This window comes from Pelodiscus sinensis, chromosome 2, assembly GCF_049634645.1.
Source record: "Pelodiscus sinensis isolate JC-2024 chromosome 2, ASM4963464v1, whole genome shotgun sequence".
Classification (NCBI taxonomy): domain Eukaryota; kingdom Metazoa; phylum Chordata; order Testudines; family Trionychidae; genus Pelodiscus; species Pelodiscus sinensis.
In genome coordinates this window covers 114,776,605-114,920,783 of record NC_134712.1, presented here as the reverse complement: position 1 = coordinate 114,920,783, position 144,179 = coordinate 114,776,605, and the positions used below count along the sequence as shown (strand labels likewise).

The following is a 144,179-nucleotide window of genomic DNA, read 5'->3' as shown; positions in this document are numbered from 1 at the left end:
ATCTTGTTAGTCTTTAAAGTGCTACATTGTCCTGCATTTTGCTTCAACTACCCCAGACTAACACGGCTACATTTCTATCACTCTCCTCAATTAGTCACCACAGAAGCACAAACTGAGCATTGTCTCAGCCTGCATTCTGATCAGGGCCGGATTAAGTGGGGGGGCTAGCCGGGCAACTGCCCGGGGCACCAACCTCTGGGGGGCGCCTGATGGCAGCTGTAAGGGACGCCGTGTGCCTGGGGGCAGAGCCGCACATGCGTCACGCACCCACTGCTCGGGACACCGGAATGACTTGAGCTGGCCTTGGTTCTGATCCCTCCCACCTGCAGTGACCGAGTGACATCCCTTCTTAAGCTTTATCTGTGTTGTGCCAGTGAAAGAGGACTTTGGTCTGTGAAATCTTCCTTCTTCCCAGCATTTCCTTCTCAGATGTATGATCTCTAGACAATTTGTTCCTCCAAGCTTTTCATAATGCTGCAGTTACCACTATCTTTGAACATCAGCACAAGCACTCAACATAGAATCATAGAATCATAGAATAATAGGACTGGAAGGGACCTCGAGAGGTCATCGAGTCCAGCCCCCCGCCCTCAAGGCAGGATCAAGCTCCGTCTACACCATCCCTGACAGATGTCTATCTAACCTGTTCTTAAATATCTCCAGAGAGGGAGATTCCACCACCTCCCTTGGCAATTTATTCCAATATTTGACCACCCTGACAGTTAGGAATTTTTTCCTAATGTCCAATCTAAACCTCCCCTGCTGCACTTTAAGCCCATTACTCCTTGTCCTGTCCTCAGAAACCAAGAGGAACTAATTTTCGCCTTCCTCCTTGTGACACCCTTTTAGATATTTGAAAACCGCTATCATGTCCCCCCTTAATCTTCTTTTTTCCAAACTAAACATGGAAGCCAGTTTAGGGATGTAAGCGACTAATCGACTAGCTGACTGATTAACAAAAGCTTATCCGATAGTCGACACACTAGTTGACTAGTCACTCCCCCCCTTGCTGCCTCTACCACAAAAAGACAGCAAAGGGAGGGAAGAGGAGAGGGAAGAGGAGAGGGTGCTAAAAAGCCAGTCCCCTTCTCCTCTGCTCCAGCTGCATGGGAGGTTTCAGGGGCGCAGCAGTGGCATTCCAACTTTGAAATGTACCAGAGTCCCCACTGGACTCGGGTACATTTCAAAGCAGAAGCGCTGCATGGAGCCTGGGGCCAACAGGGGACTCCCCGCTGCCCCCAGGCTCCAGATGGCATTTCAATCATTTCAAAGGCAGAATGCGCTAGTCTGTATTGACTAATTGAATAGTCAATGGAAATCCCATCGACTATTCAATTAGTTAAATAATGAAAATTTAGCATCCTTAAGCCAGCTCACGCAGGTAAATACAAGGCCTGGGAAAGTAGTGAAAGCCAAGTTTAACAAGCAGCTAGGCCTATTCTGAGCAACATTACCTGCCAGCTACTGGAAATTTGCGACTGTTTCTCAACTACAGGAATTAGATCTTCCACAAATTTCAGCACAAAATGGTAGTGGTTATAAAGATGAACAGCTTCTATCCCTTATTCACTGCAGTTTAACTGATTTCTATGTGTAAGAGCTGTAGGCAGCGTTCCCTGTAAGCTGTGCACTTGTGCGGCCGCTCAGGAGAGATTCAAATACTGCCCAGTTCATTAGCAGAGAGCCCAGAGCTAGGTTTTGTGTTTCTATTGATGGTGCACAGTCACACATAAATCAGTGCACATAAAATTAATTCCACACATGGATAGAAAAGGTTGGAGGGACCATTGGTTGTAGCATCAGGCACATAGAGGAAAGCACAAAGGACTAATTTTTTTAAAAGATTTTAGTCTTAAGTGATTTTCAGTTTCATTTTCAAAAGTTTTTTCAATTAGACTTAGGCCTGGTCTACATTTTTGTTGACATAATTGCATTGCATAGGGCTGTGACATTGCATAGACCCTGTGCAAGGTCAGCAGATCAACTTAAGCCCCAATATAGACACCAGTAAGTCAATGGACACATTTTTCCACCAACCAATCTACCACTTCTTGAGAGGTGGCTATGCTAAAGCAACAAAAACACTCATCTGCCGCTGCAGCAAGGATCCGCTATTGTGCTGCAGGACTGCAGCTGTGCTGCTGCTGTAGTGATTGTAGTATAGACCTAGCCTTAGGTTTCTAAGTGCCTAAATCACATCGGAAAATGGGATTTATCCATCTAAATCACTTAAGCCTTGAAACCCTTGGTCCCTGTATCAGCAGAGATCCCACCAAGACACACCGGCTCGGTACCAGACAACATGACCAGATTAATATCAAGTTCCCCTGAGGTATCTTCTACTGCAGTCTGTTGGTTTGGTTCAGTTGGCCATGCAACTTCTGAAGCTTCTAGGTAAACAGCCAACAGCAACAACAATCCCAGTACCTACTGTCTGTCCTTGGTCCTCTCTGGAGACAGGGAAGGGGGGTGACTCAGACCTGGTCCAGAATCCTGCAGAGGACTTGAGACATCTGCCTCCTTCCCTGGCTCAGTCCCAACTGATCTATGAGGCCTTCTCTTTTTACTTCCTGTCCCACCCTCGCACTTCTAGTGGGGGCGAGGCTGGTTTGGCTCCACCCATCAGGAACAGTGCTATGGCCCTTCTGGCTCAGAGGGAGGCCACTCTGCCTCCCTACAGAAGTGAACAACTAGTACAATTATAAACTTGCCCATGTACTATTTAGCATGGCTAGTATTTTAAAGACTACTGCTACTTTTCTTATGACCTATCATATCTGAAGTGTTTTGTTTTGATTAAGATGCAGGGCACCATTTTAAAATCATGAGCCACCCACGCATAAAACAAAATATATATCTTGGAACTTTCAAGTGTTTGGAAAGGAAACAAATATCCATGGATCTTAAAACCCTCCTGATATCTCCAAAGAACCCTTGATAATCATTCCTCTATATTTCTGGATCAAACCACAAAAGAGGGTAGATGAGCAATATCTTAGAAACATGGTTGAGTACACATCACTTGAACATGGACAATTAAAAACAGCGTGAAGTCATCTGGGACATAGTGAAATGTGAAGATGTACTAAAACTACATAAGCAATAGAATATTATTTTGAATTTTAAAAGTGGCCCAGAAATTAGCTGCAAGGAATTGAAAGGCATATGAGAGCGGATTTATTTAAAGGACTCAGTTTAACTTTAATTATGATAAAGTCTCTATGAACCTGATTTTCAGAGATGCTAAGTACTCACAGCTCCCATTGGCTTCAAGTGGATTCATACATTCACAATATATCTGAAAATAAGTCCTATATTACAGATTATGTAAGAAGACTGAGAAGTAAAAATTAAAAGTTGCCCTCTAGTTTCTCAAGAGCCACAGAGAATATTGCACATTACAAATCATAGGAGAATTGCCCATTGTTTTACATTTGAAAACGATCCTCTGAAGATAATTTATATGAAAAGCAAATACACAAATTGTCTCTGTACTTTACAAAAGGACACACTGAGAAATATTGGGCACCTCCTCAGCGGAAGATTTCCAGTGGAGAGAGCTCAGAATTTTACAGGGTTAAGCCCTAAACATGGTATCATGTAGCACAGGCTTATGATAGAGCAAGAGAATAAAATAGTATGATATAGCCAAGCAAATGCTGAAAACACAGGCCATATTGCAAAAGCTTTATTATACAGGAAGGGCTCGTCTACATTGGCCCCTTTTCCGGAAGGGGCATGGTAATTTTTGAAATCGCAATAGGGAAATGCGCGGGGGATTTAAATATCCCCCGCGGCATTTAAATAAAAATGTCCGCCGCTTTATTCCAGCTTTTAGAAAAGCCGGAAAAGAGCGTCTACACTGGCCCCGATTCTCCGGAAAAAGCGCCCTTTTCCGGAGGATCTTATTCCTACTTTGAATAAGATCCTCCGGAAAAGGGCGCTTTTTCCGGAGGATCGGGGCCAGTGTAGATGCTCTTTTCCGGCTTTTCTAAAAGCTGGAATAAAGCGGCGGACATTTTTATTTAAATGCCGCGGGGGATATTTAAATCCCCCGCGCATTTCCCTATTGCGATTTCAAAAATTACCATGCCCCTTCCGGAAAAGGGGCCAATGTAGACGTAGCCATCGGGTGTTCAAGTACATGCTTAAAGTGTTTAAGTGCTTTCCTTAAATAAAGGCAACGTAGAAAACAATAAAGCAATGCTTTGATACAATATGCCGAAAAAAGATTCATATGCTATTAACATTATTCAGTTATCAGGCAACTGATATTCAGAGCAGCAAGACTTAAACCAAACAGTAGCAAAGAAAATTAAAGCTTCAAGAATAAAATTGTTTTCCTTGAAAAGTAACTTACAATTAATGCTTCGATGTGTCCAGGAGATCTTGTAGACCACCCCCTATAAAAGGTAGTTCATGTATCGTGCTGATCAACTTGAAAACAAACATGATCCAGGTTCATAGCCTCTTGAAATGAGCATGCTGGTTTTAGGCTGAAGGATACAGGACATGGATATGGGTGACTACGTAGAACATCACATCTAAGGGAATATCAGAGCAGAGCTGGAGCAATCATGGCAACCCAATTCCAGCAAGAAAGTGCAGAGTTAAGAAGAGTTCCTAAAGTCATCACTGAGATCACTTCTGCAACTAATGAAAAGCATTCTGGGATGCAGTTAGAGGTGACACGAACACCAAATTCTTTCTTTGCTTAAGATGTCAATACACTTAGGTCCACTTCGGTGAAGAAAAATATCTTGAGCTGTTCAGAACAACTCCGGAGCATCCACCAGAGGTTATTCCAATCATCATTGCATTTGGAACCCAGGTTTCAAAGACCCACAGCAGTGAGGGGCAACCTAGGCTAGTGAGTGGCCCTACTTCATGTCAAGATTGTCATAACCAAGATGGTCTCCCATGATAGGGTAGTTTTATTTACTGCGCTTTCCTACCTAAATTTGCAGGGTGTGCCAATAGAACCATAATAGCACTTTGATTGGATTCAGAGGGAGTGCACGCCTCTCACAATGTTGTGTGCAATTAGCATGTACCTCACTTCAAATGAATGTCACTTTTGTAATATTGGTAGGAAAAAACTATGCATACAAAACCTACCAGAATCTGGCAACCCAGTGCATGGGCAATGGGTAAGCAAAACGTCTTGTGGGCCACACATAGAATCTGAAAAGGCCACTTGCAGCCTGACGGCCACAGGTTGCCCACTATTGACCTTCTGTATATTATCCACCAAGAGCTATGCTGTCTCTGCTGATATCTAGCATAGGCAGTTGTAGCCAGGAGCTCCTGTGTGGCCTTGAGCAAGTCATCTAGCAATTGAGTTTCAGATTCTCCTTTTGCAAATGGCAGATGGTGCTTCCAGAGCTTTCATGGGCATTGTGAGGATGAGTTAATATTGATACAGAGCTCTGAAAATATAAAGATCTAAATATTATCTACTCAGTGCCTGCTTGCCACTGTCGAATATGAAAGCCCTAAACTTCTCTTCTTCGTTTCTCATTATCCTTTCCCAACAGCTTAGATGGGAGGAATATGAACTTGGTTCTACATTAAAGCTGCCTCTAGCATGGCACTATCTGAAAAATGGTGTTGTCAGATCCTTATCTGGATCCTGTAATTATCTTAGTGCCAGCGCTCTGACGCAATGGTAAGTGAACCCTATTTTCCTGCTGGGACCCAGCTCATAGGAATGAGCTACACTATTCCTATGATGATACTCAAGCATGTGAGTTTAGAATTCACGAGCATGGATGCAAGTAAATCTCATCCACCCAAGCATTCACTGGATGTGATTACAAGAGATATAGCAACTGAAGCAAAACAAATTGATTTTTCAATTTGAGTGAATGCCTGTGGAAATATTTTTCCATATAGTCCCAGTTCTTTTGTAAGCATATTCTTCATGGGGAAGAAGCCCATGTCTAGGCCACCTGACAGACAGTCATTCACCCTCCAGCTTGAAGCAGATGCTGTGTAGTATCAGCAGGAAGCAAAGGCAGCCTCTCCAGGGGAGTGGTGAGTGTTTCATAGAGCAGCTGGAATGAAATGAAGCTATTAATAGTGAACAAGAAATCAGTTAATGTAGTAACGTGTTTAACAGTATAATGATATAATGTAAAGAAAATATTGTATTCAGACACTACTTCACAGAAGGGAGAGAACATTCCTCCCCCACCCCCACATCAGTGGCAAGAGATCTATCCAACGGCAGCATCTAACATATCTTACTGCTAAATAATGTGTCTGAGTGGAATATTTTTTCTCCCCCACATTGCTAATTAAAAACAGTGGTGGTGTTGCCGGGGCATCTGTAAACGTCTTTGTGCAGCAGACACTTTGTATTCCATTTGTAACAAACTTATCACTCACTGTGACTATCTTCAGCTTAACTAAATCAGACAGATGTTTTCTTAGCAGTTAGCATCCTAGCTGGAAACACAAGCTCTATTCACCACCCATCCCACACTTTCATTCTGTGTGGTGTACTGGGAACCACCTACATGTATTTCAGTCTTTATAATACATTTTCTTCCATTAAGCCAAAGCAGATTTCCTGCAACGTGCAAGTTTATGGCAGAGTTCTATAGCCCTTTTTTGGTGCATGCAATCATACTTTACATTGCAGCAAAAGAGGCTTAGGTGGGACATTATAAAAAACTTCCCGTCAGAGTAGGTAAGCACCGAAACAAATTGCCTAGGGAGGCTATGGATTCTAAGTCATTGGAATTTAAAAACAGATTAGACCAGTCTTTCCCAATTTTAATTGGCCACGGAACCCATTTAAACTCAAAAAAATTGTGTGGAACCCCTAACAACAGTCTTATAAATGGAGCTGAAAAAGTAGACCACACATAAGTAAGGATAATAATAAACAAATGCTAAACAAAGGCATGAGATCAACATTTAGTTTAATTGTACATATTTTAAAATGAAAAACACATTTAATGTGTATAATAAATAAAGCTCAAAAATTAATATGCATTATATCGGCAGTTATCCTTCAGACGAGATCCAAAACTAGCTTATGTGACAATGACAAAATTTTAATCTTTCGAGAACACTGCTTGCACGCTCCCATACAAGCAACTAGTCTGACAGCTGAGGCTTTTCGACTTTGTCCAATGCGGCGCTAGTATATTCATAATCAGTCACCCACGTGATCCACGCTTCTTGAGAGTAAGTATGGGGATTTATGGTGGTATATATCAGGCAATCACATGACTGACTGTGCACGGAGTGCTGAGTACTGACATCATAGTCCCTGCTCTCTGGCTAAGCTGTCATTACACAGGGACACTTATTGTGGCAAACACAAATGAAAACTGTTTTCAATCAAATTAATAAATGCTTAATTTTTTTTTTAAACCATAAAGTGTTATTGGCATGGAATTTTCTCACAGAACCCTTATTTTTACTTCGCAGAACCCCAGGGTTCCACAGAACACCATTTGGGAAACACTAGGTTAGACAAACAATTGTCAGGAAAGAAGTAGCTATTTCTTAGCTTAAGTGCAGGGGACTGGAGTAGGTGACCTATTGAGGTCCCTTCCAGTCCTACACTTTTATGATTCTGTAGAAACCCGTTTTTTATTTCACTGCAGTTTTACATCCACTTCTTCAGTCTGGTGATTGAACCAGCCTCAAAATTCAAAGTGAAACTCAGATGAAAATGTCCAGTTTCAAATGTTTGCAGTTCAACTGCAGCAGATTCACAAACCTAAACAAGGCTACTTCTAGACTGCATTGCTATTCTGGGATACCGGAGGTATTACATGAGCTTTTCTGAAAATTTTTTTTTTCAAAAAAAGCGGACATGCTCTTTTCGCCATCCCTGTAAACTTTGTTCTACGATGCATAAGGGATGTGTCGAAAGAGCACTTTTTTCCAAAATTTGGCACCGTGTAGACATGCTAAATTTCAGAAAAGGCTCTTTCAAAAGTAAATTGGAAAAAGATATGCAATTTATTGTACCGTAAGTTGCGTCTTTTGCCAATTTAACTCTGCAGTCTAGACATAAAACACAGCCCAGACTTGGGCTGTGTTTTGAGTCAGAAACAAAAGTAGACAAGTTTCATAATGACAACTATGCATAGCTCCACTTTAAAGAAACTTTTAAAACAGATTTTGCAGACAGAGGGCTAAATTCAGCCCGAGTGCCACTCTACTGATGTCACTGGGTATACCAACACTGAAGTAGCCTGCAAACCAATTCCTTAAAGAAAAAAATAAAATTCTAAGTTACTTCGGAAAGCCATCCATCATAGTGTAGATAGATTTCCAATGTGAACAGGAAGGGTGACAAACTCTGTAGTGTAGACATAGCCTTTTTGGAAAAATGGCCATTTTTCTGAAAAAACGTCACTTATGTCCACACTGCAATCACATTCTTTAAAAAAAAAAAATCGAAAGAACAGAGGGATTTTTCTGACATTGGTAAACCTCTTTCTACAAGGAAAAAGCCTTTTTCCAAAAGAGCTCTTTTGGAAAAAGACATGTGTGAACAGGAAAGAAGAGGAAAAAGCACAGGTGCCCTGGTGGCCACTCTGTCCATAACAATCACAGCTGAAATGCGAGATAGCGGCCACGCTGAATGTAGATCACTTTTTCAATGCACTTTGGCCGTGTGGACGCTCTCTTTCGGAAGAAGTTTTTTCAGAAGATCTCTTCCGGGAAAGCTTCTTCCAAAAGAAGCCTGCAGTCTAGACATAGACATAACTGAGTGAGAAGGACAGGGAACTGTGCATGCAAGGGCTTGGCCACTGGAGATGGGAAGGAGAGAAAAGGGTGCTATATTTTTTCTGATTTTTGCTTCCCCTGCCCCCATCAATTGCTGCTTTGGTTGTTTTGCTTCCTTCTTTCTTCAAGCTTCAGGCTTCTTCCCCTTCCCATTTCTTTCACCCTTTCTGTGCCACAATTATTTATTATCTCCATCTTGTGTCTCTCCACTTCTCTCTTTTCCTGGTGCCTCTACCACAATTTAGTGATCAGTTCTCATGCCGGGGAAGAGAGTAGAAGCATGGTCATCAGCCTTAGCTTACCCTTGACCCAAAGCCCAGAGAGATTCAGCTGCAATATATGCATCCCAGTGCAAAGGGGATCCTCCAGTGGTATAGATGCACTTATATTGTCCCCTCACTGCTGCCCATGTAGCAGGGGAAAAGGGAGGTGGCCATGGGAAATAGGACATTGCTGTAATGTTCCTATCCCACACTGCTGTTTGGCTGTAGTTTTGATTCCTTGGAGACAATTAGCAGTTGCCAAAAATGAGAGCAATCAGAAATCTAACTCAGCTCTGGTGGTGTGGCCTGGCCTTCAGCATCAGCAGATAAAGGGAGTGTAAATGTGAACTTAGTATCTTTATATCCCCGATATGCATTATGTGCAGCCATGTAAGGGGAGGACTGGCTCAAAGATAAGTGTCCTGGAGGGAAAGATGGCAAACTATCATCCATTTTGTGGGGGCTGGTTCTTGAGGTACATAATTTGCTTGGCCTGCCTGGTATCGGTTTCACAATCTCAGTTAGCAAATCCTTGAGCATTTACCAATTGTGACAAAGCCTTGTTTGGTTTTTGTAACCATAGGCAGGCCCTGAAAAAGGAGACATTCGTGATTTTCAGGGACTCATAGTTACTCAATACACTTTCTTAAAATCTTCCTTATAGATCAAAGCAAAACATTTTGCTTTTATTCGTGTTTTACATATTTAAAAATAGCCACTTAGCAATGTGCTGTGGTGTCAGCGGTTAACATCCTGTCTTCTGACCCAGTATGAGTAAGCCACTCAAGGTCCAATGATCTGTGACTGGCAATTTTTACTATGAGAGTTTTGACTAGTCATGGGACCCCTCAGTGCAAAGTATCTAATAGGTCAGCAAACCTCCCCTCCCACATCTGAAACTGCTCACTGCTGCAGCATTGCACCACTTAGCCTTACACTCACACCAGCAGCATTGCTTTAATCCGAATATGTGTCTACAGCAACAGAAAACAAGGCTTTAATTAAGCTGGATTTAAACACTCATCATTTCTGAGATTTCCTCGCTATGAATCACTAGTTTATTTTAGTACCTCAGCTCCAAGCTGTGCCTGCAGCATTGTCGCTCAGTTACCGGCAGCTATAGCTGGTGGTGTAGTGATTTGTATTAATAATCACCTGTCCTTTTTTTTTTAGTATATAAGCACTCTGAATACCTCTCCTCCCTTCCCATTGCATTGGGCTTTACAGACAACAAGTGCATTGTATTACCGTTATATATCATGGGCCCTGGAGGAGAAGGAACGTGTATCAAGGAATAACTGAGCAGAACAGAAGCACATATGTAATCTGGAGAATCTGGAGGAGCTCTTTATACAACTTCATTACAGGAGTATGGGGCTTTATTCACCCCCTGGGTGTTACCTGTGGGGATACAATATATAGCCCAAATTATGGTAGGGGCCAAACCCCTATTCATCATGATACCTTTAAAAAACAGCATTTTAGAAAACAGGGAATAAAAGAGAGAGAGTGCACTAGTCCAAGCTTCCTAAGACTCCGCATGGCTGACAAGACCCAGGAACTCAACTCAGGTCCCCCACCTCATCCCACCCCGCTGAAACATCTGTAACATCTGTTTAAACAAACTGAATGGTAGACAGAGGGCCCCAGTGAACTTGATTACCAAGGTTACAAATTGGTCTTGACAGGCCTGGCTACAGGTAGCACAGGAACACTGGGGGGACAAAGTGCACCACATGGGACAAACAAAGGAGCGCACACGGGGTCAAATGCAGAGAGGTGTGTTGATAGATGCTGACAGCATGAGGAGCAAAGCCCTGCAAATGTTCCAGCAAACTCGTTAAGTTTACCCTCCCTCCCCCATCCATGCTTACAGAGCCTATGTAAACACATACCACCCATCCTCCACTTGTCACAACTGTGTCCAGTTAAGAGGGAATCACAGGCCATGGGGATTTTTCAGCTGTCCATATCCCTGTTCCAGTGGCAACACCCTTTTCTGCTATGCTGAAAAGGCACAGCTCACTCTCAGAATGTGCAGCCCTGCCCTGCACCCCAGAATCTAGCAACAATGGGATTTTTGTATAAGATATGCCACTGTAGCCCCATATCAGAACAAATGACATACATATGGTTGCCAACTTTTTAACTGCACAAAAGTGAACATGCTTTCCCACCCTGCCCCTTCCCCCTCTTCCTCTGTCCCTCGTGCTCCACCACCCTCACTTGCTCATTTTCTCTCGGCTGGGGCAGAGAGCTGTGGTGCAACAGGGGGTGAGTGTATCAACTGGGGATGTGGGCTCAGAAGGAGGGGGGTCACAGATGAGGGGTATGGAGTGCAGGAGGGGACTCTGGGATGGGGCTGATGGGTTCAGACTGTGGGACGCACTGCAGGCTGAGGCAGGAGTTTGGGGTATATTGTATAGGGGAGAAGTTATGAGGCTACGGGCGCACTCTGGGCCGGGACCAGAAATTAAGGATTCAGGTTATGAGAAAGGGATCCAGGCTGGAGTGGGGAGAAGGCTCTGGGGTGGGGCTAGGACAAGGAGCTCAGAGTGCAGGAGGGGGCTCAGAAATGGGGCAGAGGTGAGGCATGGGTAGGGTTGCCAGATTGTTCAGCATTTTTTGTGAAACTTGGTAGGAAAAAAAATTGGTTGAGGGGAAAAAAGAGGGGAAGCCACCCAAAAAAACTGTCATGGTGCCTTTAAATCCCCACGCTTCCCCCGCCCCCACCAGATGCGGCAGAGGAAGAATGTCCCAAGCAGCCTTCCATCTGAGGAAAAAAAAACATAAAATACCAGACATTTCTGGTATTTTCTGGGTTTTTTTTAAACCGGCCAGAAGTTGAAAATACTGGACTATCTGGGCCAATACCGGACACTCTAGGCATGGGAGGGGGTGCAAGGCAGGGGTTTGGGATGCAAGTGAGGGTCAGAGTTGGGCTCTGGAAGGGAGTTTAGGTGCCAGAAGGAGTTCAGGGCTGGCGCAGAAGTTCAGAGTGAGGGAGGGGGTAGGCTCTAGAAGTAAGTTTGGATGTGGAATAGGGCTCAGGGCTGGGGCAAGGGATGGGGGGGTGAGGGAGGCATTTAAGAATCCAGCTCCAGGTAGCCCACAAGCAGCAGCTTGACCTTTACAGCTTCCAGGGAGCTGTGCAGAGCCTACCAGCCCCACAGACCAGCCTCTTAACACCCCAGTCAGCAGTGCTGACCGGAACCACCAGGGTCCCTTTTCAACTGTAGAAAAGCAGACACCTGGTAACCCTAGACATACATATTACTTTCACAGCCCCATTTTTCACATAGGAATCATTATCAGGCTCATAATGTAGAAAACATAAAAACAATGTGATCTATCAACATCTGCATCATGAGTGTTATTTCACAGCGCTTTTTATCCTCAACCTGCCTCGGGTTGAACATTTTTTCAGATAATAATCCTACCAGTTTTCTCCAGCTTCAAATATGTAACCTACTACTGACTAAATAAAATGAACAATAGCAATGCTGAGAACAGATTAATTAAAAACTTAGAGGCCAATTTTTCAGCAAACACATGCCCTGATTCTGTTTTCATGTACACCACTGGCGGCACATTCTCATGGAAAAGAACAGGTCCCATAATTGTTTTCTATTTTATTATTCTTGTATTACAGTAACATCTAGCGACTTTCATCGTGCCCACTGTGATACTATACAAACATATATTAGTCAATATCAAGGCAATTAATTAAATTTCACAAATTGATTTCATTTACGCATTTCACTTATCCTTAAGCCAAATCCCATTTACAAGAAAAATACATTAGTACTAAACAAAAGTCACCAGGCTGGTTCCTCGCCTCAAAATGGTCAATCTAATCTTTCATGGCCTCTACAAAAGATCATTCATTCTACTGGGAAGAATACAAGGTTTAAGGAGTTCAGTACTGAGTAATCTACAGATTTTCTTGGCATTATCTTGGTGTGGGAATAAGTTCCTTGCTGACTTTTATGGTTCCAAGAAAGGTTGCCAGGATTCCATCCTTATTTTTAAAAAGGAACAGAAGCCTCAGATGCCATCAAACGAGAGATATAAAGAAGTTAACATGCTCTTTATAGTTACTGAGCTTTTTCCTTATCTTCTTTATTTGCTAGAGATTCTCCCTCAATACTTTCAGCCATTATTTTTGGCTGCCTACATAGTCATATCTCCCACTTGACTAGTCACTGCTGATAAACCTTACAAGACTATGTCTAGTATATTCTGTAGGCTTGCCAAGGAATCAGACTGCTTCTGACTCTCTATTTGCTCTCCAATTCTTACAGCAGGGAAGGCTGCATTTTTTCTAGGCCAGGAAAAGGATGCCAGAGTGATGATATCATTACCCTGAACAGTCAGCCCCTTCTTTTTCTGTTTCTCTTTTTCCAACAAACTCATGAATCACTCTAGCTTAATCACGTGACACAGCTTGTTCCAGAAATATTTGGAAGTAGGTAGGATCCTAGAGTAATCAAAAACAAAAAATGCTGGATTGAACCTTGCCTTCGTGTTAGCTCTGTACAAAGGGAAAGTATAACTTAGTCATTGACTTCATTTAGCTAGAGCTGGCAACACATTCTCTGTTCCTTAGAACAGGCCATACTGATGTCACCAGCAGCTGGTTGTTAAATATTTGTCATCCTAAATTAATGTGTTCCTCAATTCCTTACATACATATCTTTATTGAAGTTGGAATGTTACATTTCCAGACTGATTTGGCTGAAATCTGACTGACTGTCGGAGAAAGAGGCACTGAAGTTTTCGTTTTGTATTGCTGTAGAAAGGATAGGCCCATAATAACCGCATTTTCCTTGTCTTTTGTTCTGTATTTGTACAACACCTAGTACAATGGGGTCACAATCCTGGATTGGGGTTTTTAGATGCTGTGCTAGGATTCAAATTAAGGATGTGAATGGTTAACCTTGGGCGCTGCAGCCTAGCCGGAGTAGCTCCTACTTTTGATGGGAGGTCGTTCCAGCCCAGCTGGTTTCTCCAGTTAACTAGTTAATTGATTAAAATGGGATTTTACATCTCTAATTCAAATAATAAACAGGAAACAGCAAACAATACAGTAGCTTCCAGCCAATATTTTGCAAATTGCAATTCCATTTTCCTTTACACACTCATGTGAGGTAGGTCAATAACCTCATTGCCTTTCTACAGAGAAGGGAATAGGGAAAGGACAGATTAAGTGACATCAAAAGTCACCCAGGAAGTCCTCGGTAAAGGTAGGAAGAGACCCCAAAGACCTGATTTGCTTGTCTGATACATGATTCACATTAAACAAAAATGGTTACATGGTTATTGAGGAGCCTGTTGTGAATTACACATAAAACAATTTAAATGTAACATGTTAGGGCAGAATGTGTGGCAGGCAGGCAGACTGTAAAAAAGTGTCGACTGTTTAAAAAAAAAAGCGGGAAGTAGTCAGTGAGGGCCAAATTTCCTCATTAGTCACTCAGCATAGTGCTCCTGTAAAGCAGCATAAAAATATGGGAACAATTTAAAGCTACAAGATCTTTTTCATTCTGCATGTGAGGGAACATAGTGGATATGAATGTTGGTGTGGGGTCAGTACACAATTGACGCCTCACAGTACCTGTTCAGCTGCCCTGTGACTAATGCAATCTCAGATTTACTTATATGTATGTCTCCTCAGTGACGTGTGTTGTAGCTCGAAAGAGTTTCTCTTTCCCCAACAGAAGTTCCTTACCAACCTTGTGTCTGTAATAACTGGGACCAACACAGCTTCAGCAACACATTAGAACAACATGTCTCATTGATACCATACTGACATCATGCTTACACTGAACATGGTTATGTAATTGGTTCTGGGCTGTGGTGTGTTTGGGAAGGGGGGGGGGGTAGGAGAGCACCGCTTCCTCTGCAGAGGTCTTTTTTTAGTTTCCTGATTTCTCTCTGAACACATCAGATGTCCATTATTATTGTGTTACCATAGGATAGCACTTAGGAACCCCAGTTATGGACCATGACCCATTGTGTTAGGCACTGCCCAAACACAGAACAAAATGATGGTCCCTGCCCCGGATCTCTGTCCATTTCCAGTTTGTGGTGCTACACTCTTTTAACTGATTATATGCATATGATGAATGTCTAATAATATGTATGAATGAAAACTCTGTTCCAGAGCGGGCAGGCATGCACAAGTACAGCAAAGAGTACTGAACAGAGTAGCAGTGTTTATACGCAGTTACATCAGAGTCAGGTGCATGTTTCTTTTTGTACACATCCGATTCATTTCAATAGTTATTTATTCCAAAATTTTAAATTGCATTCCCCTTAGCCGGGGCTTTGGCAAGATGTCAGTTCAGATGAGGCACCCCTGTGCTAGGACAGTGCTATCCTTAATGTCATCATGGGAGAAGTCAAGAAGTGAAATCATCAGAGCCCTATTAAAATCCCAAAGACTGGATTAGCATGCGCTAAAAGATCTTCAGCTCTTTTTACAGTGAATGTTGGTGGGCGCTCTTTTTGCTTTGCTTCTTGATACATTTGTAGAGAGAAGAGATAGGCTCGAGCTGCAAGATTTGTATTTATATTTCAGACACTGAACTAAGTTCAGGGGTTTTCTAGCCCTGAATTGTATCTTACAATTCCTTGACCATGAGCTGGGCATTACTCACACATTAGACCTCTTCATTCTGGTAAGGAACCAGCTTACGCTCCGCCTTCGAGTTTAGGTCTTCTTCTGATCTGTTGCAGCCTTATGCCATAGGTCTGATCCAAAGCTATGGGAGTCTTTCAATGGGCTTTGAATCAAGCTGTCTGTGTGTGACTCCAGTTTAGGAGGGAGAGGATTCTCTCTCAACTGCTGAGCACTTCAAATGAATGGGACTTTCAGTTATAGGAGCCTATTAGCCTTCCTTTTAGGGCAGCCAAAGTATCCGGTGTGCTGAATCTGCTTTCTTCCATTTCTCTCAGCCTGCTAACCAAGCCCACCATTTTACCCCTTGCTTTCCACAGCAGAGTGATAGAAAGCCATTAACATAGTTTCAAACCGCAGTAAATATAAGCCTGAATTTCTCTTCTGCGAGGTTTCCCCTTCAGCTGCCACCTTATTGAGCCTGGTGACAGTTCTCCCAGAGAACAAATGCAGTGACCCAGTAGACAATATCATAACATAAACTACATTTAAATGAAATAAATGAATAGAGGGTAAATGCCTAGAAGACCTAGACTTTGCTGATATTGCGCTACTGAGCAACACCTCTGAAAAGCAACGAAGAAAAGGTTCATAGAATCATAGAATAATGGAATCATAGAATAATGGAACTGGAAGGGACCTTGAGAGATCATCAAGTCCAGTCCTCCGCCTTCACAGCAGGACCAAGCACTATCTAGATCAACCTTGAGAGATGTCTATCCAACCTGCTATTAAACATCTCCTGTGATGGAGATTCCACAACCTCCCTAAGCAATTTATTCCAGTGTTTAACCACCCTGACGGTTAGGAAGTTCATCTACACACATGGCTGTGTGCAGAGTAAATCTTGTGAGCCCACCTAGCATGGATAGAAATACCAGTGTAAATGGTGAAGCACAACTTAGACAAGTAAAGTAGAGCAGTGTAAAGCAGAATGCCCTACCTGCCTGAACCTACAGGTTACACCCAGTCAGTGCCTGACAGATCTACACTGCTCTTTCTAACAGAGTGGTTCCCCACCACCATCCCTGGGAATGAAAGGCTATGATACCCGGGAAAGGCTCTGGCAGGGTGGGAGGAAGTAGGGAAAACTAACAAATACGCAGCCGCCCACTTGCCAGAGCCTTTCACTACAGTTTGCAGCTAGACACCACATGACAAGGGTGGATATAGCCTGCTTTCACTGCAGGGTATAGCCACACATGCTCTGCCTGTATGCTGCAAGCTGCTGTAAGAATAGACATAGCCAAAGACAGACCTCTTGGCAAAAAACAGCAGGCCAAGCAGGACTCAAATTCAGTTATGTCAAAACAAACATCCTTGAAACCCTGACATCAAGCAGTATCATCATATAAAAAGGCAAAAACCATCAAGAAAGATAAACAGTTTATTTACTTGGGCAGTACCATATTAGCCAACAGAGACCTCAAGAAAAAAAGCGACTTCAAGAATAGGAAAGGGATCCACAGAATTCACTAAACTCAACAACGTATGGAAATCAAAGGTACACAGTACCAAAGCAAAACTGAAATTTTCAGCTCAAACAATCTCTGGGCTAACATCTGTCATTTTTAATGGAGAATCCATTCTGTGGCTGCAAACACTGGAGTTCTATTAAAATACTGCATAGAAAACTAAATGCCTTGAAAGTAAGAGTTCAGAACAGGCCTTTGTAGAGCTATAAATCAAAACTTACATATTTCCTTGCCCTTACAAGCAAGATTAACGCACGCAGCACTTAAGTACTTCATAGAGGTTAAACACATTTCCACAACTCAAACCTTTCTTGCGCAATATTAACATATTGGTGAGCTGGTTTGGTTTCCAGCTATGAGTGTGTCAGGGCTCAACTGACACCTAGGCTATGTCTACACTCGCGGCTTCTTGCGCAAGTACCATATGTTAGCGAATAAAACCCGCGGGTTATATTTGTTTTTACAAACATCCCCACCCCATGGGGTATACTCGGGTGCAGGGTATACATTTTTTAAAAAAACTCACCTGGTGGTGAGCGCTCCCCCGCCCTTTCCCCCGCTGTACAGATGCCAGCCTCCAGGCGGGGGAGCGCTTATCTCCCAGTTCCTGCGCAGGAGCGCTCCCCCTACCCCTTCCTGTGGCTGCACAGGAACCGAGAGATGAGTGCTCCCCCACCCGGAGGTTAGAGGCTGTGCAGCCACAGGAAGGGGCTCATCTCCCGTTTCCTGTGCAGTCAGAGGAAGGGCAGGGGGAGCACTCTCATTCCCTCGCCTGGAGGTTGTGCGGCTGTGTGGGACCCAAGGGGGTGAGTGTTCCCCCTCCCGGAGGTTGTGCAGCTGTGCAGGAACAAGGCGGGGTGAGTGCTCCCCCATCTGGACGGTGACTAATTGCCCTCCCCCCTGACCCATAGAAGGCCTCCCGGACAGCTTGAAAAGTCTTGTATACCCTGCGGGTTATACTTGTGCGCAGAGTATACAAGATTTTTTTTTTTACTCGAACTGCAAAAACTGTGGGGTATATACGGGTGCGGGGTATATTCACTAAAAGATGTTATGGCCATTCTTGCGCAAGAATCCACAGAGCATCCACACTGCCCACCCGCTCTTGCGCAAGGAAATTTACAGTACGGCGTGGTAAGAGAGGGCTTCTTGCACAAGAGCTACGCTCTTTTTTAACAGGTGTAAGCCCTCTTGCGCAGGAGCTCTTGCGCAAGAGGGCAGCGTAGACGCTCGGCAGGAATTTCTTGAGCAAGAAAGCCTTATGGCTAAAATGGCTGTAGGAGCTTTCTTGCGCAAGAGAGCGTCCACACTGCCATGGGCGCTCTTGTGCAAAAGCACAGCTCGCACATGGCAGTGTGGACGTGGTCTTGCGCAAGACTTCTTGCATAAGAACCCTTGTGCAAGATGTTTTTGCGCAAGAAGCCACCAGTGTAGACATAGCCCTACAGTCTTAGCAACAGTATCACCAGCCAACCAAGCACCATATAACCAGCCATGGTGAAATCTATTTGTTTTTCTTTTTGTGCCCATTTCTACATAGGTTACAGTGACTGTATAGGTAAACCTTGTATAAGCACCAATACCTTAGGGTGCTTTTTATGAGAGATGGACAAATGGTACACAGAGCTTGTTTTGGTTTTGAGCAGTAAGGGTATGTCTACACTACCCTGCTAGTTCGAACTAGCGGGGTAATGTAGGCATACCGCACTTGCAAATGAAGCCCGGGATTTGAATTTCCCGGGCTTCATTTGCATAAGCGGGGAGCCGCCATTTTTAAAACCCCGCTGGTTCGAACCCCATTTTTAAAACCCCGCTGGTTCGAACCTCCTCGTGAAATGAGGAGTAACGGTAGTTCGAACTAGGAAGCCTAGTTCGAACTACCTAGTTCGTGCCCCGTGTAGCCGTGCTGCACGGGGTTCGAACCAGCGGGGTTTTAAAAATGGCGGCTCCCCGCTTATGCAAATGAAGCCCGGGAAATTCAAATCCCGGGCTTCATTTGCAAGTGCGGTATGCCTACATTACCCCGCTAGTTCGAACTAGCAGGGTAGTGTAGACATACCCTAAGTGAAGTCCAGCATTTAGGCCGTTATGATTATTATTGATTATCATTATTAGAGCATCCAAAAGCATTCTACTTGCACTGCAGCCATTCAAGAAGAGACCACTCCCTTTCCTGAGGCACTTACGGTAGAAGGCCCCCATCCAGCAAATCACTTAAATGCATATTTCAGTACAGTGAGACTTCTCTTATGCTCAAGTGCTTTGCTGGATGGGGGAGGGATGGGCAAAGAGGGCTATGGCCACTCTGAGCATTCAGACCCACGCAGGCAGATCCCACTGCATGATCAGGGCCTGAAAGACAATATGCAGATAATAGGATGTGCCAGTAAAAGGATTGTTATTTTTGCTAATAAGTTTCCAATGCATGGTATTATTAAGTCTGTGCTACCCCATCAAATTAAGACCCATGCAGATTGACAATGCACTTTTTCCGGCTTGAGTCCTTATCTGTGATTCGCTTTTTAAAAAGCATTGTTAGTGGAACTCTCACATGTAAAGGAATACATGAATATGATAGACGTACAGTCTTAAAAAGGGAAGGTCACATTAAGGTTCATTAGCCTTGCTAGGACCCTTTCAAAAGGAGATGAAAAGACAACAAATTGCGGCTCCGAATAGGAGCTCTCAAGATGAGTTCTTTTGTACAGGAGCAAATATTTATAGATCACTCAGCAATCCTGAACAGAGCTTGTCATGGGGACTGACAGGCTTTTAGCAAATGTGGTGTTTGCAGATAGTAAGTTCTCTGTATCCTTTGCTACAGGGAGCTTTGTGTTAAGAGATTGTTGGCAGGTTCTAAATTCATGTATATGAATATTAGAAGATTTACCTGGCGTTGCTTGGATAGCTCAGGGCAGGGGACTGCAGGTGTGGGGGGGTGCAAGAGTCAGGGCAGAGGAAGCTCAGGCCATGGGGCTCAGGACAGGGGGGGTGCAGGATTCAGGGCAAGGGGCTCAAATCAGGGGGCTGGGAGCTGTCCGCACCCACCCCGGCCAGTGGCTCCTGACAGTGCGGGGGGGGGGGGGGCAGGGGTAAAGAAAGAGGGCCAGGACTGGGCTGCCAGCTGATTGGCTCCCAGCTCCCCCTGCAGGCTGGGCTGCCTGGCTCCTCCCCTTGGTGGCTCTTCACAAGGGGCCAGGGATAGGCTGCCCCCCTCAGTGGCTCCTTGCAGGGGGCCAGGGCTAGGCTAGGCTGCTTATCCCCCTCCCTGGTGTCTCCTTACAGGGGGTCAAGGCTCCGCAAGCTGGCCCTGGCCTCCTGCTTGTCTGAGGAGAGGGTCAGACTTCATGAGCCAGCCCCAGCTTTCTGCCTGTCCAGGGGCTCTGCAGGCCAGCCCAGCTTCCATCTCATCTGTAGGCAGTTTCCATGGGCCAGCACAAGCCTCCTGCCTGACTGTGCAGGGGTAGAGCTTCATGGGCTGGCTCCGGCCTCCTGCTAGTCCAGGGTGGGGGCCAGAACTCCACTGCCTGGCCTAGTCTGACCCCTCCAGGGCGGTGGGGCTCCTCCAGGAAGGTTGCTTTTATGCATCCTAAAGTTCTGCAGCCACTACTCTTCATCTACACCTGCATAACAATGCAATCTCACTGCTCAGTGCTGATTTCCCATGTCCAGAAGCGAGACTCCATCCTGTACAGTTGCACTGTGAGTGCCAAATGCAAGGACAGGTTGCCACTGTCCATATCATGCACAATGTCAAGCTCCTCCAAGTCTTCTTCCTCCGTCAGAAACTTCAAGATGATGTCCACTAACTTGTGCAAGGCCCTATTGAGAGTAAACCGAGCAGGTGAGTGAAGTGTGGGACCCTCTCTCACTGCAGATTCCAGACTGCACAGCAGAGAATGGTGTTTGGAAAAATGGCACAAAAGGGTGCTGAAAGCCCAGGAACAAAGTGGTGCCCAATGGGACAGTTTGCATGGTTGCAACATGCCCTGTGCTCTGTTCCAAGCTCCCACAAAACCTAGCAACAGTGCCTGGTGACACCATCTGTGGCATACATACCCACAGTGTATTGCTCCTGCTGTTGAAAGGGGAGCTTAGAAGCGAACACAATCTGTCCACAGAAGGAACAAGCGTAAAGACACGTTAGCACCTTTTTTTGGTGTGACTTTTGCATGTTGACATTATTTTCCTTGACAAAACTCACTAGTGTAGATATACCTACCCTTTGTTTCGGTAATATTATTCCAAAAGGCGCTTAGCTGCTTCTTATATTTATCCTGAATGAAGGGCAGTGGTCACACCCAACAGTTTTAACAAGGTTCTACCTAGCCTCCATCATAACAGTATAATAAATTAAAAATAAATGGATGTTAGTACATCATTTAAAAACCAGGAAGAAATAAGGGTCTCCTGTTTCTGTTCTCCAGTGTTAAATACCCAGGAACCAAACAAGTGTCTATTTTTCACTCCTGGGGTTGATTTCAAGGCATATTTCAAATCTTCCTTTGGTCAGATGGAATTACACCAGAGAGAAGCTGGACCTGCTAATATAAAAATGACACATTGACATACAGCTTGCAGGGCTAGGGCTAGCACGATAGAGGATCATCCTCTGAGCAGCCATCCTTTGTGGACTGGAGTTTTATTGCCGGAGCCCTAGTGTAATCCAAATGAATGCCAATGCGGCCAATATCTATTGGTGCATTTCTTCTGCACATATTTACACACAATAAATATGAAGACAACTACAAGCCAAAGAGTGTAGTTCTGGCATTTTCCCCCACAGTATTACAAGTTTTAGTGAGCAGAATCCCTTCATCTGTGTCCCTATAAAGACAAGAGCACTACCTTAAGGTGTTGGTTCATCTGCACCAAATTAGCTCTGAGATGAGAATTCCTCCTGGAGCTGTTTCTTCACCCTGGCTGTGAATTAACCATTGTCTGGCTTGGCAAGAACTTCCAGAGACCCACTAGGGTGGAATGTGGCAAGGCCTTAAGTCCCTTTTAGAGGACACTGAAAGGTCTGTGCACCCCAACAAAGTCATATTTATGAAGTGCAACCTGAGAAATATCTTAAGACACCCAGAGAAGGGGAAAAAAACCTGGAAATGGGTAAATGCTCAGTGAGCGGAGTAGAAGTTAGCTGAATTTTGCCTGGAATAATGTAAAAAAATCTCAGCATTTTCTACAGAGAAAGTATCTTTAGTCACAGAAGATATAGCAGCGGAGGTACGGCTTATGCTATGTACAGTGATTTCAAAGGAGTGGGAAGAATCTCAGCAGGATCTATTTTTTGTCTCAGAAAAGATGATTACATTGAATGTATCTGCAAGAGTGGATGCCAGAGGCCTGACATTACAAAGTGATGTGAGTGGGCCCTTTGCAGTAGCAGCAGGAAACAGGACTAGAATGTCAGTCTGTACAATAATCTCCTTACTGCATTTCAAAATAAAGATGCTTCCTCTCCTCCCACAGTGTAGCCATTACACGTAATTGTTTTTCTTACACAGCATTTGAATAGAAGAGGGGCATGTGTCCTAGCTTAGAGCCAGGGGTTTCTGCCAACAGACTAAATGTCAAGGGGTCAACCCTCAGTCAAAAGTTGAGCTGGGCTGCTCTCTTCTATTCAGCCAAGAATTTGAGCTGTAAATCCCTGGCAATCATATCTTCTTCCCTAGAAGTGTCTCAAATGTATAGCATTGTGCAAATAGATTTTCAAAATCCCCCTCCACCTCATCATCTGACTGTATACTACTGCTTTCAAACAACAAGAAATGAAAAAGGAAACAAGGAGTTCTCCTGCATCTTGTCTATATAAACAGCCAAGAAGGCAGCAGAGACAAGAGATGGGCTTGATGCTAGTTTTTTGTTCTGTGTTTGGTTATGTAGCTTGTGTCCTCTGCAATAAAGTGGTGCACCACACCTGTTTTCTCAAGCTCAGGAACACAAATGGGGAGGAGTTCTTTAGGTGCTCCATATAGTTGCAATCTGCATTTCCTCCGAAACATCCTTAGAAGTTCAACACAAAATAATGTCTTCTTCAGGCAAGGTTTTTTCCACATTTTTCATCACCTGTTGCAGAATGTGTTTATCTTGCCAACTTGACTCCAGTTTCATAAATTACTGAAGGGCCCCTTCCTTGAGGAAAGCAGACTTGTGCTTACAAGAGTGACCTTCCATGGGAAAGCATGTCAGTGCACAGGAAGAGGATGGGAAATGGTGTTTATAAAATGCAACAATTGGGTTGCTCTTTGCCAGAAAAAGTGAGGTCAGAGGGCAACGGCTGTTAGCTTGATATTTATTTCTAGAGAATACCCAAACCCTCCCAGGATACAGGTTCTGTCTATTCTTTCAAGAAGCTGTTTCTGGACATAATTTACACTTATTTTTCCAGGGCTGATGAAATCAGTGGTCAATTGACTAGAGTTTGGAGAAAATCTGTAGTTTTTCCATCTCTGGCATGATGCAAACCTTTCTCCACTTTGAGTCTGAATTGATTCACAAGAGAAACAGCTCAAATGCTGATTGTTCCTTTATGTAGGAGGAAAAGCTCCATTAACTTAAACCTCCTAAGTGATGTCTTCCCACATCCATGAATCATTCCAGGTCCACTTGAAATTTGCCCAGACATTTGCTTCACTTTGAGGCAGATTCTGCTCTGCCTATTATGTAGAGTAGCACCTTAGTTACTCCATTTCAATGGGACTTTACTGATTCAAGGGAATTGCTTTACTGATTTCTATGGGACTGCTCATAGAGTAAGATTCTCTTACTCTTCACTCTAAACTCTGGCTAGGTTTAATTTTGGAAAACTGTGCAGCTGTGTCTACACTGGCCACTTATTCCGGAAAATCAGCTGCTTTTCCGGAATAACTAGCCAGCTGTCTACACTGGCCCCTTGAATTTCCGGAAAAGCACTGATGATCTACTGTAAAATCATCAGTGCTTTTCCGGAAAAACTATGCTGCTCCCGTTCAGGCAAAAGTCCATTTCTGGAAAACTGTTCCAGAAAAGGGCCAGTGTAGACAGCACAGATTTCTTTTCCGCAAAAAAGCCCCGATCGCGAAAATGACAATCGGGGCTTTTTTGCGGAAAAGCGCATCTAGATTGGCCACGGACGCTTTTCTGGAAAAAGTACTTTTCCGGAAAAGCATCCTGCCAATGTAGACGTGCTTTTTCCGGAAATACTTATAACGGAAAACTGTTCCGTTTTAAGCATTTCCGGAAAAGGGTGCCAGTGTAGACGTAGCCTGCAAGTCTGACACTGAAACCAGAACATGTACAGGAGATGCACATCTTTGTTCTTTACCTTTCACAATTAGCCCAATGACATTAATTGAAAGACTGCCATTAATTTCACTGTGTTTTTGATCAGGGACTTAGCACAGTGGGGAGAGGGAGGAAACATTGGTTTGCTTTAATACTGTATTTATTTCAGGATTTTGTAATAAATACATGTTCAATCTGTCCTCTCAGCTCCCCGACCCCTGGGTACCTGTATTTAGACTAAAAAGTATCATTATACCCACTTAGGGAAAAAAACAAAACAAAACATAAAAACAACCACCACACACACTCTGTTTGGATTTCTATGGCACAGTTGCAGCTTAGATGGTATTGAAAAAAAGGTGTCAAACACTGCAAGAGGTGTGCTAAGTATTTTTATTAATCCCTAAAACACAAGGCACACATTTCTAAAGTGTTTTATCTCTTTTTCCTGCATCTTTTACATTTTTTATGTTGACTCTAAAAATGTAAGCAATATCCTCAGCCATTTTGATTTAATGAGTGCTTGAGTCAGTTTCATCCCAAAGGGCTTCAACCCCTTGAACATCTGATTTATTAAAATGAGCAAAGTCTGGTGTGATCTTCTCAGGTGTCTCTCCCAAGTATGCCGCTAGCTCAGCTTCTGTCAGAACACTTTCAGATAGCAAGATTCCCCTATGCTTTCTCATTTTTAATGGTACAAGAATATAACTTATCTTCAGCTAGAAATGGCTATAGACTGGCTTATCTATCTGCCTTGATTTTCAACAAGACACATTCCGGAGGTGATGTATTTTGTCCTCTTGAAAGGAAAACTTGCTGGGATTTATATTCTATTCTCACTCATACCTCCATGTCACATCATTGCTTTCGGAGTATAAATTAGCTCAGAATTTGGCTCAAAGTCTTTGCGCCAGGTTACCCCACTTCTGCAAGTGACCCCTTATCTTTAGTGATAAATATCTGAAATGATACAATGACCTTTATTTTCTTCTAAGTGGTTCCTTTGCAGATTCAGATGGTTGCTAAAATGCACAGTACAGAGAACTTAAAAAAACTCCAAAAGTTCAGACTTTGCTGGAGTCTAGAGTTTGAAGCTGTTTAAATGTAGATTTTTGATCCCTTATAAAACTAGGGTGGGAGTATAGACATGTGATTTTGGTTTGACTTTCTCCAGTCTAATGAAATTTGACAAAATGAAGGTCAGAAGGCACAGTTACCATACCCACATCAGAAGGACTAAAAGTCAGGAATTTTTCGACATTTAATTATGTTGAGGTGTTATCCTTTTCCCTGGCTTAGCACTGCTATCCAAAGCAGACATTTGCTGTTGTCTCCCAGCAACTCGCATTCCATTTGGCTGGCATTTCAGCTGCTATGGCAGATTGTGAAATTCACCCACACTGAGCTGGCGTTGGGACGTATTCTTGCCAGTGCCCGGCATACTTATACAGTAACTTTTCCTATTCAAAAGAACTCTGCTTCACTTTGCAGCAAGACTGTGAAAGAGACAACAGGCTACATGAGGAAAAATTTCAGTCACAGTATCCTCTAATCTTATTCATCCATGTGCAGAATAAGTTTGTGCACCAAGGTATGTGCCAATGTGTAATATCAGTACAAACAAACAAACAATCCTAGCTGTGGGCGCTCTGCTAATCAGATGGATGGTGTTTGAATCTCTCCTGAGAGGCTGCCCAAGTGGACAGCTTCCAGAAAACACTGGTCACTGTTGCATGTCTCTCTCCTTCTCATCCTCATCCTTTAAAAGCGCCACTAGAAACGACAACACGATACGGGACCAGAGTGGTTCTCCCACATGAGTGCAACTCCCACTGATGCTGAGCTCACAGATTCCTTAGAGCAGGGATCATGTTCTGTGTTTGGTACATTTGACCAGCTGTAAACCCTATGCACATTTAATGAAACTATATAAATTAATAATGATAATAAATTAATACTAACAATGCTCAGAAACAATTGTTTGCTGCACAGCTCTATCTCCAGAGTAATTAAACCGAACACAGAAGCCAGCAGATCATGCATTTTAACAATGTAGCTAACCAAAGACAGTACCTTGCAATGCACTCTTAGGAAGGCAGCAGCTGGAAAGTATACCAGCTTAGGTCCAGGTGTGGACATGCTAAAACTCAAACTGCTTATTCAGAGAAAATTATGCTGTATAAAGCACATATCACATAATAATTTGAATCCTATCTCAGAGGTGAACAACATTAGTGAGACTATAATAATTCCTAGCCCTTATAGCACTTTTCACTAGTAGCTTTGTAAAACGATGCAGGTATGAATAACCCCATTTTACAGATGGGGAGACAGACACAGAAAGGAAAAGTTCTTTGCCCAAAGTCACTCCGCAAATCAGTGGCAGAGTCAAGTATTGACTCCAGGTCTTTGAATCCCAGGGTGGTGACCTATGCTATAAGCACACTGCTTCAGTGATGTTGGGAATGTTGGCACAGACTGCGGAATGTCGTGCAGTCCCTACCTTTACAGTACTTACTATGTGAGTGTGGCAGGGGATGCACTGTAGTCTCTGGGTGCTTCAATCCATGACCTTTCACAAACATTGCATTAATGAGAATAAATTGTATGGATTTATAATTCATATCTGGTCTGGATTGCCATCAACATTATGGCTTGCAGTGCAGCAGTTTGACTCAATTGACAACATATGAACAAAATCAGAGCCACAACATACTCTTTTCATTAGCAGAAGCAGAGAAGAGAGCTAACTAGAAGAAATGTAAGTAATACATCATGTGTAGACTACAAGAAGTTCTTGTCAGCATCCTGAGGAACTTTATACAGGACAAATGTATATATTTCTATGACCTTATATTGTGTATATATTTATTTTAGAATTGTTGTAATGCTATCCATCAGTACAGAGTCTGTGTGTCCCTTATGTAAAAATCAATAGCTTTCCTGTTTAGGTTTTTCTGCCTGGTTGACTTGTATTTGTGGGTGAGATATTTAATATTGTGAATTCATCATAAAAATGACAACGGCCTTTTTGAAGGTTGTACATATTAAATACTGAATTTTGCCAGTATAGTTTAAGATTGATACTTCTAATCATGCAGAGTATTTTGTTTCCATATATAGTTCAAAGAAACAGTAAAACCATTGAAAATAGACTTCCCAGAAATGCAAAGGAGTAGTGGTGATTGGATTGTGCTATTTAGAACACAGTACAAACATTCAAGTCAAATTGAGAGTAAATTAGCCTTACTTTGCACCTCCCCCTCTATTCCCATGATAGAATGGGTTAAACATTTTGGCAGTAGTTATTTACCACTAGACAGATTGTTTCACATTTTGTTCCTCTTGCTGGAGAGGAAGAGCTTTTTGCAGCCTTTAAGAAAATTTCATCTGGATGCTTTTATACCGCACTTTGTAGCCAAACTCAGATTACTCACTAAGGACAGATATAGAACAAATGGTATTTGGTCTAACTGTTGAACATTTCTGAAGCATAAAGCAGAGAATTTTTCTTTACTTTCATTAGAAGGGAGAAGTGTATTGTTGACCATTTGCAACTTCTCACTGTGATCATGTTCAGTGATTCACGGACAGTAAAGTCTGGTCTACATCTAAAACTTAGATCAACCTAGCTACATTGCTCAGGGCTATCAAGAGCATCACAATGTGTGCAAGGCAGTTAGTTTGACTTAATCCCCACCATACATGCAGCTACAGCAACAGACGAATTCTTCCCTCGCCCACCTATCACCCCTCAGAAAGGGGGATTAACTACAGTGTCATAAAATACCCTTCCGTAAATGTAGAAAGCATCTACAGTACAAAACTACAGTGGCACATTTGCAGCACCTTAGCAATGCCATTGTAGTGTAGACATGAGCTGCATCTCACAAATTTCAGTTGTAAGCATGTGTCACTTTCCTGTAAGCATCTCAATTATATAATGTATATTGCAGCCGTAACTTCTTTAATAAACGGTTTATTCATTTTCCTTTTTGTAATATATCCCTCTGGAAATCATTGAGCAGACTGACATTTATCTGTAGACATCATTGGTTGATCTAAGTTTGAACAATAATCTCAAATGCTGAACATAAACACACACACACACACACACACACACAGAGCGCCTCCTTCCCCCCCACCATTTTGAGTGTTGATGGTTTCCAGAAAGGATCTGTTTTCCAGATCCATTTTAGATGCAAGAACAGCAAAAATTCATACTAGGAGAGCTGATCTCATGAACTTGCTATCATTGAGGGCAAAAAGCTTATGGCCACTCAACCATCAAATCATAGAATCAGAGCTGGAAGAGACCTCAGGAGGTCATCGAGTCCAGCCCCCTGCCCAAAGCAGGACCAACCCCACCTAAATCATACCAGATGAGACTTAAAAGCCGCTAGAGATGGAGATTCCACCACCTCCCTAGGTGACCCATTCCAGTACTTCACCACCCTCCTAGTGAAATAGTTAACATCCAACCTAGACCTCCCTCACTGCAACTTGAGACCATTCCTCCTTGTTCTGCTATCTGCCATCACTGAGAACAGCCTCCCTCCATCCTCTCTGGAACCTTCCTTCAGGAAGTTAAAGGCTGCTATCAAATCCCCCCTCACTTCCGCAGACTAAATAAGCCCAAATCCCTCAGCCTCTCCTTGTAGGTCAAGTGCTCCAGCCCCCTAATCATTTTGGTTGCCCTCCGCTAGACACTCTCCAATGTGTCTACATCCTTTCTGTAGTGGGTGGGCCCAGAATTGGATGCAATAGCCCAGATGTTGCCTTACTAGTGCTGAATAAAGGGGAATAATCACTTCTCTAGATCTGCTGGCAATGCTCCTCCTAATGCACCCTAATATGCCATTAGCCTTCTTGGCTACAAGGGCACACAGTCTCAACCTGAGCCTTCATTCTGCTTGGTCTTGAAGCCTAGTTTTGAATTCTAACCAAAATCTAATCCTGTTCCAAATTTTTACCTATGTTGACTTGCCCTACCTCCATTCAGTAGCACGGTGTATATCCTCTTAAAGAGAAATAGGACTTCATTTTCCCCTCCAATCATCTGCAAGAAAATACTTTCTCTTTCAGGATTCCCAAAAAAGTTAGTAGGTACCTTCATAGTAGCCCTTGATAGTAGGTGATAAAGAATAAGAAATCTTGAAGGATTAGGTTTAAAATGAAGACTTGAGACAACGTTCCAATGTATTAATTTTTTTCTACTATTGCAACTTCACCCTTGAAATCATACAACAGGCATCTTGCTTGTTTCTAGATGCCTACACCCCTATTCAAGTGGCCATGCTCTCAACAGATGTTTGTAACAATTCTTTTGGTGATAAACAGATGCATGATTCTCACCATGCAGGAGAAGGGATTTGAGGAGGAATAAGAGGGATGGTGCATTACTTGTGGATTACCTTACTGCAGCTGGGGACAAACTTGTGTTGGTGTCTTGTAACAAATTCACACTCATCACTAATGCACTTCGTCATGTCTAGATCTGGCAAAGCAGCTCATGCAGCATTGGGTGCTACCGTCTGTTCTCTGCAATAGTCTTGCTTCTGGTCAATTGGCTCTCCAGAAAGATCCACATTTAGTTCTCCCCTTCTGGGGTTAAAAAGTCCATCAGGATCACTGTCCAAATGCCATTTCCAGATAGAGAGTAGCTTGAGGCTCTATGTGAGAATACCAGTGGCTGGTTGAGGTACCCTAATCTACCCACTAAGCCAAATTTCATCCCAGCAATCCAGGTCTCCTCAGTCCCCATTTCCATTGCTCTATCCCTGCACTCCTTCCTACCCAGCCTGTCTGTGTGTGTCTCATCTTACCATGGAATCAATGATGGGGCCTTCCTAATGCTTTATGAAAATATTCTTATGAATATGCATAACTGGAAAATGCTTCATGCAAAATCATTCTTGTAATCCACTGAGTATGTATATTCTATTTGTAGGCATGTACCATTTCTATATCAAATTATGAATAGTGGACTGTAGATTTATTTATCAAAGTGTTCATGTTGGGAAGAGTCTATTACCATCCCATCAGGAACAACAATGAAGAAGCCAAACACACAGCTAATAGCCCATTAGCAAAAGACTATAGAGTGGTAGAGAGCTGTCTTCCTGCAAACATGCTATCTTGCTACTACTGACTCATGGACTCCAAGGCGCTACAAAGATATTGATTGTGTCACCTGAAGGTAGAATCCATTTTGAATTACCGGTATATACTTTTCCACAGTGCTATAGGGGGTCTAGAACAAAGGCTTCCTGATCTAGGGAAATTCTATATAAGGTCAGGCAAATAAACAACTATGGTCTTCAGCTGGCATTACAAACTGCCTCCTCACCCCATGAGGATACTTGAAAACACCTGGAAACAAAAGATATTTTAACAAAAGAACTGCTGGACCCAACTCAGAAAGGACACCTTTGGCCTGAGAAGGCCTTTAGCTGAAATAAGAACTAGACTGAGAAGTTATGATTTGTAACAAGTTCTTAGTGTGTTAAGCTTAGCTTGCATGCTTGGTTTTATTTGGTTTAGAAACCTACATAATTCTGTCTCCTGTCTTTTATGACCACTAGAATCCTACTTTTTATATTTAATAAAATTTCTTTGTTTATTAATAAACCCAGTGTAAATAACTTATCTGGGTGAGGAAGCAGCTGTGCATCTCTCACTTTCATTGATAAAGGGAGCAAACAATTTATGAGCTTGCTTGGTATAAAGATTTTATATAGATCTAGATGGATTTATCTGGGGTTCTGGTCAAATTGGGGCTATGCAGCTGGGTGCTGTGGCAAGTCCCTTTAACAGAGCCTTCCCAGAGCTAAGCTGATCTCAGTGTCTATTATTCTGCTATGGGCTGTGACCTCTACTCTGCGCGGTCGCTGGCGGTGATCGGGGGTCTGGTCCGCAGGACAGGTGGTGGAGCACCCTGAAAGGGTAGCTTGACAGGCTCAGTGGTAATTCGGCACATCAAATGACAGTTTCAAGGGGATGCCTGGAACCAAGCCCATCACAGTTGTACTCTACTGCCCTAGCTACATCACCCTCTTGTAAGCAGGATCTCAGGTCTTAGTCACCTGGCTATTCTCCTTGTCCGCCCCTCCCTCCCCCTCATCAACCTCCCTCATCCCAGACTACCGCCTCTTTCTCCTGCAGCCCCCTTCTGCTTTCAACATCCTGGCTTTATATTACTGCCCACAGGAGGGCCAACAGCTTCTGAGGGCCCCTGGGCAAGGTGTGTGTGGGGGGAGGTGAGGGTGGCTCCATGCTCCTGGAAGGGGCAGGGCCTCAGGCACAAGGGTGGGTCTGCAGCAGCCAGCCCTCAGCGCTGCCCAGACTGCAGTGCCTCCCCTCCCCAAGTCCTAGAGCTGCCTGGAGCACATGGCACGCTGGTGGCAATTTAAAGTGCCCAGAACCCAAGCTGCTGCCAGAGTAGCAGCAGCAGCCAGGACCCCTTTGAGTAACTGGTCCCCATGACAACTGCCACCTTTGCCTCCCCCTGTCAGCAGGGCTAGCTGTGCCAGCCACTACCCAATGAGGCTTCACGTTTACTTAACCTGCCAACTCCCTCTGGGAGATGATGCTAGGTAAGCCAGCTGGCCACTCAAGCCCTTGTTAACCGATCTGGGTTGGTGTGGGTTACGCTTCATCACAAGCCCACATAAAAGTTTTTCCATCAGCAGTCCCACCCTGCTCTGGCAAGGTTTTCCACTAAAGAAGAAAAAAATGTAGCTTTACATTAAGAAAGCTAAAAACAAGTGGAGACCGGACACCAGAAGTTTTATCTCAATGGAGCTTACTGAAGTCAACCCTAAATGGGGGATATATACAGTTGACCTTGACTTGCAATGGTACCCCATCTCCACTTGGATCTTACATGGAGACAGCTATTTCCCCGTCTTCATCCCCAGTGAAGGGGAGGGGCATGTATTTTTCTTCCTCCTTAACCTCCCACTCTCCTCCTAGGACTAGTCTGACTGACTGATCTCTTCTCACCAGCGGCATTCAGGGAATGGGGACCCAGAGCACAGAGATTTCAACTATACTAAGCAAAAAACAAAGCACAAACAATATCCCCACACAGATTTCTTTGGACTCCCTGAACTTGCAACACTTGCTCAATGCTTTGCATGTCACAATAGTCATCCCAGCCATTTTACAATATCCAGTTGCTGTGGGCTGTTGCAATACTCCTTGGAGCAAGTCTTGAGCTCATTTCCAGCTGAACTGGTGCATGCTACCTGAGTTTCTCCCCACTCTGGAAAGAACCCAGAAATACAATGTCTGCAACAACTTTCCTAACTCCATTCCCTAATATAGTGTCTTGCATCTGTAAATTAGTTGGGAGCACTGTTGCTGAGAGCAGGGGCTAGGCACTGTGGGATAGGTATTTCAGGAATCTCAGAATGCACTGATACAACAGTAAAGAAGGATTCCTTTGGTCATCATTGTGTGGAATTTCATAGTTCTTCAGATTGGCATTTTTGCCAGGATTGTAGAGACATCTTCTATTCTGAAACTTATGCTAATTGCCGCTGACACTAAAGATTAATCTTTTTATTCACATCCCTCAAACAATCTCCTATCCAGCTGTGTCAAAAGTGTCTGGGAATTCTATTTAGCTTAACTTAAGTCTGTCCAAATATTGTACAGAATATTCTATATTTTCATACATTAGAGATTTCTATATAATCTATCATTAACTGTAACAGTTTCCAGATGAGGACTGCTGGCTCAGCTTTTACAGTACGTAGTTTAGGATTTCTCAGAAAAAAAATTGCCAACTATCTACTCTTAATTTTAGCATAGGACAAAATAGATTAAGAGAAGGCACTATTTTTATTCAAAGCCCCCATATCATGTACAAACACTGTTAATTGCTACAAGATGACAACCCTGTGAAAAATAAGTGGTGCCAATGGCTCCTTTTTTCCTTTAAATCCTTGTTTCTTGAGGCAAGAGACACACCGTTGAGGCATTCTGGATGACTTTTACGACATACTGGAAATACAACTGCACAAACAGGAAAACTAACAGAAGCCCATTCAGCTTGTCAGAGGAGAAATGGCCCTTTAGTATGGTAATTTTTCACATGATATATCCTATAAGTAAGCTCAGAAGATGTCTAATTTTCTTTGAAGTTCTACCGACTTCAGTGACGTTACACCAAAATTGGATTTGGCCTCAGTACACTAGATGGACTTCAAGTACAGTTATTGAGACTCTACTCAGAGGGATAACCATGTTAGTCTGTATGAGCATGTCTAGACTACATCCCTCTTTAAAAGAGGGATGTAAGTTAGACAGATCGAAATTGCAAATGAAGACGGGATTTAAATTTCCCAGGCTTCATTTGCATAATGGCAGCTGCGCGTTCTTTTGAGAAAGGGCTTTTTTAAATAAAACCGCCATCTAGATGGGATTCTTTTGGGAAAAGGGGAAAAAAAACAAAACAAAAAACCCTTTAGAAAGAACTGTAATGCCTGGGGGGGGGGGAAAAGGTTTACAGGTTCTTTCGAAAAAGGGGTTTCTTTTTCGAAAGAACTGCGTCTAAACGGCAGTTTTACTTTCTAAAAGCCCTCTCTTGAAAGAATGTGTAGCCGCCATTATGCAGATGAAGCACGGGAAATTTAAATCCTGGCTTCATTTGCCATTTCAATCTGTCTAATTTACATCCCTCTTTCGAAAGAGGGATGTAGTCTAGACAATGCCGTCTGCAGAAACAATGAGGAATCCTGTGGCACCTTAAAGACTAACAGATTTATTTGGGCATAAGCTTTTGGGAGTAAAACCCACATTTCAGATGTATTTAATGGATTGATTAAAGACACACATAAAGGGAATTCAGACCCTTTTTACAGCAATGAGTAAAGACCATGCTGGATCTGACTCAAAATAGGCTAGACTAGACCCCAAGGAGGCTCCACTGAGATATATACTAGATGTGATGAGCAAAAGGAAACAAGTTTGTGTTAGGATAGGTTGAGTGAGCTCAGATTTCACTGCCAGGCTGTTAATTGCACATTCACTTATCATGAAAAAGATCTCTCGCAGTGACAAGAAGAGAGCTTCAATATTTGCACCAAATGAGAGCAGCAAAAAAAAAAATGTCAGCAATAATATATTATTGAGTATCAGCATACCAAATCCAGAAGTCTGAAATAAAAGCAGAGATGCAATCAAAAGCACAAATCCTGCTGATTTTTTTATGACAGATAACAAGTTTTAGGCTTTATTACATCACTGACCTAAGACTTATCCATTTATATTTGGAGTCTGGGGTAGGGAATGGATACAAGTAAAAGTGTCCATATCCTATTAGGTCACAAGTTCAACCCTAAATCTTTCCCAGCCTGGTAGGTGACTATTATCAGGTGGCCTATGTATCCACAACTGGCACTGCTTGGAACTCAGGCTGACAGTCCTACCTTCTTCTACACATTCTCAGAGGCCATAATACAAGGGCCTTGACATATTAAAGTTCGATATTCTTATGCATGCCTGTGCAAACACAATGCAATAAAGAGAGATTGTCTATTCAAAAGAAATGGCCACTCTATTTATATACGCATGCATGAGCAGTGCTTATGAAGAGAACTTGTTTTATCTTATAACAAACATACACATAAGATGTGCTTTTTAAATCCTTGTAACTCAGTCCAAATCAGAACCTATTTTCATCTTACCACCAAAAAGTTTGTCTGTGATTTTAGAACTATGACTTTGATTCAGGAGAACGCTTAGGTGTAATTTCCAGCTTGGGTAAATATATCTGGGCTCAACCTGCTCAATTCACTGCTGGGGATGTTGTGAAGGCCAAAAGTATAAATGGGTGCAAAAAAGAATTAGATAAGTGCGTCAGGTAGGCACAACCTCATGCTCTTTTTTTTTTTCAAAAAAAGTTGTGGCTGTCTAGACTCTTTCGAAAGAAACTTTCGAAAAAGCTTTTCTCGAAAGACGTGTGTAATCTAGACACACCTTGGGTCAGATCAGTGTTCTACCTTTGATTAAGGTAATAATAAAAATAGGTGTATAACCATGGTTACACTGGCAGTGGGATGGACAAGCCACCCTAAGCACAAACCCTATTTAGGGCAGCTAGCTCAACCCATTGTCCTAGCAGTCATGGCTACCCTGCTATTTTTAGCACACTAGTTTGATCAGAACAAGCACAGGTATGTTGGTCCAATCTGGAAGTTGGACCAGCATTGTGAGAAGGCAGAGCTGATCCCTGATCCCTGCACTTCTTGGGATTCCTTCCTAGTTCTGTGAGTTCTCCATTCTGAGGAATGTCAAAGCAGCACAACAGTCTCTTCAGCCCTCCCCTTGTAGCAGCAGTCTGCCCGATGCTGTGTTCCTAATGCAGGGCAGAACAGAGCATTCCAATAATTTGTTCTTTGTTCCCCAAATGGAGCAGCTCACTCAGAGGTCAGATATTTCCTGGAGTTTTGAAAGGGGAGAAGCACATGCCTGCAGGGCAGCAGAGATCACAAAACACTGAACAGAGCCATCAGGGCAGGCATTGTAGGATACTGGCAGAAGCCAGTCCTCTTGACAAAACAGACAAGGCTACGTCTAGACTGGCATGATTTTCTGCAAATGCTTTTAACTGAAAAGTTTTTCCGTTAAAAGCATTTGCGGAAAAGAGCGTCTAGATTGGCACAGACACTTTTGCGCAAAAGCACTTTTTGCAGAAAACCGTCCATGCCAATCTAGACGCGGTGTTGTGCAAGAAGCCCCGATTGCCATTTTTGCCATTGGGGCTTTTTTGCACAAAACAGTTTTTAGCTGTCTACACTGGCCCTCTTGCACAAATATATTTGCACAAGAGGGCTTTTTCCCCTGAATGGGAGCAGCATAGTATTTGCGCAAGAACACTGACAATCTTACATGAGATCAGCAGTGTTCTTGCGCAAATTCAAACGGCAAGTATAGACAGCTGGCAAGTTTTTCCACAAAAGCAGAACTTGCCAGACTAGATGCCACCACAACAGTCTATACTGGCTCTTTGTCGACAATTAAGGGAGAAAACAAGACAAAAGACTTTCATAGGAGTAGCAGTTTGTCACCAAAACTGGGTGTTTTTTCCAATAAAAGTTGCATTATAGCAAGGGACAGCAACCTCTGGTTCATGAGCCATATATGGTTCACTTAGGAGCCAAATATGACTCACAGCTTGAGCTCAACCCCCCCTCCCCCCCCCCACACACACACACCGCCTCTGTGATCCAACCTCGCGCCCTCCACAAGACTGGAGCCAGTGCTGGCTTCCTGTGAGGGGAGGGGCTGTAGAAAGCCCTGAGCCTGGTTGAGTGATCAGGGAAGTAGCCAGAGCCACAAACAGTTCCTACATTCCCCCTCCCCAGGCTGGACAAACAGATGCACTTGCTGGAGGCTTTTCCTGATGTTTCATTGGCCAGAATCTGGCCAGTGGAGCAGCGGGAGGCCATGCCTGGGACAGGGAGCCTTAGAACAGCACAGGGCATAAAAAGCAGACCTGGCCGCCATCTTGCCCATGAGGGACCTGCTACTGCCATGACTGTGTCCCCACTGCTCCACACACTCCTCCACCCCCGCCTCATGCCACCCGCATGTGCCATGCACTTGCACCCGCCAGAGAGCCCCAAGGGGCTGCTGGAATCCGTTATCGGGCTGAGAACCTTTTTCCTGGTGCCAGCAGGCTGGATCCTGGCAAGCCTGGAGAAGTTCAAGTAGTGCAACTGAGTGGGCCAGTTCCCATCTACACTTGAACCTGCCAGGCTGACTCCTTGCAAGACACTACCTCCATTCCACACTCGGCCCTTGGGTTGCTAACTTATTCCGTGACCTGTGTGGAGCAATGGCTGGCTGCCAGATGGGAGTGACTTGCATCTGTTTCAATGAATAAACCTAGTTACAGACACTGGGGGAAAAAAAGTAAGTGCTGCCCAGACCCTGCACCCCCCTGCCCTGAGACCCTGCACCCCCCCCCCCACAGTCAAACACCCATCCACACCCTGTTCCTGCACCCTCCCCGCTGGCCAGACATCCACCCACACCCTACTCCTACACCCTCCCCCCCAGCGAAATACCCTATCCCCAGCCCACTCCTGCACCCTACCTCCCACCCAGATCCTGCACCCCCATTTCTATTCCACTTACTGGCTGCTCTGTCTCACACACTGGACCCCTCATTTTTGCCCCCCCCGACCCTGGGGGGGGCCACAAAATCCACTAACCCTAAAACCCCAGAAGAGTTAATCTGCCCTGAAGCCTTGAACCTCAGTCCTCCCTGCCCCTCCACCACACAGGGCTGGAACACCAGAGGAGTGAGGTATCTCAGTTGGGGGCCACCCCGCCATAAATAAAGACAATGTTGAAACCTTGTGTGTTGGACATAATATTTTACTTTATTTAAAAATGAAGCCTGGCCAACAAGCCCCCCCAATTAGGACCCAGCCCTTATCTGGCCACAGTGTCATTACACTCCTGCATCCTCCACACACATGCCCTGAGCCCCTCGTACATCCCAACCCAGACTCCTGCACCCCCGCATCACAAATCCTCTGCCATAACATTAACAGAAGACAGCCTGAATGCATGCATGAAGCTGGATTTCACCACTTGTGATGTAAACTTCAAAGAAATGTGTAAAAAGATGCAGCAGCAGAAGTCCCATTAAATAAAGTCTGTGAGTAAAACATTTCATTTATGCTAGTATTAATCATTATTTCGTTTATCAATAATATTAAGTTGTATATTTTCAGTCATGCAAATAGGCATTTTTATATGGCTCTTTGTTGACCACTTGTTCTGAATTTTGATGTAGTCTGACTCTTTGGTTTGAAAAGGTTACTGACCTCTGCATTTTATTGCGTAAGCTCTCACTGTTTTGCCAACAAAAGGCAGTTTTTGAGGACAAGTAGTGCCACTATATACAAGACCTTACTGTATGGCCTTAATCAAATGACCTAAAGGTATGTGTACACTGCAGCTGATAGGGTGCTTCTCAGTGCAGGTAAACAGACACTTGCTAGCTCTGCTTGAACTAGCAGGCATTGTGGTATGGGAGGGCACATGGGATAGCCACGCAGGTACAAGCCTGCTCGATCCCCTAGGTCCATAGTTTGGTGGGTAGTCCAAGCCATCACCCATTCCACAATGTCCCCACACTTATTTTTAGTATGCTAGCTCAAACAGAGCAAGCCACATGTCTGACTCCCCAGGCAGGGAGACTGCTCACACCTGCACTAGAAGCATACCTTTAAGGCTCAGTACTTCGAGGTACTGAGCTCCTTCTAAGAAGGACTGAGTGCTCTCGTTTCCCTCACAGGATGAGTATCTCACTGTTTGCCTCATTTTCCATTGCTGTAGAAAAGGAAAATAACTGATTATTCCTGCTAGCAAACTCAGTCACTAGTATACTAATGGAAAAAAAAACACAACAGAAGGGACTGAAAAGAATCAATCTGAATATGTTTAAGATTCTGAACAGATACTCATGGAAAGTGTTTTGCTACTTTGCCTCACCATTTGGTTGCAACTAACTATTTATTTTGGAATTCCTGCTTTTCCAAACAAGTTGATGAGCACTTAGCACAAACAATTTAAGTAAGGTTTGACTAGTAATGGAACTGGAAACACTTACCATGTTTTCTATTCTCTTGACACAGAAATCTAGATTCAGAGCATCTTCAAATAATCAAGACTATAAAGCTGAACAAGGAAAAGTTATGGGGGGGAGGGATGTTTTATAAAGTAATCTTTGAAATTTCAGTTTTCTCCTGCAGCAGAGCTGGGCCAAACATATTAAAGTAAACAGGACTAAACTAGGGAAGTAAAGTATTTGGGTTAAATCTTTTGCTGCCCATCATGGGGCAAAAACACCCCAAAACCCTGGGGGTTGAGCAAAGGCATGGTACCACCACAATTAAGTCAATAGGACTCTGTTTGGCGGAAGGGAAGTGCAGCTTAATAGGCTGAGTCAATAGGAAGGGGGTGATGGGTCATCTCCTTTGGACCTGGGTCCTCCTCCTCTACTTAGGCCTAGGCCAGGTAGTGGCAAAAGGATTTACCATTAAGTCTGTGGGGAATACACCCACAAGATACTGACTCCTGCATGGACATTGGCTAGTCCCCTCCCCACACTATGTGCAACCATGACTTCTGCAGTTGAAGTCATGGTGTCTTCAGAGTCACTGGGCTCAGGTGGCAGTTACAATGTCCTTGCTCTGGTAGTCCAGGATCCTGACTGCTCTTCTGTTGGAACCAGTGAAAGGGCAGGCCATCCCCCTTCAACAGCACACTCAAACTGAGCTATGCTGCTGCCTTTTATATGGGGAGCAGCAGTTGGAGCATGCCCAGTAGTGTGGAGGAGATGTGGCTGTTGCTGCTAAGAGTGCTGCCTTAACCTTCTACAGCGTGGAGCAAGTACACCCCATCACACTACACCAAGGAAGCCATCAACAGCAGCTATGAGGCACACCAATGATTTTATATCTCACCTCCCCCTAGCTGACTGGGAGCTATTTTAGCTGCAACTTCCTCACGGGCCCTCTGGCCATCAATTTTACCCCAAACACACACACCTTTACCAAGGGGCTAGGAGTTGGCTTAGTGTAGAGCTAGTGTAGCTAGCTCTGTGTCTTCTGGGTCTTTTCCTACTGAGAGAATCCCTGTGTAGCTGTTAAGCCAGGAATAAGGCTACTTGGTGTAACCCACACACATTCTAGTGGCACCGAGACCACTTAAAGAGAGAATAATGAGTCTGCTCTACAGCCTTTGCTGAGAGCCAGCGGGCTTTTAGTTCCTATAATAGAGGCTCATGCACAGCTCTCAAGAGGTCCTAGATTTGGTTCCACCTGTCAGCGTTACATTCACACCACTGATGTAGGTCAACGCTGCTTTAATGGGGGCCAGAATCTCAGCCATTGCCTAGAAAATAAAGGTTTTTTTCTTTTTCTATTAAAAAAGCCCATCTGGAACAAAAATTCTCATGTAGGGGAAACAACAGAGTTTTGGAAGAGAATGATGCTAAACTTTCCAGGGACATTCCAAGCAGCTGAGAGGTCCAGGCTCACCCAGGCTTTACAGACTGTGCAAATTATTTGCTGTTGGCTCCCAAATGCTTTGGATGCGAGAGCTCCTGTTCACATCAGAAGCACTTTTATAAATACATTATGAATTTACTTTTAAATACACAGATTGAGGAAGAGAGAATCACACAGCAATGAACACTGGGAAGCAACCAAATTTAGTTACCAATGCTGCTGACAAGGCTTCAGGGGCAGCCTCAGAATGAGCTGCATCAGTGTAAGTCACTTCTTGCACAAATGCACCACATCTGCCCTAGGATTTTACACTTGTGCAGCTATCTTGGTTTTAAGTACACCAATGGCTAAAAGCCCCAGAGTAGCTAAGCCTTGAGTCACCATTGTCCTGCCTCTTGATTAGTCCTCACTGATACCAATGAAAAAATACCAGTCTGCTTTGGTAGACCTTTACATCTAGTTTTCAGGGACATAAATGACTACACAAGCTGCAGGACAGTGGTGAGCCAGGCTTGTCTATGCTGGCATTTTTAGCCCCTGGAGTAGCTATACTGATATACCTCCTGAAGTGCAAACCCCAAGTGTAGCTGTGGTGCACTGGTGCAAAACAGTGAGGCCCAATCATTGGGGCTGTATCTACACTGGCGCAATCTTGCGCCAAAGCGGCTGCTCTTGCGCAAAAACTTGCTGCCTCTCTACACTGGCGGTGTGTTCTTGCGCAAGAACACTGACATTCTACTGTATGAAATCAGGGCTTCTTGTGCAAGAACTATGATGCTCCCGCTCAGGAATAAGCCCTTTTGCGCAACTGTTCTTGTGCAAGAGGCCAGTGTAGACAGGCAACATGAATTTCTTGTGCAAGAAAGCCCTATGGTTAAAATGGCCATCAGAGCTTTCTTGCGCAAGAGAGCATCTACACTGGCATGGATGCTCTTGCGCAAAAGCACATCTCTTGCACAAATGCACATGCCAGTGTAGACGCTCTATTGCACAACTACTTTAATGCAAGAACTCTTGTGCTAAAGAGTTTTTGCGCAAGATCATGCCAGTGTAGACGTAGCCTCTGAGCCTACAAACACCCGGTGACAGTGTAGACATGCCTTGGATCCTAGTTCATCAGTTTTGGAAGCAGTGGCTTAAAGTGCTTTTCCCTTTTGGAAACCTGGGATCACACAGGAATTTAGGTCAAATGCTAACCTAGGATTAAATTCCAGCCTTTTTTAAAATCAGTGGCATGACACTCACTGACTTCAGTGGAGCCCTAATCTCTACTGGATATTAGCCACAGTGAATACTCCTGTACCACAACAGAGTTTGCTATATAATGAAACAAATAGAAGGGTCTTCTAAAGAGAGATCCAGTAGAGGGATATAACAGATCTACAGCAGGTCAAGACTGAGCAATCAGCTGGGCTATTCATAGCACCTGCTACCTCATGCCAGTCTCTAACTTGTGCTATTTGTCCTTCAGATTAATCAGTGCTAGAAGTGCCTAAATTCCACCAAAATGAAACAATTATGGGTTTGACAGTAACTCAAAGAAGACATGCCCTTCCCAATGCCGCTGCCATTATTTTTGATTTCTCGGTGGATCTGCTCCGTGAAAAGCACAAACCCTTGGAAGTTATAAGAAAGTGTTTCATCCTCATCACAGACTAAGGCTGTCATGTGGATTTTTTTTCCTCCACTCTCACTGGTATTCCTTGGGGCTGCTTTCAGTTTCCAATTGGGTAAGCTGGGTTATTTCAACTGAAATCAGTTCAGACTGTAACAGTTGCCTTAAAAAAAAAATCTCATGCCACCCTTTCCTTTCCCCAGTAAGAAACTTCTCCTCCACCCACTTACCCATACCCTCAAACCACAACCCGTTTTTGTGCCAAAGAAATCTCTTACTTGTGTATTTGCATTGCATTTTCTAAACATTTCTAAGCACCCTTATAACTAGTGGAAAGCAAGGGGATGACCCTCCCAACCAGATGTCAGAGATTTCTATTTTAAACTGAGAGGTCACCTGCAGTGTAGATGTCCTAAGATATGTCTACACTGTCAGCTGCCAGATGCGCAAATTCCATCTTCAGGAGACATACCTGCACTAGCTCTGATCAAGCTAGCATGCTAAAAATAGAACAGCAGCAGAAGATAGCCACCCAGAGTACGTACCTGTTGAAGATGCGAGGCACACATTCCAGCAGCTATCCCCTCCCACTGTTACAGCTACACTGTTTTCAGCAGGCTAGGTTAGCTCAACCAGTTGCTAACTCAGATCTACCTCCCTTAGCTGAAATGTACATCTTCTAGTTCTAGGGCAGCTGTATCTTAAAAGACACACAGTGTCAGAAATGAAATACTCGTGTAGGGGCTTTTAAACAGAGTGCTGATGAAAGTTTGATTCAGTGAGAAGAGTGGTTCCTTGTTTCACTAATCTGACCGCTGAATGTCTTCCAGCACGGATAGGATTCCCATTAGACTATACTTGATGATCAGTTCCTATGAAGTGTTTGGGCAGGTAGAGACTGAACAGCTCAATTCACTTGCCACCAGGTAGTCAATGGGAGTTGAAACAAAAGGAAAAACTATGTAGCACAGTGATTCTCAACCTTTTTCCCATGGAGAAACCCTTACAATAATTTTTCATATCCCGAGGAACCCCTACCTATGAAAACGTTTGCTTGGCCAGAAAAAGTTGACAGAGTGGAGCGCAATTCAATTACTGCTAAATTATTGTCAAGAAAATTTATTTGAAAAGAGCTGTTTATGTGTGTTTACACACACACACACACACAAATATAAAAAACGTGTGTGTCAGCTTACATTATAAGAAAAACAATTTTATTTATATATTCCATGATTTATCAAAGAACCCCTCCTGACGATGGCCTGCAGAACCTCAGGGTTCCACGGAACCCTGGTTGGAAACATTGATGTAGTACTTTAAAGACTAACAAGATGGTTTAATAGGTGATGAGCTTTCATGGGCCAGACTCACTTCCTCAGATCATACCAAGTGGGTCTGGCCCACGAAAGCTCATCACCTATTAAACCATTTTGTTAGTCTTTAAAGTGCTACATAGTTTTTCCTTTTGTTTTAGCAAGATTAGACTAAGTCCTTCTGGAATCAAGGATCTATTCCTCAGGAACTGAATGACGCGTCCATCGTACACCTCTACAAGAGGAAAGGAAATTGACAAGTTTGCGATAATCATAGAGGAATATCGCTGCTTTCCATCACAGGTAAGATCCTTGCACGAGTGTTGCTGAATCATCTGATTGACCACCTGGAACAGGGTTTATTACCCGAGACACAGTGCGGCTTCTGCAAAGAGCGTGGCACGGTGTATATGATCTTCGCAGCCCGACAGCTTCAAGAGAAGTGTCAAGAGCAGAATCGTGAACTGTACACCACCTTCGTGGATCTCACCAAGGCTTTTGACATTGTCAGTCGCGAAGGTCTGTGGCGCATCATGTCAAAGTTTGGGTGCCCTGACAGATTCATCTTGATGGTACGTCAGTTCCACGACGGCATGACGGCTCGTGTTCTGGATGATGGAGAAGCTTCAGAGGCCTTTTCCGTCACAAACGGCGTCAAGCAAGGGTGTGTGCTGGCACCGACCCTGTTCAGCATAATGTTTTCAGCCATGCTGTCAGATGCCTTTCAGAACAGTTCCTTGGGAATCAGACTGAGATACAGGACCGATGGGAAACTGTTTAACCTGCGAAGACTCCAGGCTGTCACCAAGATAAAGGAGACTGTGCTACGAGATCTCCTTTTTGCTGATGACTGCGCCCTGAATGCTGGATCAGAGCAGGAAATGTAAGCCAGCATGGACAAATTTGCAGCAGCATGCGACAACTTCGGCCTTCTCATCAACACAAAGAAAACCGAAGTGATGCACCAGCCAGCTCCGAAAGCTCAACATCAAGTGCCCACCATCACAGTGAAGGGACAAAAGCTGCAAGCAGTGGACCAATTTACATACCTTGGCAGCACCCTCTCCCGCTCAGTGACAATTGACATCGAGGTCAACTGCAGAGTCGCCAAGGCAAGCTCTGCATTCGGCAGACTGTTGACTAAAGTGTGGGACCACCGTGGAATAAGCCTTGCTACAAAGCTTAAAGTCTATCGAGCAGTAGTGTTAACTACCCTGATGTACGCCAGTGAGACTTGGACTGTATACAGGAGGCACGCTAGGCAACTGAACCACTTCCACACGATTTGCCTCCGCAGACTTCTGAGGATCCGGTGGCAGGATAAGGTGCCAGACACAGAAGTCCTTTCTAGAGCAGGTCTGCCGTCAGTTTACACCCTGCTGATGAAAGCTCAGACACGCTGGGCAGGCCATGTTGCAAGGATGCCAGATCATCGCATCCCTAAACAGCTCTTCTATGGTGAGCTGTTTCAAGGGAAGCGATCGCACGGGGGACAAAAGAAGCGATACAAAGATACGCTTAAAGCCTCTCTCAAGTCCCTGGATATTGACACCACCTCCTGGGAGACCCTGGCACAAGACCGATCAACATGGCACACGTTGATCTACCAAGGCTGTCAAACATCTGAAGCCAGAAGGACAACCATAGCACAAGAGAAGCGAGCACTCCGTAAAGCCAGAGTTGCAAAAGCTGCAACAGTGGTGCCCACACATGTCTGCCCGACATGTGGCAGAACATTCCGTGACCGTATCGGCCTTATCAGCCATTTGCGGACACACGATGGACAGTACATAACCTATTAGATGTCAAGGTCCTCTTCGAATACGATGGACGAACAACAACAACATAGTTTTTCCTTTTGTTTTAGCAAGATTAGACTAAGGGTGTGTCTAGACTTTTGTCAACAAAACTAAACCTGCGTCTACACTACCGCTGAGTTCTGTCGACATAACATCGACAGAACTCAGCAGTTTTGTCGACGCTGGTAAACCTCATTTTACGAGGAATAACGCCTTTTGTCGACAGAGTCCTGTCGACAGAAGTCATTATTGCATCTAAACTGTCCTTTACGTCTACACTGCCATGTTGACAAAGCAGCTTGCTTTGTCGACAGAACTGAATGAAATCTAGATGCTCTTTGTCGACAGAAGTTTTGTCGACAGATCTTCTGTCGACAAAAGCCTGTAGTCTAGACGTACCCTAACACGGCTACCTCTCTATTACTAATGGGAGTTGAGGCTGCTTACCAGCTTGCAGGATCAGGCCCTATGATTATTTACCTTTCATAATGTAATTCTAAATCAGTGGTCCCCAACATATAGAGGCTCCCGGGCGCGGGGCCACTCATGCGCCGGGTGCCCAGGGGGCGGGACCGCCCGTCCTGGGGCACGCCAGGGGCAGGGATGCCCTTGCACCCAGCGCTGGCATGTGCCCCAGGGCCGGGGCCGCCCGAGCGCCTTGTGCCTTGGGCCCGGGGCCGGCGCCGCCGCCCGAGCCACGTGCCTGGGGCCCTGCACCGGCTCCGCGCGCCCACATGTGCCCCGGGACTGGGACCACCCGAGCGCCGCGCACCAGGTGCCGGTGCGTGTCGCGCGCCTGGGGCCGGCGCCTCCATTGCGCCGTGCGCCGGGGGCGGGGCCGGCCCAGGTTGTCGGCGGGCGCACACAAATGCCCCGGCGGACGCCATGGCGCCCGCAGGCACCGCATTGGGGGCCACTGTTCTAAATTATGTGCCAGATTTATAATTGCTCTGCCTATTGTGGTATCATTTACACCATTGCAGGGTGGATGTAAATGACCTATACATAGTGCAGGTTGATGGAGAATCAGGCCCACTGCATTCATCTAGTGGTGGAGTGGGCAATAATTTTTGATGGGGGAGGGTCTGGGATAGAGGTTGAGTATAGAAGGGAACTCATGGTAGAGGACTAAGGTGCAGGAGAAAGTATGCAGTCTGACAGTTTGTGTGAAGGAGGGGGTAGTGATTTCAGGCAGGGATTGGGGTGCAGCGGCTGGGAGAAGGTATGGGTTCAGGAGAGGATTCTGGCCTGCAGAAGGAATGTAGAAGGGAGTGCAGGGTCTGGGAGGGAGATGGGGTGCAGGAGGGGTGGGGTGCCAAGAGGTAGGCTCTGGCCAGGAGGTGCTTACCTAAGCAGCTCCCGGCCAGCAGCCCAGCAAGATCCTCAGACAGGCATCCCTGCCTGCCAGCAGCCCCAAGCTGCTCAAAATGGCTGGATGTTCCATGTGGCTCTCTGTGCTATGGTGGGACAGAGGCTTTACATGCTGGCCCCATTCCCAGCACAATTTCTCAGCTCCCATTGGCCAGTTTCCAGCCAATAGGAGCTAAGATTGTGCTGGAAGCAGGGACAGCATTCAAAGCCTCCCCCACTTCCATGAATGATGCAGAGAGCTACAGGGAACAGTCAGCTGCTTTGAGCAGTGTGGAGCTGCTCTGTGCCACAATGGCAGGCTACGGGCTGGATTAAAATGCTTGGCAGGATGGATCTGGCCCACTGGTCATAACTTGCCTTCCCCAATCTAGTGCCACTCCTTTCTGGCTAGTCACACAACCTCACCACTAGCTGTGCAAGCATGTTCTTCTCTGCAGCTCTTGTCAACTGTCTTGGTTACAGCACTGGTTCAGGGCTTCCTTGGGGGCTACAAGCCAGGACAGTGTTAGACTTGGTGGGGGCCCAGGCAGAAAGCTGAAGCCTGAGGCTCCCAGCCCTGCCACCTGGGGCTGAAGCCAAAGCCTGCACAACTTAGCTTTGTGGAGAGCCCTGTGACATGGGGCCATGGGTAGTTACCCTGCTTGGTACCTCCTAACACTGGCCCTGGCTTTGATATGTGGAAAATCAGTTATTGTAGCATGGGTGAGCTATGGAGTTTTTATAGCCTGTTCTGTGTGGACGGGAGGCGGGGGGAAGAAGATCAGAAAAACAAAGTTTGAGAACCCTTAGGCTACAGCAATTCTTCCTGGATCTCTCAGCATCAACGGTTCTCTGTACCGTTGCTAATGATACCTGAAAACCATTTCCTTTCTCTCTGACTTGTTGGCTCTTAATCTCTCTCCTGCTGTGTAACTGTGTTATTAGATTCTGAAACATGTTTGAAGAAATACTTTGGATCAAAGACACTAAAATGGTTTATGAAATGTCAGTGGTAGAGTTAATGAAACCACACATAGTATAGAATTAGGATTTAACAATTCATTCATCACCGTATTAAACGTGTGTGTCAGTAAAGGCCTGTGTTTCAAATCTAGCAAGTGAAGGGATAGAGTCAATAAATGCACAGGTATATAAGCCTCTCTACTGCTCTGAAGGTAATCCCAGGGACAAGCAAATCAGTCCCAAATCCCAGACAAAAGCAAACCAGTCTGATGGATTGAATCCTGTATGAATACATATTGGAGATTAATGCAAGTGATCATTCAAACATTAGGATAAACATGGACCTACTTTCCCATTCTGCCTTTGATAACTGCACTGATGCCTTTAAGGACACGAGCTTACAGAATGGGAGATTTATAGCCATTATAAGCATTTGTGCATTGCAGTCTGAGAAAGAAAAACATTAACTCCTAAATTTATTTAAATTGCTTAAATAACACCAGATTCCATGACATCTCTCCCTCCTCCTTTCATCTGCTTCCCTAAGCTGCCAGTTATGCATTTTTGTTTCTTTGTTGTTGTTTGTTTGCTTGCTTCCTTTTCCTGGGAAGCCTTTCTCACTACATATTTTTATTTTCAATTTAAGAATGTAACTACCACAGCTGGGAACTGAACTGTGGCTTCTGGAAATCTAATGTTTATGTCTTACTAGACAAAATTCAAAAGCTTCAGAGGAGTAGCCAAGTTAGTCTATAACAGGAAAAACTTAGAACACAACAAATGGTCTAGTAGCACCTGAAAGACTAACAAAAAATGTAGATGGTATCATGAGCTTTTGTGGGCACAGCCCACTTCTTCAGATGACAGAAGTGTTAGAAGTCCAGATCCAAGAATAAATAAGGGAGGGAGAGAGAGGGGGAGAAGGGAAAAAAATGGAGGGAAGGAAGAAAAAAAAAAGAGACAGGGAGTAGATAAACTTCAGAGAGATAGTCTGTAACCAGAAAGAATTAAAAAACAACAAATGGTCTATTAGCACCTTAAAGACAAAATTAATCAGAACTTCTCCCTACGACATAAAGGCTACATCTACACTGTAGCGCTATTTCAGGATACTAGAGGTATCCCGAAATAGCTATTCTGCATCTTTTGTGTGTGCCTGTTATTTTGAAATATAACAGGCTCGCTATTCCGATGTCTCTGTAAACCTCATTCCACATGGGATAAAGGACGTTTCGGAATAGCGCTTTATTTCAAAATAAGTGTGGTGTAGACAGCGCTAAATTTTGAAATAAGCTATTTCAAAATAGCATTGAAATAAGATATGCAATCTGAATAGCTGAAATTGCGTATCTTATTTTGAACTACAGTGCAGTGTAGATGCACCCAAACAGAAGGAAGGGAGCAAATTGGGCCTGACTCAGGGAGATGCTGAGCACTTGCAACACCTCTGGTTATCAGCACATATGAACAACAGGCTCACTGACGGAAGCTAAAAAAGCTGGGAATTGTTTTGGCTGGGTCCAGACAACACAGAAATCCTTTTCCTTTTGTTTTAAAACACTGTTCAAACAATTCTCACATCACAACACCATATGAAGTGGCCTTTTAAATCTCTGTTGCAAAATATTTCCACTTGCTCCCTGCTATTATGTGGCATGTATTTGGTAACTACTGGCAACCTGGACGTGAATTTCTAAATAGAACTATTGGCTTCAGAAAAAACAAAGTATTTTTTGTCCATGTGGAGCTTCCAGGAACGGATTGCATTGCTGCTTCACAAGTGCCACGAAGCAGAGACCAATTTTGGCAGCCTTGACCTATCTTCTACTGTTTACTGTGAGTCTCTTTGCCTGAAGTCTGCTAATTATTAGCTGCTGGGGTAGGGGAAGCAAAGATTAAGGCCACAGACTCTTCTGCCATACAGTGCCGCAAGTTAACCAGGGAGACTTTGTTCATGTTGCACAGTACGGTTGAATTTACATGCTGTAAAAGAAGGTATAAAGCATTCAGAAAAACTTCTTTTATAAGAAAAATAATGCCAGATTTAATAGCATAAATTCACATATTGCACCACCACTAAGTTAAGGCCTGATTCACCTCACACATCCCAATGTAAAATCAGCATAACTTCACTGAAGTCGATTCAGATTTACAATGATGATGTGAGAGTATAATAAAACCCCACTTCTTGCTATGATGGAGTCACTATGTTTGGATCTAGTGACCATAGTGCCTGGAGAGGCTGCACTGAGAATACTTATTGAGGGCAAATTACAAGGAATAGAACAATCCTCCAAACTGGTGGGTTAGTCTACAATTAGGTTTTCCCAAGTAAGCACACAGCTTCTGTAATGCCTTACCAGTGACCAAGAAGCCGAATAGAGTGTCCTTTAAGCAAAACAGCCTTTAGCTCCCACACAGACAGCCAAGTGGAGGTTACTAAAAACTTTCTTCACCATATATAAAGTTCTAACAATCCCAAGAGACTGGACACATTGGCCACTGGGTCAATGAATATTTCAGTTCTCACTAAAATAGACGCTTAGCGCCAATCCTTAATAAAACCATCTAAGATGAATTAAGGAAGAGAAAGAGGGAGAGTTGCTATGGTGAAAAGATCGATGTATATGTAGGGTTGCTAGATGGTTTCAATAAAAATACTGGACACACTTAAAAGTACATCACAATCTACATTACATCTTATTTAGAAAATACTGGAGATTTATATTTTCCTCAATTTGTTTCCTGAACAGAAAGCTCAAGTACTGGACTGTCCGGTTCAAAACTGGACACCTGTCAACCATAATGGAGATATGAGTACAGTTTTTAGGTCAGTTTCATAGCAGAGATAGTGAGGCTGCTGATTTGCAGAATTCCTTCTAGAATCAGTTTGACAGGTTACAGTCCAATATGCAGCCAATGGGCAGAGTTTGTTCAAGTTCTTCCATGAAATTCCAGAGTTAATCTAGAGTAAACCTGGAGATCTCAGTCTTGTGACTTGGTCAGTCAAAGTTTAAACAGCTCGGAGACAAAAACAGATGAGGCCAAAACCTTTTTTATAGCTGAAGCAAGAGGCATGGTCACAGCCAACCCCTTCGATGAAGATTAGGTACTGTCATAGGAGCTGATCCTGGGACTGGAGCACCCACAGAAAAAAAAATAGTGGGTGCTCAGCAACTACTGGCAGCCCCCTCCCCCCCATTATTAGCTCCTCCCCTTCCCCCAGTGTCTCTCACCTGCTGCAGATCAGCTGCTCAGCAGTGTGCAGGTGGCATCGGAGGAGCAAGGGCAGGGTGCACTTGGATAAGGGGGCAGGAAGAGTCAGGGCAAAGGCAGAGTGAGGGTGGGAAAAGGCAGCACAGGGTGGGCATTTAGGGGAAGAGATAGAGTGAGGGTGGTGCATGGGTTGGAGCATGGGTTAAAGTAGCCTCTCTCAACTCAGAAAGATGATGCCTTGGCATATTGTTGATTTCAAGCTAATCTCAGTTTCCTAGGCATACACCAGTCACTAGCTGTATTTATTAGTGTACGGCAGTGGTGGGCAACCTGAAGTCTGTAGGCTTCATGCAACCCAACAGGATTCTGTGTGGACTGAGAGTAGGGTTACCAGATGGGTTTAAAAAAAAATACCGAACACACATGATCTCAGAACGGGATGGCAGCAGGGATGGCTGGAAGGAGGTCAGGGGGAGTGGAGCTGGCTGAGATCGGGGGAGGGGACCGGCCGGCAGGAAGCAGGGCTGGCCGGGAGAGGGTCGGGAGGAGCAGAGCTGGCTGGGTGGGAACTGGGCAGTGGGGAGCAGGGCTGGCTGGGGCGCACGCTGTTCCCAGGGTGCTGCCAGTCCTGCGCATGGTCCCAGTGGGGCGCACTTGCAAGTCTGGCCCCAAAGATTCCATCTTGCCCTAGCCCCCCTCCGTAGTTGCGTACTGCCTGGCTGATAGACTCATGCAACTACTTACTGATATTCATGATAATAATAAAACTTACTTAATTAGAAAGTACCAGACATTTATATGTCCGGTATTTTCTCAATTTGTTTCCCGGACAGAAAGCTCAAATACCAGACTGTCCGGTTCAAAACCAGACACCTGGCAACCATACCTCCGAGGCATATTGTTTATCATTTCCCATGTGCAAGGTTACCAGATTCTACTGGTTTCCATTCAGGTAGTTTCTCGCCCCCGCCCCGCCCCCGCCCCATATCAGTATTTCTAACGTGACACATATGAAGCAAGGCCACATGAAGTGAGGTGCATGCTGATTGCACACAACATTGTGAAAGCTGTGTGCTCCCTCTGCATCCAATCAAAAACACTGCTACAGTTCCAATGGCACACCGTGTAAATTCTAGTAGCACAAGCAATGTTAGCAAACTACTCTGTTCCAGGAGACCACCTTGGATACAACAAACTTGCAGCCCACTGAGATCAAGAAGGTCATAGATGCAGGAACTAAAAGTGCAGGACGTGCTGCAGCACCCCTGAGCTCCCAGCCCAGTATCCAGGGTCCCAAATGCCTCTCAGTGACCGGGGGTTCTGTTGCCAGCTCTGCCCCAGGACCTCAGCTGCTGCCCCATGCACCCAGGGGTGTGCTTCTACGGGGGAAGGTCAGCACCCCCTTTTAAAACTGTTCCCATATTACTGAGGAGGGCCACTCAAGCAGCCCATTCATTAGCCCAGGTTGCCCATCACTGGTATAAGGTAATTGACTATCAAACAGTTCACAGCACTATGTAGGGTTACAAATTTCAAAGAGAAATGAGACCAACAACATTATAATACCACAAGGTCCATCTAAATGAGAATATCCTCTTATGCTCTCTGAATCAATAGAATGCTGTAATGAATTATTATTAACAGGAGCATCTGCAAGCTAATTAGAGCAAATTGTTAAACTTCTAACAAGATGTAGGTAACCACACAGACAAATACAATTAATACCTATTTGTGTGTCTTTAACAACACAGGCCTACATGTCAAGGAGTCTAGTCTACTTAACAGAAGTTTGATAACTATCTACAAGGAAGGCCCTGGAGATTCAAAGCGGCCCAAAGCTCCCAGCTGCTGTCACTGTGGCTACGACAGTGGCTGGAGCCCCAGACCCTTTAAATTGCCACCAGAGTGCCATGCAGTACACTCTATGGTGCTGAGGGTGGGCACCACACTCTGGACAGTGTGGAGAGCTGGCTGCCTGGTCCCTTCTGCCCGAGGCCTCGTACCCAAGGGGCAGTGCAGATCCACATTCCTCCCCCCCCCACACACACCATCTTGCCCAGGGGCCGTGAAAAGGGTCCCACATCAGCGGGTGGGGCACTATTGACTTCCTAGGGTGCCCACAAGTCCATGAGGCATGCCTTGGCCTAGTGACAGTTTGTGAGGCCCAACCCAGGGTCAAGGCGGGTGGACAGACACGGGGTTAATACAAATAGTCAACAGTTCACAATTTAAGGTGCAGCCCTGAGTCAGGATGACAAGTGTCGATCACCAGTTGTCCAGTGATGAAAGCTCTGGCTGGGTCCCAGCTGGGCAGGGGGTTGGATCTCCTCATTCTGGGAGAGCCAACAAGTGCAGGGGTTTTTGCCGCATGGGAGGAACCTCCTACCCAAAAGGAGGGGTGACGGGGAGGGAGGGGGTTGGACATGGACCCTCCATACTCCACCGTGTCCCGGCCCAGGGCCCTCACAGTGGCGGCCTTGCAGCCACTAGGTTGGCGGGGATCCAGGCCGTTACACCAACAAGCTTGAGGGTCAGCGAGGGTCCAGGCCACAACGTGCTGCTCACCCGACTTCCATGTTCTCGGCCGCCCCGAGGTCGGCTATCCCTGGGCCGCTTTCCAACCCCCCCTGCGGGCCCACCCAATTCTGGCGGATCCTCGGGTGACAGTGGGGCTGGCAGGGTGTCCATAGGCGCTGGTTAGGGCAGGGCTCCAGGTGGGCTGGTCCAGTCACTGGTGCCCGGCGAGGGTCCCGGCGGGGTCAGCGTGGGTTCGGGCAGTGGCCGGTGTCTCTGCAGTCCAGGCCAGGGCTGGCAGGGGTCCAGGCAGCCCAACCAAGTCCTCGGGCCGGGGGCATTGCGGCAGAGGCCTTTGCTGCGGAAGCCAGGACCAGGCATTGGCTCAGCTGCCTGGCTCTTACTGAGCCCCTGGCCCTCATAGACCTAGAGCCGCCCTCTGCCTTTCTGTGGGCGGGGCTAGGTGTGGCTGGACCCGCCCACCAAGGGGTCATAGAGGGTGTTTCCTCTTCCGGGTCAGCAGCTGCCGTGTTGCTGCCCCAGGCTCACGACAGGCCTGAAGAGGACGTTGGCGCCATTGGCCCTATTTACCATTTCGTTACTATTCTCATATTTTTGTTAGGCTTGCTTCCTGGGTACCCAGCCTGCTGGTAGTTTAACCCTGGCTGCCTCAGTGTCACAAGGCTATTGATGTTGAAAATGGTAATATTTTATCTATTGTGTAGTTAAAATGGACCACATGATATATCTTCACCTTGGGGGACATCAGCAGTTAAAAAAAACCTACAGCAAAAAAGCAAACGTCTGCTCTGAAGCACTCCTGCTAGGAATGCTAGAAACCTGAACTGTTGTAATTTTGGTTAGTAATACAGATGTGCAACACTCCATTGTTCGGCGCATCTGACGCTTTCCGCCTTCACTTGAACCATTTTCATTTCACGTCAGCCTTGCTTTTGTAACCCACAGCAGATGCTGATTTTCCACCCATGCATTTTGCCAGCAATGTATTTTGTTTTGTTTTTTTTAAAACCCACACAACTTGTCACCCTGCTATAGGAACAGCTGCAGCTGTTTTAAGAAAGTAGTTATAACCCTTCTCTTCTCTGGCTGGATGACAGTTTAATTCTTCTCTTCAGCAAACCATTAAGCATAGTAAAAAATTAATGCAGCCTGCTGGCATTTAATCACCTTAAGCATAAAGTTAAAGTGTTTTTACAAACAGAAAAGGCACTGGTACTCTGAATAATTAATGATTAGGCATACAAATGACTGATAGATTGAAGTTAACCATTTTAGTAGCAAATGACGTAATCAACCAACGGCTACGTAAGAACAATTTGCACCTTCTCTATCAGCTTCATGTAACATGAACTCTCTAATTCACTATTTTTCCCCTTCCTGCCAGCCCCACCCCCTATTTATTTTGGAACTGGACTTTTAATAATACTCCATTGAATTGAAGAAATGGGTTGTACCCACAAAAGCTCACGATACCATCTACATCTTTTATGACTCTTTAAGGTGCTACTAGACCATTCGTTGTTTTTTAAGTTTTTCCAGTTACAGATTAACTCGGCTACCTCTCTGAAGCTTTCCGTCTATTGATCATCTTCACCGAGACAGGGATAAGCAGATTTGTATGCTGCTCCTGAACAGCCAGTGATGAATGTGCACATGGGTTCAAAAGTGAGCAATAAGGTGCTTTCACAACCAGCTAGGTAGGGAGATGTAAACAAAAGAATAGCACAATTATTTACCCAAGACAATAAGATAGGCTGTGCCATCTGGATAACATAGGCACAATCTGTAGTCACCTATATCATATTGGTGATTGTTGCAAGTCAGACACTTCACCGCTTTCCAGAGCATTGTTTAAAGGGAAAACATTGGTCAGAGAATGGGAAACTCATGTGTGTTAATCCCTTGAGACCCAATGAGCCTAAGTAATCAACATAAATGAGCTCTCCTCTGTTTTCACTGTTTAGGACAATGAGTCAAAATCAGTACTGTTAAGCATTTGAAAAGTTACACTGCGTAAAGGAACAGCTGGCAGCAACACATTTAAATGGATCTTTATAAAGCTAGAAATAAGAATGTGGTGTGATAGGCTGTCATCCTGATGAATGCCTAGTTCGCTGGGATGGAGGCTGATCATTTGAAGATCTCTCAAGGAAGTGACACAATTTGACAAATGCTGGCTAATGAGGGTGGTAAAAGAAGCAGAAGAGAAAAAACCACAAAAGCGCAATCTCAGAAATCAGCCCATGTTCAGCTTAAACTGTGCTAGCTGTTACTATTGATGTACCACAGTCAGCTTTAGACAAATAATACATAAACACTAAATTACATTTATACAGCATGTGCACTGGTAAATTTCAAAACACTTTACTGCATTATCACCATCATCCCCATTTTACATATGAGGAAACTGGGGAACAGAGTGCTGAAGTGACATGCGCAAGGTCATCCAATTGACCAGTAGCAAAGCCAGGAATAGGCCCAATGGCTATGTCAAGTTTGTTTCACTTCCAGTCCAGTGCTATAGGCACAAGGAGCAGACTCTCTCTTTTTTTAAATGACAAGCATTCTAGCCAAAACTGTGCTCTAGATCAGTGTTTCTCAACCTTTTTTTTATAAAGCACCCCTTTAAAAAATTAAGTACCTCCAGTACTTACAGTTTTCAGACATAAAATGTTTTCTACAGTGCAACACATTTGTTTAAACAACTTAATCGTAACTGGGCGGGCGATTAAATTTTTGCATGTAAAAAGTACAAAAATAATAAAATGCTGTAAAACTTAAAACAAAAATTCAGTTTTCTCCAAATTTCAGTTGTGTTGATGCACCCCTTCGCCCCAGACTTCTCTTGAGTTCCCCTAAGGGTACTCGTACCACTGGTTGAGAAACACTGCTCTAGATTGACTCTTAAATTAATTTATAAATTGGTTTCTCTACAGAGAGTGCAGAGAAGGGCTACAAAAATGATCTGACTGGTGGTGATGATCCCTCGCAATAAGATTAAAATTAAAAAGGTCAAGAGATGACTGGATGATGGTGTATAGGTACTTTCATGGGAAGAAGATTACTAAATGCTAAAAGGCTCCCTAATCTAGCAGAGAAAGGCACAGAAAGAACAAATATTTGGACAAATTAGAATTAAAAATATTCACAGTGAGGTGCTAACGGTCAGAACAAGCTATCAATGAAAGTGTTAGATACTCCTTCTGATAACTTCAGACTAAGACTTAAAGAACAGTTCTGGAAGTGTTACAATAATGCAGACAATAAATATAATAATCCCCACAAATATACCGCTCCATCTTTATTAATAAACCACCATAATTAAGCAAGCTATTTTTTCCACCACTTGAGTGGTGATTAAGAAAGGTTTAATTGTTAAAGGATACATTGCCTGTGTAGTTTTCAGTTAAGGAAAACAGAACTTAAACCTGCTACATTTCAGCAGATCTAGTGACTGGCATGTGGGGGAGGAGGGGAAAAAAAGACATTCCAGTCACCCTTTCATCCTCAGAAATTTAGACAAGTAAATCGCATAAAACATTACGCAATTAGTGTTGAAAAGGGTGTTTTCTTTGTAAATAAAAATGCATGTATTAGGGTGTAATTTTGTTTCTGTTCTCTGCTCAATTTAGAGATAATGTAAGTTATTATGCAGACATTCAAACTTTACATAGCATTTTTCTGACCCCAATCTTTTAGCATGCAAAACACTAACAATTAGTGCTCCCATGCCTAGACAGCAGGAAATACAGTACTACCTCATAATATTAAAGGTCTGAGAACAAACCACTGAGCAATTCTACAGTGGGCAACAGTGCCTGATCCATAGAACCACGACAGAGTGTGGGGAGCCTGTACCAGCAGCTGCAGTCTCTTGCCAATCCATACTGGCAAGTAGTAGCAAGATTCTAGCCGGGCAAACCTTTCATTATGACAGAGAGAAGCTATGATGAAGAAGCAAAGGGCTACTCATACGTTTGTTTGCGGCCAGCTATGCTGTTTGGGTTTACGTGGGGCTCAACATACAGCCCATGGGTGGGAGAAAAAACAAAAAAGTAGTCAATATAATGGGCTTCTGTTGATATGCATTTTAGTAGTTAAATTCCTGGACTGTCATTGCTCATTAAAACTGCTGATATCTGGGTGGAAATGGGGTAAATACTGCATTTTGTTAATATCAGCAGAACTGACTTAAATAAGGCCTGTGTGTTGTGTGGTCTTGCCTTAATCTTCGTACTCATGCCTGTCAGTGTGAAAGAAGCTATTTGCATATATTTGCATCTATATTTGCATGTACTGTATATGCAACCACACTTAAGTTGCGGCCCTCAGCATGTGCGATAAGTATCACTGTAGCCGCCGGGGCTTAAAAAGTTGAGTAGCCCTGCATCAGCGCTTAATCCAGCAAGGTGCTGAGCACCGTCTGTGAAGGGCTGAACTCCGTCATCTCACTCTGATGTCACTGGAGTGGTACCTTTGTAACTGAGAGAATAAATTCCAGTCCATACATCCAGTGCCAGAATGTGTGTCCCTGGGATGCACATAATTAGGAAAGTGCACGAGAAGCCCTCTTCTCCCTTTGCTGCAATTACTTGTCACAGTTGTTGTTCCCTCTATCTCCAGAGATGTCTAGAAGAGAAGGCCACAGACAGGCCAGGTCTGAGGGTCAATGTTGAACTAAGGTACACAACTCCAGCTATGTGAATAGTATAACTGGAGTCAACGTTCCTTAGTTTGACATGATGCGGAATCCCCACTGTGGGGGTCGATAGGAGAAACTCTCCCATCAACTTCCCTTACTCCTTGTGACCCAGGGGAGTACTGGAATAGACAGGAGCACAATCACCTGCCAATTTAGCATGTCCTTACTAGACCTACTAAACCAATGCCTCTGGGAGATCAATCGCCACAGCATTGATCTCCTGGTAAGTGAACACAAGGGCTTATCCTCATCTTCCACTGGCCAGCAGAGCAGGCTGAGCATACAACAGAGTGCATGCTGTTCTCTCACAAAGAGTGGTGAGGTTTGCCTGAACCAGGACTGTAGGTTCATCCCTCGTGTAAGCTCTCAGCACCCAGTTTTCTCCACTGGATAGCTTTACAAGCAGCTAGTGGCTATGAATAAACAATACAATGTGAATGGAGGAGGAAAATCCCTGAACATGTTTTGGATTTGTTGACAAGTTATTTTTCCTAGTCTTTTAAATTTCCTGTAACATGCACAGAAGTAGTTCATCATAAAGGAAGGATGACAAGTTAAAAATGTACATTTCTAATAAATTAACTTTTAAAAAATATTTTAAAGGGGCAGCCATTTTTAATTGTACTGCACATTTCATAAAAGATTGCATGATTATAAACAAGAAAGAAATGCATGCTTAAAAGAGAAGTGCTCAGTGGAACTTGAAGAGATTTTATTTTTTAACCAGGGCCAATGAGATGAAACTCTGACTCTCACCATTCTATCAAAGGTAGGTTCCACCTCTCTACCTTCTGGTTTTCCTGGTCATCCTGAATGTCAATGTTTTTTAAGTTTTTCCATATAAAAGCAACAAATAGTATAGTAGCACCTTAAAGACTAACAAAGCATGTAGACGGTATCATGAGCTTTCATGGGCACAACCCACTTCAGATGACAGTCTTTTATATGTGTGAATCCAGCTCTTTGGGAGGTTTCAACTCTATAAAAACCATCAGCAAGCATCCAGAGGATGAGTCCTGCATGGTGTCCAAGTAGCTAACAGCACTGGGAGCCCATTTACACTGGTGCTTTACAGTTTTGTAGCTTGCTGTGGGGAGGGGGGAGCATTTTTTCACACCCCTCCACCAAAAAATTGCAGCATAGTAAAGTGACAGTGTAGACTTAGCCATAATATTCATGCAAGCAGTTGCACTAGTTTAAAATCAAACTTTAAATTAAACTGGTGCCATTTTGCATGTAGATGAATTCTAATAGTGGGTTTTAAAACTAATTTACACCATATCAGATCTTATTATGATCAGCAGGAATGCCCAGGAGGTAAATTTGTGCTTAATATAGCATCATCTTATATAATACCCATTTAATACCTTTGGTTTTTTATATAGCTTGAGCTATATCTACACTTTCAATTGATTGACAAAACTTGCGTCCTTCGCGAGTGTAAATACTGTTTTGTGGGTACTAACTTTTAGCAATACATGGCCTTGTGTCTAAGAGCAGCATAGAGAAGACATAGCCTAAGATCTACTTCACAAAAATGTAGGAGGATAAGGTCCTTGCATAGAACTTAGAATTCACTCACTGTGATAACTCCAACAGAGGCTACTGGCTGTGCTTTGTTGAACTAGTCCTGTATAAATGGTCTTTTACAGCAGAGGGAAGGAGAGCAAAGAGGAAGACAAAAGCAGGTTTGTGTGTGTAACTCAGTTTTTCTTGCACTTAAACTCCTTAATGACATTCACACAAACTACTTCTCCCATTTTTATTGCTATCTGAATAAGTATAAGTTACTCACAGAAGAGTTATACATGCAACTTGTGCATATAGAGAGAAATTAGAGATACCACATTCCAAACATTCTCTCCAGATTTCCTAAGAATTTGAGCTTAAAGCAACTATAAAAGAGTTGAAAAAGAGCTTCTAATTCACAGAACTTGCTCCTCATTCATCTAATTGTCTTTTAAAATGTTTTAAATTAGCAACTGGTAGGAGAGCCCTGGGTAACACAAGTTGGCCCAATAAAGAATATTACCTCACCCACCTTTGCTCTCTAATTTCCCAGGACCAACATAACCACAAAGGCCATTATCGTCACTATCAGCATCTATCCTAATTCCTTTCTCAGACCAATGAAGAGGATCAGAACCAGAAATAGAGAATTAGGAGTAATTTCCATTATACTGTGCCATATTCTTATAGACATACCACTTTAAACCAGTTTCTTGCCATTTCAACCAGAAAGGACACTGTCTCAACGACTTAACTACCTGCATCCTACTTCAAAAGCATTTTAAATCTGCCCTCAAAAGGGAATCCTCTGAACTGTCATTCATGCTAAAATTCGACACTCTATGTGTTGGTCTCAACAAAGGCGCCAACTATCTTACCCATTACAAAGATAGCTTCCCCAATTATCACCTCTAATGCCATTAGCTCACAGACATTTACCTTTTCCACACTCCCCCCCCCCCTTCTGTTCTGAAATGTGATTTGTCCTTTTCATATGTGTTCTTTTTTAAAAAATTGTATACTTTGGTATATATGGTTGTGACTATTTTCTTCCACTATTTGATCTGAGGAAGTGGGTCTGGCCCACGAAAGCTCATCATCTAATAAACCATCTTGTTAGTCTTTAAAGTGCCACATAGTCCTGTATTTTGTTTCAGCTACACCAGACTAACACGGCTACATTTCTATCACTTTAAAAGATACAGAGATAACCACTCACGTCATTGAGCAACATCTGTTCTATCTCAGGCTGGTAAACAGAAGTGATTAGAATCTGATTCTTAAAGTACCTGTTATCGTCAAGATAGTTCATATACTGGTACTTTGTTTTAATTAACTAATGACAAATAGTTTGGCCCAACTATAATCAGAATGCAGATAACAAAACCAAAAAAACTGAACCCCTTTCTAAAAAATCCTATATTTCTACTCAAGACTTAGTTCCTAAATTTTTATCAAGCTCATTAAACAGCTGTGCAGGCAACAATGAGAAATCAGCATGTTAGATTAAAGCTGTCTACTCATACCATGATTTCCCAGCATCCCTAATGCTTCAGGCTGTTCTCTTGTCTGCTTTCACAAACTACAGATGATTGGGCTTAGTTAGTACTTGCACAGGAAATTTCTAAGGAAAAGCCAGGATGCTGAAAGGAATGGTGTCTGGTAATGGATTAAGTAGTATGCCTCTCCCTGAGTCATTATTGAATCAATGCCACAAGAAGGTGTTAAGGGGCATCAGATTGTTTAAAGGTGTAATCATGAAAGTATCATGCAAAACTAAAAGCATTGCCATTTATGGTCATTAAAAGTCACCATACAATTTCTGCAAAAATGGGGCTCTTAATCTGTGTTCTGGCCTAATTCCAATTTGTTTAATTACATCCTGCCTACAGAAACTCCCTCTAAAGTTTCCTTCAGATATAGTACTTTTCTTCAATCCACACTTTAAACTGATTAATGTTGCCTAATTGTCTCAGGGTATGTCTACACTACCCCGCTAGTTCGAACTAGCGGGGTAGTGTAGACATACCCTCAAAGGGCTATCATATCTCATCCCAGACATGACTATTTTAGCTTCAATGATGCGTGAAATGATTCCTATATAAATAACTTGTGGAGTGCTTTTGGAATTCTTTGGGAAGAAAGGCATTATTACATTTAAGCTACTACTACTGAAACAGCTGGAAATTCACCATTCAAGAAAATTTCAGTATAAAGACAGACTAAGGAATACGATGCTAATTATTTAGTAGTTTACTTGCTACTATTGTAAGGAAATGAAATATTTTTCCATTAGTAATGGGATCCACAAAGGGACTTACACATTGCAATGCTGAGCATCTCAGCTCCTAATTTTTGGATACCTAGAAAATTACAGGAAATGTTCTCCAATGGGTTTCTGTGACTATTTCTTTTTCCCCTTTTCCTCTCCTTCTCCCCTCCCCCATCCCCCGTTTATTTTGGAACTGGACCTTTATTAATTCCATTCATCTGAAGAAGAGGGTTGTGCCCATGAAAGCTCATGATTACCATCTACATGTTTTGTTAGTCTTTAAGGTGCTGCTAGACCATTTGTTGTTTTTTAAGCTTTTCCGCAAAGCCAAGTAAGGCACCTAGGCTCCCTATACAATGAATGGGGAGAAATAGGCATTTAAGAATGCAATCCACAAAAGCCAGCCATCAACTAGCCGATGGGAGATATCAATGCACTGAGCATTGTCCCTTTCTCAGAGATAGGTACTTAGCTCTGCTAGCTATCCATTAAGAGTACAGTGACCATATTTTCTGAACCAAAAATGGGAATATTAGCCACACCCTGACCCTGTTAGCCATGCCCCGTAGCCCCATTAGTCAAACACCCTGACCCCTTAGGCCCTGCCCACCTGCCACAGGAAGTCCCACCCCTGGAGGTAGTACTTCTGGGGTCAAGATGGACACATGACCAGAAGGATGTTGTCTGACTCCTCTAAGAACTCCCACCGTCTTTTACTAATGGGAATGGGTGTGGGCCCCATAGGAACCCATCTACCCCATGCAACTATACTACAATTGCACTAACCCAACTTGCATTGCATTAACTTGGGGAGGAGGGGGAAGCTAGGGATGCCTCTATTTCAGTGGTTCTCAAACTTTTTGGCCCGTGAACCAATGTAAACTAGGACTGTCAATGCACTGTGAATTGCGTGCACTGCCCCTTTAAAATGCTGCAGTGGCATTTCAAAGGGGCAGCACTGCGGAAGCCCGGGATCAGCTGGAGTCCCTAACTGACCCCAGGCTCAGTGTGGCTACTCCTTTGAAATGTAACAGTGTGTTATACCAATAAAAGCAAGCAGGGTCTTATGAGGGGGATAAGGCAAAAAGCCACATTTTTTTTAAAGATAATAATAAAAAAATAAAGAAAAGATAGAAGCAAACAATGTTGTTTAACTACTTAACCCTTATACATATAAACATTCATTCATCCATTCATTCAGGTTCTGTGTATTTGTTATAGTTACCAGCCTGGACGTTGCTTGTGACAGAATACTGGCCAGGTAGTCTGTACACAAGTGATGGTAGTGGGGAGCGAAGTCCTGATCAGATGCGCATCTGAAGCTCCTGGTAGGCTGGCAGCAGAACCTTGGACTCTGATTCCATAGTTTTTTAGTCCAGTTCTTATAGGAATTTCTTCCTATGCCAGTCTATGGAAATTGCTGCATCATGCTGATGTCTCCAGGGTGGTTGCCAGGTGCTCATCAGTGATCTCATCGGGTGGACCTCCAGTACTTGGTTTTCTCCACTTGACACCTTTTGGTTGCACTGGCACCTGACGCCTTCTTCAGCCCTTTGTTGCTGTATTCTCAGGCTGGCTCCTCTCAGAACCATTCACTCATCATCCAAGCACTCTCTCTCTTACATACATTCCTTAATTAATGTTTCCCATACAATATTTTTGTATAATAATAACTTTACATATATCAGAGTTGTAGTTACAAAAAGTTTCTGGGTGGTATTGCTTAAAACATTCTCTGAGTGCTGAATAAAGTTACAATGTTTTAAAGAGAACAGGCGTCAATTATGTAACAATGCCCTTAGTCAATTACAGGGCTTGGCTCCCATAGCAGAGTTAGTAGCTTGACAATGCATTGTTACAATGTATCTTTGCAATGTCAATTTCAAGCAGCCCCCTTGCACAAGCTTGAGCATGCCCTGGGGCACAGAGGGGGAGCTATTTCTGGCTACATAGGATTATATTCTTAACAGTTCTAAATTACATGACCTAATACATTATATTCTAAAGGGACAATAATAATAATAATAAATCTAAACATTTAACAATCTTAACAAATAATAATAATAATAAGAAGAAGAATTAATAATAAATCTAAACACTTTAAGTTGTGGGGAACAAATTATAGGGAGTCACTTCCATTTGGGGGAATCACATTTTTAATACATTGATATGTTATCCCTACAAGTGGAGTTCCAAAGGGGCAGCACCGCAGGATCTGCCAGCACTGCCCCTTTGAAGCGTTGCCACGGCGCCCAAAAGGGGCAGCGCATTATTCGCCTGCGATCAGATCGAGTCCCCAGCTGAACCTGGGCTCCATGCAGCACTGCCCTTTGAAATGCTGGGAGTGGCACTTCAAAGGGGCACCACAATGTGGAGCCGGGGATCAGCTGGACACCCCATAGAGGCGTTCAAAGGGGCAGTGCTGCACAGAGCCTGGGGTCAGCTGGAGTGCCCACAACTGAGAAGCAAAAAAAACTCCTCCAACCCACTCTCCGCTAATCCTCACTGATGTGGCCCCTGAGACACTTCACTCCTCTGGTGCCCCAGCCTCACGGAGTGAGGGGAAGGAACAGGGAGAACTGAGATCCAGGGCTTTCCATAGGACAGGTTTACTTTCTGGGGTTCCAGAGTTAGTGGATTTTATGGACCCCATTAGGCTCTGGGGTGAGGACAAAAATTAAGGGTTCAGTGTGTGGGACAGGGTTGCCAGTGAGTGGGATAGGGACGGGGTACAGGGTCTGAGAGGGAGGTGGTGTGTAGCAGGGGGAGAGATTGTGAGGTCTGAGTGGGAGGTGGGGTGCAGAAGCTGGCTGGGGGCAGGGTTTCTGGCCAGGAGGGACGGTGCAGGAGCAAGGGAGAGTGTCGAAGCAAGCTGAGGGTGCGAGGTCTTGGCAGGGGCAGAGGAGTGAGTGAGGGGGATTGGGAGTGGGGGTCTGGACATGAGGGAAGAGGGTTATCTGGCTTTGCACTCCTTTTCAGCAGGGAAAGCCTCTGGATTGCGGGCTGCTGTTCCCCCAGCAGGGCGTGGGTAATCCTCCAGCTCAGTCCCTTACCCCCTGTAGCAGGGATTTCAGCACAGCCGTGAGGCTGCAGCGCCAACTCCGGCTCCCCACTCAGAGGGCACGGGTTGAAGCAGCCCCAACCTTCCCCACCAGACCAGGCTCATTGCCGTTCTCCAGCGGGGTGAGGAGGGCTGTGTGGAGAGAGACCAGCTGCGTACAGAGCCCTCCTGCTGAGCCCAAGTGTGACCTGCACTGGGTTTTTCCTTGGACCCGCCCAGACCCACTGGTAGCAGTAGTGGCTGCTGTACCAAGAAGTGGCCTGGAGGAGGAGGAGGCGGTGCAGTGGGGCTGGGGGCCTCACGCACCAGAGGCAGTCTCGCGGGGGGTGGGAGGGGCCACATGGCATGCAGTGGTGGGACAGTGGGTGTCGGGTTAGCTAGAAACTATGTGTCACCAGTTTAAGGGGAACCTCTCTCTTGGCTTATGTGCCTGCATAGTTTCAATGAGCTAAGCCTCTGTTAAGAAGGCAATGGTGTAACTTTCAGTCCTGTGGTTAGAGCACAGTCTGGGGATGTGAGAGACCCAGGTTCAATTTCCTCATTTTGGCAGAGGAGGAGAAAGGATTTAAACAGGGATCTTCTACCTCTCCAGAGAGATGCTGTAACCACTGAGCTATGGAATATTCTAAGGTGGGGCTCCCTAACCATTGCACAAGAAGTTATAAGATGGGTAGTGACACCTCCACCAGGGGCAATCCAGTAGGGGGACTTAGGACGTGCCTACCAGATTGGGCCCCTTTGGCAACTTAGGCAACTGGACACTAATCTTTCTCCGGTTCATGAATTGCTTTGAGGCCCAGGCAGGAGATAGATGTCTGAGTGGCTAGAGTGAGTAGGAATACCCAAGGAAGAACCCTCAGCACCAAGGGACCTTCTACTTTGAAAAATGGAAGCACTGAGTTTAGATACCTAGAGAGGTCAATGGACAATCAGTGGATCACAGTGTGGGTCCACAAGACACCCCTCCCCCAAAAAGGGCACATGGGCATCCAAGTAGTTTTGTGGACATCACCCTAAAATCTCAAGGACAGGTTGTGACGGGGTTTATCTACCCTGCACTGAGGGGCAGGTAGTTGCTTTGGCCCAGCTGGCTGAAAAGGCCCCACCCCCACAGCCCTGCTGGGCATGCTCACAAGAGAGGCAGGGTATAAAAGTCCAGGGAGCTACTTAGTTGGGGCTGACTGCCAGAGGGAGGAGTTCGGGTCCCAGCTCCAAAGTAGTGGGTGCTGCCGCAGACTTGTCAGCCCCAGCCCGGGAAGCTATCCGGAAGGGCTCGACTGGCCGTGCAATGCCCTGAGAGCTGTGCAGTGCATTGGGAATGGTAGGAAGTAGCCTAGGGTGGAGGATTGTCCTCTCAAACTTGTGTTTCAGCCGGCAGCCCTGCCGAGCCAGCAACAGAATATTCCACTGCCAACAGGGCCCTGGGCTGGGACCCAGTGGAACGGGAAGGCCCGGCTCCCCCCTACTTCCTCACCCCACAACAGGCCAGTTCCTTAGCGGTCTGAGAAGCTTACCCTTGGAGTAGGCCTCTAGGCTGTATATACCCTGATAGAGGGAACTGTGCTTTGAACCAGGCCTCCAGAACATATATACTCCGATAGAGGGACATTTGCGAGGAACTGCGCCTACGGGCTGTGTTTGCCCTGTGAAAAGGGAGCACTGACCCAAACATTGGAGACTTCTGGACCATCGAGGGGCCTTGCCCCTTGACACAGGTGAAGAACTACTTTGGCTCCCCTTTGTATAGAAGCTTTCCCCAGAAAGGTAGTACAAGACTCAAAGGATGACCTAGTCAGCATTTAAAGTTCCTTAACCTGTTCACTGTAAGCTGTTAACCCTTCTGAAACTGATGCTATTGCTTAATGTATACATTGCTAGGAGATGCTGAAGTGGACAGGCACCTATTCCTCTGAACAGAAGTTCACAGAAAAATGACCTTGCTTCAACTAAAACACCATACTATATAAATACAAGAGAAACAGAAGGAAAAACAGAGTTGTATATCAGTGTAGAGGCAGAGCTAATGCAGTTTATTATACGCAGGTTCTTATGCTGCCCTAATCATTATTGTATCTGAGCCTCATTAGTAATGCATTAGGCCAGTGTTTCTCAAATATTTTTATAAAGTACCTCTTTAAAAAAAATTATAAGAACTTAAGGTACTGGGGTATTCAGAAACACACCATTTTTTTTCTGCCATTGCAACATATTTATTTAAACAACTTAAATGTAGCTGGGCAGGGAATGAAATTTTTGGGTGTAAAAAGTACAAAAATAATAAAATGCTGTAAAACTTAAAACAAAAGTTCCGTCTTCTCCAAATTTCAGTTGTGTTGAGAGAAGTCTGGGGGATACTTGCAGTACCCCTAAGGGTACTCGGGCCACTGGTTGAGAAACCCTGCATTAGGCAATATGACTAATATGGTTTGTTCTCTCCTTTCCTCAGAGAAAGAATTGTGTGTGGTGTTTGTTATTTTTTTAACACTGCTATGTTTATATTAGAAAGAGCAAAGTGCACCTTGCATTTGGAGAAGGTGGTGGCAAGGTTTGCAATAGACCTTATTCCTTTTTGAGTGCCCTTACCTGTACATTTCTTTATTTTTCAAAGGTTGGTGTTCTGCTGTGGTTTAGAATCACAGACCTGCAAGGAACCTCGAAAGGTCATCAAGTCCAGTTTCCTGCACTCATGGCAGGACCTAGCATCATCTACACCAGTGTTTCTTAAACTGTGTTCTGGGGAACACCAGTGTGCCACAAGGCAGTCGGAGGTGTGCCGCGGAGAAGAACAGAGTTCAAAGTGGCTGCCCTTCCTCAAAGGGGCGGGCGACTTTTTTTTTTTTTTTGGCTCAACAAAAAAAAAATCCTTGGTGTTCCTCATAAAAAAAATTGTGCAGTGGTTCTTGATCTTAAAATGTTAAACACTGATCTAAACACTATCCCTAACAGGTGTTTGTGTAACCCGCTTTTAAAAATCTCCAATGACGGAGATTCTATAACCTCCCTAACCTTAATTCTTCCTCTTCTGGTTTGATTTTTTTATAACAAATTTTCCTTTTAAGATTATTTGTCCCATAAATTATGAGTAGGTTCTCTAAACCATCATCTTACCATTTTTTGTCAGAATTTAGACCCTTAACCAATGATGAGCAACCAAGGCGTGCTGCATGAGTGTCCCTCCTTCATCTCAGTGGGCCATAAGATCATAGGATAATTTTGCTAACTGCACTTACACACCAAAAATTTGCTGGGTGTGCCAGTCAGGGTTCCCTCTAAGGTGCATGCAGACGCAGGTGCACACCAAAAATGTGCCTCTCGTTCACCTCCTCAGAAAAGCTCCACAGTGCTGCTTGGCTGCTCTGGGGCAGGGCTGCGTGGCGAGCAGCTGCCCTTCCCCAGGAACAGCTGGATAGCCAACACGTGGCCTCGGCCCTACCTTCAGCCCTTCTCCAGGGTTGGCACAGTGGGCCGCGTGGCAGGCAGCAGCTGCTTGGCAGCCCTGGATGGACCTGGAGTCAGAGCCACATTGTGGGCGGCTGCCAGCAGCTCCTCTAGTGGCCCCGACTAGGTGGCCAGAGGCTGCTTCTTTGGTGGCTCCTGCTGGGGCCAGAGCTGGAGGCCACGTGACAAGCGGTGGCTGCTTCAGTTGCCCCAGCTGGGGTATGGGCTGATCCTGCCAAGCTAGAGCATCCCTGCCTGTGGTGTGACAGGCCCCACACAGCTGGAGCAGCCTGCTGGTTGACCATAAGTAGTAAACATCACCTAGTAGGGGTGATGTTAACCATTCACATCTCTATTTTGAATAGAAATTTAATAGTTGGGTTTTATATTGATTTTGTGTGTGTGTGTGTGTGTGTGTGTGCGTGCGCTAAGTTGGCTTTTGTTTTTAAACCACCCTTCTGGGTACCCTTTTTTGAGTTTTTAAAAGATTTTAAGTAGTAGTATTTTTTTATATTTTATAGGAATGCCTATAATTTTAAAATTTTTGTTGTAATGATTTTTATTGTTTTAGTTGTTTTATAATTGATAAAGGGATTTAGGGTGTTTATTTTGGGTTTCTCTTTTTATGTTCACTTATAGTAGGTTTAATCACTTGAAGAAAAAGTTAAACTTTGTGAAAGCATCAAGACACTTGAGAAGTAACAAAGTTAAGGCCTTCTTGAAAATGTGAGGCCTCTTGCTATGGTGCATCAGTGAAAGTGCTGATTTAACAGCTCTTTTTATTCTTTGTGACTGGAAAAGGGCTGTTTTAGTATACTTTTTTCCATAACACACATTATATATATATATATATGCACACAAGACCAAACTCACTCCGCTCATGGATGAAAGATCTTGGAGGGAACACCGGTGCGGATTGAACTATAGCAGAAGATTGATTGAAGTGCAAATATGTGTTTAGCTACATCTATACTGCAGCCTTCTTCCGCAAAAGCTTATGCAAATGAGGCACAATAGAATATTGCTGCATTTCATTTGCATAATACATTAGCAGCCATTTTTGCGCAAGAGGCTTTTGCGCAAAAAAGAGCTGTGGCGCTGGCCCCTTTTTGAGCAAAAACCTCCTCTTGTGCAAAAGCTGTTCTTCCTCATTTTTTCAGGGTGAACGGCTCTTGCACAAGAGGAGGTTTTTGCACAAAAAAGAGCCGTCTACACGGCTCCTTTTTGCGCAAAAACCTCTTGCGCAAAAACTGCTGCTAATTAATTATGCAAATGAAGTGCAGTGATATTCTACGCTGCTTCATTTGCATAAGCTTTTGCGGAAGAAGGCTGTAGTATAGACATAGCCTTTCTGTGAAACACCAACAGGAGGCCTGGCCAGATTATTACAAAAAGACTACTAGTCAAGGGAACAGAAGCTCTGGACTGACCAATAGCCCTTGGGATGTGCCAGTCCACATCTGATGAGCTTTCCTATTAATACTGAGATTAGTATTCATGGTAGCAATGGCTTCTACCTGTAAAGAACAGAGTCCTGCATGACAGGTGACTTGCTCATGTGACAAACTCCATCTTGCAGCTGTACTTGTCAGATTCCATTCACACCAGGAAAGATATAGAAGGCCTGGAAATCCCTCCATTTTGTCTTCAATCCTGCTTCTCAGCTTTGGAGGATCTTTGCTACAAATTGAAGCTTTAAACAAAGGATTGAATGACCCATCCTAACTGTGGATGTACTCCAGACATTTAAGCCCGCAATCTATTTAATCACTGCTATAAACCTGCACCAAGAACTTTGTAGTTGTATGTATTTAACCAGTTCTACACTCATCTTTTCTTTCAATAAAGCTTTAGCTTTTAAAGGTTTGGCAAAAGTGTGCTTTTTGAGTAAGACCTGAGTTATAAACTGACCTGGGATGTAGCTGGTCCTCTGGGATCAGAAAAAACCTTTATTTGATTAGATTGGTTTTCATAACCTCTCATCTGTACAAGAACTGGTACTGATGGCAACACAAGAGAATTAGGGTACATCTAGACTACATGCCTCTGTCGCCAGAGGCATGTAGATTAGGCTACCAGGCACAGGAAAATGAAGCGGCGATTTAAATAATCGCCGCTTCATTTAAATTGACATGGCTGCCGCGCTGAGCCGATCAGCTGTTTGTCGGCTCAGTGCGGTAGTCTGGATGCGCGGGTGTCGATATCAAAGGCATTTGTCGACCACCCAGGTATGCCTCCTGGGATGAGGTTTACCTGGGTGGTCGACAAATGCCTTTGACGTCGACACCCGCGCGTCCAGACTACCGCGCTGAGCTGACAAGCAGCTGATCGGCTCAGCACGGCAGCCATGTAAATTTAAATGAAGTGGCGATTATTTAAATTGCCGCTTCATTTTCTTATGCCTGGTAGCCTAATCTACATGCCTCTGGCGACAGAGGCATGTAGTCTAGATGTACCCATAGAGTGTCTGAGGGAATTGGTTGTATGACTGGTTTTACCACTCTTGTAAACAGAAGTTTTCTTTATGAATAGTTTGGTATGCCTTGTAGTGAAGAACTCCCAGCCTTTGGCTGTACGTAGCCTGTCTCCAAGCAATTTGCCTTGAACTGATACTGTCAGCAGTGTCTCCCTATACTCTCCCCTCCCCATTTATAGCATGCACACATCAAGGATGCCATTTTGGGCACATAGCAGGGGCAGCAGCCATGTCCTCTGGGATGCAGCTTACTTTTCATCCTGTTCCCTGGATGCTAAGGAAGCGAGGGAAAGTGCATGCATACCTCGCTCACCTGGCTAGTGAGCTCTCTGCACTAGTTTTGCACAAGAAATATGCAAATGAGGCTAAGCATGGAATATTGCCACGCCTCATTTGCATAATTAGTGAGTGGCCACTTTTTGCACACGAGTTTTGTGCAAAGAAGAGCCATCTACACTGCTCCTTCTTGAGCAAAAAACCCCTCTTGTGCAAGAGCCGTTCTTCCGCATTTTTTTTTTCCAGGAACAACGGCTCTTGCACAAGCAGTGTAGACAGCTCCTTTTTGCACAAAAGCCTCTTGTGCAAAAAACAGCTGCTCATTAATTATGCAAATGGGGTGTGGTGATATTTGGCACTTAGCCTCATTTGCGTATTTATTATGCAAAACCAGCACAGTGTAGACATAGCCAAAGTTTGCGGGGAATGGGATGAAAAGGTAGCCGTGTCTCAGAACACATGGCTACTGCCTCCCTACACGCCTGAAATGGCAAACAAGTAAATACATGTGAGTCCAATAGAAAGTTATCACATTAAGTGTTTGCATGAATTTTTATGTAGCATGAGCTGTAGTTCCTGCGTAACATTTATTTACTAATAACAGATGCTGCAAAATCACCACTGGCAAAGAACTAAGGAGTAGTAGCAGCAGAACAGCTTCTGTTCATGGGCTGCTAAAGGTCTGATTTTCATTCACTCAAAAAAAAATTAGGCATAGATAATATAAAATCCCTGAGCTTTTAAAATTAAGTTTATTGGATGTCTATATTTTTATTTTACCATTGATTAGTTTCTGATGAGACCCACTTTGCATATAATCTATTATAGAGTAGCCAGGGAGCAGTGACACTTTATTAAATTATTAGAGCCAGATTTCAATCATTTACTTTTAAAAAATATGCATTTCCAGGCAGTCCTTAGATTTATAACACAATTGGTTGTTCTTGAGCTCTGTCAGTCAGAACATTATACCTTGGAATTGCAATCTAGTCCATTGGGGACCGAGTATCATAAATTCAGAACCTATAGTCATACGTCAAATCAGGGTGTCAATTTAGTGCTGTTTGACATAAGACAGTCCTTGGACTTAAAACATTCGACTGATTTAATATGAGCTAGATGACATCAGAAAACTGATTTGCACAATTCAAACGCACTCAAACTGGCATTTCAACACAATCCAACCTTCACATTCTGTAACTTCCAATGAAGGGCACAGTCAGCATGAGGCAGTCAGAACAGGATCAAGATACTCAGTTCTCATGTAAAACAAACCTCAAACCTCCTATAATCAAAACCATGCCGTGCTCCTCTCAACAGAACCAAAGTTATAGCATATAAGTGTATATTAAGCTTCCTGCAAGTACCAGTCTTTGAGTCTCCGGTTGAGTCACATTTGCCAGTTCTTTTAATATCCTCAGTGGATCGATTTCTCCTTCTCTTCAGGCTGACCTACTGCTTTGCAGCATACCAAAGTGGTGTACCAAAATCATCTTATTTGATTAGCTGCTCTAGGTACATACCTTTAAGCTTCATACACATTTAAGCATGAACTACCTAATGCTCTACTGGAAATGGTTTGAGGCTAGGGGTGAGATGGGTGCTGATTAATGAGGTTTCTAATCTGAAATGGTATTTCTTTACTTGCTTCTGGGAGAGTTGCTTGTCAGGGGACGAATAGTTTGTGTAATACATTTTAAAATCCACTACTCCAGTGGACAGGTGTCATTGCAGATTTCTTCCAATCATTTCCCATTAAATTGACTAAGGTGACGCTAAGGTCTCTGCTCAATGCAAGGCACATAAAATGTTTTCACACATGACAGTTCAAATTATTAAACTTTTCCATTACTAGGTATAGTTAACTCCAACATTTTTTTCATCTCCAATTAAAAAAATAGGATATTGGATAGAACTCAGATGTGAATTTACACAGTTTAAGCTCCTTTGTTGTTTCAAATTATGCCATCTTAAGGTATACATGTACACTGCAGCCAGGACAATGTGACTTGAAGCTTGTGTAGACATAACTGCATTAGCTTTAATCTAGCTACTTCACAAAAAACTGCAGTCATGATAAACAGTAGCACAGACCTCACAGAAGACAGGACAAACCCACCCGATTCTCCGGATACATATTTGCATTTTTAGCACATGCTGAAGCCTGTAATTCAGCAGTCCCATTGCTATTTTCAGCATGCTAGCGAGATTAAAGCTAACACAGGTGTATTTACACAAATAGTGGTTATTTGAAATATATACAAACCATACAGAACATTATTCATCTCCTTACACTGACAAGCAAGTAATTGATATAATGAACTTGTATAACAGATACACCTGTCAAATGTTCTTGACAGTGCTATTTACTTAAAAACACAGTACGGAACTTTTGCTGAATTTAATTTATTATGTGTAAGGCCCTACTTAATTCGCAATATTGAAGATCCTGCAATATTAGGCTTCCGCCACAATGTTGGTAGGAGCCCCTGTTCCTAGACCTGCGCTCTCACTCTTTGCACTGGGCTGCCAACAGTGGAAAATCATGGAAAAGTAATAATGGACCTTATTAGCACAAATAAGAAAGTCCATATGATGGACTAGACTAGGCTCTGAGGTCCCCTGCTGGAAGCCTTGTGGTCCTGCCACACCCCACCCCAGAAGAAGGCAGAGAGAGGTGCTCTGAGTTTCCTAGAGCATTTATGTGAGAACCAGTCAGTTAGGATACACCAGATGAGTATAAAAAGAGCTGCAGTGCCAGAACAAGGGTAGTTCCTTGCTAGAGCTGGAGAAGAGGTAAAGGTGAAGAATGTGCTGTAAGTGACCCTGGGAATTATAGCAGCAATGCAATTATTTAAAGGGAAACTGCAGATAGTCTTCTACAGGGTCGTGGAAGTGGGACATGGACTACTAGAGGGTGGTCCTGGGTTGCCCTAACTGCCATTAGCTACTGGGGGAGGAAGCCTGTGATTGGGGATAGATGAAGACTTCGGGGTAGTGTAACTCAGTAACTAGGTTAAATTGACTGATTGCCTTCTCCCCCACCCCGTGTTGTGGGGGCATTGGGAAGGCTTGTGAGGCACATGGGGCCTTTTGCTCCTGCACTGGTATCAGCCCAGACTCACCTGCACTAATGAACAAGGCCCTTCTGGGGGCACTGAGGGAAGGAACCTGTCCCCCACAGCAAGGGGGCCTCCCCCATAATTCCATCAGGCCCCTGTTGGGAGGGATGCCTATTCCTCAAGGTACCCCACTCCATAGTGCAGCCACAGAGCCCTCTCCTCTCCACTCCCCACCAGAGAGAAACCAGGATGTGACTGGCCGTGTTCTTCTGTTGGGGACTGAAGGCTGGCTCCCTTCTCTCCCTCATTGCGACCCAGACTAACCATATCTGCCGCCTGTCACCTGCCAAGCCCAGTGGCGGTGGGCAAGCTGGGCAGATGGTTGGCCCCAAGTTCTAGAATCTCCCCAGCCGCCCCACTCCCTGCACCCTTCTGCTTACTTGAATTTTGACATGCAATTGCTGATGGGAGTGCTGCGGCTGTCTGATTGACATCACTCGCAAGACCTGATCTCACAGACACAGGGCACTCCAGGTGGGACAGGCGCAATGTGAAGCAGAGTACACAATAGCAGCCTGTGGCAGAAGGCTGTTTTAAACGAAGAACATATTGATTCCGGCTGCTGTGATGGACGACCCGGTGAAGACAGAACCTCGTGTCCCTGCCACCTGATAAGTGGAGAAGGTGGTTGGGGGCCTCCCACATCAAATAGTGATGTGAGGTGAGTCCAGCACATGCTACTTTGGGGGAGGGGGGCAGTAGACCAGTTTGCACCTACAGGGGATGAGCAGCTGCTCTTGGGGGAGTGCACACAGCTTGTGAGGCCCAGCTCATGGGTCTTATTGCAGTCCTGGGAGGATTTCACAGGTGTAATGGCCCAGTAGTTCACGACCCGGTACCGGTCTGCAGCCCAGCAGTTGGGAACTGCGTATGTAGATCATATTCTTGCAGGCAGCATGTATGGTAAGAGCAGTCTTGGTTCCCATGTAGACTTGCACAATGCCCTTTAGTCAAGTACTGAATGGTTACAGGATTTAATCTAACACTTAAAAAGCTATTGCAATAAAGTCTGAAATGAGAAGTATGTTCTTACACAATAGGACAACTCTAGTTCCAGCTATATTCCTCTTAACATTATGAATGTTTAAACTTCAAATCATAACTGAATGCGGATTCCAAGTGAAGTGGAACTTGAAATAAATCTACAAATTCCATTTCCAAATTTAATATCCCTTTTCTTCTCCTCTAAAAGACTTGTATTTGCCTCTCTTCCTGCATCAGCTCCATGACTACTGATCCCTAACTCTCAGCTGCTTTAAGTCACTAGCTTAAAAACCAGTTAAAATTGTTTTTTGCCAACTGGAGAGGACGTGAATCAGAAATTCTCAAAGTAACAGGAAACAGTTTTTATAAAAAAAAAAAACCCAGCTTTCTTCACATTTAACACCTCATTGACATAAAAAGCTAAGTATGGGAAACTTCCAGGCCACGCATTTAACCTCATTAGCATTGGCCCAAGTGACAGGTACTCCCCCCACTTCTTTTTCTGTTATAAATTCTGAGAGTCTCCGTTTTTCTCCACTTAAGCTCATCTGAAGAAGTGGGTTTTGCCAAGGAAAACTCATGATATGATATATATATTTTTAGTCAGTCTCCAAGGTGCCACAGGACTACTTGCTTTTACTAGTAAGGTACTATTTTAAACCAACTACTCTCTAATTTACCATTAAAATAATTAACTACATTTTGAAATCACTATATAGAATCTTTAATCTCAGGGGGAACAGTCTCGAGAGATTAAGACCAAAACTTTCAAAATCCTACTCAGGACTTGTCTCCACTTAAACTGCTACAGCACTTAAACACAGCACCACCTATGCTGACAGAAGGGATTCTCCTGTTAGCATAGGTGGTGCTGTAGCAGGAGCTAGTGGGATAACAACATTAAGCCTGGGAGTGAATGGGAATGGGGAGTGCAGGGCCACATGATGTCAGAGGAAAAGGATGGGCAGAGACACCAAGGGTCAAGGCAGACTGAATCGGAGATGGCCAGGGTCTGCATGGGGGAGGCTCCCCAACTTTCTAACAATTAAATGTCAGGGTGTTGTACTCCTGATTAACCACTGAAAGCACATTTTTGTTGTTAAAAAATCCCCTGACGTTTTATTTTTTGTAAGGTGGCAAAAAGAAACAAATGTTATTTGGCTACATTGCCAGATCCTTGACAAATTATTCATGTGCTGATTTTGGTATCTATTGCCACAAGCTCCTAATTAGCTCCCTCCACACTGCCTGCTATCCACCCACTATACGTAGAAGGTGGCAGATTTAGGAATGCTATTCATGTAACACTGCACGTCTTGTTCTACTTGTACAATTCAAATTTCCATTTCCTAATTTCTTAACACATTCAGTTAAAGAAATATTCACATTCACAGAGTTAAATGCCTGGTATATGGAAAATATCCAAGAATCCCAAACCAAGGAAGACAGAGAACATTTGTATAGTACCTTAGTATTTCTAATGAAGTGTCCTCTATGGCACAATGCAGGACTTAATATAACTGTGTAAATTCTATGTACATAACAGGGATGTACGCGACTAATGAACTATCCAATAAGCAAATGCTTACTGGATAGTCGAGGGACTAGTTGACTAGTCTCTCTCCCCCTCCCCCGCCACTAACAGGCTAAGCTTATCAGGTAGTTGACTACTCATCGCTTATAGCCCTATGGGGAACCTTTTTTGGGTCAGGGGGGCTGCTGATCTACAGAAAAGTCAGTTGGGTGGGGATGCGTCATTGGCACAGGAGTGCCAGCATATGATTCTCAATGCTGGGCGGGAGGCAGGAACTCTGAGCCCCAGGGATTGCCTCTGGCAGGCTCCTGGGCCTTAGGTTCCCCACCCCTGATTTATAATGTTTACTTGTTTAATTTCTCACATTGATCAATGGAATAGGCTAGATAGATTAAATTTGAGTTGCTGGTTAGTCAGGTTCACTTTTAAGAGATCATATTTGCATGATACTGGAATAACTGGTTGGTTAACAATAGAGGAAAATACTAGTTTTTAAATGTTTGCACTAGAAATACAAAAAACAACCCACCATATCATTTAATCTTAGACTTTAGGAAGACGCTTATGGTGTAAATAAATTATATTTTCATCAAATTGACCAGAAATTGGGTCTGATTTTGTTTTCATTAGTTTCAACAAGAGCAGAATTGGTTCCATGGCACCTTTAAATGTAAACCTGTGACCTGAAATCCAGCTTCTCTACCATATGGGTTACAGAATTTTCAAGTATGCATATTTCTTCTTAAATTTTTATTTTTAAAAGTATGGCTAAATATCCAAATTACTGGTGAAGATATGCTAAAAATTTACAGCTGTTCAGCAAAAGTAGGCTTCTAGAGTGAAATGTAAATACGTTCCTTTTAGTAGAATCAGATGACACCTCATAAGATTCTCTCTCTCAAAAAATTTTATATTATATATATATATAAAAATCACACACTACATTGCACTAGCTTTGAATCAGTAATACTATGCAGGAAAAAAACCCCTCAAATCACTCTTATGAACCAAATGAAATTAAAAGACAAACGAAAGAGTTCAAACATACATCCTTAACTATACATTTCCATATGTTTAAATTGGGGCTTTGTGATTGTTGTGTGTTTTCTGTATTTAAATTTATGTAATAAGTAAACCATTAAATAAAAATATTTATAAAGTAAGAACAAAACAATACTAGCCCTTTGCTGCCCCCTTCTGGGATATACAAGTTTCTCACAGAAAACAGTAATCAGGAATTCAGCAGCAAAATAAACTAGCTTACAGCCTCAAGCCACTTTAGCCTACACCTGAACTCAAAAAACTCTAACTTTTTCCAAAGTAATACACTAACACAGACTGGTTCTTCGCTATCTTGCCTGTCTTCTTTTTTCACCCTCCACCTCCCCAAAAAGGGTCAGCAAAAAGTCACTCTGCCCACCTAGTCTAAAACCCCTAGGCAGGTTCACATAACCCTTTTGTTTTAGGTTGTGGGGACAAGAAGTAGATGTCTTAACAAGACCCCCTAATTCAAACTCTGGAAGATCAACAGTGGCAACTTAGATCTTCCTCTGTAATGTAGACGTACCCTTAGAGACTAATATATAATATCATGAGCTTTCGTGTGCACAACCCACTTCTGTGTTGTTACATTATTTTCAAGTAAGTTCCATTCAGTCATACAGCTATTGCAATAAAACACATTGTCATTGTCACCATGATATTTAACATGGATTTAATAAGCATCTTTTCACTTCCGTTTTTGGTCACACATGGCAACATTGTACTCTTTCAGCACTTGGTTTTAAAGTGTAAATACCTTTCAAAGGCTGAGCTAAGTCACAATTTTCAGGTCTGGCCTTCTGACTTTTTTTCTATTTTCATGTTTCACTTCATGCTGGAAATGCAACAGAGGTTTTAATGCTGGAAATGCAAAAGAGATATGAGATGTTCAAATTGGGCTTCCACTTCATCTTTGCTTCTCTCCCTCATTCACTGGGATCTGTGAAATATAAGAGCAGATTAGCCACCACATAGCAGGACTTCTCAAGTTGAAACTAGCATAGTTCTTCAAACTGCATGTCTACAAGAAAGTCATAGAATCATAGGACTGGAAGGGACCTTGAGAGGTCATCGAGTCCAGCCCCCCGCCCTCAAGGCAAGACCAAGCTCTGTCTACACCATCCCTGACAGATGTCTATCTAACCTGTTCTTAAATATCTCCAGAGAGGGAGATTCCACCACCTCCCTTGGCAATTTATTCCAATATTTGACCACCCTGACAGTTAGGAATTTTTTCCTAATGTCCAATCTAAACCTCCCTTGCTGCACTTTAAGCCCATTACTCCTTGTCCTGTCCTCAGAAACCAAGAGGAACAAATTTTCTCCTTCCGCCTTGTGACACCCTTTTAGATATTTGAAAACTGCTATCATGTCCCCCCTTAATCTTCTTTTTTCCAAACTAAACAAGCCCAGTTCATGAAGCCTGGCTTCATAGGTCATGTTCTCTAGACCTTTAATCATTCTTGTCGCTCTTCTCTGTACCCTTTACAATTTCTCCACATCTTTCTTGAAATGTGGCGCCCAGAACTGGACACAGTACTCCAGCTGAGGCCTAACTAGTGCAGAGTAGAGCGGCAGAATGACTTCACAAGTTTAGCTTACAACACACCTGTTGATACAACCTAGAATCATATTTGCTTTTTTTGCAACAGCATCACACTGTTGACTCATATTCAACTTGTGGTCCACTATGACCCCTAGATCCCTTTCCGCCATGCTCCTTCCTAGACAGTCGCTTCCCATCTTGTATGTATGGAACGGATTGTTCCTTCCTAAGTGGAGCACTTTGCATTTCTCTTTATTAAACCTCATCCTGTTTACCTCTGACCATTTCTCTAACTTGCTAAGGTCATTTTGAATTATGTCCCTATCCTCCAAAGAAGTTGCAACCCCACCCAGTTTGGTATCATCTGCAAACTTAATAAGCGTACTCTCTATCCCAATATCTACATCATTGATGAAGATATTGAACAGTACGGGTCCCAAAACAGACCCTTGCGGAACTCCACTTGTTATCCCTTTCCAGCAGGATTTAGCACCGTTAACAACAACAACTCTCTGACTACGGTTAGGATTTAGGATTATTAGGAGCGGATTCTCCAGGCTCACATTGCAGCATTCAGGGCTCATATCATGAAGTGTTTGGTAGATAGATCAAAATGACTTCTACAGCACTGAGGATTAAATCAGTGAAGTAAACAAAGAAAATGCAGAAAGCCTTGAAAGATACCATTTCTGTTGTCTATCTCAAGACACTCAGAAAAGTGGCAAATTCTACCTGTTTTAGTGTTCATCATTTGAATTCTGATTTTATTCTCAATACTGCTTGTGAACTGACAAAGTTTGCACCTGTATACTTCAACCAAAATATTTCTATCAGGCTGGCAATTTGGTCTTCTAAGATCTCTGACAGAAACATAACATTCCAGTTGTATGATCTTCTCTGGTAAATGTAGGTTTATAGAAGAAATACATTTGTATTTATATTAACATTCTTTCATCTTCAGAGAGTGCCAGTCTGTAAGAGAAACATTAATAAAATAGTTAATAGTTGTTCTATGATCTGCAAACTAATATGTCAGCAATCCTCTGCAGCAGATAATGTTACTGAAATTTGGGATAAATTAAGATATACATGCCTATTTCTGATATCTCCCAATACAAATCTTCAGTCTAGTAATGGTGATTAGTATAGTGGTCAGGATTGTTATGCAACTGCACATTCTGCACTCTACTTTTATGGAAAAGAGAGGCCGAAAACAAGTAAGCAAGCCCAAATCAGGGATTTATTCAAAAAAGCTACTTCTAGCATGTGTTACATTGTCATTACAAGCGTCATGAAATAATCTACTGGTTTGCAGTTCGCAGATCAAATGCAACTTTTTTTTAAATCTAGCTAGGGGTCTACTTACCTGTTTTCTGGTGCTGTGAATTCCTTTTACGCGGGGGATGGCGAGGAATGAGCTGACCGTACCTGCTACAATGAACATCACACCCAGGGAGGCAGCAGTCGCAGGGGCTAGTGCCAGAGGAAGACAATCAGTGGCGGGTCCCTCTTGCACCTGTCCCGCGAGACCAGCCGGAGGCAGCTCAAACCTTCTCCTTGCTCCTTTTCGCTGCGGCTCCCCAGCGCCTTTGCGCCACCTCTGGCGATAACTGCGCGCTCCTCAGCAGTGGCCGCAGACACGTGCCGCTCACTGGCCGGGTCCCGCGCGTGAAAGAACAGAAGGACGGGTCCATTCCGTTCTGTAGGGGGGGAAACTGGGCTGCAGTTGCTGAGTTAGTCTCACCCTGGTTCCGGGCCTGCGCGGCTCTCACACCCAACCACTAGCTTTCTCACTTCCGGCCCGGAACCCAGAGGGCGGTGTTAGAGCGCGCGCTCACCGCGTAGCGCTGCTCCCAGTATTCCATCAGGCTGCCCCTCTGTAAGGGACCGCGCGCAAAGTGACGCATGCAAGAGCACCGAGGTCGGAAGGACTCGTTTGAAACTCAAAGCTTCAGACACCAGTGGCAGCTCAAAGTCCGCGAGTGCCTCCCCGTTTCACACCCCCTTGTCACGCAGCGCATTGAGGGCTTCCTGTGTGAGGTTAGCGCTCAGCCATCTAAACGCTCTTGTGCTTTAAGGTTCTTCATCTTTATAATCCAACACGTGGTTATTTAGTTGCCTATGAACGCTTTGAAGCAGGTATTGGAAAGAGCGATATTATTGTCCAGTATCCTGTACAGTGCCTAGCATAATTCTTTCATAACGCAATCATAGAAGCGCTGAACTGAAAGGGACTTCTATAAGTTATCTTGTGCAGCCCCCAGCACTAAGGCAGAACAAAGTTATAACTAGGCCATATTCACAGAACGTTAGAATTGGAAGGGACCTTGAGAGATTGTCTAGTCCAGCCCCTTGCCCTCAAGGGAGGACTAAGTAGTATCCACCTACAATGATAGATAATAATAGAACAGTACTAAGTATTGGCACCTGAGATGATCAGAATTTTTAAAATATAGTTTAATTTTCTGTGCTTATGTTGTTTCCTCATGCATTTTCTCCCATTTTGAAAATTGAAACACCTTGGCTAGGTCTAGACTGGCATGATTTTCCGGAAATGCTTTTAACAGAAAAGTTTTCCATTAAAAGCATTTGCGGAAAAGAGCGTCTAGATTGGCATGGACGCTTTTCCGCAAAAGCACTTTTTGCGGAAAAGCGTTCGTGGCCAATCTAGATGCGCTTTTGCGCAAAAAAGCCCTGATCACCATTTTGGCGATCGGGGCTTTTTTGCGCAAAACAACTCTCAGCTGTCTACACTGGCCCTTTTGCGCAAAAGTTTTACGCAAAAGGGACTTTTGCCCAAATGGGAGCAGCATAGTATTTCTGCAAAAAGCACTGATTTCTTACAGTAGGAAGTCAGTGCTTTTGCGGAAATTCAAGCAGCCAGTGTAGACAGCTGGCACGTTTTTCTGGAAAAGCGGCTGATTTTCCAGAAAAACTGGCCAGTCTAGACACAGCCCATTGGTTCATTTTTGTGCTAATGCAGCTGTGCTGCTGTAAAATCGTTCATGTAGCCATGGTCACTGACATAAATAAACCACTTTCAATAAGTCTTCTGTATTAACAGTGCTGTCTGCACTTCTCACTTCTGTTTGTGTTATTTATATTGCTCAGAGATATGGTTTTTTTTCCACACCTGTGACCCTCATAAGTTAAACTGACAAAAGCACCAGTATAGACACAGCCTTACTGTTGTCTTCTAACAGCAGGGAAAGGCTGCAAAGGCCCTGAATAGCTGGGCTGGAGATGCTCGTTGGTGCCCACTCTTGTTGGCATTAAAACAACTGTAAAATCTTCTTTACCTGGCACATTCTATATTACTTAAATTAACTCCACACACACATGAAATTTAATAATGATAGAGATGTAGCCGTGTTAGTCTGGTGTAGCTGAAACAAAAAACAGGACAATGTAGCACTTTAAAGACTAACAAGATGGTTTATTAAGTGATGAGATTTCGTGGGCCAGACCCACTTCCTCAGATCAAATATTTGATCTACACATCCCGAGAGATTCCGAGCACGGGCATGTTCACCTCTCCCCACAAATACCCTGTCCCCTGCCCCAACATCTGCCTCTCACACGCTGGGTGCCCCCGCGTCACGCAGCTTCCAGGTCGCTTGACAGGCTGAAACACGCCACGCCGCTCCCCCAGTCCCTTGCTTTGTGCTTGCGTTTGCCTAGGAGATGCACTTTACAGATGCTCCCTTTAAAAAAAAAAAAATCCACCGGAAGTGACTTGCTCCCTCGCTGGAGGGTGAGGTTCACTTCCGGTGGTCGCCAAGTTGGTGCGTTTCCACGCTTCGACCCTTGACGGCTCATCGCGCATGCGCTGCGGCCCCGTCTCACTAGCGGCAGCGAAGGAGTTTGGAAGTTCAAAATGGCCGCCGCGGTGGAGTCTGTGCTGCGGGAGCCCGAGTAAGAGACAGGGCGGCCTGGGTGGGAGGGGGCCGCTCTGAGGCGCCAGTGTCGGGAGGTGTCTGTAACGGTCACTGAGACTCACGTTTGCGGGGTGGGGGGAGGGAGAGTCTCGAGGGCCCCGGCTGGGCCTTCGGCCTGAGATCCAGCGCGAGCTGGGGCCGTGGGGCTGCACGAGGCGTTCGTTTCCCCGGCCCCAGCGAGCGCGAGGCGGGCCACGAGGGGAGGGGCCGTGCGCGAGCTTGGCGTTGGGTGCGAGTCCCGGCCTCGTGCGCGTCCCTTCCCGCCTCGGCGCCCAGAGGCGGCTGCTGGAGTACCGGGGGGGGAGGGGTCAGTCCCGATATTCGGGCTTTTTAAATATAGGAGTTTGCCCCTCCCCCTGCGCTATCTGGATCTTTCCCGCTTGCTGCCTGCTCTCCTTGGGCGGGGGTGTCGCTAGTCCTCATCCCGCCCCGGAGCTGCTGGTGCGCGACCTGCTCTCTAGCGGAACTGGGGCCTTGTCTTGTGTATGGTGCGGTGGGTATTAGACTCAGGGTGCAAAGCACGTTGTAAGAGGGCAGGGATCTTTCGGACTCTTGTTCTTCATTAGAAACTTTTTTTAAGAGTTAAAAGTGGCTGTTTGAACAACTCCAGGTGGCTGGGACTGAGCGGCAGGCTGGGCCCACTGTTGGTCTCAACTATCCTAAGGTCACAGGCAGTCATGTAAACAAAGGAGGGAAAAAATCCGCCTCCCACAAACCACACAACTGCTTCCTTATGGATGTAGAGCTAGTGTACACTGGCAGCTTACATTAGGATAGGTGCCTGTCTCAATGGTGTGAAACATCTATAGCCTTAAAAGATGTGATGATGTTAGCCTGACTGTAGAAAATGGAGATGGACAGAATTCTTTAGCCTAAATGAGGGGTTGGCAATGATTTTTTTATGAGGGGGGAGGGCGCTCTAAGAATTTGGTAAGTGATGGTGGGCCACACTCTTCTATGATGATAATGAAGGAGCTTCAGGTCTGGGATGTAGGTTGGGTGCAGATGGGAGCTCAGGGTAGGGGACTTGAGTGCACGAGGGTGTTGAATTAAGGAGGGGGTTGTTACTTGTGGCAGGAGATTGGGGTACAGGAACTGGGAGGGGGTATTGGTTTAGGAAAGGATTCAAAGCAGTTGTCTACAGGGATCATGTGGTCTCTGCCCACCCGTGTGGGACCCTCCATGCACTGCCTACACCACAAGAGTGACCTCGGCAGTTCCCATTGGCTGGTTTCCAGCTAAAGGGAACTGAAATTTTGTTGGGGATGAGGGCAGCAGGCGAAAGCCTCCCTTTCCCCCCTGGAGCTCACAGTGCTCCAAGAACCACCTGAGCCCCTGCACCCGGCCACTTTGCACAGCATGGGAGGATGCAAAAGGCAGAGAGCCTGGTCCAAAGCTCCTGCTGACTCGCGGGACGGCAGCAGGCCAGATTCTGTCCGCAGGCCATATTTTGCCTGTTCCCTGACCTTGCAATTGCTTCACAAGGAGGGGTTTGCCTATGCTGAAGGGAGAATTCTTTCACATAGTAGGTAGTAGAGCATCTGCAGGAATGCTGCTAGTGGTTTAAGATTTGGAGGATTAAAAGTTAGGTTGACCCAGCTATGTTGACTAAGGATGTGAAAAAATCAATACCTCTGAGTGTTGTAGTTAAGCAGACCTAGTCTCTAGTGTAGGCAGCATAAGTTCAGTGGAAGAATTCTTTTGTTGATGTAGCTGTCACGTATCAGGGATTTAGATAATCTTTTATGCTGATGGGAGAACTCCTCCTGTTGGTGTAGGTGATGTCAAAACTTGGATGTAAAATCCTGTGTAATTGGTTAATGTGTTGTTTAACTGGTTACCCAATCGGGGGGGGGGGGGGGGGCGGGGAGAGGGGGGCACTCCAGGCTGGCTGGGCTAGAGTGTCTTTTCCTTAGCCTGCACTGCCTACTATTTCTTAGTAGGGATGTTAACTATCGTTTATTTATGTAAATGTGTAACCTCTGGAAATTCTAGTGGGTACACATTTACAGGAAGGGAGGAGGCAGAAGCTGGTGCTTGGGGGGAAACCGGCTTTTAAGCCAGCTGTCAGTGATCACAACTCCTGCCTGCTCCCCTCCTCCCCCATAAAGAGGCAGCAGTGCTAGGGGCAGGCGGCTCTATGGGCTGTCCTCAGCCCCTGTGCTGCTGCCACTCTATCAGAGGCAGCAGCCTGGGAGGAGGTAGCAGTGGTTCTGAGAGAGCTGTCTTTAAGTCATTTCCCCCCCAGCACCGGCTCCCGCCTGCCCTCCCCTGCGGCCTCTGTGGGAGGAGGCTTTGGGGGAGCTAGCTCCCCACAGGCACTGGCTCTCACCTTCCCCTCCTTGCTGCCTCTGATACAGAAGCATTAGGGGAGGGCGGCTGCGTGTATTTAATATAATTAACCAACAAGCCAAGGTTCATTGGTTAATCATGTTATTGACTACACGCTACCATCCCTATTTCTGAGCTCCATGAACATTTATTTTAAAAACATTATAATGATGCAGAAACGTTTTATTGTAATATGTAGTTAATAGCAAAGCATAATGTTGATTTACATAAGTCTGTGTGCAATATTAGCTACACTTTGACAGAATAGTAAAATTCCTAAAGTATTCTTTACGGGCATATATATTCCAGTTCAACTTATTTATGATTTTAAAACCTTTCAGCCCAATCTGTGATATTCTAACTTTGTGAAATTGCAGGAACACCTCTTCCAGCAGAACTACTTTGGAATTTTTTTGCCAGAATCTCCTAGAATTTAGTTTAAAAGAGTTTGCTTGATTGCCTTTCTCTCTTTGGTCTTGTGTCTACATTTTCCAACTCATATTGTAAAATAGAATAAGTCTTGTTTTAGATTTTTAAAATTAGATTGTTTTAGTGCCTGTTGATCTGTACAAAACTGTATAGAAATTCCATAACACCATGCAAAACACAACACAAAAGCCCAAAATCTGATGACTGAGAACACCGCACACACCACTTCTATTACCTGAAATAACTTATCAAATATCTTCATGTTTTATTTGAATTATGGAGGCTGGTTGCTTGTTTTTGTCTCTGGTTGTTGCATTGCCCTGCCATGCACGAGAACTGAATTTTGTTGTCTTACTTCCTTATGTTTATCAGGGACTGAATGCACTGGAGAGGCAATAGGATCAGGCTGTGCTGAGGTGGTGTCATATTCTTCTGAAGCAGTCAGGATAGCACAACAAAGAGCAGGGCTGATGGGCCCCAGGATCCCATTCAGCTTTTTAAGTCTGAGGAAAAGATGGAGAGCATAGGACAGCACAAGAGGGTTTTTGGAAGCAGGTATTCAGGCTGGAAGAATAGAGGATTGTTTGGATGATATGGGAGGGCTCATATTTTAATGTGGAAGATCAAGGTGAGAGTTCTCTCTTCTTGGTGTTGTTCTGCCTGACTTTTTAGTCTCTATCCTTTTACATTCTGTGACTCCTTTCACCAGTTATATTTTCTTCTCTCTCACTGGGGACCAAGAGTCAACATGCTTTGGAGATAGAATCTTCTTTCTTAAGAGTGTTGCTGTCTTAAGATTTCTTGCAGCATGTTCCACATCTCATTCCTGTCAAATTTTGGGAAGTACTTCAGTTTCTTACGACCTTGCGGAGAGTACTGTAACCTATCTTTAGAAATCTCAATTTGGTACCTCTGCATTTTGTCAAATATGCAATGAAAGTGTTCTTTAATCCAACATTTTCTGGGTTGTCACCCAAGACTGCCATAGCACGAAATATATGGCAAAATGGAGGTAAACTTACAGACCAGGAGACATACTTCTCTCCCAAAGAGTTCAATCACAAATTTAATAAACACGTTATTTTTTTAACAAATGTCTTCATCATGGAACATGTCGCCTGAAACATGAAGGGGCATATGAATGTTTAGTATATCCAGCATGTAAATACCTTTCATTGATGACTGCAGAAAGAAGTGCCATGTCGATGTCTGTTCTCACTTTTAGCTGACCTTGTAAACAAAGTCTCAGAGGGGTAGCCATGTTAGTCTGTAACTTTAAATACAATGAGTAGTCCTGTGGCACCATAGAGCTGGGCTGTTCAACATGCGGCCTACGGGGGCCGCATGCGGCCTGCAACCCGTTTGCTTGTGGCCCATGGTATGGTTTAGGGTTATGTGGGGTTCAACATGAGGCCCGTGGGTGGGAGCCAAAACAAAAAAGTAGTCAATATAATGGTCTTCTGTTGATATGTGTTTTAGTAGTTAAATTCCTGGACTGTCATTGCTCATTAAAAGTGCTGTCATATGGGTGAAAATCGGGTAAATATTTAATTTTATTAATATCAGCAGAACTGAATTAAATGGGGTCTCTCTGTTGTGTAGTCTTGCCTTAATCTTTGTATTCATGCCTGTCAGTGTGAAAGAAGCTTATTCGCATATATTTGCATATATATGCACCCACACTTAAGTTGCGGCCCTCTGCATATGCTGTGAGTGTCATTGTGGCCCCCAGGGCTTCCAATGTTGAGTAGCCCTGCCTTAGAGACTAACAAAAATATATATAGGTTGAACCTCTCTAGTCCAGAACACTCTGGTTGGGAAATATCTGTGGTCTGGAATAAGGATGTTAAGGATCGTGTAATTCATTAATGGAATAGTCGATGCATTTTTGTGTCAATAGGGCGGTGCTGCCACTTCGAAATACCGTGGCGGTGGACATCCAGCTAACTAAAAATCATTCCAGACTAGGGATGTTAAGGATTAGTCAACTATCCAATAAGCAAATACTTATCAGATAGTCAACAGGACAGTCAACTAGTCGTCCGTCCGTCCCCTTGCTGCTCAGATAGAGGCAGCAAGGGGGGGGGAGAAAGGGAGGTATTCCCAGGCTCCACGGCGATGTTTCAAAGGGGTGGCACCGCATGGAGCCTGGGATCAGCAGTGCAGTGCTGCCTCTGTTTTCCTCCCCCACACCTCTGCTTCTGCATTTGCTTATTGAGTAGTGGAGTAGTGACTTGACTAGTCACTTCCCCCACCTTGCTGCCTCTCTCAGAAAGAGGGGGGAGAGCAGGAGCTGGTGCTGGGGGGGAAGCAGAGGCATAGCGGGGGTCTGGGTGCAATGGTGACTAGTCGAGTCACTATTCAACTACCTGAAAAGCATATGTCTATTGGTTAGTTGACTAGTTGCTTACATTCCTATTGGGGCATCAGCTTTCGTGAGCAACAACTCTCTTGTGAAGAAGAATCGGGCAGCATTATCTCCTGTAAATTAGGCATGTTAAATATCTGTTAATTGAATAGTCAAGTAGCCTCAAGAATTCTTATTGGTTAGTCGACTATTCTATAATCCCTGGGGGCAGGGCCAGCAGCAGCGCAGGGTGCCAGGCTGGAGCTAGTCCACAAGGGGAGCCAGTTTAAAAACCAGCTCCTGTTGCAGACCAGCTTCTTGTTGCCCTGTGCTGCTGCCTCTAATAAAGAGGCTGTAGTGCAGGGTGGCAGCAGCCCCTGTCTGCGGGGGGTGGTGGTCTGAGCTCCTGGATGGGGCACGAACAGGAACTGAGCAGAGCTGCTTGCCCACCCAGCGCCAAATACACTTGAAATGCAGAGCCACAGCGGGATATGTCCTGCACCCAACGTGAGCCAGAACTGAGCTGGGCTGCTGGCCAGCCTGCTAAAAAATGTACTGGGGGGGGGGGGGGGGGGGAGTGCACGTAGTCTAGAGTATTAACTTAAAAGCTTATGCTTATTGGTTAATTGATTAATCAACTACACCATTACATGCCTACTGTAAATGTAAACAAATTTGTTTTAGTGATTGACTGAACAAGTAGTTGGATTGAGTGCACTTGCAGGCTCTAAAATTTTACTTTGTTTTTGTTTTGGATCTCCCTGCCCTCTCCTCCCCATCAGCATTTGTAAGTGCCACTTTGACAATAAAGAGTTTGAGTTATAGAACTTTTGTGATGTGATAACACAACTTCAAAAATACTATATCTTTTGTTTTTATGTTATACATATTTGTAATCAAAATATTATAAAGTACTCTTGTAAATACTCTTATATTATAAAGCACTGTGCTCTTTGTAATCTGTTGCAATTGAAATCCGTATATTTGAAAATGTGGAACATGCAAATATATTTGTAATTGTTAAACAGTGCAATTACAACTGCAGTTAATTTTTAAAATTGAATTAATTTGTTTTGACTTAATTGCTTGAGTTAACTCATTGACAGTCCTCCTTGTTGCATATCACAATATGAAAAATAAGGTCAATCATAGTGAGCCACCCATAGTAGCTCACTGATAGCTCATTTTATTGTCCAGAAAGGAAAATTTGAGACTAGCTCAAACCACTGATTGTTTTTATTAAAAAGGAGTAAACTAGATATTTTTAAAAAATTTTAGTATTTGTAGAGACAGATGCAGTGTAAAATTTGTTTCTCTTGTTATGACCAGTTCCACTTCCTCCATTTCTTTATGCATAATTAGCTGGTGTCACAAATTATAACAAACATATGGAAGAAGCTGATAAGAAACAGTTGCTTGTTTACATAAAAATATCTTGATAATCAGTGGTAAAGGGAAAGAATGCTAAAGAAAATATATTATTGAGGTGTGGCTTTAGACAGATGTTGGCATGAGTGATATGTTTTTAACTCAGCTGATCTGCTCACTCATACCTATATTAGCTATTTCTCAAAAATAATAACTGTTTGCTGCCTAAAATTGTTACTTATCTGTATGATTTTTCTCCTGCTAGAATTAAAGAACCAATACAGCTGTTGGAAAGTGATCTGGAATTTTCCATCACGTGTGTTAAAAGAATTATTAACTAAGTTTAGCTGTTGATAAGAGAAGCACTAGTGGGATTTTTATCAGGTCTATCTTTGGACTCTATAAAGGCTCCATCTTTCATATAACTGGCTAGTAGGTATCTTAAAAATTTTTAACTTCATTCCCCTCTAGCCATAGAAATTTAGAAAGTGGTTTGTGTTTCTCCAGCATCCTCAAAAGGCTCAAAGAGCTGCCAAATTAGTGGTGGTGGAGAGAAATTTCTGCTACGCTATACTTCTCCCAAACTTTACACGTCTTCACTAGTGAATAACTCTATGGCAGTGGTCTCCAACCTTTTTACACCCAAGATCACAAAAATGTCAGAACAAGTCAAGATCTACCCCCCTATCCTTCCTCCAAGACCCCGCCCCTTCCTTGAAGCCCCCCCTCTCTGGTCTCTTCCTCTCCATCACTTGCTAGCCCCAGCCCTTATACACTCTCAGGGTATGGCTACACTGCTGCTTTTTTTTCGATTCTTCTGTAGGAAAAGTTTTTTCCAACATTTCGCCTGTCTAGACTGGGTGAAATGTCAGAAAAACCCCTTCTTTCGGAAGCTCCCTTATTCCTTGTGGAATGAGGAATACAGAGGTTACCTAAAGAGCATGTTTGCTCTTCTGCTAAAAAAAAGCTGAAGAACAAATGTGTCCCTGGACACGGAAGAGGTTTTTCCGGGATACCTCTGGAATCCCGGAAAAACTGCTGCTGTCTAGCCGTACTCGCACTGGGTTGAGACAGGATGTGTGGGCTCTGGGGCAGGAATGAGGGATTTGGGTGTGGGAAGGGGTGAGAGGTGCAAGCTCTGGGAGGAAATTTGGATGCAGGAGGAGGTGGAGAAGGGATGCTGGCTCAAGGAGGGGGGCTCCAGGCTGGGGAGTGTTGGGCTCAGGTGGATGCTGAGCAAGCCACAGGCTTGTGGATGTGAGGGTGCAGGAGTTTGGATTGGGGTAAATGAGAGGCTCAGGGCAGGGAGGTTGGGAGTATGATGGGCTCAGGACACAGAATTGCGGTGTGTGGATGGTGCATAAGGGTTGTGGCAGAAAACTGAGGATGTGGGGGTGCAGGAGCTTGGGGATGTAAGAGGCTCTTTACAGGGGGTTCCAGTGTATGATAGGCTCAGATCTAGGGTCTGGGGTGTGTGTGCAGGAATGTTATCATCAGGGCTCGACAATTAGTGTAATCTACTCACCTGTGGCGAGTAGATTACAAGCTGGCACAGCTGCGCAGCGCGCTGAACCGCACAGCTGGCGAGTGGGGCTTGCCGCCGCTTGGTGAGCCCTGGCTATGATGCTGCGACCAGATGCTGCAGCCCAATGAGGGGTTTGTTGGCCAGGCTTAATTTTTAAATAAAATATGTCAAACACAAAAAGTTTCAGCATTGTGTTATTTATTAGAAGGGCAGGGAAACTGTTTTGTGTTGGGGTCACTGACCCACAGAAAAGTCAGTGGGGCCACACAAGTGAGATGCAAAAAAAAAACCCCTCCAAAACTCCCCTAAGCCTCACTAATGTGGCCCCAACTGTACTGGTGGGAGCAGGGGATGTGGTACTGGGGAAGGGTGTTAGTGGGTGCAGGGATGGGGTGCCAATGGTGGCAGGGGACAGGGTGCTGGGGTGGGGACAGGGTGTCAGTGGCAGCAGGGGACAGAGTGCGGGGGGTAGGGGACAGGGAGAGGGAGTCCCTGTCATGTGCTTCCTTCCGGGACTCCTCCTCCCTCTTTTCCCCCCCCCCACCTCAGAGGAGGGAAGCCCCAGTGGGCACCTCCTCCCAGGACTCCTTCCCCCCTGCCCCCAGAGGAGGGAGGCCCCAGCATGCGCCTCCTCCAGGGACTCCTCCCTTCCTTCCTCCACCCCCTGCAGAGTAGGGAAGCCCTGGCGCCTGCCTCCTCTGGGGACTTCTACCCCCCTCTCCCGCGCAGTAAGTCCCCTGCATGCCACAGACCTGGGTTGTGGTACCGTGCCAGCAGTTTGGGGGAGGGGGAGCAGCCAGCACACTTCCTGAAACCCTGGAAGTGGTCACAGCTGCTGGACTTCCTTCCATCCCGCAGGAAGCCAGCACTACCTCCACTGTCGTTGGAGGTAGGTAGTGGGGCTTCTTGGGAGTGGGGGGAAATAGGGAGGAGTCGATCGCAATCGACAGGTTAGTGACCACGGCTCTAGGGTTTGCCTTTGCTGCTATCCTACTGATTATGAATACTGAACATAACACATATATCTGTTAATTTCACTCTACCATTAGTTGGCAAAAACTAATAGCAGCAGAGACACCGGAGCTGTGTCTTAAAACTCAGGAGGATGACAGTGCATTGATTTGCACTCATTTCTTATTTTTGTTATATCTACACTTACAAGTGTTTACTAACACATTTTAAAATCCTAGTTTAGGCAGGGCAAGCCCAGCAATCACTAAATCAATCACCTATACAATCGTGTTTAAAATAGGATTTACTTTGCTTACACTACAGTTTTAGATGTATTAACTAATATAATTTTTAAACACCTTCTAGCTTCATTGAGACAAATCCTTGATGGAAGATTATCTTTGCCAGTCATAAGGTCTAGGAATGTCTTTTTAAATAAAAGTTTAGATTCTGAAGAATGTGTTGATGTAGGTTCCTTTCCTTACTAGGACAAGTGGGTGTGTGGTTTTATTTATTGCAGTCTAAAATATACTATTACCTAAGTCTAATACCCAGTTTAAAAAATACAACAAAATAGCAGTGCTAGCTTGGATATGTTTAAATAGCCTGACTAGAAAATAGGACACATATTGCTTCAGATTGAGTTATTGGTGGCAAATACTAGTCTTATTTATTGCTCGGGCATATATTTATGTACATTGCAAAATTAACAAATGTAATAATTAGTGTTATAATTTTCTCAATGTGCATAATATAGTTTCCTGGTTAACTTTATATTTTAGTGTACTAGGGGGCTGTGCCCCATGCTCACGAGGCTCGCAAACCCCCCTCACTCGTGAAACCTGATTACATCATTCTGTCATGTGACAGGAAAAATGTTCTTGTATATGGAGAGAGATATGTATTAAAACATACAATATAAATGCTATATGCGTTATGGCAGGGTTACTGTTTCCTTTTGAATCTTCTCCATTTATGACTTCTACATTTTAACAAAGTAACCTTCATGTTGGATTAGTGATGTTTTCCGGTAGGGATGTGAAGGACTAGTTGACTATCTGATAAGCAAATGCTTATCGGATAGTCAACATGCTAGTTGACTACAGGCAGTCCCCGACTTACGTGGATCCGACTTACGTCGGATTCGCATTTACGAATGGGGCTTTTCTCGCCCAGGAGCTCACAGGCGGCGGATCGCCACCCGTGTCCTCCGGGGCGAGAAAAGCTTCTCCTGGTCTCCCTGGTCTGCTGGGGGGGGGGGGGGGTCCAGCAAAGCCACTGGACCCCCCCAGCAGACCAGGGACGCCAGAGCAAAACCAGGCGGCGGCTATGCTCTGGTGTCCCTGGTCTGCTGGGGGGGTCCAGCGGCTTTGCTGGACCCCCCCAGCAGACCAGGGGGACAGGAGCAAAGCCGCGGAGCACGCCTGCAGCGGGACAGCCCGGGCGCGCCTGGGCTGTCCCGCTGCAGGCGTTCTCCAAGGCTTTGCTCCCCGTCTCCCTACGGACCAGGGAGATGGAGAGCAAAGCCGCTGAGCACGCCCGCAGCGGGACAGCCCAGGCACGCTTGGGCTGTCCCGCTGCGGGCGTGCTCCGCGGCTCTGCTCTCCGTGTCCCTGGTCTGCTGGTGGGGGTGCAGCTAGTGCCCCCCCCCCAAGCAGACCAGGCTTTTCTTGCCTACCCCTGGAGTAGAGCAGCTGGGGGCTGCTGGGTTGGTCCCGCAGCGCTGCTCCGGAGCAACCCTGCAGCACCCCAGCTGCTCTGCCCCAGGCGTCCTGATTCAGCCGCTGCTGGTCAGTTTCAGCAGCGGCTGAATCAGGACGCCTGGGGCAGAGCAGCTGGGGTGCTGCTGGGTTGCTCCAGTAGCGCCGAGGAGCCGCGCTACTGAAGCAACCCAGCAGCACCCCAGCTGCTCTGCCCCAGGCGTCCCCAAGTCAGCCACTGCTGAAACTGACCAGCGGCTGACTACAGGAAGCCCGAGGCAGAGTTGCTCTGCCCCAGGCTTCCTGGAATCAGTCGCTGATCAGTTTCAGCAGCAGCTGACTTGGGGACGCCTGGGTTTCTTAAGTTGAATCTGTATGTAAGTCAGAACTGGCATCCAGATTCAGCCGCGGTTGAAACTGATCAGTTTCAGCAGCGGCTGACGCCAGTTCCGACTTACATACAGATTCAACTTAAGAACAAACCTACAGTCCCTATCTTGTACGTAGCCCGGGGACTGCCTGTAGTCACTTCCCCCACCTCCCTTGCTGCCTCTATCAGAAGGAGCCTGCAATGGGGGAAAAAGAGGGGTACTTCAAAGCAGCAGCACCGCTTGAAACCTAGGGCCAGACTCCGGGCTCCACATGGCGCTGCCAGTTTGAATCGCTGCGTGCATTGCCAGCTAGGGTGTCCCCAGGCTGCATGCAGCATTTCAAAGTGGCAGCGCCTCATGGAGTCTGGGATCAGCTTCTGACTCTCCCACTGACCTCAGACTGCATGTGGCCATCAGGCTCCTCCTGGTGTTTCAAAACGGTAGTGCCAAATGGCGCTTGGGATCAGCAGGGGACTCCTCTAATGGCTCCGGGCTCCATGCGGCACTGCCACTTTGAAACGCTGCAGGGAGCCCAACTTCAGGCTAGCCAGGGATCAGCTGGGGACTCCCCTGTCGGTCCTAGGTTCCATGCGGTGCTGCTGTTTTGAAAAGCCTCGGGAAGCCCAGCATCGGGCTCCTTGCAGCCTTTCAAAGCGGTAGCTCCATGCGGAGCCTGGGATCAGCTGGACCACAAGGTACTTCCGCCTTTTAAGTGTAGCAACACCCCTCCCTACCTCTGATACAGAGGCAGTGTGTGGTGGGGGAGTACATAACCGTTAGGATTAACAGATGAACCCAGGCTCATTGGTTAAGTATATAAATGGGTACGTGTTCACATCCCTATCTTCTTATGACTGCTGCAGAAAATATGACTACTTTGCAGGGAAGATCTTTCTCAAAGAAGACTGCTGTGGAGGCTTAGAACTTATGTTGGTAAATTTCCCTGTACACAAACTATAATAGTTTTATTGATTTGTGTGGTTTTGTGTGTGTGTGTGTGTGTGTGTGTGTGGTTTTTGTTTTGTTTTGTTTTGTTTTTTGTGAAATACCACTCTTTCCCACCAAATCAATAGACTAGTATTATTAAACTGGTAAATTTCCCACTGTATTATTTCTAATTCTGTGGGCTGAAGCTTGCCTAAGGAGTTTCTCTCTTTTAACACTATTAAGTGTTCTTCTTCTTTTTGTTGTTTGGAGTCCAGAATAATTACAACTCATTTTGTTCATTTAAAATTCTGTGTTCCTCATTGTGTTCTCCCAGGAGCAAAGCAAGAGGAAAATTTTAAGTCTGCTAATAGCTGAAGATATGAGCAAGACAGACACCCTCCATCCCGTAGGGAGCAATTAATTTTTATTTTAATTGATGGGATTGCCAGGGAAACTTTTTGCCCACTTTCAGTCAAGAGTGAGTGTTTAGATAATCATGTAGTATTTTGTGCACTCCACTTGTAAATGCTAGGGATGTTAAATATAGGTTAATTGAATAGTCGATTAACCTCATGAATTCTTACCGGTTAGTCAGCTATTCTGTAGTCCCTGGGAAGTCCCTGTGTGGGAAGAAGGAGTCTGAGCTTCCAGACCCGGCACAAGCTGGAACTGAGCCGTGCTGCCTGCTCACCTGTCTCCTAATACGTTTTAAATGCAGAGCCACAATGGGGGTAGGTCCAGGACCTAGTGCAAGCCGGGATTGAGCCAGGCTTCTGGCTAGCCTACTAAAAAATTTACTGGCAAGGAGTGGCGGGGGGGAGGGAAGGGAATTTGTATAGTCTATAGCATTAACCTATAAGCTTTTGCTTATTAGTTAATCCGTTAATCGACTATACTATTACATCCCTAGTAAATGCCTACAAATTTCACCCTTTACTTGGGAGATAGATAAGCAGAATCATGTGTCTGGCTGTCAGGAAGGTTTTTCTGATACTCATTCTGAATTGTCCTATTTTAATTTATCTTGATCCTTATAGTCACTTCTACCACATTACAGAAATGCCTTTGCTTCTAGAGTATTTACACCCACTATATGCCAGGCTATGTGCATACTTAAGAAGAAAGGTTAATACTGCTAAAGAAGTCAATCCGTATAAGATAGTGCAAGAATGGCTTAATCAGGTGTGCTATGCAGTCCTTTGAAACAGAAATGTTCATATATGTATTTTGCCATTTGAAAATAACGTACATGCTTTAAAAAGGTTTAATCTTGAATACACATATGGGTGGAATGGAAAGTAAGAGATACTGTTGGGAGTTCTGCACTAGGGATGTTACATTTAAATTAAGCAGCTAATCGATCAGTTGATGGAATTTCCATCGATTAGTTGATAAGGGGGCACTCGCTATCCCACTGAGCCTCTGCCGTTGAAATGTACAAGAGCCACGTGTCCGCTTGTGCTGTTTCACCCTGTGGTGAGAGTGCTGTGGGAACCGGCTTTTAAGCTAGCTCCCCGCCCAGCACTGGCTCCTGCTCCCCCTCCCTACTTGATGCCTCTGATAAAGGCAGCAAGGAGGAGGGAAGTGCAAATAGATTAGATGCTTACATCCCTATTCTACATCGGAAAAATTAAAATTTCTGTACACAATATTTTAAAATTTTGCATGTTTATTTGTCAAAATAACATGATATAATCACGCCAGTTTCAAATCTGGTAATTTATTTCTAAGTACCTGTGAGCAAGTACGGCTGTACCAACACAGATGATGATGATAAATTCAAGAAGTGTTTTTTTTGTTTGTTTGGCACAATAGATTTTTTTTGCTAGGTGTAAAATAGATTATAGAACTTTTAATAATCATTTGTTGCAATAGCAAAACATATTTCCTGCATCCATCAGAAGCAGTGCAAAGGTTTGGAGAAGTCAGGTTTAATGGAGAGACCTGTGAGAGCAGGAAGTTATTGCTAGGAAGGAGCCTTGGAAAGAATCTTTAGAATTGCTTGGGTATGGGTGGGAGAACTATGCAACAGTTTGGGGGTTTTTAGATGGGGGAGGGAGGGATAGTTTGGGAGCCTCTTCCTCTTGGCTGACCTCTAGATTTTCCCATTCAGCCAGACACATAGGGCCTTGTCCCTATGTGTTCCTGCACCCCCATTCTCTACTCAGGCAGTCATATCTGCATGTGTCCCTGCACCCCTCTTCCCTCATGCCCATGTGGCCCTGCATCTCCACTTCCATTCACCCCATGACTCAATGTTGTCATCCCACTAGTTCTTGTGCTCTCACGTTGGTCTGTCTCCTCCCACTAGCCCTTCTAAATCCCAGGCTGTGTGGCATCCCTCACCCTCCCAGTAGCTTTATGTGCCCTGCTCTCCCTATGCCTCTGTATCCCATGCCTCCTAACTTGGCCCTGCAGGCAGGGCACTTTGAGGAATGCAGCCTGTCCCCTCCCTCTTTTTGGCTGGCTGCTGCAGCTCATGAGCCAGCTGTCCTCTGGTGTCACATCAGTCCCTGGTGGGCAAAAGGGTAAATGCAGCTTCTCTTCACTTCCCCATTAGAAGAAATTCGAAGTGGGGGAAATAATCTCCGGGGAACATAAATTCTGCACTTGCACTATGCTACAGAACAATGTCCACCCTTGTGCAGAATAATTTTTGTGTGAATGTGGTACAAACAAAACAATAGCTGTAAGTGCTCTTTTAATCACCTGGGTGGCATTTGAATCTTGAGTGGCCGCACAAGCTTGGGTTACATGCCATTAGAATTTGGTTGTGTGATGCACCCGAGTATGATTCCATAGACAAAAATACCTTCTCAGTATCCTGTTATTTTAGTGTAATCTAGTTTTCTTGATTTTTGGAATTTTTTTAAGAATCTTGTATAAATTAAATGATGTCAAGATGACAGAAATATAAAAATGAGTAGAAGTGTTCGATATATGCTAATCTACTTTTTAATGTACTTTCAGAATTGAAGATGCTGATATTTCTGAGAGAAGTATCAATGAAGAAAATGGGGAAATATCAGAAGGAGACCAACCTCAGAACAAGCACAGCCGACACAAAAAAAAGAAGCACAAACACCGAAGTAAACACAAGAAACACAAACATTCTTTGGAAGACGACAAGGACAAAAAACATAAACACAGGCACAAACATAAGAAACATAAACGGAAAGAGGTTGTTGATGCCTCTGACAAAGAAGATGGACCAGCAAAAAGAACTAAAATCGATTTCTTAGCTCCTCTAGAAGATTTGGAGAAACAAAGAGCATTATTAAAAGCTGAACTCGAGAATGAGTTAATGGAAGGAAAGGTTCAATCTGGGATGGGGTTAATACTACAAGGTTATGAGTCAGGTTCTGAAGAAGAGGGAGAAATCAATGAAAAGGTGCGAAATGGCAATAGGTCTTCAACTAAATCATCAAACACTAAGGGAAAACTAGAGCTTGTAGACAATAAAACAAGTTCCAAAAAAGCAAGTAAGAATGAATCAAAAGAAAGGACGAGGCACAGATCTGATAAAAAGAAAAATAAGATAGGAATTGATGGAGTGAAAGAGAAAACAACTAGAAGCAAATCAAAAGAGAGGAGAAAATCAAAAAGCCCATCTAAAAGAACTAAGTCTCAAGATCAAACAAGGAAATCAAAGTCTCCAACTCTTAAAAGGAGATCTCAAGAGAAAAATAGAAAGTCTAAGTCTCCTCCAGAGGATAAGAATAAAGCAGATGATAAGAGTAAAGCAAGAGATCGCAGAAGGTCTCCAGTTGTAAATGAAAGCAAAAGTCGAGATCGTGGCAAAAAATCCAAATCTCCAGTAGAACTAAGAAGCAAATCCAAAGACAGAAGGTCACGATCAAAAGACAGGAAATCAAGGAGATTGGAGACTGACAAAGAGAAGAAGCAAATTAAATCTCCTTCTAAAGATGCTTCTTCAGGGAAAGAAAACAGGTCTCCTAGTAGAAGGCCTGGCCGCAGCCCTAAAGGAAGAAGCTTATCTCCAAAACGTGATAAATTGCGAAGAAGCAGGTCTCCTCTTCTTAATGATCGCAGATCAAAACAGAGTAAATCTCCCTCTCGAACACAGTCTCCTGGCAGAAGAGCAAAGAGTAGGTCAGCAGAAAGGAAACGAAGAGAGTCAGAAAGGAGACGTCTTTCTTCTCCAAGGTAACTTTAAAATATTAAGAAACACCAAAGATGCTGAAGCAAGTGCAGAAATCAGAAGGCTTGAGAATGTGTACTATCCTGTTAAAGTACAGCTTTATCTAAAAATGGCTGAGAAAATGGCATCATAAGATTAGACAAAAAAAATGCAAACTTAGAGTTCATTTGTGTTTTCAGCTCACAAACATATGTATTTTCTAATTTCTAGTTATTCATACCTAACCTGCATTCTTGGAGTAATTCTGGCTTTTTTTCCTGTGGCTCATTTATCATCCCTAATAGTAAGATTTTGTAGTTCGAATTCTGCCTTCAGTTCTGTCAGTTGTGCACAGAATTTTGCCCTGTAATTAGAAAGTATTTAACAATCCTGTGGATGGTGTACAAGCTAAAGAAAAATCTAGTTCCACTTTCTATAGTGGAGTTAGGTATCTAATGCTAACAAGACCATTTTAGTAATAAAATTAGCATATACGGTTATTTATATAAGAAATATGTTCACTTCTAAACATTATTTTTGCTTGTTTGAGCCATAATAGTGCTTATCTTGCTGCTTTTTTACATATGTGTTTGATGGTGTGGCTACTTGTCCCTGTGCAGCAGCACAGTTCATAACTACACCTAAATCGGGGTCACAGTCTTAAATCTCTTACTAAGTGAATTCTGAATTTTATGCTTTATCTCTATAACAACAGTAGGAAAATTAAATATAGTTTTAAATATAAATGCATAAAATGTCTGTCCTGGTGGTTTTCGTTTCTCTGGGACAGGTAAAACGGGGGCAATAGCCATCTTTATAGAAGAAATCTGTAAACGCTTATATTAATTTGTTTGAAACTAACTCGCTTTAAACAAGAACAAAAACTTGAGGGGAAAAAAATTCAATATTTGGTTTATAGTTCTGTCTTTTTTAGAGTGCTTGCACCTCATCTGGGAGATGCAATTACTGCAGTATAAAGAAGCACATTTTAAAAACATCAGTAAGTAACTTTTAATTTATACCAATAGGTCCAGGTCCGCAGACAGCTAGCCCAGGATTGAGGATGTAACATTTTTTGTTTTAAAAGCTGTTTTGCGAGCACTTTGTGCTGGGGCTGGGATGTACTCCAGGGCCGGATTCAGCCTGCCAAGCCACTGGACCCAGCCCGGAAACCACTCTGCAGGTACCCTCAGGCATGCAGCAGCCACGTGGCTCTCTGCTCTGGAGGGATGGGGAAGCTTTGTGTGATCTCCCTGTCCCCAGCCCAGTCCTCAGCTCCTAGGAACAACCAGCCAATAGGACCTAAGAGATTGGCCTGGAATATGGGGGCAGTGCAAGCTTATTCCCCTTCCCGGAGCTGGGATCCACATGGCTGGAACAGCCTGCAATTTTACGCCGTCTGGGGCTGCAGCAGGCAGGGACCTCAGCCTGCCTTTGGGTGCTGCAGGACTGCTATCCAGGAGATGTTTAGGTAAGCACCTCCCAGCCAAAGCCTGCCTATGGCACCGCTGCCCCTCCTGCACTCCAACTCCCTGTTCCAGGTCACCATCCAAACCCTCTGCATGCTCCTGTCTCAGGTCACAATTGCCTCCCAGATCCTGTACACTAGATCCGGCCCACCTTGGGCTTTGATCCGGCCTGTGAGGCAATTACAGGCCCTGCCCCCTAATGGGCGTGCATGGGAGAGGGGACAGAGGAGCTCAGCCCTGCCCCTCCAGCTCCAGCTGCCCCCGTCCCTCCCCCCCCCCCACACACAGCCGCTGAAGAGGAGGCAGTGCTGGAGCTGAGGATCCTCACAGGGATGGCCCCAGAGGTGCTGCTTCGCCGGCCACATTGTCTGGAGCTGGCCCTGAAGTGTGAGCGTGATGGTGCCTCCGGGGCTGGCCCCAGGCCGCAGTAGTGGTGCCTCCAGGGTTGGGGCTGGCCCTGGGATGCCTGACCACAGTAGCAGTGCCTCCAGGGTGGCCTGTGGCCATGGTGCCTCTGGGGCCTGCCCCCAAGTCGCATAGCTGCAGCAATGATGCCTCTGGGAACAGCCCCGGGCCGCAGTGCCCTTGGGGCAGCCTGTAGCTGCTGGCACTGGAGGCTGGCCCCAGGTTGCATGGCTGAGGCAGCGGCGCCTCAGGGCCGGCCCTAGGCTGCGTGATTGCAGCAGTGGTGCCTCAGGGCTGGCCCCAGACTGCGTGGCTACGGCAGCGGTGTCTCTGGCCTCCAGGACCGCGTGGCCACAGCAGAAGAGCCTCCCCCTGGGACAGTGTGGCTGCAGCTGTTGCTGCAAGGGGGCACAAAATCAGATAAGGTTCCCCCCCATGCCCAGACCCCCTCACCCTAATCCTGTCACTTCCCTTTCCCCCCCCCCCCCCCCCCCCCGAGACCCAGCACCCCATCTCACTTATTCTTGTACCCTCTCTCCTGGCCACACACTGCACCCTCCCTTGTTCCTTCTCCCTCTACTTGGCCAGACACCCTACTCCCAGCCTGCTTTTGCACCCCATCCCTATCCTACTTGCTGGCAGCCCTGTCTTGTGCACTGTACCCCTGGTTTTTGTCCCTGCCACAAAGCTTAAGGAGGTCCATAAAATCCACTAACTCCAGAACCCCAGAAAAGTAAATCTGGTTTATGGGAAGCCCTGATCCTCATTTTCCCCCTTCCCTTCACCTCACCCTGTGAGGCTGGGGCACCAAAGGAGTGAGGTGTCTCAGTTGGGGCCACATCAGTGAGCATTGAGGGGTTTTGGAGGCGTTTTTTGCTTCTGTTATGTGGTCCCCAGCTGACTTTTTTGTGGGTCAGTAACTCCAGATCCAAAAAGGGTTCCTCACCCCTTCCATAAATAGGGCCTATTGTGTTGAACATAATATTTTACTTTATTTAAATGAAGTTTGATAAGCTAACATGAGAGTTAAAATGCTTAATCTGTTTCATAATTCAAATTAAACTGTTCTTATTAGCTGCAACTGGTTCAGAAAATAAGGTCACCGCACCCAGCAGGGCAGTTCTCAACCCTGCCCCTTCCGCCTGCCCCTGCCCGCCACTTCCACCTGAGGCCCCTTCCGGGTTAGACCATGGCCACTTCCGAAATTTGTAAAATGCCCCCCCCTTCCAAAATTATTTCCCACCCCTGCTATGCACTCTTCTGCATCCTTCCCCCAGGCCAGAATCCTCTCCTGCACCCATACCGACACCTTGTATCCAATCCTCTGCCGCAGGTCACAACCGCTTCCCAAACTCCCCCTCAGACCTTACAGCATCTCCTGCACCCCAGCCCCTTACCTCCTGTGCCCTTCTTCCCCCATCTTCCAGCCTAGACCCTGTATCTCCTCCACAGAAAAGCGCAGCCTTTGACCACTTTCCAAAATCTTGGAGTAGCCCCCCCATCAAAAAAATTATTGCCCACCCCATTCTACTCTGATAAATCTAAGTGTCAGAAATTTTAAAGCTTCTCTATATGCTAGAATACAGATTTTTTTTTCTCTCAAGAAGCACTGTGCTTACAAATCCTATTGAAATGGAGCGATAGCTGTAATGCTTTCTCTCTCTCTGTTTCTCATCTTCCCACTCTCCTGTCTGTAGCAGTGGAGTGGGGATTGCTGTTGCATTGTCCTTAATTGCTGCTTTGGAATTGACCTCACTGTTCTATGATATTTTGTTGAGTCCTCCTCCTCCGTAAATGAAGTTTTTCCTGTTAGTAGAGTTCCCAAACAGCAACCAAATGAAACTGCTGAGTCCAAATTCTTGTCTGTGTTGGAAATTTGCTTCAGTAGCTGTTGGCCAGCCTCCTGCATAGCATACCTGTTGCAAGTGTAGGCAAGATAAGCTCTTCACACCAGTCGATCTCACTTTAGTTTCAGTAGAGGTAAAGCTCTACCGGTGGAAATAGTGATTTTGCTTTCCTGCACTCTGGATTTGCTCTAGTGCGGGAATGCTGATTACTACCCAGTTATGATGGTAACCAGGTAAATCCCCATTGTGGACAAGTCCTTATTAATCTATCTACCTTTGCTCCTGATAATTTTGGAGCTACCAGGGTGATGGCTCAGGAAGACACCAATGCATCATTAACAGCTCCTCCACTCAATGCAGTATTTGTCTTTGCTCTTTGTTTGCTTTTTCAGCCAGTTTTCATGTAATTGATCATACTAATGCCAGTTTCAAACAAGCTTTGATATTTTTACAACATATATTAAGAAGTCTACATTAATGATAAATGCATAATTATGCAGTGTGTGCCTGGCTGATGCAATATAATGAAGGTTGGAGGTGCTTATTGAAACTTAGTTTTCTAATGCGATTATGACAGATGATTCAGTTGTAATTTAAATATTTAAAGTAAAAAATGTATGTTTCAGTATTTTAGAATTATTTTTAATCATTACCTTGTTAGAATTATAGCTTTCTTTGTCATTGTGGTATCTTATGCTAAGATTCTGATACAGCAAGCAAAACAGATTTGGACTGGATCAATAACAGAAAGTGTTTCTTAGTTGTCTGCCTTTCCAAAAAAAAAAAAAAGAAGAAGAAGAAGAGAGAGTGTTAGTGATCTGTGGGAGGTATCTTTCTACTTGGGACAGTACTGTCCCATTCTGTACTGTTGGAAAGGGCCAGAGCTCTGAACATTTGTGTCCATTAAGGATCTCTAAGCAACTTTCATGAGAGTTAATTGGTGGTTAAACCAAATACAGATTAAGGTACTTTTATTCTGCCTACCCATGTCTAAATTTTGATTATTATTCTATTATGTATAAAATATTTTTCACTTCATTTCCTAAAGTTAACTGCTTATATCACTTCTGTGAATTTTTAAACAATTGCTATGTTTTATGCCATTTCATTGAAGGACGAAATAATCTCTATATAAAGTTCAATGGTATTCTGGACCACAGCCTTCATCTTTAACTAAAGTACAAACACATTCTTGTATGGATCACTTGAGAAGTCAGATAGCTTCACATGTTCTTGTGTAACAGATTTCTCTGTACTGTGAGATTGTTTGCACTAGCAATTTTTCAGTAAAACTGTATTGATTCAGGGTGTGAAAAATACCCTCCCGTCCAACAGTGTTATGTCACTGGGAGTCAATCTCCTACCATCATAGTTACCACTGCTCATTGGGGGTGGTTTAATTATACCAATGGAAGAGCGTTCTCATTTGCATCGAGCGCCTACATGGGAGATGTTACCTTGGGACATCTGCAGTAATTCAGATGTGTTGCTGTAAGGTCTCTAGTGTAGATGTAGCCTGAAGGACTAGAAGCCTTCTATTTCCATACTATAGGTTGGACCTCCCTGGTCCCCCCCCCCCCCCCCAGGATTTTACTGACCCCAAATGAAGGAATTTCCAAACCATGGGAGGTTAATTCTTCTTCCTCTGCTGACAGACTCTGGGGCTCGCCTGCTCTGATGGAAGGGAGCAGACCTGGCCGGGCTCCCCTCCTGGCTCTGTGCCTCCACACAGCTTTGTTGCCAGTCTGGTTCCCATCCTGGCTGCTGGCCCAGTAGCCAGGCTCCCTTTCCCCAGGCTGCCAACCCTGGCGGAACTGCACTGTTGGTCTGGCCCCTGGCCAAGCTGCAATGCTAGCCCTGACCGCTGGAGTCCGTGCCTGAGGCTGTGCTGTACTGTGGAGTCTGACACTGGCTGCTGGGCTATGCTGCTGGCCCCAGCAGCCCGGCTCTCTGCCCCCAGAATGGCTGTGCTACTGGGTCAGCCACAGACTCAGCTACTGGCTCCAAACCTTGACTGGTCTGTGTTGCCAGCCACAGCCGCCAGTCTCCATGACCCTGAGCTGACTTTGCTACCAGTGCTGGCACTATGCCAGACCATGGATGTTGGCAGACCAGAGTGTCCCGGACGAGAGGGTCAACCTGTATTGCAGTTTAAGTCATGAATCAGTGGTATATAGATGAGATCACTGAAGCTAGTTTAGCAAACATAAAGGCTGTGTCTAGACTGGCAAGTTTTTCCGCAAAACTTTCCCATCTGTCTATACTGGCTGCTTGAATTTCCGCAAGAACACTGACGATCTCATGTAAGAAATCAGTGCTTCTTGCGGAAATACTATGCTGCTCCAGTTCGGGCAAAAGTCCTTTTGCGCAAAAGGGCCAGTGTAGACAGCTCAGATTTATTTTGTGCAAAAAAGCCCCAATCGCGAAAATGGTGATCGGGGCTTTTTTGAGCAAAAGCGCGTCTAGATTAGCACGGACGCTTTTCCGCAAAAAGTGCTTTTGCGGAAAAGCGTCTGTGCCAGTCTTAATGCTCTTTTCCTCAAATGCTTTTAATGGAAAACTTTTCCGTTAAAAGCATTTGCGGAAAATCATGCCAGTCTAGACGTAGCCAAGATGTATCATTACAAAAAGATAAAATACCAAATTTCTGTATATTTCAAATCCAAAAGATTTTTCTTTCTTTAAAGATGAAATGTAAGGTTTTAAAAATGCTCCTGAGTAGTAGACAAAATATGTTGCGGAATTATTAATCTTTATTTATTTATACTATGTAGAGGGATAATGCAAGATTACCCATGGTGGATCGCTCTTGAGTCGATGGAAGGCTCACTAATGGGAATGTGCTACTTCAGACTGTATTGGATTCTTTCCTGCAGTGAGGACACTGATCTTGAACTTTGCAAAATCACGTGACCAGAAATTGACCATAAAAGGTTTAACCTTATCTCGTAGTGTAGACATAACCAGGGTGTATCAGTGCAGTCTTATATTATTATGCAGCATTACAAGAGTTGTTTATTTGCCTTGGCGTGTCACGGGGTGGACTCATTGCCATGATGCCTTCTGCTGGTAGCACTGGGAATTAACTCATCCGCAGGGCACCTCCCTCTGGCAGGTGTCTCCACGTGTCTTCACTCCATGCTTCAGTTCCAGACCCGCATTGCTCCCAGAGCACAACGCCCTCTGGCAGTGCCCACTCCAGTGTCTTTCAGCCCCCTTCCAGTTCTGGAAGTTCTGTATCTCTTCAGCCCCCTTCCAGTTCTGGAAGTTCTTTATCTCTGCTGCTGTATATCTGGTTGCTGACGGTGGTGTCCAAGTCTAGCTCCTCATTTCAGAGACCTGCCACAGTCCTTGTAGGCCACAAACGCTGGTGGCCAGCTGTTGTGCAAGGGGGAAGTGGGAACCTAGGCCTGCCCAATACTCTGGGTCCTAACTCAGGGACCCGGTAGCAGCCATGTCCTGCCCTTCTCTGCTCCCCTTCACTTTGTACCACTTCTCTGGTGACCATCTGCACCCTCCTGGCCGTAATGGCAAGGCCAGCAGCCTGTGAGGTCTCAGACAGGAGCCTCCCTCGCTAGCCTTCCACCCCCCCCCCATCTCCATCTTGCCCAGCACTGCTCTAGCAAAGGTGCCTCTGGGAACTGGACCTGCCTCTTTCCTGGTCAGGGCCTAACTCCTCTCTTCTGGGCAGCTGCCTCAGCAAGCCACATCCTAATTGGCTAGTAAAAAGCTTCTCCCTCATTGGTCAGGGGTCTGCGCAGGCTCCCTCCAGCCTGAATTAACCCCTTTCATCCAGTGTGGGGCAGTAGCCTCATCACATGATGAAATAAAAATAGAGACACCCACTCAATACAATATTGACCTCCCATGGTTCAGCAAATTCTCTGGTTTGGCACCGGTCAGACCCCAAGGATGCTGGGGGGGGGGGGGGGGGGGGGGGCGGGGGGGAGAAGAGAGAGTGAGAGTGTGTTCAAGAACTCATCTTAAACAGTAAGAGCAAGGACCACCAAATTCAGTATAAAGCTTCTTATAACTTAAAGCAAGGTAAGGGTTTGGTTGTGCCAGGAAAATGGGATGTGCCCAGAATAGGGTTGATTTTCATAAAACTATACAGAAGAGATTATCCCCAGGCAGGTGAAAGGGGCTTGCTGGGAGCACTCCTTCCTCCAGGTCTGGGACCATCCTAGGCCCAAGCCTTTTCCCCCGGCACCCTTTAGGGAAGACTGGAGGGAGTGAAGTCCATCCCCCCTCAATACAGGAGCATTGTTGGATGCTCCCCTTCATCATGGAACAAATGAAAAGTCACAGTTTTCTACATTCCTCACTCTGGCTGGGGAGTAAGGGACCAGATGAACCTGGGCCTGCCCCAGGCAGGGAAAATGCATCCCTCCCCTGATAGTACCTGCTGGGACTGCAGCAGCCGTGGAGTGGTGCTTCTCACCTGGCTCCAACCTGCTGCAGTGAGAAACTCTCATCCGTAGCCCCTCCTCAGAGCAATGATTCAACATGTACATTTTCATTTTATTTCCCCCCCCCCCCCCCCAAAAAAAAAAATTAAGGAGCCAAGCAACACTGGCTAAATCTTCTAGTTTTATGTATATATTTCTGTACTGTTGCACATTAACTTAAAATAGTCCACTATTAATGCAATTTTTAAACTAAAACTTCTGCGTCTCTTAGCTGGGTGATGGGAATTAGTGAATTTTATTGTGAGTTATGCTGAATTAAGTCTGTGTTTGGACAGATATTTACAGGGGCAGGAGAAATGCAAAGCAGACTGGCAGCACTTAAGTATTCTTACCCCTCTGGTGGAGTCTCATTTGCAGTAAGATTTTAAAGTGAGCTTTAAGAAGAGATTGTGATTTTTTTTGTTTTTGTTTTCCCTTGAACCCATTAATAGTGTATTTCTCTTTTTAATTTCAAGAACCCGACTTAGAGATGATATTCTCTCTAGACGGGAGAGATCAAAAGAAGCCAGCCCACTGAGATGGTCACCATCCAGAAGAAGATCTAGGTCTCCCATCCGAAGGAGATCTCGTTCACCACTCCGACGTAGCCGGTCTCCAAGAAGGAGAAGCAGGTCCCCTAGAAGGAGGTAAAAATGTCCTGAGCTGGAATATTTTAGTATTGTCTAAATACAGGCTTGTTGTTCAAATTAGATAGTCATTATGAATGATCAGATAGAATAAAAATTAAATATTTTATCATTCATATATCCTCTCTACCCCCAAAAAGTTATACGCTAGCAGAATCTTTCACTCATCTTAGCCCAGGGCCGGTCCACAACGTTTTGGCACCTGAGGCGGGGAGCTCAAATGCCAATTTTTCTTCTGCCTGCCTGCCTGCCTATGTGTCTTGTGCCCTCCTTCCTCCAGCACAGCGCTTCACCATCTCTGTGCATCTAGAGCAGAGAGAATACATGTTCACCAGCAGTAGACACAATTTTCTATGCTCTGGGTCCTAGTGGTCCCCCCCCTTCCCCCCCAATCTGGGACCTGAGGCAGCCGCCTTAGTTTGCCTCATGGTAAGGCCCAACCCTGTCTTAGTCTCTTTCAGATATTATTGTGCTTAAAGTTAGTTTAATTGTTAAAGCTTACTATTTTAAAAGTTTGTGTGATGTGCTCATTTATGTATTTCAGTATCAATTAAGTATTATTTGGACATACATCAAGACTAACCTAATAAGCAAATTAAAGTATCTATTTTTCCTTTCTTACAGTATATTTCTTCTGTTCAACAGGGATAGAGGTCGGAGAAGTAGATCTCGACTTAGGAGGAGATCTAGATCACGTGGTGGTCGTAGACGTAGGAGTAGAAGCAAAGTTAAGGAAGATAAGTTTAAAGGAAGTCTTTCTGAAGGCATGAAAGCTGAGCAGGAATCCTCATCTGATGAGAAGTAAGAGTGAATTTCTAGCAGGGAGGGGCTGACAGACTTGCCAGGCCCTTGGACAAAGTGTGTGTGCGGGGAAACTCCAGGCTCCCAGAAGGGGCAGGGCATTGGGAGGAAGGGGCGAGGTTGGGGGCAGCCAGTTCAAGTCTCTGTTGGCGATGTAAAGGGTCCAAAGCTCCGGCTGCTGCTGCTCTTAGAGGAGCGGCGCCTGCATGCCCCAGGCCCTTTTGAATCACCAGTTCCTGGGGCAACTGCTTCCTCCCCACTCCTGTCCCTCTGGTCCATGGGCCTGATTTCTAGTATCTCATGTCCTAACAAGTAAAGATTTGATTCCATTAACAGGGATAATAAATTACTAAAAGCTGTGTTTTGTGTCCATTTATGCAAAGCTAGTGTAAAAAACTTTTCTTTCATGTTGACCAAGGGCCCTGACTCTTCCATCATTTGAACCATGTTCAGAGAAGAATTTTACAGGTGACTTGCTTTTGGAGCCCACATTTAAAAACTTTTTCCATGGAGCTGCAGGACGCCTTAGCCATTGTTTGTTTCATAGCCATGGCATCTTTTAGCTACACTATGATTTCTTTATTGAATACTATTGGCAAAGGTATTTTTTCAGGTTAAGTTATCAGCTGAAAGTTCAGTTCAGCTTTGCGTGTTCTTATGTTTCTGTTAGCATGGAAGGACATAGGCACAGATCTTATCGAGTGACAAACATTAGGTATTGAAATACCACCTGTGCATCTAACTAAGAAGAGGCTTCTGAAGAAAACGAATTCTGGACTGATCACTGCTGTGACTGTCTCTCCACTGTCAGATTTAGACTTGGTCTGCTTGCCCATGTCAGCAGATGTTTTGATGCTAGATTTCTTGACCTGACTGAAAACCCTACATGTCCAATAGGAATCGGAGATCTCTCCATTGGTCCTTCACCACTGTATGCTGTTCTCACTAGAGACTCTTGTACATGTAGCCTAGTAAATATGTCTTTGGATGGGTCAGATATGACAAACCTATGATTGATGACATGGTTGGTAAGAGCTGTAACATCCTCTTTGGTGCAGAGGCAAGGACTTGTTTGTGGACTTCATCTTCACTACTTCTTTTTAGGCAACTTCTTTCTCTCATAATAGGAGGCTGGGTATTATTGCCACATATAACACTAATCTGACCTGTGCATAAGTGTCACTGATTTTAAAAAAAAATAGTTTCTACACTATTACAAAGTCTAGTACTTCATGCATAGGCAGTAAAATTAAAACCTTCTAATAGACAGACTAGATGTTTAATCATATGTTAAAAAACTTACAAATGGAGAAGAATTATTAATTTGCTTATATGTTATCTACCCACTATGCAGTATAAACTAAGGACTTACAATCTACTGCTACTGTTGTACAACCTTCATAATTTCTTAAAAAATAAGTTTTGCCAGGCAAAACCAAAACAAATCTTTTAATAAATTGGCCTTTGGTAGCTGTGATCAAAGGGAACTCCATTAAGATAATAAAATTAACATAGACAATATAAACTATAGTCCTAATTATGTTGTACTGTGTTTGGAATTGAGCAAAAAATACTTTTGTTTTGGATACCATTGTTGCACCTCAGTTGCTGGTTTATCGCACCACTGTTCCAGGTTGTATCTCATCTGAATATTCATACAATAAGTTTTCAAATTATGAATAATGTGGATATATGTAGGGAGGATACATTAAACTCCAAAAATATGGCTGGTTTTGGAGAACTGCTGTACACCAAAGAACATACATTTTCTCAGAAAGGAGGTTCAGAAAACTAATTCTGGAATTTCCTTTGCTTTGCCTCAGACAATTGAACCTGTAGTAAAGCTAAAGAGACTCGAGTGATTTTTATATTTATTCCTGTGTGTTAAAAAATGTGTTCTTGTTCCCAAGAATTTTGAGGCAAGGTGTTCTTGCTCTTAATTTCAGATTATAACTCTCTAGGGCAGGGAAAATCTTTTCGAAGTTACCTAAAGAACCATATACTTTTATGGTGCTATACAAATATTTTAATACTTTATTATTGATAGCCTTGAAGATTTTGACGTAGAAGAAGAAGATGAAGAAGCACTGATAGAGCAGAGAAGATTGCAGAGACAAGCAATTGTCCAGGTATGGTACCGTATTAAAGCACTCAGACTACTGAAATTGTCTATGCATGTAGAGTGTAAACTTTTCTTGTCTTACTATTTCTTTTAAAATAAAATAGGAGACCGTGACATTTTTCAAGTTGACACTTCTATTAATAAAGCTAATGCTGCCAAAATCTGTCACTCACTTTTCAGTGTGGCTGTAAAAAATATTGTCTTAGTTGAAACCTATATTTTTGGCGCATACACTTATTTTAAAACAAGCAATCTATACGAAATGAGTCATTTTTGGTGACACATTGGCTTTTTTGATTTTGTGTAGCTTTAAATGACCATAAAATTATAAAGTAATTGCATCGAAGGATAAAATTATAATTTGTCTTCCATGGTATATTGCTGATAAAATAATGAGTATTGTGGAGGATAAGGCTCAGAAATATTGATTGTAATCTGATAAGTCAGTTTCGTTTAAAGTTAAAGGTTTGTGTCCTAGGTAAGCATTCAAAAAGGCTAGCAAAATTGGTATAATTTGTTGTAAAATTGTTAAGCACCATGTATGCATTAATTTTGTATTCTTAGCATACTGTTTATATTTTAAACCATTAAAATAAGCAATGATGCTAACAGGTGGCTGGTAAGAATTAGTAATATTACTACAGGCAGTCCCCGGGTTACATGGATCCGACTTACATCGGATCCCTACTTACAAACGGGGTGAGGCAACCCCGCATTAGCTGCTTCCCCCCAGCAGACCAGGGAGACGCGAAGCTAGCGCCTCCCCCAGCAGACCAGGGAGACACGGAGCGGCTTTTCTCAGCAGACACCTCAGCTTGAGAATAAAGGACTGAGGGAAGTGAGGTGTGGGAGAATAAAACTGAGCTCTGGAGAAATGTTTGGCTAGAGTTTCCCCTACAATATGTACCAGTTCCGACTTACATACAAATTCAACTTAAGAACAAACCTATAGTCCCTATCTTGTACGTAACCCGGGGACTGCCTGTATTCTGTGCGGTTACATATAATGATGCATCGGTGCTATGTTGAGAAATGTTACTGGCCAAACCCCCAAAATGAGGGGAAAAAACGAGTGAAAGATACTTGGATACCATATTCAAAGGCTATTTCATTTCATACTCGTGGCCCACCAAAGGAAGAGAATTCCAAAGGTCATTGCCCTTAACTAAAAAGGCTCTGCTACTAATCTTAGAGACTATAACCTCAGGATCTGACACCAACATGCACCTACATTGTTTTTAATTTAGGACAGCATAAAGTAAGAGGATATCAGTTATTTAATTGGGCCCCGTATCATTTAGGGGAGCAGAAATAAATTACAAAACTTTATCTTTGTGGTATATTTTTATATTAGTACTGAAATAATGTAAAATGACTACAGGGAACTAACAGATTCTTCAATTCAAATACTAAAATTGAAAACAACACTTTGAGATTTCTACACTTTCAAACTAATATAGAGTGCTAAATGTACAGATTTAATCTCTCTAGTCTGGCACCCTCGGGGCTTGACCAGTGCCACAGAAGGTAAATATTGTCTAGCAGCATTACCAACACTTCCACTGCTTACTAGGCTCTTAAGAAACATTTAGGGGTAAATTAGAGCTAAATTACAGCTCAGAATACTGAGATCCAGGGCTGGTGGCTGTAAACAAGTTTTATGGGACTATGGGAAACTTGGCCTTATCCATAAGTGAACATTCTGCTAACTAAAATCATGCTAGACCATGAATATAGCCAGACTAGAGAGTTTCAACCTGTATATTGCAAAACTCTTGTGTGTTTTTTTTCTTTGAAGTATGAGTTCACTTCTCATCCATCAGAATATTAGTATTTAACTTCTCAAGTATGACGTTTTGATACACATGGTCAGTCCTATCTTTTTGCTTAAGCAGTAAATCAGTTTTTAACAAAGGTTTTATCAATAAATCAAAATGTCTAAAAAGGTATTTAAGTATTACAAATCAAACTTGAAGATTTGGACTGTAATGTGTTTCTCAAGAAGACAAGACTTGTTTCTTTCTGTATCCTGCAGCTAACATGCTGTACAATTTGATTAACACTATGAAGTAAGATCTAGAATGAGCTAGTTAGATTCAGGAAAATGTATGCCCCAAAATACACAGTAAAATTAAATTGGGACAAGCCACTATGTTGAAAATAACTTCATAAAGTTTCTTTGCAGAAATACAAGTACCTGACTGAAGACAGTAACATGTCTGTGCCATCTGAACCAAGCAGTCCGCAGAGCAGCACACGTAGTCGTTCAAATTCACCAGATGACATTCTAGAACGTGTAGCTGCTGATGTTAAAGAGTATGAACGGGAAAATGTTGATACGTTTGAGGCCTCTGTAAAAGCCAAACACAACCTCATGACAGTTGAACAGAATAATGGTAAGAATCTGAAATTTCTGTATGCAATTTGAAATGAAATGCCTAATATGCTTTGCAGGCATCTTTTGTTCAGATTTATTAGTAAACTTGAACCTCTTTAATCCAGCAACTCTTGGGTGCATGTGTGGCTCTCTGCTGCTCCAAGGCACTCTCCCTACCCCCCCTGTGAGTGTCAGGGAAACACCTTGGGAAGCATATTGCTGTGCTGCTGTTCCCCCAGCTGGGTGAAAGGGAGAACAGTAGCACACAGAGCTGCTTCTCCTCTGCCTGCCAGGGTCTGTACTGCGGACATTCCCTAATTATGGACACCTGGAATATGGAGGTTCATGAGTATCATAATTTCAGATTTGTGAAAAAAGTTAATTCATAGACAGTGCTGAAAAAAATTCAGAAAGTTAAATAATTAAATTGTTAAAATAAAACACTTTGTGAATAGGTGATGTAAATGGGAGATGTCCTTAATTGCCATTTAAACAGCCAGTGCTGCAAAAGACATTAATGTTTTCCTTTGTATTTAAGAAGGAACTGTGAATTTATTTTAGTTTAATATATTTTTGATATGTAACTCTTTTCTGGAAGATCGCAAATAATTTTCCTACTGATTTTTTTTTTCCCTTTTCTATTTGGCAAACCGTGACTTATTTTCATTTTAGTCGTCATTATCATTGATGAATGTGCATAGATGTGTGAATGTTTTAATTGATGTAACAAAGGCAGAAGAATCTAGAGATGTGAAAGTGTAAATGTGTATGCAATGACATGCAGTCCCCTGAATTAGAGGAAACAGCGATGAGGGAGAAAAGGGGACAGCGAGGAAGGCAGATAGGAGACGGTGCTTCCAAGGAGTTGGCTTTTAAGCTTGATTTTTTTCGTAACAATTGGATAACAAAATATATTTTTCTAGAACTGTGTGTAAATCTGCCAAATATTATTTATTGTGGTACAAAAATGTAGGAATTATATGTACATAACAAGAATAATCTCATCTCAACTCTGAAAAACCCACCAAATTGTCAGTTTGCTAAATGGAGGGTGCTTAGTTTTAATACAGGTTTCACCTCCCAAAACCAGCACACTCTGGTCCAGCAATACCACAGATGCTCCTGACCAGAGATCCCGGAAGTCCAATGGCAGGAGGGCCAACTGAGATCAGGGGCAACAGGTTGGGTCCGGGGCTGGAATCCCCCAGAAGCCCATGGCAACATTGGACCAGAGCTCCACACCATCTCTTGGGAGAGTGGGGCTGAGGCCAGAACTCCGCAGCAGCACAGGGCTGGAGTCCCCTGACAGCACCCAGGAGTGCGGGGCTGGGGCCCCTCAGCAGCCCATGGCAAGCAGGGCCAGTGCCTGGGCTGCCCAGGGAGCCAGCAGCTGGGTGAGCAGCTCAGCCAGATTGGGGGTAGGGGGTGGGAAGAACAAGGCAGGGAGCTCTTGAGAGAGCCTGCCAGCAGCTGGCAATGGGCTTGGAGGCAAGGGCCTCCCCTGGTCTGACACATTCTCTTATTTGCCGGACCAGGGAGGGCCACAATGTAATTTTTAGAAGGCACCCTGGCAAGGCACACTTTGTGTGCTACACAAACTATTAAAATACTAAATTAAAATATGAAATATACAATATAAAAATAAAGAAAATACAGTTAGAGAAAGTGGAAGTAGTTGGAAAGCCTTTACAGATAAGTCTTCAATAGAGAGATTTGGTTTTTTAAAGCAACTGAAATATTTCAAGCTCTCTGCATTTTTAAACAGACTGATTATGCAAAAGAATAGACAATAAACCAACATAATCCAGGAGAAATGGCAATAGAAGTGTCTGGTGCCTCTCTTTTATAACTAGTGAATACGCTTAATGGTACATAATGTAGATTCTTTATATAGAGAAGATAACTGCTAACACACCCATTTCTTCAGTTTTAAGTTGAATAACATACATTTTCTTTTAAGGCTCAGCTCAGAAGAAGCTATTAGCTCCTGACATGTTCACAGAATCGGATGATATGTTTGCTGCATACTTTGATGTAAGTAATTTTTTAGAAAGATAATTCCTGCACATTATTTTTTTTGTTGCTGTGTTATTAACAAGACACTATCAAATTGTTTATGCCTGAATTTTGACTCACCTAAAATTTGTAAAATCAGGTGCATAATGTCTTCTGAAAGCATTCATTAGAAGTCCATTGAGCCAGTCCTTCACTGAAGTCAGTGGGAGTTTTCCCTAGATAAACACTGGGGGATTTTTGCCTGTTGTCTTTGTAGAGAAAGCACAAAGTTACAAAAGGGAAAAAAAAGCTACTCCTAGAATTTGTACAAAAATGTCATAAACAGGACTGTAGATTTGTCATACAAATAGGGAAATGTAGTAGGCATCTTGGTAACTGTCACCATATGAAAAAGGGTGACACAATTGTTAGTCCCAGACCTTTTTGTAGTTATTATTGTAGTTACGGCATTGTCTGTAACTAAATCCTACAGCATTTTTTGAATCTACAATTACTTTGTTTTCTTTATAGACTTAGGATGCTTTATTTATTTTCTCATAATCATCATGACATACTTTAAGTGACACTTAGCATCCTACCTTCTTTCATGTATGCTGTTGTCTTGGATTGCCCTGATGGTTTACTATTTTTGAATGGGAGATGTGTGCCTCTGTAATAAGGCAGGCTCATCTCCTAACCTGAGATCTCACACAAATAGGCTGTGTCTACACTGGCATGAATTTCCGGAACTGCTTAAAACGGAATACTATTCCGTTTTCAGTTTTTTCCGGAAAAGGAGCGTCTACATTGTCAGGCTGCTTTTCCGGAAAAGCGTTTGTGGCCAATGTAGACGCGCTTTTCCAGAAAAGAGCCCTGATCACCATTTTCGCGATCGGGGCTTTTTTCCGGAAAAGACTACTGGGCTGTCTACACTGGCCCTTTTCCGGAACAGTGTTCCGGAATAAGGACTTATGCCCGAGCAGGAGCAGAATAGTTTTTCCGGAATAGCGGCTGATTTTGTACAGTAGAGCGTCATTGCTTTTCCGGAAATTCAAGGGCCAGTGTAGACAGCTCGCAGCTTATTCTGGAAAAGCAGCTAATTTTCTGGAATAAGTGGCCCAGTGTAGACACAGCCACCGTGCTGGATGCTTTTCTGTTCTTTACCACCAAGGTGAGTTTTATTTCTATTACCTCCACTAAACCTCCATCATGATCTTGTGTAGCAACTCTGTCTGTAGTTTTCCCTAGTCCTTAGCCCTTTTCTCCAAGGGAAGAGGGAGAGCGATATCTGACCACACTATCTCATGTCCTCTGGGCTGTGCTAGCTGCTTCCTCTTTCATTTTCTTCCATTGTTTTATAACTGTCCTCTCACTAATGGCAAAATTAACTTCCCAGGTTTGATCAAATAAATGTTCCACTCTTTTTGAGAGGCATGACAACTAATTGCTGCTTAACTTATCAAAGTGCACTTTGTCACAGCCTCTCATATAGCTAACATCACTTTAGTCCTTGGGATATTTGGGTCTTTGAAAACATTGTGTTTACATGTATGTACAATGGCTCATTCATTTACATGCAAACATCCCCAAAATGCATCAAAGATGTGTTTCTTTTAAGGAAATAAAACATAAAAATAATCTAATTAATGATTAATATCAAATGTCATTCTTTAATTGTAAGTGACATCACAAACAGAGGGATAACAAAAAGCCATTGCAGTGCCACTCCATTAACAACAAAGTAAAGCCCTTTAAAATGAAAAAAGTAAAATGGGTAGGTAAATATTTTTAGTTTCAAGCTTTTACAATCCTGAGGTAAACAATAGAGATAAAAAATAAAATATAAAAAAGTATTTTATATTTAATTTAAAACCATTTATAAATGGGTGACAATTTCTGTGTTGGAAATGCCTCACTGATATTGATGATATGTTGCTTGTAGTTCTCTTAATTCACAGTAATATCTACTATGAATAATTAATGTATAGAGCTGTATCTGCGTCTGTATCCAAAAAAATGCGCCGTGGATATGAGTACCTGCAGATAGAAAGTGGATAGCCGCAAATTTGAAGGGTTCTAGCTAGAAAATGTGTATCTGCATCCATATCTGCAAAATTGAGCTGCGTATAGCCGTGCATATAAGGCGGTTATATGTGGATTTGCAGGACTTTATTAATTTACCCTGTGAAATAAGAAGCAAATGAACAAAAAAGCATACTATAGCCTCAATATCCTTTTATTATTTTGACTATTATTGTTTTTAATAATTTACTCAAACATATACTATAGCATTTTTTGGTAAAATATTTTACTTTAATATAACACTGTTGCATTTTGCTATTTAAACTTTCCAAGAAGCTGGGAGAGAACAAGTCGTGTGTGTGTGTGTGTGTGTGTGTGTGTGTGTGTGTGTGTGTGAGAGAGACTAATGAGAGACTAATGATTTACTCAGTTTTACTTATGGTAACAATTAAAACAACATTGTTAGGAATGAGATGATAGATAATTGAATGGATTTCTGGTTTTCATAAGTAAGTGTTATTTTCTTATGTATAAACATGCATTTTAAATACAAAAGAAAAGCCAATTGTCCACTTCATTTCAGAGTGCTCGTCTTAGAGCTGCTGGCTTTGGAAAAGACTTCAAAGAAAATCCCAACCTCAGGGATAACTGGACTGATGCTGAAGGCTATTATCGTAAGTATTTGATCCTAACTTAATTTATATTATTGTCTAAAATAGAGTTACTAAATGTAAAAGCACCTCATGGAAAAGCTCTGTGGAATTATCTTGCAATTGCATACCACAATGCCATCACATAGTGTGGCTCGTCCAAAACCACTGCATGTTCCTGCACTATAGTGCTCTGTCAAGCAGCTCACAGGTGTATTATAGAATCTAATAGTCAAATTAAAATTAAAACCTATCCAAAGTTATTTACAGCCATGAGATCTCCCTCCAGAAGGAAGGGTTACGTCAGCACGCTTGCCATGATCTGAAACCAAGAAAAACAGCATTCAAAGAACCTTGATGCCTATCGTGCTATAGTTGTCACCCAGGACTCAGAATGGAAGCACTTCAGTGAGCACATTTCTTCACTACTCGATATTAAACTCATCAGCAGTTAATAAAGACCAACAGAAATATTTCTTGTAATGAGGTGAAATGGGCATGAAACTTCTAATGGCGTTTATGAAAAGATTCCTGACCAAAGGAAGCACAGTTTCAGTTCCCCACAATTTCCACAAAGCTAGGTACAAAGCACTGTAGACTTGAGACAATAATTAAGTTACTATACTGTGTATCCTTGTTACTTTCAGAATCATGCAGAAAAAGTTTTCTTGTGGTCAATTATTCTGTGTATGTACTTAGTTCAGTTTATCTGATTTCCCTCTTCATTTTCTTTCCTAGGTGTTAACATAGGTGAAGTTCTAGATAAACGTTACAATGTTTATGGTTACACTGGCCAGGGAGTTTTCAGTAATGTAGTGCGAGCCAGAGATATGGCGAGAGCAAACCAAGAAGTAGCTGTCAAAATAATCAGGAATAATGAACTTATGTAAGTAATGTTTTGTTAAATAGTAAAATAATGTGATTTACAGCACTAGTAATCTAATTTTGAAAGTTGGGGCTAATAATAATCTTATTACTTATAAATATTTGATAGTAGCGGAATAAGACTTTTGACCTACATGGAAAATAAATTTTCAGCTCTCTTGAGAAATAGTGACCCAAGTTGTGTACTGTAAATGTTACAATGAACAATATTATCCAGTGCAGTTGAAATACTGTGAAATTAAAGATCACTGCTGTGTTAATCATAAGACTGTTACTGCCTTCCTAACGTTTTGAGAGCAAGCTAACTTGATGCTTATGTTGGATGTGAAGTGTAGAAATTCAGTAAGTTCGGAGTAAAAAATGTTTTTTGTTTTAGGCAAAAAACTGGTCTCAAAGAACTGGAATTTTTGAAGAAGCTCAATGATGCAGATCCTGATGACAAATTTCATTGTTTGCGATTGTTCAGGCATTTTTATCACAAACAGCACCTCTGTCTGGTATTTGAACCACTCAGGTAAATTGAATATTTCCTGAATTGTGTATAAAAATGAAAAGTAGATTTAAGTGCATTTTAATGTTTTGTACTCTTAGCTTGAATTTTTTCTTTATATTTGGATTTTTTTACATTCCGCTCTTTATACGTCAGTAAACTTCTTAAGGCATAGAATTCAAAAACATCTAGAACCAACTTTTACAGATACAAAGACGAGAACACACTATTTAAATCTACTTAAAATGACAATGTCAGTTATACAGCTTCTTCCATCACTGTAGATAAGCACGGTCATGTCAGTAATTGTATAGCATCTGTTGGTCTGATTGGCTGAATTTTCTATTTTAGTATATGGCCTGATGGCAAAGAATATATTTCAAGTTGGTCTGGTTTGGGTAATTTTTTCCTAATGCCTAAAAGAGAATTGGTTTTTGTACATTAAAATTGATGTTTAAACTAGGAATACGTTATTCTTTGTTTAATTTCCCATAATTTTTATGTACATAAATAGTATGAATTTACGAGAGGTACTGAAAAAGTATGGAAAGGATGTCGGTCTTCACATTAAAGCTGTACGGTCCTACAGCCAGCAGTTGTTCCTGGCATTAAAACTGCTTAAAAGATGTAACATCCTACATGCTGATATTAAACCAGACAATATTTTGGTAAGTAATATTTCACACTTTAAGACAGCCTGTACAAAATACATGTGTTTAAATTTAGGTTCAGGTTAACACTCCCTAATCCGGGCTTCCCTTTTCTGGCAACATCCCTGGTCAAGCATCATCTGTATGAGTACTCATGGGGATAAGCCCCTGGGCTGGGGCCAAGAGCATTGCTAAATTAGGAGGCCTAGATGGAGCACTGGGGGCAGCAGAGTCACTGGTAGGAATGCAGAGCTCCTGATCTCCCGAGCAGGGAAACGGAGCTCTCTTTTCACTGGAGGGAGGGCAGCAGCATGGCTGCTGGAGGGAAGAACAGCCTCCCAGATCATAGCAGAGGTGCAGGGGAGGAAAGTGCAGAGCCAAAGGAGGAGCACGGAGCCCCCTCCCCCCAAGTGGCAGCAGAGCCGTTTGGAGTGTGGAGCGCTCTGGGCAGCGGTGGAGCTGCTTTTAATGGAGCCCGCTGGACAGCAGCAAAGCTGCTCGGTGCAGTGCAAAGCCCCAGATGGCAACAGAGTGCTGGGGGGAGTGTGGAAACGCTGGGCAGAGAGGAGCTCCAGACTACAGTGGAGTTCATGGCCACTGCAGGGAGAGGAGAACCCTGGGTTGCAGCAAAGTGGAGCGGGGGAGTAGAGTTCCCCCCTTCCCTCGCTCTGTGGGGAGAGCCTTGGTGGCAGTGGAGCTGCCTGAGGAAATTAGAGCCCCTGCTGCATTGATTCACTTCCCCACTCCATCTGCCAAATTCCCTGGTTCAAAACTACTCAGGTTGCAAGGGTGCTGGACGAGGGAGATACAACCTGTAATACCTTTTCAGAATCCAAATTCTGTCATCTTTTCCTCTGAAAAGAAGCTTCTGATTTAATATTAGGACAAAATATAATCATCATGGTACAAATAGTAAATCTAATATATAAAGGCGAATGTTTGTATGTTTGTGTGCTAGTAACTTGGGCACTATAAGACCTACCACAACCAAACGTTGCATGGGATAACCTTTCCTTCAGGAGAAGGTTTTAAGGTACTTTTGGCAGTGCGGGGAGAAGCGGCTTCCCGGGGGAAGCGGCGGGGACAGTCACTCACTAAAGCCAGTGGCAGAGGTGCGAGGGGAGGGGCAGTGCTCCGTGTGGCAGCTGCCCCACTCGCCTCTACCAGGCCGTTCCACTGAACAGGTACATCCGGTGTGGGGGAGCTCCCTCCCGCCCATGATGTCACTCGGCCCAGGCCTCTGCCCTCCGGTGGTGGCCGAGGGTTGCTGAGCGGCGGGCTGGAGAGGTCACGGCCGCCAGTAGGAGGCGGTTGCGGGCGCAGTGAGGCAAGCCCAGCAGGGAGGCAGCAGCAGCGGTGCTGGGAGCGGCCCGGAGTCCGGCACCTGCTCACTGCGGGAAAGGGGAGCCTCCGGTGCAGTCCCATTGTGCGGCAAGTAACGGGGTGAAAGTTTCAGGGTAGGTGGTGGGGTTATTGCCCCCCGTGGTACGTGCAACCCCAGGCAGGAACTGGGCCGCTCCGCCCACCGTAGGTCCCGTGCTCACCCCCTTCCGCCTGCCCCTTACACGGGGCACCCCTGGCAGGATCCCACCGCCCGCCCCGAGCAATGCTGGGTAACTCCAGCTAGTAAGAAAATAACTAACACAGGTAGATATTCTCTGCTTCTAATTAAAAAGCTTTAACACTAAACATAACCTAGTATCCTGGGGTTTTAGCCTTCAAACCAATATAGCCACTGCTCATACTTTCCCCTTCATGTTATGCTGATATCTCTTTAAAAAGAGGGCTTCAGTCTTGCAAAGCAAGGAAGCATCCTTTTGGAGAGGGAAGATTTTGACTTCTTTTGAGATAATGGTAGAAAAGACTCTTTGTTAGCACCCTCACAAAAAAAAAAAAAAAAAGACATGTCTGCTGCAAGAACCAAGCATGCTAGCTGGCTCTAAATTGAGATGAGGATTTTTGTTTATATGACATGAGAGGGAAAGACTCCTTATACTTTCTTACCTGTACCCTTGCAGCAGAGGATAATCATTGTAATGAGAGTTAAACATCACAATGTGGGTTGCTTCTGGTTCACTTCATGTATTTGTGAGCTAGATGACAGATTCAAATCCTACAGTCTGAAGTGTCAGTTTCTTAAAAATGTAAGTTTTTAGTCTTCCTGGTTGTGAAAATAACCTAAATATGAACCTAGTATAAGCAATTAATTGTCTTTTGAGTGGACATCAGTTTGAATCTGTATCTGAGATCCATTAATTCCCCATTATTCTTCTTTATTCTTTTTGCAGTGTTAACGCTAAAATAAGGGCTCTCAAACTTCACTACATCGCAACCCCCTTCTAACAACAAAAAATGCTGCATGATCCCAGGGCAGGGCTGCACCAAAGCCTGAGTTCACCCAAGCCACATTGCCCTGGATTGGGAAGGAGTGGGGGGAGCAAAGCTGAAACCCAAGGGCTTTGGCCTCAGGCAGTGAGGTCTGTAACCTGAACCCCATTACTCAAGGCTGAAGTGCTGTAGCTTTGGACCCGGACAGTTGAGCTTGTCTTTTGGCTTCAGTCTTGGGCCCTACAACGTTTAATACCAACCCTGGTGACCACATTAAAATGGGATTGTGACCCATTTTGGGGTCCTGACCCACAATTTTGAGAACCACTTTATCAGCTGCATGAAGTGGAAACTACAGCTTGCCAGTGATATATACGCATATGTAAAGATGGCAAGAGTTACATTTCTATGTGGAGGACCAAAGCTAATGAGGCAAATTCAGTTGGGTGGAAGAAGCCAATTCCCAACAGTTGATGAGGTGGTGAGAATACCAAAAGGGAGAAAATTACTTTTTATAGTGAGCTATCCACTCCTGTTTTCAGACCCAGTGTGATAGTGTCAAGTTGGCATAATAATTTCAGCTCTGCAAATTAATGCTGCAGTCTGGTTTTGTTGCTGGAGTCTGGCAACTTTCAACTGAATAGAAACACTCCCATCTTAGTATCTCTGCATATATTGCTGCTAAACGATAGTTACCATTTCTTTCAACTGACAAAGTGAATTCCAGCCCACAAAAGCTTATGCCCAAATAAATTTGTTAATCTTTAAGATGCCACAGGACTCCTCATTGTTTTTGCTGAAATAGACTAACATGGCTACCCCTCTGAAGTTTGAGAACCACTGCTCTAAAGCATAATCCTGGTGTTTGAAATATTAACATTAATTATTTAAATGCTGGTCACTTTAGTAGATGGGAGGGGATTAGAATGAAACTCACAAAGTGGGAATTTGGAACTGCTGTATGGAGGGAAATGCAGTGGGTAGAAAGGAATAGAGTAAAAGAATGGGAATGTAGAGAAACAAAATTAAGAAAGGGGCAGAAATAAGTAGATTTAGAAGTGAGCTTATTTTTCATGGAGGGGATGCTGAGTGGAACAATAAGTCTATTATTTGTTCAGTATTATTTGTTCAGTGTCTGAAAGTTTAGTAAGTAAAAACATTCTACTCTTGAGCTTTGTGCAAATCACCATGACTCAAAGGATATATTTAATCTTATATTTATACTCTGGTCTTCCTTTTTTTTTTAAAGAGGGCCAAATTTGTATGTAGTATAATTCCTTTGAAGCCTCCAGTAACTAGGGATGTGAATGGATAACCAATTAATCAGTTACCTGGTAAACATCACCTGGGAATTGGCAGCCAGTTCTGCACAGGGCTGAGGGGGGTCTTGATTAGTCAGTTAACCAATTAAATGTTAAATTAACCTAATGTTTAACTTGCCAACACATTAATCTGGATTTTACATCCCTACCAGTCACCAATATGGCTCTGCTTCGGTTTAAAAAAAAACTGTTAAAAAGCTCTTTTTAATGATCAAGTTAACTTAAGTTTGGTCTGTACCAGTGGTTTTCAACTTTTTTTCATTTGCAGACCCCTAAAAAATTTCAAATGGAGGTGCCAGACCTCTTTGGAAACCTTAGATATATGCTGTAGATTCCCCATGGATCAAATGTTGAAAGCCACCAATCTGCACTACAAACTTTTGTCAATATAAGTGTCATTCAGGGGTGTGGAAAATCCCTAAACCCTGATCTGCTCTGAGGAGTTACTTCAAAATAATAAGCCGATTATTTTGAAATAATGGGCTGGTTATTTCAAAATCTGTACTCCTGCTTTCCTCCAGGAATAACTCTTATTTTGAAATAGTGTTAGTGTAGAAGCTCTGCTGCTGCTATTTCAAAATAACTATTCTCTAAGTCGAGGTCACACATTCACAATAACTGAGCCTGCCTTGGGCTAATTTTGAGGCTTCCCTGTAGTGGAGACATGCTATTTTGATTTTGCTATTTAGGGAGTTATAATTTCAATGTTAGTTATTTTGAAATTATTTCCTAGTGTAGATAAGCCCTAAGAGAGGTAGCTATACCAGTGTACCCCCAGTGTAGAGACTGCAGTGTTGACGGGAGGGCTTCTGTGGTTGACGTAGCCACAGCTTCTCAGGGGAGGTGGAGTGCCTTTGCTAATAAGAGAAGCTATCTCCCATCAGCAGAGGTAGTGACTTCACTAGGCACTAGAGCAGCGCTATAAGTGGAGACAAACCCTAAGGCACAGCCAGAGTTAATTTGGTTCTCCCCTCCCAATTCTGAAGCTCACATGCATGGAAAAGCTAGTTTGCCTAATTATCTTGTTTAATTTACTCTTGAAAGAGATTAATCTTTTCTAGACCGACTGTAGTATAGATATATCATCTCACTTTGTCGGAACTGTGTTAAAGTAACTTGGCTTTCCTCAAATACATTTAAAAAAATCAAATATATTGAGTTAGAATCCCCTGAAGGAAGTCTACATCGTTCCCTTAATGTTATCTAAGGTAAGAAGTCTTGACTAATTTGAAATGATGGATTGCTTCCCTCTGTTCTCTTGAAAGCATCAACTAAGAACTAATTTGAGTGCTTAGAAACCTTTCTTATAATAGCATTATAAAGACTCGCAATAATTCAGAGGACTAAGTTAAATGGAATAGGTCCAAAAACTTTGTCTAAAAGAGGGGCAGTGTAGCTGCTTTTTATCAGATCTCTTGCAAATAAAATACATCCACTCCCAACGAGCGGCATTCATGTTGTTGACAGGAGACCACTCCTGCCAACAATGTGCTATCTGCTATTCATGGTGGCACTTGTCGCAACAATGTTCTTTGAGTTGGGAGGGAGTGGTTAGCAATTCTGAACATCACAAGTTTTGACACTGACTTGCCAGTATAGACGTAGCCTAGTGATCCAAACAAGTATTCAGAAACCAGTTTAAGTGCTCAGATTGATAAATTATAGTATACATTTTAAGGTTAAATTAGGACTTTCTTCCATGTTCTCTACAAAGTTAGAGCTTAGTTTAACTAATTTGTAGTCTGTCCAGTCACAGAATGAGTAGATTTTTTTCCCCCTCCCTGATTATATCTCCTTTTGTTAGCATGATTGAAATAATCTGTAACAAATTTAACAGGCGGCATTGTACAGGTTGAACCTCTCTTGTCCGGCACCCTCATGACCTTACTGGATCCGGATGAGAAAATTTGCTGGACAAGGGGAAGCTCCCTGATACCAGCCTTTCAGTCCGTTGCCCCTCCTCGCTGATGGCTCCTTCAGTGTTGCTGGGCTGTCTGCAGGCCAGCCCTAGCTCTGCTGCCAGCTCGCTGCGCTGCAGCAGCCCCAGCCGTGCTGCTGCATGGCACGTAGCCCCAGCTGTGCTGATTCTGCCAGGCTGCTGTGGCCATCTTCCTATCCCAGGCTGCCATGGCTGCAACGTCAGCCCCAATGCTAGGCAGCAGGCAGCCCCAATCGCACTTCCGCCTCTGCCCAAGCTGCTGCGGCCTGGCCAGACTTCCCCTCTTGGGCTGCTGTGGTCCATGCCGCACTGCCGGACAGCAGACATCCCCAGTCGCTCTTCTCCCAGGCTGCTGCAGCCCTGCTGCTAGTAGACTGGCAGTGTTGCACTGGGCTCCCAGCTGCTGATCCTCCTGCCCTGGGACTCTCTCATCCAGGAACATCCATGGTCACACCAGACCACAAAAGTTGCTGGATGAGAGAATTCCAGATTTGGGAGGTATAACCTTTAAAATCATCTTACCCAAATAGATGCATCTGAGAAACAGTGAGCAGGCAAGAACATAAGATATATTTTTTTCTATTTCTAAAATTTTCTATTTACTCAATGACTGACAGAGATTTCCATCTACAACATAATTACAATATTTTTTAAAAATCGCCCAAGTGAGTAAGAATACTACTGTGCAAATATTTTAAAACTACTATTTGGCTATTCACGCTAAATCTTAAGAGGTCTGTGTGGGGAGGAAAAAAAGGCTTCTACCTAAGCGATCTTGAAATAATCATTTTGTTTTTCAATTCTTCTGCAAAAGAAGCTTTAAGTGTACCCTTTCAAAAAAGGAAATCAAATTACGAAAAATCTTAAGGCATCAATTCTCATCTGAGTATCAATTAAAAAAGAGCAGCAATGTCCTTTTATGAATGGTCAGCAACCCCTACAAATTGCAGCTTACCTATAACTACAGTGATGCCAGCCATAAGGATGATTCTCATTTTGATAGAATCCTTTATATGGTATCCATCCATTTACACATATATAAGACAATGTGTTCAAACAGAAAAATAAAGTTCTCACTTTTTTGATGATATCATCAGTTGATTCAGAGTCACCTCCAGCTTTTGCAAATATTTCTGAATACAACTTGACAAATTCTTGTATACTCTTCCCCTTTGATGGTTTTTGTTTAGTCATAGTAGAAGTTCTTGCTCAATTTATAATTTTGCTTTTTTTATATATATAAATGTTGGAACCCTACCCTCTTTTTCTTAGAGAAAATCTAGCCATCAGAAAAGTACAAGGACAAATGACTGCAAAGTTAAACTCTGGAGTGCAATAAGGTCTCACATTTAAATTTGTGTGAAAAGCAAATACCTGCTCAACTTGTGAAAGCTGATTAATAACAAATAGCGAAATAATATGTTTGCTGACTACTTTAATGTGCATGTCCAATGGGAATATTTTTTCATATTAAAGATTCTAAATATAGTGTTACATACAAAATGAACACTTTTATCTATATACAACTTGAGCAATAGAGACTATATGTTTCCAGCTATAGGAATCTTTTATCAGAAAAATTACCTGAATTATGGAATATTGATTGGCTAATAACTACTAATTTTGATGAGCAGTGTTGTTATTGACGTGGTTGATGTATGAATACCTGATTTAGAGTGTAAGAATTTTAGCTAGCTCTTTGGTTTGGCAGCAGAGCTGAATGCTGTAGATAATGCTATCCAGGTAAGGAAGTGACCTTTGGTTGCTCTTTCCTTGGGATCATTGGAACTTGGATACATTGCAGAGGTGAATCACTTGGGCTCTGAATGGAAAATTATGTACTTTTATTACATGAGCGCATTCTGGACTGATCTTCCGACAGAGGATGTTTACACTTCTGTGCAAGCTGCTAATCTGGAACACGGATTTTGAAACTTTTTTTGATGGGCTCCCAATTTGAAAATATTTTGGGCTTCTCCACCTCACTCTTGGTACTGGACATAAATTTCATGGGATCAGTGCAGATCCCTACCGAGCTAAGTAACAGTACTAGGGATGTTAAATTTAGATTAATTAATCGAATAGTCAATGTGATTTCCATCGACTATTTGATTAGTCTATAAGGGAGCCCTCCAGTTCAAAAGTGGAAGCTCTGCAGGGGGCACGGGGCCAGTGGGGAACTCCCCCGCTGGCTCCACACTCCCTGCAGCACCTCAGATTTTGAGAAGTACAAGAGCCCTAGACTGGCTTTTAAGCCGTCTCTCCTTAGCACCGGCTCTTGCTCCCTCCTTGCTGCCTCTCTCTGAGGTGATGGGGAAACAACTAGTTGCATCACTAGTAGACTGTCCGATACACTTATGCTTATCAGACAGTTGACTTGTCGCTAACATCTGTAAACAATACCATTTCCCTCCTCTTTCTTCTGCTCCGCTGCTGTTAATAGTACTACCTTCAGAGCTGGGCAGCCAGCTAGCAGCCTCTGCTCTTTGGCTGCCTAGCTGTAAGGCACGGAAAAAGGGGATGTTGTGACCCCCTCTCCAGTAGCCTTGTGGCCTCTTTTTGGGTCAGGACCTAAGGTTGAGAGACTGTGCTCTAGAGTGGTAGATTGGCGAACATTTAGGGGCTCCTCAGGGCTTTCTATATAATCAACTTTTGATCAGGGCAAATGTGGCAAGGAAGAACCGTTTCCCTGACTGGTGGAAGGGTGAGTAGGACTATGCTACCATTTGAAATGTATGTTGGTTCTGTATGTGGGGCACAGAATTTGTGTACATGTTTCTTTCGATGGGGAAAGAGACACTGGAATCTAAGTAATCTTCAGTTGTTATGCCTGCCCAGTGTTCTGGCTCTTGAATTGATGCCTGGGAGAGCAGAGTCCATCTTTTTTCACCAGGTGTCATCCTTACTGTGTGTATATTGAAGAAATATTAAAAACAGTTGAACACACAGGTGTTTGACACATTTGTCCATGGTTTTAATATTTTGGGTCAGTCATGTTAGCTCATTTTTATTGGGCTCATGCATTTGATACAAATAGATAGAAAATACACATTTGGAAATGTTATTTAATAGTCTCTCTAAACAATTGTAAAATTAGTCAAATTGATCATAAAAATGAATTTTAAATTCAGTAGCTGTTACAATGTAGTGCCATTCATTGTCATTTCCAGGTTAAGAAGATATTACAGTTTCCCTAGAATTCAAGGCACCAAGATAGTGCGGTGAACAAATATTAAAGTTAGTTAAGGGATTACTGGATGATTTGATATTGTTTTGTTGCTGGTTTATGTACTGTCTCAACGTCTGAGACAATCTATGTACTGTCAGTATGCCAGTAAAGTTTTTATTTAATTTGCAGGTGAACGAATCTAAAACTATATTAAAGCTTTGTGATTTTGGATCAGCTTCACATGTTGCCGATAATGACATCACACCGTATCTTGTCAGTAGATTTTATCGAGCTCCTGAAATTAGTAAGTTCATCTGACATGTTTCTCTGTGCATTTAAATTATCTAAATACTTGAATGGTGATTATTATACATGGTCATATGTATTCAGAACATAGATTTAACTGTTTTTGCTTCAACTCTGGTTTTAAAAATTAAAATCAGTGTTAAAACTCTAATCTTAATGTAGCCAATCCAATGATTTAGAAGTAGCAGAACACACTAGCATCTAGTGAAAGAGAGCTTGAGACACTTTTTGTTGATTCTACTCTGGCACACATTTGGGATGTTTCAGAGGCAGATTTTGATGAGCAGAAACTCAAATGACCATTCTAGGGGTGAAGGGCAATTTTCATTTTTTTAAAAAAAATTTTGGCAAGGGAAGGTTGCAGTTAAAGCCCACTGTGAGGGGGAAGTAGACAGACTTTTCATCCTCTTTCTTTTGCACTTTACTGTTTTTAAGAATATGACTCTTGAAATATCTCCTAAATCCAGGGTTTCAATATCTGTTTGCTCTTATAATATATGTTTATACCTTGTTTTGTGATATTAACTGATTAAATAAGAAAACTTTTCTGTTTCAGTTATAGGCAAAATCTATGACTACGGTATAGATATGTGGTCTGTAGGCTGCACGTTATATGAACTTTATACAGGAAAAATACTGTTTCCTGGCAAAACCAATAACCATATGTTGAAACTTGCCATGGACCTCAAAGGAAAGATGCCAAACAAGGTAAGAAAAAGGTTTCTATTTAGTTTTTTATACACTCAACTAAAAACAATAAAACAGGAAAGTCAATGGAAGATAACTGTGTGTGTTATCCAGGTGGCTTGAATGACTTCTTATCTGAAGTTGGGAGGGATGGATCACTTCCTGGTTACCTTTTCTTTCATTTGCTCTGAAACACCTAGCATTGGCCATTATCAGAAAACAGGATACTAGGTTGAATGGACCATTGGTCTGACCCAGTATGGCTGTTCTAATAGTCTTGTAATTTCTCACTGCTCTCTGAAAGATCATTAAAAGCATTAAATAATTCATGTTACTGTAAGTCAGTAGATGTATTTTCCCTTATGATCTGAGTCTGAAATCTGAAGTTTTCAAGAAAAAGAAATTTACAAAACTCCTGTCCTCTGTTTTATTTTCAGATGATACGAAAAGGTGTGTTCAAAGATCAACACTTTGATCAAAATCTCAACTTCATGTATATAGAAGTAGACAAAGTAACAGAAAGGGTAAGTTTTAAATGAACTGAGCTGCCTTTGTTTAAAAAAGTTTAACTATAATTGTGTTCCAGTTATGAAATTCAATAATTAATGACTTGTTAATTAATAGGATCTAACGAGTACCACGGCATGTTGTGAAGGCTTTTTAAAATCTTTTTTTTCCTGCAGCAGAATGAATGCAGATACTTTTGTGATAGGTTAAATTTATGTTCGCGCTACAGGGAAATTCTGTATGGCTTTGCATTTTAGTTTAATAAAAAATCTGGTTATTATAAATCATAAACACAATACATTCTTTGTTTAACCTTGTGTAAACTTAGCTTGATATTATTAGTAAATCTTAATGCTGCTGCCATTTGCTAAAATAAGAAAATGTGCAACTTTTATGTGAAAGTTTGTTGTAGAATATATTCCCTTAAGCTTGGTATACACTATGGAGTTAGGTCAACACAAGCCTGCTTATACCAGCTGAACTATATAAACATCTAAGCTAAAATTTTGCTCTGGCTGACATAACTGCCCCACCATTACAACTTGATAATTCCATCTTCACAGGAGGAAGAGTCAGTGTCAATGTAGTTAGGTTGTCATAGGGTCAGTATAAGCACAGTTTTGCTTACTTCAACACTTGCTGGCTTTCAGAAGCCATGCTACAATGCCCTATGTCAGGGCTGGGCAAAATATGACCTGGGGGCTGGATGCAGCCCACCAAGCCACTGGATCCGGCTCGCAGACAGATGGGGACATCAGCCAGACTCCCTGATTGGCCCGTGCCCTTCCCACAGCACTCAGAAAAGCGGCTGCGTCAGCTATTTCTCTTTCTCATTTCTCAGCTGTGAGCCCGGGGGCAGGGAAAGTGGTGCTTCATGTGCTGCTGCCTCCCAGCATAATCCCATTGGTTGATTTCTGGCCAATGGGAGCAGCACACGAAGCACCCTCCCCTCAGGCTCTTAGTCACCATTGCACATGGCCCCTGCAGCCTGTGTAGGGGTGGGGCGGGCAGGGAAGCTGCATGAAATCCATGCTGGGCTGCTGGCCAGGCGTCATCCATGTAAGTTTCCTGGTCAGAGTCTGCCGCTGGCACCCCAGCCACTCTCTACCCCCAACCCTCTGCCCCCCACTCCTACCCCATACCCCACATAAGCCAAACCTTCATTCCCCCCCTCCTGAACTCATAACCCCTCCCAGACCCTGCTTCCCAATTCCCTGCCCCAGGTCACAACCCCCTCCAGTGCTAGGTCACAACCCAAACGTTGCACCTGAATCCCTTGTCCCAGGTCACAACACAAACTACTGCACTCCAGTCCAGTGCCCCAGGTCACAACTGCCTCCTTCACCCAACCTGCATCCCAGACCCTACACTTCCTCCATTGATATCATGTAAGAGTGTAGCCTTTGGCCACTTTCCAAAATCTCAACTTGCTCCCCCCCCATCAAAAATTATTGCTCACCCCTGCCCTACATGGACAGTACATTTGGTACATGTGCTACTGGTGAGGAAGTGCACCACTGACAGGAGTGCAGTGTAGACTGTAAAAGCAATTTAATGATTGTGATGGCTATAGGCCAATGTAAATTAGGATGACATAATTTTGTAATGTAGATATGCCCTTTTTAGGGATTATAGTATGTACCATTGCAACATTAGAGTGCACACTAAGAGTGTATCACATTGGCAAGTATAGAATATGGTTTCTTTCTTTGAATTCTCAATCCATTGAGTCTCAAACATAGGGAAACAGATCTTAAATGTGATGTGCAAGGAAATTAATGCATCTGGCATAAATCACATGAATTAATCATATTTTCAAATTTCAGTTACTTGGATAACATAGTAATTAGAGTTACAACACTAAATTTGTGTTTTGACAGCAGTAAATTTAGGTGGAATAACAGCGGAGCAATAGTTTTTCTAATTGGAGTGAGTGCTTGTTATTTTACACTTAGTAATTTTATTAACAGTACTAGTTTATATGGAAGTAAATGTTGGTTGCACTTTTTATATTAGGAAAAAGTAACTGTCATGAGCACCATTAATCCAACCAAGGACCTATTAGCAGACTTGATTGGTTGCCAACGACTCCCTGAAGATCAGCGGAAAAAAGTACATCAGCTAAAGGACTTGTTGGACCAGATCCTAATGTTAGACCCAGCCAAACGGATTAGCATCAACCAGGCTCTACAACACGCCTTCATCCAGGAAAAAATTTAAATCCAATGAAGAAGTTCAAAGGGTTTGAGTAGTTAAGATACAAAGACTGAAGAAATTTCACAGCAGTTTATTAATGTATATAAACATAAATATTTCCCCTGCAAAGTTGAGGAAGAATGATATATTTGAATTAACACCAAGGCTGATATTTCTTTTAGAAATGTTAGAGTAATTCTGTTCGTGTCTTATGTGAAAATTTTCACTGTAGAACTGTTTTAATTGCCAAGACTGCACAAAAGTACAATGCTAATGTATATGGTTGCAGTTCACATATTATAAAAAAAAAGCTTGTTATAAAAGAACAGTAATACTGGGTGGTCGATTCGTTTTTAGCAGACTTGGCTTCATTTTTGTCTTTAAAAAATGGCCAGCATAAATGCTGTTTATATTCACGTTTTCCTAGGTGTGTGTGTGCAGGCCACAGCAGCATGCCCTTGGTGTAGTCAGTGCCGAAGGGAATCTGTTCCTTCTTGAGCCTGCCTGCAGGGATGGTCTCCTCTTTTAAAGCAGGTTGTGTACAACTTTCAGTACACTGAAGGTAAGCTAAACCATCAACGTCACCGGTGTTTAAGATGTTATTTTATTGGAACAACTGACAAATGAGAGACAATAGCTTTATGGCAGAATTCCCTGCATGTTTGATAAATGATGTTGTTTTATTTTCTGGCATTGCAACTGTGGCATAGTTACAACTTATGTTCTGTTCATCACATTTAAAATTTGGAGAAAGCGCACTTGATGGATAGAGCGCCTTCAGTGTACTGTTCTTATTACTTTAATTTTTTAATCAACTTGCTATAGACTTTGTATACATTTTGTTAAATATAGTTCACTATGACATAGAACCAGTACTTACAGAAGAGTTTTCATTTACTAATTACATATGTTGAGATCTGATTCTGAAAGACCTTATATCTAAAGGATAGATAGACAACATAATGCAATTTTTAACTATTTGTATGTCATTTTGAAAGTGTACTGCTTTATGCTAAAAGTGTTTCATTTGTTCATTGTTTTCATTATTTGTGATCATGTTGTCTTTCAATACAGGCATAAACCTTCCACTCTTGAACAAAGCAGCTGCTTTTTAAAAGCGGTAATTGCTTCTTTACCTTTTATTTCTTTTGTAAATGAAGCTTTTCTTTAAGAAATGTGACAGTGTTGTCTCTTGCATAAAACAGTTGACACTCACTTATTGTAAAGTGAAGATTGTTCTGCTGCATGTAAAGTGGACCATGCAGATTTCTGTATGTTTTCAGTATGCATCATTAGATAATAAAGTCTTTTGTGAACAAGGCATTTGTAGCCATTTTTAAAATATTTTTGTCTTCAGTGCTGGTAAATCAGGTAATACATAAGAAGAAAACCTTCATTTTTCTGTTAACCCTTTAATTAAAGGGATTATGATGATCTTTGGAAGGCAATATTAGACTACATTAAGTAGATCTCTAATTATCATCATTGTAAAAAAAAAAAAGAAAAGAAAAGAAAGAAAACTAACCAAAAACCTACAGATACTGTCTATCTGCTTTCATTGTTATGAAATTATTCCTGTAGGATATTTGATTGAATTCAGGCTTTAACTAATGTTTATGCTGTTTTTCTCACTTTTCCTTTTGATGGTGCTGAAAGAGAGAAAGGAAAGCGAGGCACAGGCCACTCAACGCCTACTCCATGGGTCTGATTTGATGAGACACCAACTTCACCTTCCTAACAAGGTTATTTCTGACAGCATGTGTAGATAAACATTTAGCAACAAGTTAAAAAATAGTTTGAAACATTTGAGTTAGGTATGCAACAAGAAGAATCCAGATTAAAACTTTCCAATTCATACTTATGTTTTATATATAGTTTGAGACCATAAAAATGCATCTTCTATTTCCATTTATTATTTGCATAAAATGTATAAAAAAGCCAGGGTTTAGGATTTTTTAAACTCTTCAAAAATTGTAATAGGATTTCTTTATCCATCTAGGCACATAATTGCAACAAACATGCACATATAGTGCAATCAAGGATAGAAAATGAGACTAAGCAGTCATTCTGCTGGTGGGGTGTTCCCCACCAAGGAGATGTAATGAACTACGAAGCAGGCAGGTGATGGGTGATGTTACATGCCTATTTTGAACCTTCAACCTGTCTTTTCTAAGTTTTTATTTTCATTTTAATGAAAAGTAAATCTGTTCCTACTTCAATATACCAAGTTTCTTGTTCATACAGGAAATAGAATGCAGATTTCTCTCTTACTTGAGATGAAGAACTAGATACTTGTTTGTTAATTCCACACAAAGTAATTTGCACTGTTTTGGTGATGCCTATAGACCTATCCAGCACTTCCGGTGGCAATTTTATGCAGATGTAGTGAAATCTTATTGTTTCTGTAGATTTTGACCATTATTTTGTCTCCCTATTTAAGAATAGTGAAATGAGTTGTCAACTCCAATAGAAACAATGCACCTTATACCTACAGAGCTTTTAAGAACTATACTAAAGAAGCATAAAGTTGCTCGTTTACTTGTTCTTTGTGTTGTAGGTGCAGCTCAAAAGAAGATGATGACCACCAGAAGACATGAACAAAGGTTTCTGTCCCATAAAAGACATAAAATATTTTTCATGTTATCTGTCTAATCTTTCTGTTTACAGCATTCAGACCTAGGTTTCATTAGCACTATTGCATTATTGGTAATTCTAAGAATAGTCCTGTTGTGCTGGTATTTATATGTAAGACGTGCTTATTTCATTTCTGGTCTGTGATTTTGTTGTGATCAAATGTAGAAAGATAAACAATACTGTATCTGTTTGCTTTTTTCTTATCAGATAAATTTTTAGTGTGGTATTTTTTCTTTAAGAAGGAGTCAGCAACATTAAATGGAAATAAATGTGTGTGTGTGTATATGCGCGTGCGCACACACACACACACGTGTCTCCATCCTAATATTTAAATAGTTATATTAGCATCACTGTTGTATTTAAGATTTTACTATCAGAGGATACAAAATTTTGTTCCCAGGTTTTATTGTAGTATATGCATTATATATGCTAATAGTCTCTTAGTTACTTTCAGCCAGCAAAGCAAACATTATAATGGGGAAAATTTATTATGAGAAATTGTTGAAAAACAAGTGGATCCTGGTCCTTGACCCTATACTCTCTTCTAGCACTCTTTGTATTTTTCTGGCAGAACAAAGGAATTGTAATTCCGGCTTGAACAGCCAGCTAAATGCCCTCCCCTACCCATCACAGATGATTCCTGTGTAATATAGAGACACATAGCCACCTATTTGCCACCCCTATTCCTCTTAACCCTTGGGATAGGGGAGAATTGGATGTCTGACTGGAATGGTGCTACACTGTGCTGGTTCCCAACTGTTACAAACTATTACAAGTTAGAAGAATCTCTGAAACTGCTTTAACTTGCACAGGGGCTTTTGGATGAGGCTGGTGTACAGCTATTTTTGTTGCCTCCACACCAAGTTCTGTGCGAAGTGAAGCTTGGTTGAACCTAAGCATTTAACCCATGATCTATGTTTTATGGTCACTGAAAATAAACAAACTAAAAGTACTTTTGAATCTGGACTCCTAGACAAGAATTAAATGCACTGCTTCTTCAGTGCTGAGTCAGATTACTGAAAATGTGTACTACAAATGCCTTTTATTGTATTTATGTATGTTGCTTAGGTGTATACATATAGGTTGACATAATTGAAAACCATTGTTAAATGAATTTTGATTGTGAATCATACATTTTTAATAATGTTTTTCCTCCATGTGTAGGGTAAGTGGCAATAAACCTCTGAAGAACCTTTGAATATATTGATCCATGCACAGGAGACTGATCATTCTGTGAGAATACTGGAGAATATAACTTAATCTTCTACAGTGTAATAAGTCTCCAACTGTAACTTACAGTGATGGCAGCAAATGTTCAAAGTGGCACTTGCTTCAAGTTAATAAAATAAAGTCTTGGAACTAATTTGCATCTTGTGTTTTTTACTTTTGTTTAGTTTATAAATTTGATGGGCAAAGCTTTTAATACTTACTTCAAATATTTGCATCCACTACACCAGGCCAATGTTGTTCTTCAGATTCCATTTTCTCTGTTTTGAGTTTAGGCCAGCATCAATCACTGAGATACCAGAAGGGTTCAATTCCCTGCACCATCACAAACTTCCTTTGTGACCTTCGGCAAGAATCTTTGTGCCTCGGTTCCCTATCTGTAAAATGGGGTAATAGTGTACAAGGTTTTATGAGGATAAATACATTCCAAAGAGTGTTATACTAGTTGGGCCATGTTAGTGTCCAAGATAGATGGCTATAGCTTAATCAGGGTAAGAGTGTGAAGTTGGTAGAATGGGAAAAGCAGTCTGATGAAATGGAGAGAATTATGTTGCCTCTTTAATTGAGGGGTTGTGTGTACCATTTGTTTCTGGATGTATTGTTGATTCACTAGTTTTTTGTTTGTTTTTTTAAATCAACATATAGCAGCAGTGGCCAGGATAGCTGGATGTCTTCATCTAGACAAGAAGTTCAGATTCGTTTGGGTGCAGACCTCCTTCACCATGTCACCTTGAAACCTTAAAGTGACACAATAGCAATGCAGTCTAGATAGACAGCACCATAAATCAGCTTAAAAATAAAGCAGAGTGTGGTGGCTTACTTGTTAATTGGAGTTTTTCATTTGTGAGCATGTGAAATTTGATGCTCTGTACAGGCTTCCTGTTAACTGCTGAGTGAAATTTAAGGTCTTGGTACTGTATTGACCTGTCAGTTTCTAAAAGCGTGGAGCTGCCTACTTGAGACCATCTCTCTCCCGAGGTGATGATAATGCTACGGTTTTAACTAGAAGTAATTGAGTTGAAGTCTCTTTGTTTAAAAGAGGTGAGAGCTGCTGGCAGAGCGTTGTCTCTGAAGGGCCTTGAACTTCAGAATTCCAGTCTTGACCTTTGAAGTGCTGACTCCCACCTCTGATCAGTCTGTGATGCCAGTCTCTGTTTTCAAGTAGTTTGCTTTGTCCCATGCTGCCCCTCGTGCTTGGGAGAAGTTCTCCAGAAACACCTGCAGCCTAACTCACCCTCTTTAAACTCTCCTTTACTGAGATTCCTACAAAAATCTTCATGTCTCCAGTGCTTTTTTTGTTTAAAAAAAAAAGTGCTCGTACTGCAGGGGAAAAGTTGTTGAGCTCTGATTGGAGGTGCTAGTACTGTGTACCAGGCAGTACCATCACAAAAAAAGCACTGGTTGGTTGTGTCTGATCTCCTACTAAGATTGTAATAACTTTAGGGCAGGGGCCATCTTTTTATTCTGAGACTTTAATTTTAACCCTCACTGACAGAGGTGATCAGGGAGATGCAAGTGTCCTAGCCCCACCTATGTCGGGCCACAATTCTATGGTCCCCAGCAAGAGCAGGTGTTTTATGCTGATAACTGATTTATGGTGTATCTGGTTTGCCTACTTCATCTGTACGCAGAAAAATCTTCTGCTGTACAAATTGTATGTCCTGAGTCCCACCAGCCCATTTGCATGATTCCCTTTTCAAGAGGAATCAACAGATTTTTTTAGGTGCATTCAAAAAAATGTAGATATTTGGAAATTTTATTTTTGTGATACTTCCTGCAATTATAGTGTTTTTCTAAATAGTCAGTTTATAAAATTTGAAAGTTCTGGTTTAATGCAGAGAAGAATATTTGTTGCATAACCTACTGGTACCAGAATCTGTTAACTGGAGGGTACTCTTGCATTACTTAGCTTTCTTTTTTATATTATTAGAGTTAGTATGCCTTCAAGGAAGATCTTACCAGCAACAAATAGCCACTTTCCCTAAAAGCAGCAACCAAGACATCATCATAAATAGAATAAAGGGTTTATTTATAACAATATTTACAGGTTACATAAAGGAAAAACAAGACTGTAACACTACAGAAAAACCAAACTAAATAATAAAATTGTGTATATCTGCCAGGAGCATATCACACAGGAAAGAATTAATATAGACCTCAAAACACAAAAAACAAAAAGATGGTCAAAACCCAAAGGTACTTAACCACAGTGTCATGCAAATTTGCTTCTAAGATGAACTCTTCAACTCCCCTGTTTAAACGTTTCCCTCTTAACTGCTAAATTCTAGTCTTTCCCTGCCATCAAACAAGGTTATCGATTAAAAAATATTCCATGTGGGGTTCATAGCAATGCTAGATGCTCTTCCTTAGAACACTGGGGTTTCCTGTTTCTTTGTAGTTCCTGGCACCCAAATATTCAAGACCCAGTGAGCATTGTCTTAAACTAAAAACTTAAAAGATGGAAGGAAAAAAATGGCTGAGAAATCTAACCTACTGCAACCAAAACATGCACTCTTTGAGATTTCTCAAGCACTGTCTTGACTTTTCTTTAGAAGGAAACTATTGCACACAACACAAAGGTGCAACTGAAAAAGAACAGTGTCATTTGTTTCTACTCACAGATTTTTTTCTCTTCCATTAAATTGTTGAGTGTTTCATGTAGTTAAGATATGAATACCGATATACTCTATAGCTGAGACGTTCCTTTGGAGTAGAGAGTGAACCAGTACTTCTATTGCAGCAGTATCACCCACAATTCCTTTAATAAGTGTACACAAAGAAACACAGTTCCTGCTTAGAAGAGTTTCTAAGGTCCCAATTCTTGAAATTATTTGCATGTCAATTGGCCCATTTTAATTCAGTGGGGCTACAGTTGTGAAAAACTGCATGCATATTTTCTGGATCCAGTCCTTAATAGCTAGACAACATACAAATAATGCTGAATGTAATGTAAGATACCCATATTACTAGCTACTTCTTTCTCTCCTTATGACACTGACTATTCTTGCCCTGCTTTTCTCCCCAGTAAGAGATTTCAAATGTCTTTGTTAACCAACAAAGTATTTTTGTTAAAATAAAAAACCCACCATTGGAAATAATCAAATGGCTCGATCCAATTTAATGGTAGCCATGATCCTGGCCAAAGCAGTTGTATGTAGCACCATAACCTGAATTCGTTTTAAATTGCCGGGATGACTCTATAAAGGTAAATTATGGTTCAGACTTCTGAAGGAGGAAAGGTGGCATTTACATTTGTCTCAAAAGTCATGTCCAGGGCAGACTACCAATTATTTTGTCAGTGTTAGAAATTAATGTGAAGAGGATTTACACTACGCAGAATCAAGATTTCATGGCATATTTTAGTTCAAAACCAAGCTGATAGATGAGGAATGCAGTAAGAGTGTAGTTAAATGGTAACTACTCCTAAGTAGTGATTTTGTTTTGAAAAATTCTCCAGTATTGATAGTTGACAGCATATCTGTTTTCTTTCTTTGTCACCCTTTTTAATCCTTTTTTGGCCAAGTCCATTTTACTGAGTTTGGGACAATTAACAAAAGGCAGCCATATTTACAGGTGTGGTGTTGTACTTGTCTGTGCATTGGCATATCATTTATCAGCAGTAGTGTATGCAAGTCTGAAAAACTAGCCACACACTATCAATTAACCTGCTGTAGACACGTCATTCATAGCTGTCATCCTCCTCTGTATATAACGGCACAGTTTTAAATTATCACCAGTTTTGAAAAGACAATGGGTCAGATGTTCCAATTATATCTGGATCAGTTTGGATTTTTTTATTTTATATCTTTCAGTGTGATGTTTACATTGTCACATGTGGACAAGTCCAATCAACATAATGAGGACAGTCTCCTACAGAATATATCAATCAAAAGGCTTCAATTTCAGACCTTGCCTATTAACCTATATTGACCCATTTAGTCCAGGTTTATTTTAATCATTGTTCTAAAAATTGTCATTTCACAGATACACAGGAACAATTAAAAGGTATATTAATGAATAATAACATTGACTACTGAGGAATTGTAGGGAATACTCAACAAGACAATGCACACACTAACATTTGAAATAATGGCTATAATTTCCTGTCAGCATATGTGTGTATTGAAAAAAGATCTGTGAGTGAAAAGAAAAATTGCATTTCTGCTCCTTCAGGCTATAGGAAGGCCAAAAATTTTAAAAAAACAAACCCAAACCTGCTACTTAAATTACAGGTCTTTCCTGGGAAAGACTATTAACAACTGAACAACCAGTAGATTCATATTAACCAAACAAGTGTAATTTGGAGAGAAATAATTTTTTATTAAGCCTGTTTAAAACCTAAAACTTTAGTGTTACGTTCACTTTTGATAATCCCTATTTAACTCAAACACTTGACAATCAGAAAAAAAAATTTATTTGGCTAATGGTTCAATTTAGACCTTCAGTGAAGGACAGAGAGCTTCCAATCCACATCATAGTCTTTCAAGGGAGACCTCAAGGAAAACAAATCAAAGCAGATGTTGTGTTCTTGATGTCCCCCCCCCCCCTTTTTTTTAAAGGGGATGGAGAAGCAAAAAAGAATTCCTGTCAAGCTGCCTTCTGTACATCAGAAAGGACAAAAATAGCCCAAATTCATGTGTCTTGGGTTTTTTATGTCCGCTTTTAAAATAAAGAAGTACTCATTTACCAGATTGTAAATTAGTCTAATTTTTATTAAAGTGATTTTTTTTAAACTCTGAAGTGTAAAACTATCCATACCCATAACTTATAGCAACTAACATGAGATTTTTTTCATCTCTTGTTGTATGCTTTGGACAGTGAATATAAATGCTTCTCTCTCCCCCCCCCGGCACATAGTTATGCACTTGTTAGAATAATTCTGACATTAGTATATTATATATTCATATTTTTCATAATTTATTTTACAAACCATTTATAAACTATTTTAAACCCCTCAATCTGAAAACTTTCCAACTTCATACTGTGATTCATTTTTATTAAATGATGTGCAGTTGTGAGCGATATGCCCTTTCATATGTAGGTATTAATGAAAATGTTGCAAAATATAAACCAAATTGGCCTTAGCCAATGGTTTTAAATGGAACATAACAAAAAGGGTATATCTTGTGTTTGGGGTGAATTTTGGCTTACCTGAATTTAAATAGTTTTATATTTAGCTGGTTAATAGCTTCTCACCTTTCAAAAATGCTGATTTTAATCTTAGTCACTGATAACCCAATCATGGTTAAGTGAGTTCTGTGATGACTGTGTTATTCATCAAGCCAGCTGTCACTGCTCGCAGCATTTGTTCAGAAAAACATGTCAAGTTTATTTAAAATTTATGGCTGCATTTTCAAGAGCTTATAAATAAAATGCAATTATGCAAATACTTCAAATCATAGAACATTTATCCTGAAAAATGGTTAAAAAATGTAATTTGAAAACCTCTGGGGTAAATATTTATTACAAAATTTTTAGATTTAGCAGGAGAAAATGTAAATGAGTTCTGGCTCACAACCTTGATCTGTGAGATATATTACTTACCACTTGTGGCTTACAAGACCTGAACTAATACATTTTTAAAATGTAACAAATGCAGGTTGTGCCTAAATATGAAGTATATTTTTCTACAGTGTAATAATAAACTACTTCCTGGAGCAGTGAGCTGCTCATCATGAGCAATACAAGTGCAATTTTTTGTGTAGAGGCTGGATTTTGGGTTTCAGCTTTGAGTTCAGGAGATGTTTCCATTAGCCCAAAGCAATCCAAAACTCTGATTCAGGATGCAATTGGTCATAAACGTAGGTCTATAGCTGCTTTGAGAAATCCAATGTGGAAAGTATGGAAAATAGAAGGTTTAGGGACATTTGGAGGTTCTAAATTTTAGTGCCCCAATTCATGAGAGCTCTTAAGCATGTGATAACACTACTGCTATCTATGATAACATTTAAGCACATATAGTCTTGATTGCTTCTTAAACTCATATGCTGTCCTTTACTAAGGATGTTTCCTTGAAGTGGGACCTCAGGAAATTCCAAATGATATGGGAATCAGCTGAGCTGACCAAGTGCACTCTGGCTTTCCATCCATCATTGGTCTTGTTTTTGAACTTCAAAAATCACTGCTGGGTTAGTTAAGTAGCATGGTGAAAGAGATCTGAAAGCTTTCTCTAATATAGTTTCTTCTAGTGGTTCTGCACTGTCAGCATATTATGCGTCCCTTTTTGCCAGTGCAGCCACTGCCTGCAAGTTGCAGGTGCTTGATTAAGATCAGGCTCCAAAATATTTTTAGGAAACTTCCCATTTAAAGTGTTCATTAAACAAAACTGTTTTGAGACAAGCTGTACTGCAAGGGTTTTACCAAGGCAGGAAATCACACAAAGTGACCTTCCAAATGGATTTATCTGTACTTGGGATTTTTAATTGTATTGCTAGCATGAACATGACACCTCTGTAGATCTTAGAAAACAGACCTATTTGATTCCAAGGTGCAGTTTGAGGAAAAATCTTTTCTTTAAAGCTTATAACTGTAACTTCAGTGAATGCTAATCACTTTGGAAAGGTCTTTTCAGCCTGCCTGAGTAGGTCTTAATCAGTTTGTGATGCAAGAATGGATGTTAAAGTTGTTGATGGCTGAAAAGCCCTCAAGTTCTTGAATACTGGCATCTTAAATATCCTGCTCAAGCCACCAGTGGGAGTGGGTTGTGAGAGCCTTGTAATCACTATGAGTTCTAGCAATCAGTGTGCGTTTGGGGGAGGAGATGTCCCAATTGCTCCCAATAATTCTTTTCAGAACAAGAATTGGTTAAGATCGTAAGCCAGGCACGCTCAAGCTAGTCTCCCTTGATAACACTCTTTGAATTTGTATGGGGTCAAGGGGTGGAAGGAAGAAGCTTTAGTTTCTCCCCAAGTTCCATTAGAGCTCTGCCAGCAGAGATTACTCCAACTCAGTGCATCTACTGACAGCTTGTGCTATGGCCCCTTTCTCTTTCAGCTCCAAAATGAAAGTCAAAAAGTGATAACCAACTGAAATCAGGGTGTTAAATGGCAATCACCACCTTCCTTCCCCTCCTGTACTATTATTTACTTTAAACTCCGAACTGTTGAGAAATAATTTTATGCAAGTTTCTCTGATGAGAAGCAGTTGGAGGCATGTGTTGAATTACAGGCCATGCTACATTGTATTGTATGTAATATCAGCCCTTATTATATACAAAGTCCAGTAGTTAACATTTTTGGGGTTTCAAAACAATTATTTCTAGCTTGTATTGAGAAAATTATCCATGAATAATGGTGAACTGTGCTAAGGACTGGTAACCCTGAAACCTAAAACTATTTGAAATGTCAACTATTTCACTGCTGATCATTTTAGCAAAAATATTTAGCTAATATGGTAATCCCTCCACCTTTTCATGTGCCAAAAGCCTCTAGTTTACCTCTGACAACCTTTACAGCTCAATTACTTGTCAAACCAAGAGACTGCTGAAGATATGAGGGCAGTATAAAAACAAATTTAATAGCTGAACAAGTAACATTGGGAATAGTGTACTGACTTGAATTAAATGGAACTACATAATTTCCAGTCTGCTCCATTGGGGAATCAGATAACATAGATCTAGTGCCCAGGTACCTGATGGTATGTAGTAATGTGTATCCTCAAAGAGGGTGGTGAAGCTCATAATAGGTGTCAATAGGGGGGTGTGTGTGTGCGCATGTGTAAAATAACATGGCCAACATACACAAAGACAACTATGGTTGCAATCAGAACCATAAATCTGAATTTCCCAATTTCTA

General features: G+C 43.1%; 1 protein-coding gene and 2 long non-coding RNA genes across 12 annotated transcripts in view; 1 reads left to right on the top strand and 2 right to left on the bottom strand.

Annotated features, from left to right (window-relative positions):
- LOC142826767 (uncharacterized) overlaps window positions 1-2,531 on the bottom strand; it is a 14,952-nt gene extending 12,421 nt beyond the window's left edge. The window contains exon 1 of the long non-coding RNA XR_012901001.1: window positions 2,432-2,531. This is a non-coding gene — a long non-coding RNA (uncharacterized LOC142826767). The remainder of the gene's footprint in view (window positions 1-2,431) is intronic.
- Window positions 2,532-71,361: 68,830 nt separating this feature from the next.
- LOC112543991 (uncharacterized) lies at window positions 71,362-81,474 on the bottom strand. 5 transcript variants are annotated; one of them, XR_012901679.1, is made up of 3 exons: window positions 80,602-81,385; window positions 78,447-80,207; window positions 71,362-75,074 (listed from the first exon to the last, which is right to left on the bottom strand). It is a non-coding gene; the product is annotated as an uncharacterized LOC112543991 (long non-coding RNA). The 5 variants fall into 5 exon arrangements; XR_012901680.1 differs by having other exon boundaries at window positions 71,362-74,738; XR_003087286.2 differs by lacking the exon at window positions 71,362-75,074 and having other exon boundaries at window positions 78,346-78,629; window positions 79,968-80,207; window positions 80,602-81,275.
- A 1,517-nt stretch (window positions 81,475-82,991) lies between these two features.
- Window positions 82,992-139,989, top strand: PRP4K (pre-mRNA processing factor kinase PRP4K). 6 transcript variants are annotated; one of them, XR_012901676.1, is made up of 17 exons: window positions 82,992-83,150; window positions 98,093-99,289; window positions 107,909-108,079; window positions 108,704-108,880; window positions 110,928-111,009; window positions 113,188-113,398; window positions 115,340-115,413; window positions 117,980-118,070; window positions 118,785-118,932; window positions 119,308-119,445; window positions 119,936-120,089; window positions 129,019-129,133; window positions 129,692-129,843; window positions 130,260-130,346; window positions 132,346-133,087; window positions 133,600-133,645; window positions 134,182-139,989. XR_012901676.1 is itself a non-coding variant. In XM_006138815.3 (15 exons), the coding sequence occupies exons 1-15, from the start codon at window positions 83,113-83,115 to the stop codon at window positions 132,547-132,549; spliced, it is 3,018 nt and encodes a 1,005-aa protein (XP_006138877.1). In that variant the 5' UTR covers window positions 82,992-83,112; the 3' UTR covers window positions 132,550-133,846. The 6 variants fall into 6 exon arrangements, 2 of the variants coding, with proteins under 2 accessions (XP_006138877.1, XP_075777428.1); XR_012901677.1 differs by having other exon boundaries at window positions 132,346-133,645; window positions 134,182-134,267; window positions 135,083-139,989; XR_012901675.1 differs by having other exon boundaries at window positions 132,346-133,645; window positions 134,182-134,267; window positions 134,525-139,989.
- The last annotated feature ends 4,190 nt before the right edge of the window (window positions 139,990-144,179 follow it).

Bases quoted from the DNA above. Each gene is read 5' to 3' on its own strand.
- PRP4K (XM_075921313.1), top strand. From the start codon at position 83,113: ATGGCCGCCGCGGTGGAGTCTGTGCTGCGGGAGCCCGA. The intron at 99,290-107,908 runs GTAACTTTAAAA...TTTAATTTCAAG, and splicing joins AGACGTCTTTCTTCTCCAAG to AACCCGACTTAGAGATGATA. The intron at 113,399-115,339 runs GTAAGAATCTGA...TTTTCTTTTAAG, and splicing joins GACAGTTGAACAGAATAATG to GCTCAGCTCAGAAGAAGCTA.